The sequence below is a fragment of the Lygodium microphyllum genome, chromosome 24 (assembly GCF_053477565.2).
Source record: "Lygodium microphyllum isolate KBCC chromosome 24, Lygodium_microphyllum_v1.1.10, whole genome shotgun sequence".
Lineage (NCBI taxonomy): Eukaryota > Viridiplantae > Streptophyta > Polypodiopsida > Schizaeales > Lygodiaceae > Lygodium > Lygodium microphyllum.
In genome coordinates, this window is record NC_141158.1 from 42,440,388 (window position 1) to 42,584,566 (window position 144,179).

Here is a 144,179-nt window from a genome sequence, read left to right on the forward strand (position 1 = left end):
CATCTTTTTGTCAGTATACTTTTGAACCTTTTCCGGCAACTGGGAGACAACAACAATAATTGTCGGAATGTGAGGTTTGGTCTAAAGGTATCTAGATCTCTAACCAGATCGTATTCCTTAATAGGATCCACTGGCTTCTCTAACCGGTTAGGGAATGGGGCAACACCCATTTTCATTTTCCCTCTTTCTTCCAACAAGGGAATCATGGGAACTTCTTCTGCCACCTGTGGCACTTCCTCTTCTTCTGTCTCCTGGACCTCTGGTCGTGTCTCTGTAATTGTCTCTGTAACTCTCTGTGGCACTGTAGGGCTCTGTACGGCACTGTTAGGCTCTGTTCTGTTCTGTTCTTCTGGTGGAAGATTGAACTTCACTGTTCTGGCAGGAGGGTTATTTTCTTAGCATCGCGCCTGTCGACCACCTCTTGCAGGTGGGATGATGTCGTACTACCATTCTGGTTGCTAATGTTGCTGTCAGACGCCTCTTCATGTGGGGCACTTATTTTCTTCCTCCCCATGTTATTAACGAATGACAAAGGCCTTCTTTAGAATCCTTCCTCTGTTCACAATCCCTTCTTTTTCCTCCATCCTCTATTAGAATCCAAATCCGATCCTTTTCCCATTATGAATCCTTGGGGTATACCTCCTTATTCAATTCAGCATCGGCTTCTTCCACATCTGCTACATCTGCTTCTTTTTATTCTTCTATTTCTTCTAATAGTTGAGGGGTGTTGGACGTCTTTATTCCTTTCCTCTTTGAAAATTTCTCTCTCATCAAGAGCTGTACCACCACAACTGCTTCCACATTGATGCACACTATTCTCAACATTTGAAGTTTCTTAACAAGATTTGAGATCAACTGTTTCCCTGGCTGCGCACCAAAATGACAGCAACCCTCCCACGGCAGGAAATGAACATGAAACCAAGGTAGAAGCATGCAAAATCTATGCACATGGCTGAGCCATTAATCTCAAAACTAAAAAGAAACCATAAATCTTCCACTTAATAATGAATTGATTCGTTATCTTCATCATCTTCATCCATATTTTCAACCATTATACAAGAACAAAAGGGAAAAGAAGAATTTCTGCACAAAAGACAGAGGAGAGAGGAGAGAGAACAACTTTTTGTACCACCAAAAAGAGAATGTGCGATTGGACAAGAGAGGGAATGGAAAGAGGCACATAACCATTCGTGCACTCCACCCCACCTCTTCCCCAAAAAGCACACCCCTTCGTATTTTTATTATTTCTTTGAAACTTTGATACATTTCATATTATAAGACCTTTGGCCTTTAATTTTGAGTATTCCTACCCTTCACCAATGCATGCACGTAACACTTTTGTGTATACCATTTATTTATGATGGATGTGGATGTGGATGTGGCCCCCTCATATAGGTGTGTATTTTAGTGATTTTGTAACAATGTAGTATTATTCTCTTGACAAAAAATGAAAATATGATGCATGCTTGGATTCTTTTGTGCCTTGTTTTTATGCTTCTTTTGATGTCATCATATTCCTCCCACACTGAAATGTGAAGCGTCCTCGTGAACCTTGTCAAAGAAGAACCACTGTCTAACACAAACAACTTCCAAAATTGTTAGTAAAACAACTTTGATCATAAGGCCTAGCCATGGTAGGGTATGGAACTCCAAATCCATGACCACCAGAGTAAGGGAACTCCTGCCTCAAATACTCCCACACTGAAAATATTTACTAGTCTTCAAAGGATAGGGTTTTGTCTTCAATAAGGGATCATGAGCACAGCTCCTCCATTCCAATAGAGAAAAGAAAGAAAACTCCATCATGTAGCCCCAAGGGAAATTCATTAACACTTGCCAAGGAGAAAGAGAAAAGCATGAAAACATGCTATTGTGAAAATGGGTTTTTTTTTAAGGATATATTTTAAGATTCTAACTTTTATGTTAGAATGTGATTTCACAAAATGTAGTTGAAGGTGGCCCTTGTAAATACAAAGATGGGGAAGGTAAAAAGAGGTTGAAGTGGATAAATAAAAGGCGTACAAGCTTGAGGTTAATGAGAGAGGTAATGAAAAGAAGGCAAGGCTAATGAGGGTCTATAGTAGTAGGGGCCTCTCATAAAGTTGTATAGGCAGAAAGGGAGAGCATGGAAACAACCATTGCTCAAATAGTATACACTAGTTCCTTAAATGTTATGTTTTTTTATCCCTCATTTTTTTAAAGAGTAGTTTATTGAATTAAATGCTTATGTTTAAGTTAATGGTTTTCTCTTTTTATAAAAATGGTTGAGGGTTAGGAGAAAATAAGATATTGCGTTAGGGCTAGGGATAAGGTAAGCAAAAGATATGATGAGATGTGTTGGGGCACAAGGGTGGGATGGCATAGAAGCTGGGGTGCCGAGTCGATTGTGGTGGGATAACCGGCAAGGCTGGAAGGCATCGAGGGGTTGGGTGTTTGGTGGAGAAGGGAAAGCCTCCAGAGATAACCGCACATCTTCTTCTTCCATTCTTCCTTCCCTTCCATCTTCTTCTTCTCTTCTCTTCGACCTTGTGCTCTGCTTCTTCTTCTTTCCCCCCAGGCCTGCTCCTTCCTCTTCTTCTTCTTTTCGGAACTGCCACCTTCCTTGGCAGACTTCTTCTCAGCCTTGGAAGAAGGAAAGAAAGAAGGGCGTGTGATGATGTGTGATTTTAGGTGATGGCCTTGGTGTCCTCAGAAACAACGTGTTTGGCAAGCTCCCCGAGCAAGATGAAGTGGACAGCCGTCTGTATCTCCTGCAATGTGATGGTGGGCTTCTTGTCATGGGCTAGATGGGAAGCCTCATGTAGGTGAGCTTCTTGAACATGTCGTTGATGAAGGAGGTTGTGATGCCCATAGCCTTGGAGGAGATGAGATGTCTGGATGCACGTGATTCAGCACTTTACAAATGTAGATCTTGTAGCTCTCCTCCAACCTCTGAGCCTTCTTCTTATTCTTTTGATTTGATGCATCTGTTTTGATATCTTTCTTTCCTCTGTGCCATGACAGTCGTAGTCTCGACTCATTCCATGGCTACTCGTGCTCTGTGAATCAGGCAACCATATGGAGTCAAGGGCCACACATAGGCCATCGTTAAGCCACTGGCGGTCGTACAGAGGAAGCAGCTGTTTGGCCAAGGCCCAATCGTGCACAGACACGGCGTGCTAAAACGAATGGTCGAATTCGAATTTCTGTGCAGGGGATTGCGAGGCAAGGTTTTCTACTGAGGGGGCACGGTTTGTTGAAGAGGAGAAGAAGGTGAGCTTAAAGTTGAGGAGAAGAAGGCCATTGTTGATGAAGGACGAAGAGGGAGCGCTGTCTCAACAAGGAAAAAGAGGCCGCCTTGATGCTGTTGAGGTTGTGGCAGCACCCTTATCTACCTCTTCTCTTCTTTATCCTTTAAAACATCCATCCTTCTTGACATTCTCCTCTTCATCTTCCTCATTACGGTAACTAAATGTCTTGAAGGGAGCTTCAAGCTTGATGAATTGATCTCTGCTGCTGCAAGGACCAAACTCAAGGAAACTGATCCATCAACGGCTGCATCCTGCTCTGAAGAGATGTAGAAATCTAGTACCAGTAGCCCCCTCATAAACCCCACCTCTCTCTCTCTCTGTAGGCGCGCAATACGTATGAGAAGGAACTCCTGCCAGTGCCTGGTGCTTTGAGACTTTTGATAGCTTCGAGGACGTGGACCTCCGGGAGAAGCAACATGCCAACAACATGGTTGCGGTGATTGACGGAAGACAAGAACACGATAGTATCTTGAAGCTCTACAAATAACAGCATGCTGAGGACAATGCTACAATAACTGACAATAGATAAGAGCAGGATAGTGTAGAAGGTCAAGGTGTCTATATCTCTCCCTCTTTGCTTCAGGTTGTTCACATGTTCCAGTAGTGCCACGCTCTTTCTCTTGAAGCCATCGATGTTGTCCAGTGGCATCGAATTGTCCTCCAAGGCCTCCCCCTCTAAGTCCGATGACAGAGGGTTCCCCATATCAAATGAGTCTCTACTACTATGGCTGTTGTTGCTACTCCGCCTCTCCTATATAAAAATACACCAACCCTCCCCCTATCATAGCCCCTGCATGTACCAAGCCCATATTCGTCACATAATCGCACGCCCATACCAACAACATCACCAGCAACATGTGCCAGAAAAATGCCCTAGTGCTTGATCATCCTTCTTAGCATCGCGCCTGTCGACCACCTCTTGCAGGTGGGATGATGTCGTACTACCATTCTGGTTGCTAATGTTGCTGTCAGACGCCTCTTCATGTGGGGCACTTATTTTCTTCCTCCCCATGTTATTAACGAATGACAAAGGCCTTCTTTAGAATCCTTCCTCTGTTCACAATCCCTTCTTTTTCCTCCATCCTCTATTAGAATCCAAATCCGATCCTTTTCCCATTATGAATCCTTGGGGTATACCTCCTTATTCAATTCAGCATCGGCTTCTTCCACATCTGCTACATCTGCTTCTTTTTATTCTTCTATTTCTTCTAATAGTTGAGGGGTGTTGGACGTCTTTATTCCTTTCCTCTTTGAAAATTTCTCTCTCATCAAGAGCTGTACCACCACAACTGCTTCCACATTGATGCACACTATTCTCAACATTTGAAGTTTCTTAACAAGATTTGAGATCAACTGTTTCCCTGGCTGCGCACCAAAATGACAGCAACCCTCCCACGGCAGGAAATGAACATGAAACCAAGGTAGAAGCATGCAAAATCTATGCACATGGCTGAGCCATTAATCTCAAAACTAAAAAGAAACCATAAATCTTCCACTTAATAATGAATTGATTCGTTATCTTCATCATCTTCATCCATATTTTCAACCATTATACAAGAACAAAAGGGAAAAGAAGAATTTCTGCACAAAAGACAGAGGAGAGAGGAGAGAGAACAACTTTTTGTACCACCAAAAAGAGAATGTGCGATTGGACAAGAGAGGGAAGGGAAAGAGGCACATAACCATTCGTGCACTCCACCCCACCTCTTCCCCAAAAAGCACACCCCTTCGTATTTTTATTATTTCTTTGAAACTTTGATACATTTCATATTATAAGACCTTTGGCCTTTAATTTTGAGTATTCCTACCCTTCACCAATGCATGCACGTAACACTTTTGTGTATACCATTTATTTATGATGGATGTGGATGTGGATGTGGCCCCCTCATATAGGTGTGTATTTTAGTGATTTTGTAACAATGTAGTATTATTCTCTTGACAAAAAATGAAAATATGATGCATGCTTGGATTCTTTTGTGCCTTGTTTTTATGCTTCTTTTGATGTCATCATATTCCTCCCACACTGAAATGTGAAGCGTCCTCGTGAACCTTGTCAAAGAAGAACCACTGTCTAACACAAACAACTTCCAAAATTGTTAGTAAAACAACTTTGATCATAAGGCCTAGCCATGGTAGGGTATGGAACTCCAAATCCATGACCACCAGAGTAAGGGAACTCCTGCCTCAAATACTCCCACACTGAAAATATTTACTAGTCTTCAAAGGATAGGGTTTTGTCTTCAATAAGGGATCATGAGCACAGCTCCTCCATTCCAATAGAGAAAAGAAAGAAAACTCCATCATGTAGCCCCAAGGGAAATTCATTAACACTTGCCAAGGAGAAAGAGAAAAGCATGAAAACATGCTATTGTGAAAATGGGTTTTTTTTTAAGGATATATTTTAAGATTCTAACTTTTATGTTAGAATGTGATTTCACAAAATGTAGTTGAAGGTGGCCCTTGTAAATACAAAGATGGGGAAGGTAAAAAGAGGTTGAAGTGGATAAATAAAAGGCGTACAAGCTTGAGGTTAATGAGAGAGGTAATGAAAAGAAGGCAAGGCTAATGAGGGTCTATAGTAGTAGGGGCCTCTCATAAAGTTGTATAGGCAGAAAGGGAGAGCATGGAAACAACCATTGCTCAAATAGTATACACTAGTTCCTTAAATGTTATGTTTTTTTATCCCTCATTTTTTTAAAGAGTAGTTTATTGAATTAAATGCTTATGTTTAAGTTAATGGTTTTCTCTTTTTATAAAAATGGTTGAGGGTTAGGAGAAAATAAGATATTGCGTTAGGGCTAGGGATAAGGTAAGCAAAAGATATGATGAGATGTGTTGGGGCACAAGGGTGGGATGGCATAGAAGCTGAGGTGCCGAGTCGATTGTGGTGGGATAACCGGCAAGGCTGGAAGGCATCGAGGGGTTGGGTGTTTGGTGGAGAAGGGAAAGCCTCCAGAGATAACCGCACATCTTCTTCTTCCATTCTTCCTTCCCTTCCATCTTCTTCTTCTCTTCTCTTCGACCTTGTGCTCTGCTTCTTCTTCTTTCCCCCCAGGCCTGCTCCTTCCTCTTCTTCTTCTTTTCGGAACTGCCACCTTCCTTGGCAGACTTCTTCTCAGCCTTGGAAGAAGGAAAGAAAGAAGGGCGTGTGATGATGTGTGATTTTAGGTGATGGCCTTGGTGTCCTCAGAAACAACGTGTTTGGCAAGCTCCCCGAGCAAGATGAAGTGGACAGCCGTCTGTATCTCCTGCAATGTGATGGTGGGCTTCTTGTCATGGGCTAGATGGGAAGCCTCATGTGGGTGAGCTTCTTGAACATGTCGTTGATGAAGGAGGTTGTGATGCCCATAGCCTTGGAGGAGATGAGATGTCTGGATGCACGTGATTCAGCACTTTACAAATGTAGATCTTGTAGCTCTCCTCCAACCTCTGAGCCTTCTTCTTATTCTTTTGATTTGATGCATCTGTTTTGATATCTTTCTTTCCTCTGTGCCATGACAGTCGTAGTCTCGACTCATTCCATGGCTACTCGTGCTCTGTGAATCAGGCAACCATATGGAGTCAAGGGCCACACATAGGCCATCGTTAAGCCACTGGCGGTCGTACAGAGGAAGCAGCTGTTTGGCCAAGGCCCAATCGTGCACAGACACGGCGTGCTAAAACGAATGGTCGAATTCGAATTTCTGTGCAGGGGATTGCGAGGCAAGGTTTTCTACTGAGGGGGCACGGTTTGTTGAAGAGGAGAAGAAGGTGAGCTTAAAGTTGAGGAGAAGAAGGCCATTGTTGATGAAGGACGAAGAGGGAGCGCTGTCTCAACAAGGAAAAAGAGGCCGCCTTGATGCTGTTGAGGTTGTGGCAGCACCCTTATCTACCTCTTCTCTTCTTTATCCTTTAAAACATCCATCCTTCTTGACATTCTCCTCTTCATCTTCCTCATTACGGTAACTAAATGTCTTGAAGGGAGCTTCAAGCTTGATGAATTGATCTCTGCTGCTGCAAGGACCAAACTCAAGGAAACTGATCCATCAACGGCTGCATCCTGCTCTGAAGAGATGTAGAAATCTAGTACCAGTAGCCCCCTCATAAACCCCACCTCTCTCTCTCTCTGTAGGCGCGCAATACGTATGAGAAGGAACTCCTGCCAGTGCCTGGTGCTTTGAGACTTTTGATAGCTTCGAGGACGTGGACCTCCGGGAGAAGCAACATGCCAACAACATGGTTGCGGTGATTGACGGAAGACAAGAACACGATAGTATCTTGAAGCTCTACAAATAACAGCATGCTGAGGACAATGCTACAATAACTGACAATAGATAAGAGCAGGATAGTGTAGAAGGTCAAGGTGTCTATATCTCTCCCTCTTTGCTTCAGGTTGTTCACATGTTCCAGTAGTGCCACGCTCTTTCTCTTGAAGCCATCGATGTTGTCCAGTGGCATCGAATTGTCCTCCAAGGCCTCCCCCTCTAAGTCCGATGACAGAGGGTTCCCCATATCAAATGAGTCTCTACTACTATGGCTGTTGTTGCTACTCCGCCTCTCCTATATAAAAATACACCAACCCTCCCCCTATCATAGCCCCTGCATGTACCAAGCCCATATTCGTCACATAATCGCACGCCCATACCAACAACATCACCAGCAACATGTGCCAGAAAAATGCCCTAGTGCTTGATCATCCTTCTTAGCATCGCGCCTGTCGACCACCTCTTGCAGGTGGGATGATGTCGTACTACCATTCTGGTTGCTAATGTTGCTGTCAGACGCCTCTTCATGTGGGGCACTTATTTTCTTCCTCCCCATGTTATTAACGAATGACAAAGGCCTTCTTTAGAATCCTTCCTCTGTTCACAATCCCTTCTTTTTCCTCCATCCTCTATTAGAATCCAAATCCGATCCTTTTCCCATTATGAATCCTTGGGGTATACCTCCTTATTCAATTCAGCATCGGCTTCTTCCACATCTGCTACATCTGCTTCTTTTTATTCTTCTATTTCTTCTAATAGTTGAGGGGTGTTGGACGTCTTTATTCCTTTCCTCTTTGAAAATTTCTCTCTCATCAAGAGCTGTACCACCACAACTGCTTCCACATTGATGCACACTATTCTCAACATTTGAAGTTTCTTAACAAGATTTGAGATCAACTGTTTCCCTGGCTGCGCACCAAAATGACAGCAACCCTCCCACGGCAGGAAATGAACATGAAACCAAGGTAGAAGCATGCAAAATCTATGCACATGGCTGAGCCATTAATCTCAAAACTAAAAAGAAACCATAAATCTTCCACTTAATAATGAATTGATTCGTTATCTTCATCATCTTCATCCATATTTTCAACCATTATACAAGAACAAAAGGGAAAAGAAGAATTTCTGCACAAAAGACAGAGGAGAGAGGAGAGAGAACAACTTTTTGTACCACCAAAAAGAGAATGTGCGATTGGACAAGAGAGGGAAGGGAAAGAGGCACATAACCATTCGTGCACTCCACCCCACCTCTTCCCCAAAAAGCACACCCCTTCGTATTTTTATTATTTCTTTGAAACTTTGATACATTTCATATTATAAGACCTTTGGCCTTTAATTTTGAGTATTCCTACCCTTCACCAATGCATGCACGTAACACTTTTGTGTATACCATTTATTTATGATGGATGTGGATGTGGATGTGGCCCCCTCATATAGGTGTGTATTTTAGTGATTTTGTAACAATGTAGTATTATTCTCTTGACAAAAAATGAAAATATGATGCATGCTTGGATTCTTTTGTGCCTTGTTTTTATGCTTCTTTTGATGTCATCATATTCCTCCCACACTGAAATGTGAAGCGTCCTCGTGAACCTTGTCAAAGAAGAACCACTGTCTAACACAAACAACTTCCAAAATTGTTAGTAAAACAACTTTGATCATAAGGCCTAGCCATGGTAGGGTATGGAACTCCAAATCCATGACCACCAGAGTAAGGGAACTCCTGCCTCAAATACTCCCACACTGAAAATATTTACTAGTCTTCAAAGGATAGGGTTTTGTCTTCAATAAGGGATCATGAGCACAGCTCCTCCATTCCAATAGAGAAAAGAAAGAAAACTCCATCATGTAGCCCCAAGGGAAATTCATTAACACTTGCCAAGGAGAAAGAGAAAAGCATGAAAACATGCTATTGTGAAAATGGGTTTTTTTTTAAGGATATATTTTAAGATTCTAACTTTTATGTTAGAATGTGATTTCACAAAATGTAGTTGAAGGTGGCCCTTGTAAATACAAAGATGGGGAAGGTAAAAAGAGGTTGAAGTGGATAAATAAAAGGCGTACAAGCTTGAGGTTAATGAGAGAGGTAATGAAAAGAAGGCAAGGCTAATGAGGGTCTATAGTAGTAGGGGCCTCTCATAAAGTTGTATAGGCAGAAAGGGAGAGCATGGAAACAACCATTGCTCAAATAGTATACACTAGTTCCTTAAATGTTATGTTTTTTTATCCCTCATTTTTTTAAAGAGTAGTTTATTGAATTAAATGCTTATGTTTAAGTTAATGGTTTTCTCTTTTTATAAAAATGGTTGAGGGTTAGGAGAAAATAAGATATTGCGTTAGGGCTAGGGATAAGGTAAGCAAAAGATATGATGAGATGTGTTGGGGCACAAGGGTGGGATGGCATAGAAGCTGAGGTGCCGAGTCGATTGTGGTGGGATAACCGGCAAGGCTGGAAGGCATCGAGGGGTTGGGTGTTTGGTGGAGAAGGGAAAGCCTCCAGAGATAACCGCACATCTTCTTCTTCCATTCTTCCTTCCCTTCCATCTTCTTCTTCTCTTCTCTTCGACCTTGTGCTCTGCTTCTTCTTCTTTCCCCCCAGGCCTGCTCCTTCCTCTTCTTCTTCTTTTCGGAACTGCCACCTTCCTTGGCAGACTTCTTCTCAGCCTTGGAAGAAGGAAAGAAAGAAGGGCGTGTGATGATGTGTGATTTTAGGTGATGGCCTTGGTGTCCTCAGAAACAACGTGTTTGGCAAGCTCCCCGAGCAAGATGAAGTGGACAGCCGTCTGTATCTCCTGCAATGTGATGGTGGGCTTCTTGTCATGGGCTAGATGGGAAGCCTCATGTGGGTGAGCTTCTTGAACATGTCGTTGATGAAGGAGGTTGTGATGCCCATAGCCTTGGAGGAGATGAGATGTCTGGATGCACGTGATTCAGCACTTTACAAATGTAGATCTTGTAGCTCTCCTCCAACCTCTGAGCCTTCTTCTTATTCTTTTGATTTGATGCATCTGTTTTGATATCTTTCTTTCCTCTGTGCCATGACAGTCGTAGTCTCGACTCATTCCATGGCTACTCGTGCTCTGTGAATCAGGCAACCATATGGAGTCAAGGGCCACACATAGGCCATCGTTAAGCCACTGGCGGTCGTACAGAGGAAGCAGCTGTTTGGCCAAGGCCCAATCGTGCACAGACACGGCGTGCTAAAACGAATGGTCGAATTCGAATTTCTGTGCAGGGGATTGCGAGGCAAGGTTTTCTACTGAGGGGGCACGGTTTGTTGAAGAGGAGAAGAAGGTGAGCTTAAAGTTGAGGAGAAGAAGGCCATTGTTGATGAAGGACGAAGAGGGAGCGCTGTCTCAACAAGGAAAAAGAGGCCGCCTTGATGCTGTTGAGGTTGTGGCAGCACCCTTATCTACCTCTTCTCTTCTTTATCCTTTAAAACATCCATCCTTCTTGACATTCTCCTCTTCATCTTCCTCATTACGGTAACTAAATGTCTTGAAGGGAGCTTCAAGCTTGATGAATTGATCTCTGCTGCTGCAAGGACCAAACTCAAGGAAACTGATCCATCAACGGCTGCATCCTGCTCTGAAGAGATGTAGAAATCTAGTACCAGTAGCCCCCTCATAAACCCCACCTCTCTCTCTCTCTGTAGGCGCGCAATACGTATGAGAAGGAACTCCTGCCAGTGCCTGGTGCTTTGAGACTTTTGATAGCTTCGAGGACGTGGACCTCCGGGAGAAGCAACATGCCAACAACATGGTTGCGGTGATTGACGGAAGACAAGAACACGATAGTATCTTGAAGCTCTACAAATAACAACATGCTGAGGACAATGCTACAATAACTGACAATAGATAAGAGCAGGATAGTGTAGAAGGTCAAGGTGTCTATATCTCTCCCTCTTTGCTTCAGGTTGTTCACATGTTCCAGTAGTGCCACGCTCTTTCTCTTGAAGCCATCGATGTTGTCCAGTGGCATCGAATTGTCCTCCAAGGCCTCCCCCTCTAAGTCCGATGACAGAGGGTTCCCCATCTCAAATGAGTCTCTACTACTATGGCTGTTGTTGCTACTCTGCCTCTCCTATATAAAAATACACCAACCCTCCCCCTATCATAGCCCCTGCATGTACCAAGCCCATATTCGTCACATAATCGCACGCCCATACCAACAACATCACCAGCAACATGTGCCAGAAAAATGCCCTAGTGCTTGATCATCCTTCTTAGCATCGCGCCTGTCGACCACCTCTTGCAGGTGGGATGATGTCGTACTACCATTCTGGTTGCTAATGTTGCTGTCAGACGCCTCTTCATGTGGGGCACTTATTTTCTTCCTCCCCATGTTATTAACGAATGACAAAGGCCTTCTTTAGAATCCTTCCTCTGTTCACAATCCCTTCTTTTTCCTCCATCCTCTATTAGAATCCAAATCCGATCCTTTTCCCATTATGAATCCTTGGGGTATACCTCCTTATTCAATTCAGCATCGGCTTCTTCCACATCTGCTACATCTGCTTCTTTTTATTCTTCTATTTCTTCTAATAGTTGAGGGGTGTTGGACGTCTTTATTCCTTTCCTCTTTGAAAATTTCTCTCTCATCAAGAGCTGTACCACCACAACTGCTTCCACATTGATGCACACTATTCTCAAAATTTGAAGTTTCTTAACAAGATTTGAGATCAACTGTTTCCCTGGCTGCGCACCAAAATGACAGCAACCCTCCCACGGCAGGAAATGAACATGAAACCAAGGTAGAAGCATGCAAAATCTATGCACATGGCTGAGCCATTAATCTCAAAACTAAAAAGAAACCATAAATCTTCCACTTAATAATGAATTGATTCGTTATCTTCATCATCTTCATCCATATTTTCAACCATTATACAAGAACAAAAGGGAAAAGAAGAATTTCTGCACAAAAGGCAGAGGAGAGAGGAGAGAGAACAACTTTTTGTACCACCAAAAAGAGAATGTGCGATTGGACAAGAGAGGGAAGGGAAAGAGGCACATAACCATTCGTGCACTCCACCCCACCTCTTCCCCAAAAAGCACACCCCTTCGTATTTTTATTATTTCTTTGAAACTTTGATACATTTCATATTATAAGACCTTTGGCCTTTAATTTTGAGTATTCCTACCCTTCACCAATGCATGCACGTAACACTTTTGTGTATACCATTTATTTATGATGGATGTGGATGTGGATGTGGCCCCCTCATATAGGTGTGTATTTTAGTGCTTTTGTAACAATGTAGTATTATTCTCTTGACAAAAAATGAAAATATGATGCATGCTTGGATTCTTTTGTGCCTTGTTTTTATGCTTCTTTTGATGTCATCAGTTCATGAATTCCTCTCGCATCCGCTCTTCAAAACCTTCACACCTAAATTTAGTGAGGATGGCCAACTTCAAGTCATCCCATGTGCTAAAAGTTCCTACTTCTTGTCTCTCATACCACTGAAACACCGCGCCCTTGAAAGTGGCAGAGAATATTGCTAACCAATGCTCAGGGGTTTTGGCATTATTAGCCACACATGCTACCATAAACTCTACTACATGAATATCAGGGTCTTCATTGTACTCTCCCTTAAAACTTGGCAATGGGACTACGTTTGCTAGTCTGTCATCAATATTTCCAGGACGAATCTGACTAGGAAGGGGACCTTGAGTTGCCATAGGGACTTCTGTAAACAATGCTTTTAGGGCATCAAAGGAAGCTTCTGTTGTGAGCTTGTTCTCAGCTTTAATTTTTACCTTCTCTCTTCTCACGTACCTCTGGACTCGTTCTAACGCTTGCCTCTTGATTGCGTCATGCATCAGGGGGTTGGCTCTAACCAATTGGTCTATACTCAACAGGATAGTATCAGAGAGGGCTTCAATATCTGGGGGATTCTCTAGCCAACATCTCTTCTACTTCCTTCTTTTCAACATCTCTGGGCTTTCAAACCACTACAAAGGGGCAGATATTCCATTCTGAAAGTATCAAAACTCATTCTTCTTAGGATCGTTGTTGTGCCATTATAATAATGCCAGAGGGTTTCAATAGTGTATGTTGTGAAAAACACTCTGTCTACCAACTTTTAGTGAGTTGCTAATTGGACAAAACAGAAGATTGTCAATGCACCAAGCATCCCACGTATCTTGCTGTTGAGCATCCACGAACAAATTCCAACTCTTTTCCTTCTTGTTTTCGTGAACCTCCACAAACCACGACTCCTGAAGCTTCTTCACAATCTCCCACGTGATCATGTCTGGAAACTTCTCAATGAATACCAAATCTTCCATGGATAGTCATCCTCTCTGCTTCTACCCTTCAGTTTTTTCCGATGCAAGTTTCTGATGCCTCAACAGGAAGAGGAAACAATCCACCACATAGAGCATGCATTATGATGGTAATATGTTTCCGCCATTGTGGGATGAGCTTCTTGTGGAAAGTGGCCTTGATAATAAGAGTCTCCAACTCTTCAGTGGAAGAAGGAACTTTGCAAACATCCATTGAATTCTTCTCTTCTTGGCACTGCCATTTCCTTTATTTTCAGCCTATTCTGATGCTTATTGATGGCAAGTTTCCGCGGTTGCGCACCAAAAATATGGAGCCCCAAGAGGAACACCAAGGAAAAGGGGATTCTACTGCAATAAAATCTATCTTGTAACATCAACAAGCTTTTATTTCATTCTTTTAATGACCAAAACAAAGAAAACAGCAATTCTTCACGCAGCATCATAGTAGATATCTCCCATGGATTTGATAGAATCAACCATAAGCTTCAACATCTTCATAGAATCCATCAATAGAACAAGGAACATAAAATAATACACCATTTTTGAATGGAAATCAATCACATAGTATTCATCTTCAATGTCTTCATAGTTTTCTCTCTCAATCTCTCATATACAGTTACACTGTTTTCATAGAATTGGCTATCTGTGGCTCTCTCTCTCTCTCTCTCTCTCTCTCTCTCTCTCTCTCTCTCTCTCTCTCTCTCTCTCTCTCTCTCTCTCTCTCTCTCTCTCTCTCTCTCTCTCTCTCTCTCTCTCTCTCTCTCTCTCTCTCTCTCTCTCTCTCTCTCTCTCTCTCTCTCTCTCTCTCTCTCTCTCTCTCTCTCTCTCTATAATACATCATCTCCTCACTACAATACTCTAATAATGACTCTCAATAATCCTTCTTAGGTCGTGGATGCACCTCCCAAGAGGTATGTCTGATGTGAAGAAGCACCAGAGCCACTACAGTGTCTCTTCATAGCTCACTACTGTCACTGTCACTTCAGTCTTCAGCAGAGCTACTTCTTCCATTTATTTTAGCTCTTTTGAACTTAGATTCATCCTTTCCAAAAGTTAGAAAAATTTCCCAAAGTCACACATATAATCTACAGAACACTTACAGAAGATCTACAAAACAGATACAGAACAGGAACAAAGCAGATATAGAATAGATACAGAGTAGAGACAGAGGCTCTATAGAAGGTTTACAGAGGGTTACAGAAGGTCATTACAAAACATCAAATCCTCATAACTCATACTAAAACCATTCCAAACTATCAAAAACTATTCAATAAGCTTTCAAAACATTTCAACCTTCATTAATCATCAATCCATGCTTCATACAGAAGAAAATTAGAGCAAAACAAAAGCTATACAGAAGGTATTAGAACCTTAACAGAACCTATCAGAACATCACCAAGCTTCATATTTCTACTAAGAATCATCATGAACTTCCAAAACATAATCAATATCATCCAAAACACTCTCAAAAACTTTCATTAACAACCATACATCACTCTAAATCCATCAAAAATCAATCATTCAGACCTCAAAAACAACAACAATCAGTCAGAAATTCAGTCTTTTTCCACTCTCAACATACGGATTGCCAATGGACCATCCGACGATCATTCTTCAATGCTGAACACCTTCCCTCAGCCTCCTCTTGATCTTGGAGCAATCCAATCCATATCGGACAAGCATCCTTCAGCCCCTCTTCTTCTTGATTATTTCCACATGAACCACCGCTTGGAAGAGAGGAAGGGAGGAGAGAGAAAGATTAGTTTTGCACCTCCTCATCCGGGCAGTCATTTCAGAGGCCAAAGGCAGCAATGGAGAGAGTGGAGAACTAGCATCAGGCTGATAAGATCAGTTGGTAGGGGTACATTGAGGTGGAAGAAGCCTTATAGCCCCCCCCTCCCCCCCCCCCCATTTTGCGCCTACACTGCCGCCATCTCCATCTTTTTTTTTTCGTGAAGAAAAATGCCCCCCCCCCCCCAATCGTCAAATTTTGGGGGCCCAAGAGGCTCCCAAAGGGTCACACCCCTTCCATTCTCAAATGGTTGGCCAATTTTTGGCACTCCTCTCGCGTTCGGCCTCCGAATCAGCTTTCAAAAATTCATGGGCATCTGTCTCAAAGTCCCCCACTGTTGAGCATCTCCCAAAGTCTCATTTGACATGCTGAGAAATTATGAAAATTCCCCAACCATCGCTTAGTAGGTCTTTAAAGCACTTTTGGGGCTTTGTCGCTTAAATTAGTACTGAGACTGCAGTTGCTGGCTTTGACGAAGTTTATTTTTTCCCTGAAATTCAGATTTTTTGGCTACTTTAAAGCATTCTCGACATCAAAAATCATATGTCAATAAAGAACAGCTTAAAAAGCACATGATAGCTAGATCACAAAGGCTATCACACTACTTTTGGAGATGGCAAATGGAAGATATGTAAGGGACCTAGAATAGTTGCTCCTGGTTCTAAGAGTGATGCCCTCTATCCATTGCATGTATCTAGTGTGTGTGACCATGTTGTTGCTATTACCGAATAACTGAGTGTTTCCTTGTGACATGGCCGGTTGGGACACATAAGTTAAACTAAGATGAAAGTGCTTTCTCATTTGGGTTATTTGTCATGTTTGAGGTATGCTGATTTTGACCATTGTGATCATTATGTCTATGGTTAACATGCGCAAACATCACATAAGGGGCCTCTTCTATTAAAATCTTATCCTCAAGAGTTGGTACATTCAGATGTATGCCGAATTCCAGGGTTGTCACTAGGGGGAAAGAAGTACTTTATCACTTTTGTTGATGATGCTACGCGCAAAGTCTTGATGTATCCTATCCATCATAAGGGCAAGGCTTTGGATAAATTCAAGAAATTCTTGGCATTGGCTGAAAATATGATAGGTAAGACACTCAAGTGTCTTTGCTCTGACAATGGTGGGGACTACGCATCTAAGGTCTTTCAGACCTTTTGTGATAGTAAAGGGATAAAGAGGGAGCTTACTACCCCTCATAATCTATGCCAAAATGGAGGCACAGAGCATATGAATCAGACAGGAAAAGGTTTGCACCATGATGTCTCATGTTGCATTACCCCATCGTTTTTGGGAAAAGGTTGTTATGACAACTATTCATTTGATTAATCAGTCAAGTATTTGGGGGGGAGAGTTTCTTAGAAGTGTGGTCGGGAAAGCCACCTTCATATGCTCATCTGAGAGTATTTGGTTGCAAGGCATTTGTGCATATCCATAAGGAAGAATGCAACAAACTCGACTCAAAGTCCTATAAATGTATTTTCCTAGGATATGGTGACGAGGGTGAAATGGGGTATCGATTATGGGATCCTGATAAAAGAAAAGCAGTATGCAACAATGATGTTATCTTTCGAGAAGATCGCATGCATAGACAGCCTGAAAAGACAAAGGAGGTTAGAAGAGTTGTATTCTGAGAAGATGTACCAATTGGATAGCAAACAATGTCCACTAGACAACAACAAATACTTGCTGTAAATTGCCCTAAAAATGCAAGGAATAATGCTAAAAATGATCAGCAAAGCAATTGCCCATGATGTCCCACAGTCTCAATAGGATAACACACAGTTAGGATAGCTAAAAATGACAAGACAACATGCTAAAATTTCAGGAGAGCAAGCTATAAATGTAGATTTGCAACAACATCCAATAAATGCAAAACCTTTGCTCCATAGATTGACCCAATCTTCAAGGCAACCTAACAGGTTTATTTTCCTAGTGCTCAGTATGTTGTAGATTATGTCATGTTGACTGATTTTGTGAATTGTCATGCTCCAAGAAAGCAATGGACACGAAGGACAACTAGAAATGGCATATGGCTATGCTGTCAAAGATGGAATCTCTTGAAAAAAATAATACTTGGGACTTGGTGCATTTGCCTAAAGGGCGGAAGATACTACCATGCAAATGGGTTTATAAGATGAAAATCTCTTTTGGTTCCCCACTAAAGTATAAAGGACGACTTGTTGCAAAGGGTTACAAGTAGGAACATGGAGTTGATTTTGATGAGATATTTTCTCGTGTAGTCAAACTGACTACTTTGTACACCATCTTGGTTGCATCTGAGGATATGGAACTCATGCAAATGGATGTAAAGACTACATTCTTACATGGTGATCTACATGAGGACATCTATATGTAGCAACCAAGATTTTGTATGCTTTGGCTATTGGCAGCTTGATGTATGCTATGATTGCTACATGTCATGACATTGCATTTGCAATGGGAGTGGTTAGTAGGTACATGGCACACCCTAGCAAAAAGCATTGGAAAGGAGTGAAGGGTATCGTGAAATACCCTAAAGGCACAAGGGATTTGTCCATCTACTTTGGGAAGTAGAAGGCATCTATGGTTGGCTTTATAGATGCAAAATATGCTAGTCATTCAAACCGCATGAAGTCTACTTCAGGGTATGTATTTACCTTCATAGGAGGAGCAATCTCATGGATATCCAAGCTACAGAAATGTGTTGCATTATCTACTGTCGAGGTAGAGTATGTGGCTGCCACTGAGGCATGCAAGGAGGCTTTATTGCTCTCACATGTGGTGGGAGAGCTTGGCATTACAGAGGTTCATGTTCTCCATTGTGATAGTCAGAGTGCTATCATATTAGGACAGAATCCTGTCTTTCATACAAAGATAAAACACATATAAGTGAATTATCATTTCATCAGAGAGGTACTTGACAGCAAGAGGTATTGATCTTTTCAAGGTACATATAGATGATAATCCTATAGACCTTCTCATGAAGGGTCTTTCAACATAGCGGTTTTGCTCAGGGCCGTCAGATGATGGGAGTTGGATAGGTATAGGTTTTCAACTTTGTACATACTTAGACTTAGTTGGTTCTTTCACTACCTTCAGGCACATTGAATTTAGGTGGGAGGTTGTTGAGAATAAAGGGCCACCATGTCTGCACCCACACTAGGTGTGAATGTTCCTTTACGGGACATTGCACTATATACCTATCTCAATGAATAAGTGGAACACATTTGAAGAACCCAAGACTATACTTATCTCTCTCACACACAATTTGCATCTCCATTGATACACACTTGAAGTTCCATCAAGCATTGGTCTACAAAATCCGGAGCAATACAAGAGTGTCCAAATGAGAAAAATCAAGTCTGATAAATGCCTTTTTCAAGAGATTATCAAGTTGCCATTTTAGCTCCTTTAGCTCTTCTATATTGAACCGATAACGTGCTCTAGAGTAGGGTTATGTTCTTGGATGCAACTCTATAGAATGGTCAATTAATCTAGGAGGAGGCATACCGGGTAGATAATTGAGAAAAACATCATTATATTCATCGAGAAATTTCTCTATATGTTTAGGATTCCTCTCCTTCTCCTCCAACTTCAACTTTCTAGCAAAGATTAGGAAGGTCTCACATCCCTGTCTAATTTCCTTAGAAGTTTTGTGGCTAAAATGATTAAGGATTTGCAATCTCTTTCCCTTCCCTAAATTTTGTGAAATTTATTATCTTTCTCTTTAAAGATTAAAGTCTCTCTTCATAATCAATTAATGCATGATGTTCTATTAACCAATCTATTCCAATTATTACATCTCTTTTCCCCATGTCCAGTACATCTCCCTTATATGTTTCATTGTTTAACATAAATGATAAGTTTTGTATCAAGCCCTTTGTAAAATGCTTTTCCCCATAAGCCAATTCCACAGGTCAGTTTATTATTTTTGTCAAATTTTAGATTAGTAGGACACAAAGAAATGTATACTTTTGGAATCAATAAGAAAGTTTGCCTTCTTTTTGCCAAATTTACCAAAAATTTTGATCATGGAAGCTCAAAGATTCTAAGTTGAAGAAATCATGTATCTGATGTAAGAATTTAAACACTTACCTTGTTCATCTACTTCCTCAATCGTTGTGTCCATCTTAGTCTTCTTGGCTTGTAATGAAGTGTTCATCACCTTATTTGGGCATTTGAAAGTACGATGGCCTTGCTCCTCGCAATAGGTAGCATAGTCTCAATCTTCTTGCTCATTTAAGAAAATTTGGATCTTGCTACCATCAAAGAGGTTGTCTCTGTTTGTTGTTGTTGTTGTTGTTGTTGTTGTTGGGAATATTTTGATTTTGTACTTGTACTTTTTGAGAACCTTGTATAGGCCCTCTCTGTATGGTATTATGGCCTCTACTATTGTTGGATGCTGCATAGTTGCAGAATCTCAAGCTTGGTTTTTGATTCTTTGAAAATTTCCCACAATGCAAATAAATCTTCAAGCTCTTTAAGCTATGCTTTCAAATCTCCTCTTATTTTCTTTTTGCCATCAAACTCATTCACTTTTACCCTTCTGAAATACCTACTTAATAGTAGATTCTCTAGTGTCAACTTCAAAAGTTCTTTCTCTTCTCTTTGCTTGCTATTGTGACCAAGGTTACTGAGACAGCTCTCTAAATGATCCACCCATGCCAATTGTATTCACTTCACCTCCCTAGATCCACAACGATCTCTGGTGTCTTTGCAACTTCCTTGCCGACTTGTTCTCTTTTAAAATCAACAAGAAGATATTGAATAAGTTCTTCTTGCTCCTTGATTCTTTGCTCCAAGCTTTCCATCTTCACATATCAAGACTACCTAGCACCACTTGAAATACAACTAGTCATGATCTAATAAGAATCAACATGATTTTCAATAGAGAAACATAAAGTAGAGAGAGAGAAAGAGAAATCTGTATTATAATTTGAATGAGACAAAGGAGTAGCAACCAATACCACAATCAAAACATGCACTTTGATATGGAGCTCGAACCTCCCGACCACCCCAGGCTAATACCATGTGCATGAAAATGATTGCAATCTCACTCTCAATCTTAGTTGCAATCACATTCGGATTTTGGAAGAAGGTTCAAGAACTACACATTTTCCTAGGAAAATGTGCATCAAAATTGATGCAATCTTCTCAAATCGACATTTGTATGCAACATGCCAAAAAAATGAAAAGAAAGCACAAAGAGCATGGCACTTTTTTAATAAGTGTTTAAAAATTTTATTTTTTATTTTTAGAGGCTTATATCTCCAAAATGGTGAGGAATTGAATAGAGCCTATGAGACAACAAAATATTCTCCTCGATCTCCTCTTCAAACTCTGTGAGAGAAAGTTTGGCCAAATTCTGCTCTATTTGATTACAAATCAAGCTCAAAGACAGGTATTATGCTTGTGTTAGAAAAATTTCAACCAAAAATTTGCCATCGCAAAAAATTGTCAAAACACTCAAAATGACCTAAAATCCATTTCAAACAAGTCGAAAAAAATTTCACTATAGCTTTATTAGGACATATCATATTTTTATAATAATTGTACTAAATTTTGTGATTTGCATCATCAAATTTCATTAATAATTTATTAACATATTCTACCTACCAAATAAATGTCTTTTCATAACATAGTCTTCTTACGACCTTGAATGTCCTTTTAACAACCTTAATACTAACATTGCCAATAGTTTCACCCTTTATAACCTTAATACTAAGGTTATAAAAGCAACCCTAAAAGCCAAATGGCTTTGAAGGCATCCTACTGCATCCCTCACAGTAGCCATCTAGCAACACCATCACCACCATAACAAATGGCCACATCACACAAATAAAAAAGAAGTAATCAAGAATGTTACAATTGATGTAAATGATACCCCCCTTCTTCTCTTGTCACACAAGAAGCAATCGAGCACTATTTGCAACACATAAATATATATAGGCTTCTAACGTTCTACAACTTCGCACCTTTGTAATACTCCTCTCAATCGTCCTTCAACACTCCTTTGCACTTGAATGACTCAAACCACCACTACTAACATACAAATAAGATTCTCCAACTTCTCACTTCCTCATTCTCAAAAACCTTTGTAATCACTCCTCCTAGAATTCCTTCTCACCATATCAACATTCCTTTGCATAGCACTCATGTACTAGTCTATTTTCCCATAAGTCCAGTCAAAATATTTGCAGATTACTCAATTAGCATTGAGAGACCAAGGAAACTACATAATTGATTTTCCTTGCTAATTTGCCACAATTTTTAGATCTCAACAATCCATTTCTTTACTTTATATATAGAAATTTCTAGGTGACTAAGTTTGCTCAATAACACACACACACACACACACACACACACACACACACACACACACACACACACACACACACACACACACACACACACACACACACACACACACACACACACACACACACACACACACACACACACACACACACACACACACACACACACACACATGCACGCACGCACGCACGCACGCACGCACACACACGCATGCACGCATGCGCGTGTGTGCGGGCGCACATGCGCACACATGCCTACATGTTTGCATGTGTATAAAATCGAATGAACTAACACCCACACCTAGAAAATTCACATTTTGCACAAATGAAAATATATTTATCACACACATACTCACAAATGTACCACCCTTGAATCCATCATCCATATGGATAATCAAATTCACAAAACAAAACCTCCCCTCTTCCCCTTTGCCTAAATTCATGCACACACACCTATACAAACACTTGAATCCACATACATGAATAACATTGCATATAAGGATTCAAATCTTGCCAGTGGGGTCTTGGCATAGTGGTTTCGATGTGGGTTGAGTTATAGGGGTGCATGAATTCAAACATCGCATCCCCAAAAGCATAATAAATATCCATTCACTTTTACATATTCAAGCCCTCAATACTTCTCTACGACAAAATAACAATTTTATTAATCATTCATTACATCCTTATATAGTTAAATGCATGGATATTTAGAAAGGCATCAATATTTCAATATGAAATCCCTCTTCTTATAAGTAGTGTGTAGAAAAGGTTGAAAGTTGTAAGAAGAAGAAAATATTCAAACATGAGATTTTAAGAAAAAGCATATGGCCCAATTCTCAAGATATGACCTACCTATGCATACACCTAGGCCAACACAAATATAATGTGTGAGCACACGCACACGCACACGCACACACACACACACACAATGAGGACATGCTCATGCCCATACATGCTAGATGAAAACAAGTTCTTCATGTGATGAATATGGTCCTATTATCTAGATATGGAAGATCTAATTTATAATGTATTATCTATAATATGTATTAAGTTACATATCTAGTAATTTTCTCCAAACATACATGTAATCACGATAAAAATTTCTCTTGATTTTTAATCAATCAATTGTTTAAAGATTATGAAAGGTGAGAATGATCGAAGCTTGCACGTGAGCTATGGCGGGAGAGCAAGAGCAAGAAAGAGAGAGACAAGAAATGGGAACTCCAATAGTCACAATGTGTGACCGGGCCTTCCTTTATTCAAACTGACACTAAAAGAATAAAGAATAAAGTGACATGACGGGCGCCCGCCACCTGCAGTGTGCAGTGGCGGGTACTGTCAGTGTAGTAATACACGGGGCGGCACGGCGGAGGCGCCTTTACCCCCAACAACCTCCCACTTAAAGGCGAATCTGCCCTAGTGAGAGAGAAAAGAAAAAGAAAAGACAGTACAAATGTACATAGGTACAAGGGATGAGGAAAGGCGACATCTCATCCAATGCCCATCAACCTCCTGAGGAAGGCAAAGCACTCAGTAGTGAGGCTCTTCATGAGCAGATCTGCAGGATTCTCGTCAGTGGAGATCTTGACAAGGTCAACAGACCTGTCCTCCACGACACCACGTATGAAGTGATACCTCACCTCAATGTGTTTCGTCTTCGCATGGAAGACCGGATTCTTAGCCAACTGAATGGCACTCATAGAATCCGAATGCAGTGTAGGTGTAGCATCAATCCCAAGGTCAGCAACTAGACGGCCTAACCATATGGCCTCCTTGCAAGCCTCAGTGGCTGCAACATACTCGGACTCAGTGGTAGACAAAGCCATACACTTCTGAACCCTGGACATCCAAGAGACAGCCCCTCCAGCATAGGTGAATACATAGCCAGAAGTGGACTTCCTACTATCTGCATGTCCTGCATAATCGGAGTCAGTGTACCCCACGACCCCTGTATCCTGGCTGCCATAGCAAATACACATATCTGTTGTGCCCTTCAGGTACCTCATGATACCCTTCACGGCATCCCAATGTCTGCTGCCATGTGTAGCCATATAGCGTGCCACAACACCAACTGCATGCGCAATATCTGGACGAGTGGCTATCATGGCATACATCAAATTGCCCAGGGCTGAAGCATAAGGGATCTTGGCCATCTCGGCCCTCTGCTCATCTGTCTGCGGACAATCGGCCTGTGATACCTTCACATAAGAAGGTAATGGACAGCCAATAGGCTTTACGTCCTGCATGCAGAAGCGCTCAAGGACTTTATGAATGTACTCCCGTTGTGAGAGATACAAAAGCCCCTGATGCCTATCGCGCTTAATGCGCATCCCAAGTATATGTGAGGCCTGTCCCAAATCCTTCATCTCAAAGCTCTTCTTCAGCTGAGATTTAAGAGCATCTAGCTCATCATAAGCTTTCCCTGCTATCACCATATCATCAACATAGAGTACCAAGATAAGCAAACTGCCATCACGGGCTTTCTTCGTGTAAAGACACGGATCCATAGCACTCCTGTTGTAGCCCTGTGACTGCATAAAGGCATCAAACTTATGATACCATTCCCTAGGTGCCTGCTTCAAGCCATACAAGCTCTTCTTCAACTTGCACACTAGGTGCTCCCTGCCAGGTTCTGCAAAGCCCTTAGGCTGATCCATATAGATCTCATCATGCAAGTCCCCATGTAGAAAAGCCGTCTTGACATCCATCTGATATAGATCTAAGTCAAGCTGTGCAACCAAAGCCAAGACTAAGTGTAGGGTGGTCATCTTAACCACAGGAGAGAAGACCTGATCAAAGTCCACACCATGTTCCTGCTTAAAACCCTTTGCTACCAATCTAGCCTTGTATGCCGGCTTGGGGTGTCCAGGGGTACTTTTCAGCTTGTACACCCACTTGCATGGCAAAGCCTTCTTGCCCTTAGGCAAGGCAACCAAATCCCAAGTCTCATTCTTATGCAGGGAGTCTATCTCAGACTGCATAGCCCTCTCCCAGGAGTGACTGTCACCCTTGCGCATAGCCTCATCATAAGTGAAAGGCTCTCCTGCATCTGTAACCAAAACATAATGCATAGAGGGCTGAAATCTGTCAGGTGGACGTCTGTCTCTAGCAGACCGTCTCACCGCAGGCTCTGCTGCCTGTCCAACATCCTGGCCCTGTGGAGGAATTGCTGCAGGCTGTACTACTGGCTGTGCTGGAGCTTTAGGCTCCTCCTGAAAGATCACTTTGCGGATCTCAACCACCTTCTCAGGCTGCCTATGCATCTTGTCTTCATGGAAGACGACATCATGGCTCCGTACTATTTTCCGCGCCTGCGGATCCCATAGGCGATAGCCCATCTCTCCGAACTCACCATAGCCAAGGAATATGCATTTAATGCTCTTTGGATCCAATTTACTCCTCTTGTCCTTGGGCACATGGCAGAATGCCTCACATCCAAAGACACGGAGATGCGCATAAGAGGGTGGCTTACCAGCCCAAACTTCCTCTGCAACCTGGAAATCCAATCCACTGGAAGGCGATCGGTTTATGACATGCACTGACGTACTAACTGCCTCAGCCCAAAAACTCGGGGGTAGGCCTGCATGGCTAAGCATAGAGCGCACACGCTCCTGAATAGTCCTGTTCATGCGCTCAGCCAAACCATTCTGGGGTGGGGTGTAAGGGGCGGTCAACTGACGCTTAATACCCTTGTCATCACAAAACTGCTCAAAAGCATGCGAGACATATTCTCCCCCATTATCTGTCCTAAGGCATTTCAGCCTATACCCAGTCTGGTTCTCAACAAGAGCAAGCCATCTTTGAAAAATTGCCAAGACATCGGACTTCTGCTTTATGGGATAAGCCCACACTTTCCTAGAAAAATCATCAATGAAGGTAACGAAGTACTTCGCGCCACCCATAGACATGCACTGCCGTACTAACTGCCTCAGCCCAAAAGCTCTGTGGTAGGCCTGCATGGCTAAGCATAGAGCGGACACGCTCCTGAATAGTCCTCTTCATGCGCTCAGCCAAACCATTCTGGGCGGGGGTGTTAGGGGCGGTCAACTGACGCTTAATACCCCCGTCATCACAAAATTGCTCAAAAGCACGTGAGACATATTCTCCCCCATTGTCAGTCCTAAGGCATTTCAGCCTATACCCAGTCTGGTTCTCAACAAGAGCAAGCCAACACTGAAAGACTGCCAAGACATCGGACTTTTGCATTATGGGATAAGCCCACACTTTCCTAGAAAAATCGTCAATGAAGGTAACAAAGTACTTCGCGCCACCCATAGACATGCAAGGCATAGGCCCACAAACATCGGAATGCACCAATGCCAAGGGCTCACTCATGCGTGGCCTACCCGATTTCTTATGTGTAGACCTATTCTGCTTACCATAAAGACAATGATCACACGAGTCAAAACATGAATAATCCAAAGGCGGAAGATACTACAAACCAGATAACATTTTCATTCCCTTTAAAGACATATGCCCCAAACGGGCATACCGAAGTGATACATGTGGGATAGAACCCACTGCCAAAACATGGTCTACAGAAGACCTAGATACAACAAGAGGATAGAGGCTGCCAGCCTTGGCACCTCTAGCAAGCACAAGTCTGCCTTTGGTGATCTTCCAGGCAGAATCCCCAAAACAGACATGAAACCCTACATCATCCAACTGTCCTGCAGACATAAGACTGCGCGTAAGCGCAGGTACATGACGTGCATCCCTGAGCAAAGAGGAACTGCCAGTGGAAAACTACAACTGAATATCTCCACAGCCCACAATATCAAGAGACCTGTCATCTCCAAGTCTGACTGATCCAGATACAGTATGGTAAGAGTGAAACCACTCACGGTAAGGCGTCACATGGAAGGACGCACCTGAATCCAATAACCAGCACTGTGCATACATACTAGGTGTCTCAATCAAGTGTGAAGCATCAGAAGAACTAGCTGCAAGTATAAACTCATCACCATCATCGGACTCCTCAGTCTGCGTGACATTAATTTCCTCAATCTTGACGTTGGACTTCGCAGGTACTATGCTGCGATCAGAGGACTTCTCCTGCACTTTCTCTTTGCCCTTATCCTTACGCTTCTCATTGCGCAACTCATGACACTGTGGTCTAATATGGCCCTTTTTCCCACAATGATGACAAGTGACATTTGCATTGCGCCCACGCGACTTGCCACGAGATTTAGACCGACCCTTCTGCGAGTCACGGCCTCGGCCATTACCACGGTCATACCTGTCATTCCTGCCTCTAACTGTCAAAGCATGACTACCACGAGAGGCATCTAAGTTTTTGCGATTCACCTCTTCCTGAAGAAGAGCACTCTCAACATTTGCCAATTTTAGAGTAGCACTAGAGGCACAAAGAGCAGTACGGAAAACAGCCCATGACTCATTCAAAGTCCCAAGCAAGAAAAGAGGGGTTACTTCCTCTCCAAAGGTGATATCATGGGAAGTCAGGTTCTTTAGTATAGCATGGAACTGGCTCAAGTGAGCAAACATAGTCGCATTATCCTTCATGCGCAAATCCATAAGCTGCTTCAACCAGTACATCTGACTCGCCGGACTTTTCTTATCATAAAGATTCTTGATCTTATTCCATAGATCCCATGCACTCTGTGCTTCCTCAAATACATTATAATGTACCTGTTTAGTGAGAGACAATACAATCGTGGACTTGCATAGCTCATCAAGTTCAAGCCAGTCGTCATTGTCCATAGTTTCAGGTTGCTCCCCACTCAACCGAAGTGGCTTAATCTGAGATTTCTGCACCAAGACCTGCCAAATTTGACTCTTCCGGTAAGAGTAGTTGGTACCATCCAACTTTGTAATGTTAAAGATGGCACTATCATGCGAAGATGACGCCATTATGCAGGCTGGAAATGCCCAAACAGTCCAAAACTGCTTGCTGTTTTACTGCAGAAACTGCCCAAAAAATGACCAAAACGGGGTCCAAAGGGCGAGCAAAGTGTGCCAAAAGTTGCTGCCCACTTAGTACTAGGTGCGGTACACCAAATCAGGATATTTCAGCATGAAAAGTACACCTCAGTCCACCAATAACTGCTTGCTGTAATAAATTGTAGGTATGTAGTCTAGAGAGCAAACTATCCCAAAATAGGATCCAATGTCAAGCAAACAATGCTAGGTCCAAAGCTGGCATGAAACGGACATAAGCAAGGCCAATGACAGTGAAAAGAACATGAGCTCAACACCGAAGCATGTCAAAATAACATCTGCCAGTGAAAGGCACACCCCCAGACACTCTAGGCAAAGTGTTCCTATAACTGCCAAAACCTGACACAAATAGGTGTCTGCTCAAAGAGAAAGATCCAAATATGAGACTCAGCTCATAAGCATCCTGTGAACCAAGAGTACATCAATGCATATCCATAAAGATCGGAGTATGATCCCAAAGTCTCAATGCGTATGTAGCTGCTCAAGACATAAACTGCTCCAAATACATGTAAGTGCTCCAATAGCATGTAACTGTCAAAGGTCAAGCAAGCATGTAAAATGCTCCCACTGGCACAAAAGGCGTACAAAGGGAGCTCAGAAGCTCAAACAACCCAAGAGAAAGCACCAGTGATAAGTGACCCTGTCAATGCATCAAGCGCATCCAAGAGAGCATGACATACATGAAGCACCGGTCGTATTAACCATGAAGCAATACATAAGCCCAAATAAGCTCTCGGTCAACTCAATGACATCCAAATAGCAACCAAGTTCAGTGATCAAGTAAGCCGGGAATGCTCAAATACATCCAAATCCAAGCTCCAAATGTCGGTATGGCATACACGAACCAAATAGCATATGTCACGAACCAAAGCATGTAATGCAAAAGCCTAACTGTCAAGCAGAGACATGAGGCATAGGCGGGCCACGAGCATGCCAACTTGGTCCAAATGCCAGTGAAGACGGAGCTAATGCGAAGCTCAAAAGCATCCCATAATCTCATACATATGCTCCAAGCCGTCCCCAAATGTCAGAGACATCATGCCAAAGCTCAAAGCATACATTCGGTATCGGTAGGTAAGTGCCAAAGCATGTAAAGTACCTTCAGCCCACTGTTATTCTAGCATGTATTTACTGTTCTAAACAGTAGATTTCAGCCCCAAATTCAAGCCAAAATCATGGTCAAACCAAATGCATACATCCCCAATACATCCGGGTAGGAAGTAGACCGCATACGGGCATCAAATAAGGTAACCGGAGTAGAGTATAAGCATCAAATGCCAATGCCAAGTGTGGCTGCCCTGTTTCCAGCACTGTATAACAGTAAATAACAGTCCCAAATCAGCCAATATTCCAGGCCAGAATCATGGCATAATCATGTGCATACATTCCCAAGGCACTAGGCATCATGTAGACCGCATACGGGCATCAAATAGCACAACCGGAATGGAGTATAAGCAACAAATGCTAATGCCAATGGTGTTGCCCTGTTTTCAGCCTGTTATGATAGTTTATGACAATCCCAAATCTGAAGAGATCAGCCCCGAATGATCAAGACCAATGCCCAAAGCTTGAATGACATCAAACATGAAGTCTATAGCCCTCTTGATCAAGGTAGAGAGCAAGAAGCAATGGCCAAGTGTGGAGCTGAAGTAGATGAGTGCTCACAGCCTGGAAAAAAATGATGCAATCTGCCTTGTGGGTGCTGAACTTGCTGTTGCTCCACATGGGCTAAAAAGGGGGTAATGGGGGGCTCAAGAAGGGCCTATCGAAGGCCTATGACAAGCCTCTTTGAGCCTTGATAGGTGTAAGGCACAATATGAGGGGAATAAGCTTCAAGGGTTTGAAGCCATGGCTGCCCTTGCTGTTTGCAACCTGTAGACTGAAATAAAACCCTGAAAGAATGATCAAATACCTTAGTATCAATGCCTTGAAGGTGCCTCAATAGGCTGGGAAGGTGCTCGAGAAGCCGGGGAGTGACGGGAGCTCGGGGAGATCGGATATGGCTGCCGGGATGGAGATCCAATGCGTGAAGGGAGTTGATGCGAAGGTAGAGAAGCACCGAGTCGAGCTCGAGCAAGAGAATGCCAAGCTCTGATACCAGTTGAAAGGTGAGAAGGATCGAAGCTTGCACGCGAGCTATGGCGGGAGAGCAAGAGCAAGAAAGAGAGAGACAAGAAATGGGAACTCCAATAGTCACAATGTGTGACTGGGCCTTCCTTTATTCAAACTGTCACTAAAAGAATAAAGAATAAAGTGACGTGACGGGCACCCGCCACCTGCAGTGTGCAGTGGCGGGTACTGTTAGTGTAGTAATACACGGGGCGGCACGGCGGAATTCCCATTGCTACATTCTCTATGTGTTCTTTTAGTTGGTAAGGTTTTATAATATACACCACCCTCTAAAGGTGTGTAGCCCACCTGCTTCACCTCTAATTTCCCATGGAAGAATTGAGTATTATAGCTACTTGTCAGCTTCAACAACTATGATTCTTACTTCTCATTCTCCATAAAATTATACCTTGTTGGCTTGCATGGCCACTTGAAGCTGAATCGAGTTGCTAACCTACTTCTTCTCGTGCCAGGAGTGGTTGTAGAGGAGACGCCATGCTACCACTATGGGGCTTCTATTTTTTTCCCCTTGCACCTAGAAAATGTTGGAGGGTGCTAGTTGCTAGCCAATACTTGTGAGCTTCAGCTATGAAGTACCATGATGCTAGCTTGTTGGGCCTTTCAAAGCCTAAGCCATGTTGATTGTGTTGGGGGTAAAGGCACCTGTGCCTAGCCGCATGTGTATTACTACACTGACAATCACCGCCACTACACACTGCAGGTGGCGGGTGCCCATCACCGTCACTTTATTCTTTATTCTTTTAGTGACAATTTGAATAAAGGAAGGCCCGGTCACACATTGTGATTGTTGGAGTTCCCATTTTTAGTCTCTCCCTTTCTTGCTCTTGCTCTCCCGCCATAGTCCAACCTTCGATCCATCGCTCCCTTTCAACTGGTATCAGAGCTTTACTTTTCGACTCTTGAGCTTGGTTCGTGGCATTCTCAACATCCCATCGACTCCCTACTTGCATTAGGTCTCCTTCCTGACAGCCATATCCGACTTCTTCGAGCTCTTGTCACTCCTCGGCTTCCCGAGTACCTTCCCGACATTGTTGGGCACCTTCAGGGCATTACATCAGAGGTATTTGATCATTTTCTTCAGGGTTTACTTCAGTTCTTAGGTCTCACAGGCTGTAAACAAGTTGTGGGCAGCCATAGCTCATACCTCTTGGAGCTTCCTTCACCTGGATCTTGCTTCCAGCCTATCAAGGCTTGCTGAGACTTGGTGTAGGCCTTCTTTGGCCCTCATTTGTGCCCCCTTTGGGCCCCATTGTTGACATGTGGGACAGCATACGCCCCAGCTAGTTCACGTTTTTTTTGCGCTTGTTGCAAAATCTGGCCCAAAAATCACTCTTTTTGTCATATCTCGGGCATTCGGAACCCGATTTAGGCAAGATTTTAGGTCTGAGACAGCATGTATTTGTATGCGTATGCTTGTTTGGGCATGACTACATAACCAGTTTGATACCTATTGCATCTCCCTACATGTAATGCTATGATTTTGGCTTGATTTTGGGGCTGGAAATACACAGTTTATAATAGTAAATGCATGCTGAATACTCTTGGGTTGAAGCTATCTTTCATGCTTTGACATATGCCTATTAGTTCCGGATGTATGTCTTGGGTTATGCTATGATGTATTGATCATCGAGGGACGACTCTGAGCTTGTCACTGAATCCGAATGCTTTTGGAAGCTTGAGCTTATTTCAGCCCGCACTTATTGACATCGGTATATGCTTTGATAGTGATGCTTCTTGGGTTTATGCATACCCGTTGCCTACGGCTTGATGCTCATGTCACGGTTGATTACCCTATGCATACGTTGAGCTTGAGTGCTCATTAAAGCTCCACCTTGGATGCATTTTGGATTATTTGGAGTAGTCTTGGATGTTACTTAGCTTGTCAGAGTTTGAATTGGGATGTATTTGATGTCTTACATGCTTACGGATGCTACATACAGATGCTCTACCGCCTACATGTTTGGGATGTACTATTGATGTATTGTCTTGGACTTATGTCATTGGCATCGTGTCTTGCCTTGGCTTAAGCTCTTGAGCTCGTACATATGACTTTTGTGCCAGTGGGAGCATTCTTGAATGCTTATCAGACATTGAGCAGGCGGTACTTTTATGCATTGAGCCCCTTGATTATGCATGTTTTGATTCATGTGAGCATTGTCTTTATGGCAAGCAGACTAGATCTACGCATAAGAAGTCTGGTAGGCCACGCATGAGTGAGCCCTTGGCATTGATACATTCGGATGTCTATGGGCACATGCCTTGTCAGTCTATGGGTGGTGCAAAGTATTTTGTTACATTCATAGATGATTTTTCATGGAAAGTTTGGGCTTATCCCATTAAGCTGAAATCCAATGTCTTGGCTGTGTTTCAGAGATGGCTTGCATTGGTTGAGAACCGGTCTGGGTATAGGCTAAAATGCCTAAGGACAGATAATGGGGGTGAGTATGTGTCACGTGCTTTTGAGCAATTATGTGATGAGAGGGGTATTAAGCATCAGTTGACCGCCCCCTACACCCCCCCTAGAATGATTTGGCTGAGCGGATGAATAGAACCATCCAGGAGCATGTACGCAATATGCTTAGCCATGCAGGCCTACTACAGAGCTTTTGGGCTGAGGCAGCTAGTACAGCTGTGCATGTCATAAACAGATCACCTTCTAGTGGTTTGGATTTCCAGGTTGTAGAGAAGGTATGGACTGGAAAACCCCCCTCTTATGCGCATCTCCGTGTCTTTGGATGTGAGGCATTTTTCCATGTGCCCAAAGACAAGAGAAGTAAGCTGGATCCCAAGAGTGTCAAATGTATTTTCCTTGGTTATGGGGATGCAGGCGAGATGGGTTACCGTCTCTGAGATCTGCAAGTGCGGAAAGTCATCTACAGTCATGATGTAGTCTTCCATGAAGACAAGATGCAAAGGCAATCTGAGAGAGTTGTTGAGATCCACATGGTCATATTTCAAGAGGAGCCGAGAGCTCCCGCACAGCCAGTTGGACAACCTACAGCTGCAGTAGATGCTCATGGTCAGGGCGTTGGACACAGGCAGCTGGGCAAGCAGCAGAGCCTGCCGTGAGACAGTCTACTAGAGACAGACATCCACTTGATAGATTTCAACCCTCGATGCATTATGTCTTGGTTATAGATACATGAGAGCCTTTCACCTATGATGAGGCTATGAGCAGGGGTGACAGTCACTCTTGGGAGAGGGCTATGTAGTCTGAGATAGACTTCTTATATAAGAATGAGACTTGGGATTTGGTTTCCTTGCCTAAGGGCAAGAAGGCTTTGCCATGCAAGTGGGTGTACAAGCTGAAAAGTACCCCTGGACACCCCAAGCCGGCATACAAGGCTAGATTGGTAGCAAAGGGTTTTAAGCAGGAGCATGGTATGGACTTTGATGAGGTCTTTTCTCCTATGGTTAAGATGACTACCCCGCGCTTAGTCTTGGCTTTGGTTGCTCAGCTTCACTTAGATTTATACCAGATGGATGTCAAGACGATTTTCTTACATGGGGACTTGCATGATGAGATTTATATGGAGCAGCCTAGACGTGCTGGAAAAATACACCCTCGACAACGATCACACATGCATTTAATTTTTCGTCGTAGCCATGCATCTCGATTATGAAGATGTAATGTTTCATCCTCACTTGAGGATGTGCTCGTTGACTCATCAACATGCACCGCACTAGGTGATGACGACGACATGATTAAACCTAATTTATGAAAATATCAAAATATTTGTCATTCATATGTTTACATAAAAACTTCAAGCTGGCGTATTAATTATTCTAAGATCTCAATTTTAAATACACAAAACTCATCATAAATACATTAAAACTTATGATAAGAATTCACTATCAAAACTTATCTTAAAAACAAAAAATTATGATAAAACCTAAATGCGCGTCTATATCTGTGTTTACGTACGCGTCTAAATTTGCATCTATTTGCATGTCTAAGTTCGCATCTATACGCGTGTTTACAAACTTAGACGCACATATACACGCAAAAATAGATGCACACGTCAAAATTCAAAAGATACGTAAATCATTTCTTTTCAAACTGCGCCTTTCCTTTCCTGCGTTTTTTGCGGTTATGAAGCTCGAGTTTAGCCGACATGCAGTCTCTTCATGCCTCACCTCCTCATGACTCACCTCTTCTTTCATTTCAAACACATGAAGGGAAAAAGGAAGGCCAAGGAGAGGAAGAAAGAGAGAACGAGAGAGAGGAGAACAAGAGGAAGAAGAAGCAAAGGGAATAGACAACAAGCAGCAAGCAAGCATCAAGGGAGAGTAACTTACCAAGAAGAGGAAGAAGAAGAAGGAAGAAGCGCCACCACCCGCCACACCAAACACCCAAGGTGAGTCCTCTTTCTCTCTCTCTCTCTCTCTCTCTCTCTCTCTCTCTCTCTCTCTCTCTTTCTCTCTCTCTTTGTGTATTAGGATTTATGATTGCATTTTGTATAGCACAAATAAATCATGAATGGCGATCGTCGGACCAAAATCATCCGACTGAGTGTATTTGCCAGTGCGTCTACATTTCAGTGCAGACACAGGGATAGATGCGAAGCTATGTTTTCTCTCATTGCATTTGAGGCCGTGTCTCAAAGCACACGTATTCTGCGTCAGAGACATGAGAATACATGCGCTCTGCACATAAGAGGCTTTGACTTCAGAGTCGCGTCTCCAGGCGTGTGTATCCTGCATGTGGGACGCGTGAATACAAGCGCCCAGCCCAAAAGCTTTAACTTCAGGGTCGCGTCTCCAGGCGCGTGTATTCTGCAGTCGACACGCGAGGATACATGCGCGCGCTAGAAGCATTGACCCAGAAATCGCATCTGATAGCGCGTCTATACTGCATCTCATATGAGGATATACACGCGCTCTGAACAGAGGGTTGGCTTTAGGAACGCGTCTGGCAGGCAATACCTAGTGTGCAAATTGAAGAAAAGTCTTTATGGCTTGAAACAGACACCTAGGGAGTGATATCATAAGTTTGATGCCTTTATGCAGTCATAGGGCTACAGCCAGAGTGCTATGGATCCGTGTCTTTACAAGAAGAAAGCCTATGATGGTTCTTTATTGATTTTGGTACTCTATGTGGATAATATGCTGATAGAAGGGAAAGCTCATGATGAGCTAGATGCTCTTAAGGCTCAACTCAAGAAGAGCTTTGAGATGAAAGATCTGGGACAGGCCGCTCACATACTTGGTATGCGCATTAGATGCGACAGGCATCACGGACTCCTCTACTTGTCACAGAGGGAGCACATTCATAAAGTCCTTGAGCACTTCCGCATGCAGGACGTAAAGCCTATTCGCTGTCCATTGCCTTCTTATGTGAAGGTATCACAGGCTGATTGTCCACAGACAGATGAGCAGAGGGGCGAGATGGCCAAGATTCCCTATGCATCCGCAGTGGGCAGTCTTATGTATGCCATGATAGCCACTCGTCTAGATATTGCCTTTGCAATTAGTGTTGTGGCACGCTACATGGCTACACCTGGCAAGAAGCATTGGGATGCCGTGAAGGGTATCATGAGGTACCTGAAGGGCACTGTAGATATGTGCATATGCTATGGCAGCCAGGATATAGGAGTCGTAGGGTACACTGACTCTGATTATGCAGGACATGCAGATAGTAGGAAGTCCACTTCCTACTATGTATTCACCTATGCTGGAGGTGTTGTTTCTTGGATGTCCATGGTGCAGAAATGCATGGCCCTTTCTACTACAGAGGCCGAGTATGTTGTAGCCACTAAGGCTTGCAAGGAGGCCATTTGGTTGGGTCGTTTAGTTACTGACCTTAGTATTGATGCTATCCCTACACTGCATTCGGATTCTATGAGTGCTATTCAGTTAGCCAAGAATCCGGTCTTCCATGCGAAGACAAAACACATTGAGGTGAGGTATCACTTCATAGGTGGGGTCGTTGAGGACAAGTCTGTTGATCTTGTCAAGATCTTGACTGACCAGAATCCTACAGATCTGCTCACGAAAAGCCTCTCTACAGAGCGCTTTGCCTTCCTCAGGAGGTTGATGGGCGTGGGATGAGATGACGTCTTTCCTCATCTTGTTGTACATGTGTACATGTTGTACTGTCTTTTTTCTTTTTCTTTTCACTCCTCATTGGGGAAAATTCGCATTTAAGTGGGAGGTTGTTTGGGGTAAAGGCACCTCTGCTTAGCCGCCCGTGTATTACTACACTGACAGTCACTGCCACTGCACACTGCAGGTGGTGGGCGCCCGTCACCATCACTTTATTCTTTATTCTTTTAGTGATAGTTTGAATAAAGGAAGGCCCGATCACACATTGTGACTGTTGGAGTTCCCATTTCTAGTCTCTCCCTTTCTTGCTCTTGCTCTCCCGCCATAGCTCTTGAGTCCAACCTTCGATCTATCACTCCCTTTCAGACTGCCTCTTTTCATTAGAGGTATTATATGCCTTAAACTCCTCTCCCTTTTACTTGCCTAACTTGAGTTTTGTAGAGCTTAATTGCTCTCCTTTTTTCCTAGCTAATCGAGCTACATTTAGTGGCATTCCAAGTTCTTGTGGAGGGGCTTAATGTTCTCAATATACTGATTATTAGCTAGCTCATGCAAGTTCTTTTGGAGGGCCTTTAGATTCTCAATATACTGATTATTAACCATATGCAAAACATGAGTTGCTATGAATGATTCATGCTAGCATTGTGGGGCTTTATTTTTTCTCCTTTACTTGGGAATTGTTGGAGTATATTGATCATAGGCTCTCACTATTGATGCTAGTAAAAGTGATGCCATATATATATGCCATGAGCTAGAGTAAGTATTAACATGTGACTTGTCTTGTAGCCCTTACTTGTATACATTTTGCTTGCTTCTCGTGCGTATTTTTAAGCTTAATTAGCTAAATGACCTCATTATCCCATGTTGGTAGCTATCATTGGAGTAGCTTATGAACTACTTTGCAACATAACCCACCCATATCTTACCATGAATATTGCTAATTAACATGTTCTACACTTGTCTCATGCCTATGGTTTTAGTGCATTGGGGAAACTCTATCGATGTTGCAATGGATCCCTTCACCTTTCAGTAATGTTCTATGATGCTTGAAGAATATAAGTTTCTAGGCTTATAATTTAAAAAAAAAACTTGTTAAAAAATAGTTAAATTGACTTTCTTGCTTGAATATTACACATGCCAACTGATGACTATGGTCCTATTATAAATAATGGGTTCAATAAAAAGAAACCAAACCTTATTCTCACACACACGTGCACGCACAGTCACAATTCCTCGCATGCCAACATGGGAATCATAGAATGCCATCACACAGATACACATCTCCAATCAAAGGCAAACTTATGATAATAATGAGAACTTGGTGTACCTAAACTTAGCATAGAAACTCCACTCTTCTATGCGAGTGGTGTGTGTATGTGTGTGAATATATAAAGGGGGGGGGGGGGGGGGGTAGGGGGCATTACACATCAATGCTTGCTTGCATGCGTCTACTAGTGTGAAATAAGACTACAATCTTCCTTTAGCATAAACCAATCATTAATGTTCATTATGTGATTGGATGCTAGTGTGAGACTATTGCCGAGTAGCATTGCGAGGGAAGTGAACTATAGTGTAAATAAAATGTGATTAATAATACTAACACTCATCTATACTACTATATAAGTTTGGTTGTAAGTTAAGGGCTCTCCAAAGGACTTCTCAAACCTACCCCCTTCCCAAACCTCCCCTTTTTAATTAAAACCTCTCTCTCTCACATGTTATCTCTCTCTCTCTCTCTATTAGATTAAAATTTTTAATTTTAATTTTAATTTCATTTTTCTTTTTAAATATAATATTTTAAAAGTATTAAAAAATTCTCTTATTTTTAATTAAATATTTTTAAAATATTTTTTACATTAACCTTTATTTCACATAGATTTCCACATACTTTGAGAGAGAGAGAGAGAGAGAGAGAGAGAGAGAGAGAGAGAAAAGATAAAATTTAAAAGAGAGAGAAGAAAAAAGGAAGAGAGAGAGAGAGAGAGAGAGAGAGAGAGAGAGAGAGAGAGAGAGAGAGAGAAGCTTATTTCTTACATGTAATCTCTCTCTCTCTCTCTCTCTCTCTCTCTTTAATTTAACCCCCTCTCTCTATGTATCTCTTTTAGTTAGATTAAACTTTTTAATTTAAACTTTCATATTTTTAATTAATTAAATATTTTAATACTTTTAATTAAATTTTATTAACATAGTTTTTCATATACTTTGAGAGGGGGGAAAGGGAAAGAAAATGAGAGAGAGAGAGAGAGAGAGAGAGAGAGAGAGAGAGAGAGAGAGAGAGAGAGAGAGAGAGAGAGAGAGAGAGAGAGAGAGAGAGAGAGAGGTGTAAAGAAGAAAGAGGAAGAGAGGGAGAGAGGGAAAAAAAGAGAAAAGTCTTTTTTTAATAAAACCTTTTCTGACAGTTTTTGACTTAAGAGAAAAAAAGAGGAAAGAGTTTTTTTTAAATTAAATTTTTTTTGTCATAGTTTTTGACTTGACAAAGACAAAAGAAATAGAGGGAGAGAAAAAATAGAAAAATAGAGAGAGAAAAGAGAGCAAGAAAGAAAACTTGAGAGAGAGAAAGAGAGAAAAAGAAAAATGAGGAGAAAGAGAGAACAAAAAACCAAGAGAAAGATACAGAGAGAGAAGAGAAGAAAGAAAAGGAGAGGGGGAAGAGAGACAAAGAATTATAAAGAGAGGAAATATAAAATTTGAGAGAGAGAGAAAGAGAAGCGAGGAGAAAAAGAAAAGGAGAGAGAGAGAAGAAGAAGAATAAAAAGAGAGAATTATAGAGAGATGAAATATTAAATTTAAAGAGAGAATGAAGAGAGAGAGAGAGAGAAGAAAAAAGAAGAGGAGAGAGGAAGATAAAAATAAAGGAGGGAGAAAGAGAAAAAAATGAGGAGAGAATAAAAGGAGAGAGAAAGAAGAAGAAGAAGAAGAAGAAAGAGGAAGAGAGAGAGAGAGAGAGAGAGAGAGAGGGAAAAGAGGAACGAGAGAAGTCTTTTTCAAATTTAAACATTTTTGGAGGGAGAGAGAGAAGAAGAAAAAAGAGAGAAGAAACAAAGAAAGAGAATTATAGAGAGAGGAAAGATAAAATTTAAAAGATAGAAAAAGAGAGAAGAAAAAAAGCGGAGAGAGAGAGGAGTTGAGGAGACAAAGAGAGAGAGAGAGAGTAGGGAGAGAAGAAAAGGAGAGAGAGAGAGATAGAAAGAGAAAAGAAGAAGAAGAGAGAGAATATAAACACCTAAGCGAGAGAGAATCATAGAGAGAAAATATAAAATTTACATACTTTGAGAGAGAGAGAGATGGGAAGGGAGAGAAAGAAGAAGAAGAATAGAGAGAAAGAATTATAAAGAAAAGAAAGATAAAATTTAAAAGAGAGAAAGAGAGAAAAAATAAAAGAAAAAAGAGGAGAGAGAGTAGGAAAAGAGAGGAGACAAGGGGAGAAGAAAAGGGGGAGAGAGAGAAGAAGAAGAGAGAATATGAACACATAGAGAGAGAAGTATAGAGAGGAAATGTAAAATTTAAAAGAGAGAGAGAGAAAATAAAAAAATTAAAAAGAGAATGAAGAGAGAGAGAAGAAGAAGAAAAAAGAAAAAAGAGGAGAGGAAGAGAGAAGGAAAAGAGAGGAGAGAGGGGAAAAAAAGGGAGAGAGTAAAATAAAAGGCAAAGAGAAAAAGAAAAAAATTAGACAAAAAATTGGAGAGAGAGAGAGAGAAGAAGAAGAAGAAGAAAATTAAAATCAAAAGAAAAAAAAGAGAAAGAAAGAGGAGAAATGAATTGTTGACCGAAGTTATCTTGTGATAATCGATGATATTGCGCATTGAAATGCATTATGCTAGTATTTCACTAAAACTTCGAAAATACTTGACATGAATGAGATGAAACGTGTGAAGGGCTTTAGAAGGTAGGCACAAGGTTTGTTCTTACTAGGGACTTAGCTTTCAAACCTTAGCTTGATGGTTAAGTACGCCTTATCGGTTGATCGCTAGGGCTCTAATGTAGTACAATTTAAACGACTGATGAGACGATTTCTGCGTGCGCACGTTCTCCAGCACAATCCTATCGCTCTGCTCCACACCTGCAGCGACATGGCTTCTGGCAGCGGCGCGCCTTTCAACAAGCGCACAAAGCAGGACGACCGCACCTGCCTTCGCAACAATGACCTCCTCTACTCATCTGCGGACAAATCAAGCAAGCTCAGAAAAACTCCCAGGCATATCCCTCTCCGTAATGTGTTTCCCAATCAAGCAAGCAATGCCTCCTTTGTGCAGGTTCTCTCTCTCTCTACCCATACATTCATCAATTGACAACGTGAAATATTCATTTATACTGCTCTTATCAAGCAACTTTTGTTGAATCATTCCCATCCTCCATAAAGGATGATTGTATTCAAACTTTTGTTGAATTATTCTCATACTTCACAAATGATGATTGTAGGATTCAAACTTTTGTTGAATCAGGAATTCTAGCTTTGAACATCTGAGCCATCCTACATCAATAAAGAACTATGAAATCTCCCCTTCAAGTTCCTACAAAATTAAAATGAAACTAGTGGAATTGTAGACTTCGAATTGGTTTTTCATTCAAAACTATGTGTATCTCAAGCTGCATTCGCATTTCAAAATTGAATTGACTCTAGGGTGAAGCGAATATGGTTTTTTTGAAGCCTAAGCTTCGACATCTTCCATGCCTAAAGATCCAAGAGGGGAGTTGCAAATTTTAGCATGTAGAGGGCATGATCATAGTTAAGCCATAGGTGTTGTAGATGTTGTTTGCTTGTGGTTCCACATGTATTTTTGATAGTAACTGATGCTTTTATCACACTGCTTGGCAATTGAGGGCGATTGGAAGGACTCAAAGAGAAGGTCTATTATGTGGTCCTAAATTTGCAATTTATGTCATTGGGACATTTAAGTTGTACATATGTGTGGTGCACATGTGAGGATAAGTTGTAATATGAGTTATGGTGATAGTTAAAACCTAGCTTGGTAGTGGGGGACATTGGAAAAAGTTGTTGTGGATAGGTGCTAGTGGGTGCTTGGTAGTAGATCATGGTTAAAGACTTTAAATATACCCTTGGAAATGGTTTTTGGAGTCGTGGGTTTTGGAGAAGCATTTCACCAATGAATTTGCTGATTACAGATGTGCAAACAAAAAGAACTAGGGTTTGATGGATATCTCCGGATGCGAAGCAAATTGAAAGAGTTTTGATGATCTATCTATAGGAGACTCGATCCTACGGGATCATTATGGAGAGGGGGCCACTCCTTCTGGATGTAGTGACTTTGATTAGGCAAGTGATGTGGATTGGAGGCGGTCCACTCTAGGTTTTGGTTTCTCCCTTAGTTTGGTAGCTATTTCGTGGAGTAGTAAAAAGTAGCCTACTGCGGCACTTTCTTCTACAGAGGTAGAGTATTGTGCTCTTTGTTTGGCTGCTATAGAGGTAGTGTGGCTCCATCGTATGTTGACTGAGATTGGCTTTCCTTAGACAGAACCCACTCAACTACACGTGGACAACTAGAGTCTCTTAGCTCTGACTAAGAAACACTGAGTTTTATGCCCGTATGAAGCACATTGAGGTTCAATATCATTATTTTCGAGAGTGGATCGTGGATTTCAAGTTATTAATGGTTTATTGTCCCACAGAGGACAATGCAACAGATCTCTTCATGAAGCCTTTTCCCAAGGCTTCCATGCTTCATCACATGAGATTGTTGGATCTTGAGACACCCCCGAGATCTGAGAGGGGACGTTAGCTTGCCTATTTTAGGGTTGTCAGTCTATCATCTCTTGGTTGTGAGCTCATGTTAGAGTTTGACGGAGACATGGGAGCTTTGACAGCTTACTATGCTTTGGTTGTGTGTTTTCCAATCATTCTGTTGCCCTCAGTCAGGATCCAGATTGCCATATCAGCATTTGGATTGCCATGTCATCATTTTCGTAGGCACTCCATACAATCGAACTCCATTTTCTGTATTCGGCAATACTTATAGCAGGTTGGTCCATTTTTGGCTATGTGGAAGTAGGTCGGCTAGTTTTGGCATTATTTAGCTATTAATAACTGGTTGGTTGGTTGGAGGAGATTTATTCATCTTCTGCAAGTTGCCGATTTGCTCCTCTGTCTCTGACATTCTCTTTCGTCTTCGGTGCTGTTGTTGTCATCATCATTCTTAGCTTGATTTGGTTCCCTCATTGATGTTTTGGGCTGCGTGCAGGGATTGATTAGTCCATACTATTGTATTCAATATTCATTTGTAGTCAGTGCAGATTTCTTCCTTCTTCTTCTTGGTGTCTCTTTCTTTTCTTCTCTTTGTGTTCATGGCCTTCTTCTGTTGTGCACTCTCACACTCTGGTGCTATAATCATTTTCTAGCTTGATCCAGTGCCCTCATTGTTGCTTTGGGCTGCGTAGGGATTGAGTAGTCATCCATTGTATTCAGCATTTGTTTTAGATTTAGTACAAAATTCTCTTCTTTTCTTGTTGTCTTCTCTCTTCTCCTTTTCTCTCCATATTTGTGTTCCTCGTCCATTGTGCACTTTCACATTTAGAGCCATGATCATCCAAAGATTGAAACTTTGATAGATCTAGAAGATTGGAGCACCCTCTCCCTCGAGGTGCTTCTCTATATGTTTATCATAGGGCTTGTAATGCAGGTCCTTGCATAGGAATGCTTTGCGACTGAGTGCATCGGCAACTACATTCTCTTTTCCAGGCCTGTATTTGATCATTATGGCACCTTCTATTTAGGTGCATGCGCTTTCTTCTTTGCCTAAAGAAGATCGACTTGATGGTGCAAACTACTCCCTTTGGTCTTGCAAAGTAGAGTGTATTCTTGGTACCTTCAACTTACGGGCATTTGTTACTATCCCAATCCCTTGTCTAGTAAAGGATCCCGACACCGGTTCTACAATGGACCAAGCAGCTCTTTGGGATTTGTGAAGATATGCTAGGGTTTGCATTGAGGAAACATAGAAAGGATGACCACAATTAAAACTCAGACTTATACAGTGACGTGCAAAACTCAAACCCTAGATGCAAAATACGAAATGCAAAACTGAAAAACACAAACATAGACAGAGAAATAAGAGAACTGTGAAGTGAATGAATCAATGCACTAAATGAATGTAAGCGTGTATAGAATGCTTAAGGGTAGAAGCTGTGAGTTTTGGAGTGATGTCCATTGGAGATGGATCCAAAGTGCTAAAACCACTAGTTGGAGTTGTAGGTGAAAGGCAGGCAGCAAATTGCAGCTTGTAGGAGTGTGTTGGAGACAAAGGCAGCATTCATGAGCAGTACCCGAGCTGAGTTGACTGAGCAGGCTGAAGTTTGTCAAGGCTGTGTGGACAAGGCAGCAACCAGGAATAGCCAGTCAGGTGCTGAAATAGTTAGGGAGGCTGTCCAATGTACAAGAGAGTGACCAGTAAACTGCTAGGGTGCAGGTTGCAACACGCAGGTTGTCAAGTATTTCCCTGATAAAATGATACTTCACCTGTATGTGCTTTGTATTTGCATGAAAGACAGGATTTGGTGCTTGCATGATAGCACTTTGACTATCACAGTGGAAGATAGGAACCTTTGTAATGCCAAGCTCTCCCACCAGACGTGAAAGGTATAAAGTCTCCTTGCATGCCTTAGTGGCAATCACATACTGCGCCTCTGTAGTAGACAATGCAACACACTTCTGCAGCTTGGTTATCCAAGAGACTACTCCCCCTGTGAACATGAATACATATCCTGAAGTAGACTTCCTGCAGTCAGGATAACTAGCATAGTTTGCATCCGTGAAGCCAACAATAGATGATTTTTGCTTCCCAAAGCAGATACACAAGTCCTTTGTGCCCTTAAGGATAAAAACTTTAGTAATATACTTCTGTTGTGACAGATAGAGAAAACCTTGCAATCTGTCCCTGAGTATACACATGCCAAGAATATGATTGGTCTCACCGTCATTTTGATTATAGGAGAAAAAATTTCATCAAAATCAATTCCATGTTCGTACTTATACCCCTTAGCAACCAGTCGTGCTTTGTACCTTGGCAAAGAACCAGAAGTGACTTCCATTTTGTAAACCCATTTGCATGGTAGCACTTTTTGCCCTTCAGGCAAATGCACCAAATCCCAAGTGCCATTTTTCACGAGAGATTCCATCTTTGACAGCATAGCCTTATGCCGTTTCTTGTTATCTTTTCTGTCCATTGCTTCCTTGAAGCATGACAGCTCACCACAATCTGTCAACATGACATAATCAGCCACATAATTGACACCAAGAACAAATCTATCTGACTGTCTTTGCATTTTGGTCGATCTATGGTCCCAATGATCAAGATTTGCTGGCTATTTAGTTTGCAAATCTGCATTAACAACTTGTTGTTCTGTAGGTTTAGCATGATGTACAACTAGTTCTGGTTGTTCCAAAGGCCTGTGTTCTTATTGAAACTGTGGTATATCATGGGCAATATCATGCCCATCATTTTCAGCATTGTGCCTTGCATTTTTACTACCATTTATAGTAGGTATTTGCGGTTGTCTAGTGGGCATCCTTTGTTGTTCTATTGGTACATCTATCAGAGTGAAGCAATGCGGAAGCGAATGACCATGACAAAGAGTGAATACAGAGAAAAGAGAGAGAGAGAGAGAAAGAGACAGTGAAACATAGAAAATTTGCAGCAAAGAATGCTGTATAAGGATGCATAATTATACACGGGTGTAGAGAAAATATCTGCGTATGTCTCCACTTCGAGGACCTTGATCTCCGTCAGCCCCGAGTGCAGTCTCCTTCACTAGCAAGCTGAAATCTGTCAGATACAAGTGTATAAGATTGTTGGAAACTCAGCCTTTTAAAGGCTGAAAAGAATGCCTCAAAATGATCCGAAATAACCAGGTCGACAGCCAACTGCAATCGGACAATTCGACTGCTGCCACGTGGTAGACTACCACATGGCATTGCTGACATGGTGCAGGAGATGACTCTCAACACCCCCTCTCAGATTCTAGACAAAGCAATAGACGGAGGGATCTGGAATGTTGATGAAGTAAAGCTTGGGGAAGTGCCTTCGTAAACAAATCTGCAAGATTGTCTTTAGTCTTACAGTACTCCACATCAATGGTCGATCATCTAGAAGCTTCTCCCTGACGAAGTGATACCGGATCTCTATGTGCTTCGTTCGGGCATGGAATACGAGATTCCGTGCCAAGGCAATGCAACTCTCATTGCCGCACCGCAAAATAGTAGGAGTTTGGGGACAGCCAAGCTCCAACAACCGTCGAAGCCACATAGTCTCACATGTGGTAGAAGACATAGTCCGATACTTTGTCTCAGTCAAAGATAGGGCGACCATGGGCTACTTTTTGCTACTGTAAGAGATAGCACCAGCACCCAAGGTAAAACAGTAACCTATAGTAGACCGCCTTTGATCCACATCACTAGCCCAATCTGAATCACTCCAATCGGCAAGAACAAGATTAGAAGCACCTGTATTTGCTGGATAGAAAATCTCGAGATCGGAGGTCCTCCTCGGAAACCGAAGTATCCGTTGAGCAGCCTGCCAATGCACCTGCTGAGGGGCACTCATGAACCCGGCCAAGAGACCTATAACAAAACATAGATGAACTCGTGTGTTGAGGAGCCAAATCAAGGATCCAATTAGCTGACGGTAGCAGGTAGCATCTGCCAGAGGAGAATCTGTGGGAAGTGGCCTTCCAGTTCGGATCCATAGGAGTAGAAATGGACCGAGAATCCTCCATCTCAAAAGTCACCAAGAGCTCCTGTACATATCTCTGCTGTGAGAGATGAAAATCCCCCTTTGAGACTAATAAATCTTGTGGCCCAAAAAGAAATGGAGAAGTCCTAAATCCGTCATCTCAAACTTCTGATGTAGGGCTGCCTTGCGTCTCTTCGACCTTCTGGGTATGATCACCTATAACAATCAAGTCATGAACATACAAAACAAACAACACACGACTACCCTGGGAAGTGTGCACATAAAGTTGCGGATCGGCCCTAGAGTGCCGATATCCCAACTTGGCTTGGAGAAACGAATCAATCTTCTCGTTCCAAGCGCGCGGACCCTGCTTCAGGCCATACAAGGCCTTCTTCAACCTGTAAACCTTCCCATCCGAGGAACCAAAGCCAGGAGGCTACTCTACATAGATCTCCTCCTTCAAATTACCATTCAAGAAGGCCGACTTCACATCCAACAGAAAAACATGCCATCTCCTATGACCAGCCAAAGCAAGAACAACACGAATAGTTGCCATGCGAGCTGTGGGGGCAAAAGTATCATGGAAGTCAACACCTGGGTGCTGTGCAAAACCTTTAGCAACAAGGCGAGCCTTGTGCTTTCTTATGAGAGGGATGAGGCATAAGGAGCCAAGTGCCATTCCGCTCAGTTATCTCCAACTCGGCTTCCATCGCCTTCCGCCAATGATCAGACTGTAAAGCCTCCTTCATTGATGTAGGCTCTCTATCCTGCAGAACACGGGACATCAAACAATAGTTAGAGCAAACAAGCTCCATAGAATGTGCATGGTGCCTCCATGACCTCCGCGGTCCATCCTGCGGTTCCTACTCCTCAGGGACCCCCTCGATTCCTGAATCTCGAAGTGTGTCATGGGCCTGACGAGGAGGAGGCCGGATCTCGCCTTGTCGCTCTCCATCTATTGAAGACTCGAGTACATCCACCGGTGGAATCTCCACGGGGGTGGCCGGTGGAAGAGAAGACTCGGAGTCTAAAGAAGAATCTCCATCAAGAGGCTTTGGCTCCAAAGGAACTGTCTCGGGAGACCAACTCTCCCGTATGGGGTATTCCTCACCCCCCTTGGTGGCTGGAACTTCCATGAATTGCACATCTTGATTCGTGTAGACATCTCACTTCACGGGATCATACAAGCGATAACCTTGGGATTGGAAGCTATAGCCAACAAATACCTGTTGTCGGGAAGCCGCTTCAAATTTGTCACACTGCGCCTTTTGGATGTGCACATAGGCGTCACATCCAAAGATCCTGAAATAAGAGACATTAGGCTTAGTTCCAAAGTAAGCCTCAAAAGGTGTCATCTTGTCAATGGCCGAAGTGGAGGATTGATTTAGGATGTGGATTGCCGTAGCCACTGACTCGGCCCACAGAAACTAAGGTGTTTGTCGGTGCACCATCATGGTGTGTGCCATCTTGATCACACTTCGGTTTTTCCGCTTCAAAATGCCATTCTCTTGAGGAGTGTCGGTATTAGCAAACTCTTGGTGAATGCCTCTATCTGCACAGAAAACGAGCAAACTCATTAGAAACAAATTCACCACCCTTGTCGGATCGCAAGGTATTCAATCTCTGGTCCGATTGGTTCTCCTTGAAGAGAAGTCAATCCTTGAAGTGGGAGAAAGCCTCTGACTTCAGCGCCAAGAAGTAGGCCCACGTCATCCTGTTGTAGTCATTTATGATAAACATGAAGTAGAGCTTCCCTTCAAGGACTCATTCCTCATTGGGCCACAAAGTTCCGTAGATACAAGTTCCATAGGTGAAGTAGACCGCCTCGAAGCTTTGTTGGGAATCACATCCCTATGTTGCTTCCCACGAATGTAGGAGACGCATGGCTGTTGGCTCACCACTATGTACGGTAAACCTCGAATAAGCAATCCTCGCGATGCCTTCTGAAGATACTCGTAGTTTAGGTGGCCAAACCGAGAATGCCATAGCTCGGACTATGTGTGAGAGGTAAGAAGAAGAGAGGTAAGAGTGGAAGAAGACTTCAATTTGTAGATGCCATTCTTCTCCTCATACCCTGAAGAGAGAACCTTTCTCGATCCACGATCTAGGACTTGAACAACATCATTGTCAAACTCCATCAAGAGACCAAGAGAACAAATCTTATGTACCGAAAGCAAATGATACCCTAATCGTGGCACATGCAACACCTTGGAAGTGCGGGTATCACCACATCCATTTGGAATCAGCTGCATCTTACCTCGTGTAGCAATAGACAGAGAAGAGTTGTCTCCTATGAGAATCTGCCCACGCGAGGGTGGCAAATGGGCAACACAACTGTCGAAGGGGTTATGTGCCATGAGTCACTACTGTCCATGATCCACTCTCGAGCTTGGGGAGCTGTCATTGCAGTACCAGAAGTCTTCGGTGAAGAGACCTCAATGACCGCTAATAAGTGTAGAAAAGTAGCTGATGAGGGTGCAGCCACCGCTCAAGAATCCTTGGTGTCCTTCTTGTCCTTGTCGGGGCAGTCCTTCTTCCAATGGACGATCTTACCACAAATATGGCATGTCGATTCTTTCTCTTTGTCCTTAGATTTGTTGTTCTCCTACCTTTGGTCCTTCCCCTTCTTTTGAGAGGCTTGACCAATCAATGCCTTCGATTTGGAAGCATTCTGTCCCTTCAACTGTTCCTCTTGGTCCAAGACCATAGGAACCAACTCTTCCCAACAAAGAGTCGATTCCTGCCCTGACGCAATAAGAGTGGAATAAAAAGTACTGAATTGTGGCGGCAACTAGGACAGTAAGGTGATTGCCATGTCTTCGGAGGAAATGGGCTTCCTCGCATTTTGAACCTGCATCTGAAGTTGTCGAAGCTTGTTGATGTGTTCTTGAAGCGAAGAAGACTTATTCACAGACAGGGTCCACATTTGCACCTCCAAATGATCCCTCTTCATAAGGGTCATCTGGTTGTACATTTGGTCAAGCTCCAGCCATTTCTCCCGAGCCACCGTCAAGTGCTCTATATGGGCTATCACGGCTGTTGTACAAGACAGAAAAAGAAAAGAACGAATCTTGGCATTCAGCTTGTTCCAATGAGACTGGGCCTTGGTTAACTCTGCACGAGCATTGGAAGAGAGTTTGGACTCATCTCTCACCGAGGGCCGGTTGATCTCCTCCATCACAAGCTCTGCCAAATCATAAGACTTCAATATGGCCAACATCATCACACGCCAGATGCGGTAATTGTCGCCATCGAGCTTTTGATCTGATGGAAGAGCTGGTAAGATAGGCACCTTCCGGTCCATGATTGCATGGAACTCCATGTCAGTTTTTGTAGACATCTCACCTGCAATGCCTGCACAAACGCAAAAGAAACCCCCTCTGATTGTGAAAATGCAGCCTGCTAAGGCTCTTGTCTTTGCGTCTCGACCCTTCTTTAGCTGCCGGAGGTGATGAAAAGGTAAAATCTGCACTTGAAGGCAAAAAACACAGCTTTCTTCCTTCTCTAACAGCAAAAAAACAGCAGCAGCTTCAGAAAATCTTCTCTTTTCTTGCACGCCCACGCTTGCCTCAACCTTGTTCTGATGCGCAGCCCACCTGCTCGCACTTGAACGCTGAAAATGCAGCCTTGTGTCACGCTGAAAACTCCTCTTCAGACAGGTCAGTCCTTCAATGCTCTGATACCATGTTAGAGTGAAGCAATGCGGAAGCGAATGACCATGACAAAGAGTGAACACAGAGAGAGAGAGAGAGAGAGAGAGAGAGAGAGAGAGAGAGAGAGAGAGAGAGAGGGGGGGGAGGGAGAGAGAAATGTAGAAAATCTGCAGTGAAGAATGTTGTATAAGGATGCAAAATTATACACGGGTGCAGAGAAAATATCTGTGTATGTCTCCACCTCAAGGACCTTAATCTCCGTCAGCCCTGAGTGTAGTATCCGTCACCAGCAGGCTGAAATTTGTCAGATATACAAGTGTATAAGACTGCTAGAAACTCAGCCTTATAAAGGCTGAAAAGAATGCCTCCAAAATGACCCGAAATAACCGGGTTGACTACATTTAATGCAGCCAATTGCAGTCGGACAGTCCGACTGCTGCCGCGTGGCATTGCTGATGTGGCATAGGAGATGACTCTCAACATCATCTTCCCGGAATACAACCCTTTTGGCTTCTTCAGTCTTTTCAGGCTGTTTGTGCATGTGATTTTCTCGGAAGATAACATCATTGCTGTGTACAATTTTCCTTTTTTCGGGATTCCATAACCTGTACCCCATTTCACTCTCATCACTATATCCTAGTAAAATACATTTATAGGACTTTGGCTCAAGTTTGTTGCGTTCTTCTTTGTGAATGTGCACAAATGTCTCGTAGCCAAACACTCTCAAGTGAGCATACGAAGGTGGCTTGCTTGACCACGCTTCTTGAGGGCCCCCCCTCCCGCAAAAAGACCTATTTGGTGATTGATTTATCAAGTGTACGGCTATCATAACAGCCTTCACCCAAAATCCATGAGGTAAAGCAACATGTGACAGCATTATACGGACTGTGTCTTGAATGGTCATGTTCATACGCTTTGCAACATCATTTTGGGGTGGATTGTGAGGGGTGGTGAGCTCCCTTTTAATCCCTTTGTTGTCACAAAAGTCGTGAAAGGCTTTGGACACATATTCCCCACCATTGTCAGAGTGAAGATGCTTTAATGTCTTGTCGGTTTGATTTTTAGCAAGTGCTAGGAATTTTTTAAATTTATCTAAGGCCTCGTCTTTACGACAAATTGGATAAACCCATACTTTGTGTGTGGCATCATCAACAAAGGTAATGAAATACTTCTTTCCCCCTAGAGATAACCTTGGCATCTGACATACATCTGAATGGACCAACTCTAAGGGTGAAGACTTTAGATAAATTTTTTAAAATGTGACTTTTGAGCATGCTTACCATAAATACAATGATTGTTTAAAATTAGCATTCCTCGAAGATGGCAAATAATCCAAACGAGAAAGCACTTTCATTTTGACTCATGTATCCCAATTGGCTATACCACAAAGAAACACTTGGCTGCTCGGTTATGGCGACTACATGGTCATGCATGCTAGATATATGCAAAGGATACAAAATATCACTTTTGGAGCCCTTGGCAACAATGCGAGAGTCCTTATAAATTTTCCATTTGCTATCCCCAAAGGTGGTGTGATAGCTGTCGTCATCTAGCTGCCGTGTGCTTATTAAGCTCTTCTTGAACTGAGACACCTGCCTCACATTATGCAAAACAAACATGGGGCCATGCTGAAATTCCAATTTCACACTATCAATACTTGTAATTTTACATGCATAGTTATCCCCCAAGTGGACAACACTAGGTGCACCATCGTTGTAGTAAAAAAACCACTCATGATGTGGTGTAACATGAAAAGACACGTCTGAATCAAGTATCCAAGTGTGGATGTCATCATCAGAATCTGCAATCAATGCATGTGCACTCAAAAAAGAAGTAAGGAGTATATCACCGTCTCACTAACATTCTCATGAGTGACTACATTTACTTCCTCTATCTTCACATTGCTTTCCTTTGTAGGTTGGCTGTCCTTTTTTCAGCCTTGTTGTCTTCAGTGTTTTTGCTTTTGCCTTTCTCTTTCTTCAATTAAAAACAGTCCTGTTTGTAGTGTCCTTTCTTGCCACAATGATGACACTTCACATTTTTGCCACGAGACTTGTTGTGTGCTCCATTTTCAGAACTGCCCTTTGACTGAAATGTGCCCCTAATGTGCAATGCATTAGAAGACTTGTTTGCTAAATTATTTTGCTTATTGAGTTTTTCCATCAGCAAAGAACTCTCCACATCAGTATATAACAGCTGAGCATTTGAGTTACTCAAAGCTGGCCTGAAAGTGTCCCAATTTTCAAGCAAAGTGCATAGTAAGGAAGTAGCCTTGAACTCATCATCAATATGGAAATCCAAAGCAATTTAAATGTACAGAAATGGTTGTACCTTTCTTCATGCGAAGGTCCATCAACTTTTTAGTCAATAAACCTTCCTGGCTGCACTCTTCTTAGCATATAATTCCTCAAGTCTTTGCCACATTTCATACGCAGAATTCAACTTCAAAATTGCATGTGAAATCCATGAAATTCTGCTGTAAATTCTGCTCCAAATGCATTCTCGGGCACAAATTTGATGATTGTGGTCAAAATCCCCAAATTTTCAAAGGCAGATCTGCCTAAATTGTGTCAATAAATGTACTCGAGTGCATATACCAGGTAATTCTTGCACAAATTGATGAATTTTTGCAAAAAAGCCCTAATTTTCTCGAGTCCGATGTGCACAAATTTCAGTGAAATTGACAAAATTTCACTAAAATGTGAAATGCCCTAAATTTCTTGGGCAAATGTGCATCGAATTTGCGAATTTTGAGTTAGATTGTCTTGTTTTGCATAAAAATCCCCAAATCTGGAAAAAGCTTCAAATTTTCAGCTCAAAATTTCACACTATGCTTGGGCATGCGAATGCCTGTCAGTGGGAGGGGAACAAATTGTAGAAAATTAAAAAAAGACGAAAATGTCTGTCGAATCGTAATGCCATGATTACGTTGACGTGTTGCATGTTGCCTGCCTGGTCATAGTTGACCTGTAAAGCCCGTCGCGTGCTCGCCAAGCTGTCATAGTTGTTCGTTGCCCGCCAAGCCTGCAACTGTCCAGCTCATGCTGATTGCGCCTTGAGAAGCGTGCACTCCTGAGCTATCTCAAGAAGCATGCACTCCCAAGTTGCCTCAAGAAGTGTGCACTCATTGCTTGCTCTGATACTAGTTTGTTATTGAGTGCGCTAGGATTGAGACACTGAAGGCTGAGATATACACAGTGAAAGAGGGAGTGAGTGTAAAGTAGAGAGTGAGGGAGTGAGAAAGAAGCAAGACTCGATATGGGTACAATCGCAAAAGTGTACCACTTTAGGTTATATATATATATATATATATATATATATATATATATATATATATATATATATATATATATATATATATATATATAGTACATGTGTAGGGTGTATGCACATTCCAACACCGTAAAAGGTACGGTGACCCTTTATTCCCAACACCACATTGTCTCACATGTGGTAGAAGATTCCACTCTATACTCCGCATCTGTAGAAGAAAGGGCAACAATGGACCGCTTCTTGCTACTCCATGAGATAACACTTGCACCCAAAGTGAAGCAATACCCTGTTGTTGATCTCCGTTGGTCAACATCTTCGGCCCCATTTTGAATTTGTCGAGCTTGTAAGAACCAAATCTGAATTGCCAGTATTTGCTAGATAATGAATACCAAGATTGAGGGTCCCCCTTAGGAACCTCAAAACCCTCATAGCAGCCTGCTAATGAACCACCTTGGATTCACTCGTGAACCTGGCAAGCAAACCTATAGGAAAACACAATTCAATCTGAGTGTTAAGGAGCCATATCAACGACTCGATCGGCTGTCTGTAGTGGGTAGCATTCATTGCCCTGGTGAATTTGCATGGGCCGTAGCCTTCCAGTTTGAATCCATCAGAGTAGAAAGAGCTTTGCATCCCTCCATCTCAAACGTAGTCAAAAGCTTTTGCACATATTGTTGTTGGGAGGTGAAAATTGCCCTCGGAGTTTACCAAATCTCATGACTTAAAAAGAAATGAAGGCCCATATCCATCATCTCGAACACCTTGTATAGTGTCTTCTTTTTCTGCTTGATCTTTTGGGCATGGTCACCTGTCAAAATGAGATCATCCACATAAAGTATGAACAACGCATGGCCTCCAGCTGAGGTGTGGACATATAATTGGGGATCGGAAGGGGAACACATATATCCTAACTTCCCTTGGAGAAATGAGTCTATCTTCTCGTTCCAAGCACATGGAGCTTGTTTGAGGCTATAAAGGGCCTTCTTTAACTTGTGAATTTGTCTATTGGATAAGGAAAAACCAGGAGGCTGCTTAACATAGATCTCCTCCTTCAAATCACCATTAAGGAAAATAGACTTGACATCAAGCTGATAAACCAACCATCTTGTATGGTTGGCTAAGGCAAGAACGACCCTAATGGTAGCCATTTGAGTTGTAGGTGCAAATGTGTCATGGAAATCCGCCCCTAGCCGTTGTGCGAAGCCCTTTGCAATGAGCTGTACCTTGTGCTTATCTAGAGTGCCATCAGTGCGATGTTGGGTGTAAAGTCCCTTTGTCTCCGTGTATAAAGTTATACGGGTGTAAATACGCCCTTATTGTGCCCTAACATATAAATATATACTTTATTCTTTGTGTACCATCACAATCTGGTACAGCTATTTGCGTTCACTCTCTCTTACTCTCAGTGTTGTTGCTCGCGCTTCTGTCTTGCACTTCCATTTCTCACTCTCCCCTTCAAACTGGTACCAAAGCCATGGCTAAGGTGTGTGCGCTTCCCGAAGTTCGTGTGGGTCAGCTCCAGCTCGTCTGTGCGAAGGAACATCAAGCATGTGTGTATTGGACAGACGGGCGGTAGGTGAGCGTGAGTGTAGGGGACAGTTCCCAGGTCAGTGTGAGTGCAGGTTACAGCTCTCTAATTTGGCGACACACAGGCAACAGCTCATGTAATCAAGCGTCAATCGGTTTTGACCAGCGGGACACAGGCGACAGCTCACAACAGGTCACGACAATCAGTCAACAGTCTGTTTGACATTTTTGTGTGACTTGGCACATTTATGAAGGCCTAGATTCACGCATGGAAGCACAATTAAGTTTTTTTAATGATTTCATGCCTGAAATTTGGGGTTTTTCCTAGACTTGATGCTGTTCATGCATAACAATGACATTTGACCTGGAAATTGCAAACATTGTGCACATTGGCCTTGGAAAATTTGGGGTTTTTCATGTATTAGTGAAATTTTGCTCAGCTGAGCCAAGCCAAATTTATTGACATTGGTGCACATTTGGACCTGAGAAATTTGGGGATTTTGCAAAAATTTGTGAAATCTTGCTAAGTTTATTTGTTTTGTGCTCTCTGGAACATGAATTAATGCAATTGGGCCAGATTGGTCAGTGAAATTCTGGGGTTTTTTGCTGAAATTTGTGGATTTTGGCAAAATTGATGTGTAAAATGCACTTTGGGGACATTGCTGAAGCAATCTTGCTGTTGTAAGCAGTGTGATTTGAGTTATTAAAAAAAAAAATCCCACATGTCAGATTTTGGAGAAATTTCAAAGAATTTTTGGTGTTTTTTGTGTATCAGAAGTCGATTTGGGCATATATCTATGCAGTATACCTGTTAGGCAGCTCCTATTGAGTTGATGTATTGCTGAATATTCATGGTGCAACAATCTTAGAGATCATTTCCAGATTTGGGATTGTTGCAGATGTATTTTTGGTGATATTGCTGAAGTGGGAGTCACTTGTTTTTTGTGTATCAGAAGTCGATTTGGGCATATATCTATGCAGTATACATGTTAGGCAGCTCCTATTGAGTTGATGTATTGCTGAGAAGTCGATTTGGGCATATATCTATGCAGTATATAAGTTAGGCAGCTCCTATTGAGTTGATGTATTGCTGAATATTCATGGTGCAATAGTCTTAGAGATCATTTCCAGATTTGGGATTGTTGCAGATGTATTTTTGGTGATATTGTTGAAGTGGGAGTCACTTGTTTTTTTGTGTATCAGAAGTCGATTTGGGCATATATCTATGCAGTATACATGTTAGGTAGCTCCTATTGAGTTGATGTATTGCTGAATATTCATGGTGCAACAATCTTAGAGATATCATTTCCAGATCTGGGATTGTTGCAGATGTATTTTTGGTGATATTGCTGAAGTGGGAGTCACCTAGCAGTGATGTATGTATGTAATGTATGCTGAAATTTTTTGTTATATTGCTTTTTTGTACATGTATTTGGGCACTGTTAATAGTACAGTGATACTAAATATCAATTTGAAGAGTACAAGCAAAAGCAAAATAGAATATGCATATCGATCGAGGTGCAGCAGTGGTTGAGTGAACAGTGAGTGAGTAAGAGAGTGAGTGTCGACTGATAGGTGTGTACCAGTGTGGTACACACAAAGAATAAAAGAATGTATTTATACTTAGGGTACGGTACACTTACACCCGCAAGGATGAGTTCACATGTGTAAAGTAATATACACACGGGAGTAGCGTTTAAGGGTCTTTACACCCAATAATAAGTGCTCCTCCCACCTTCTCCAAGGCTAAAAAAGACGACGAAGAAGAAGAAAAAGAGAAAAAAGGGGATAAAAAACAGTTGTGCTTGAAAAACATTTTGGAGTTTTAAAACCGTTCTTGAAACACCATTTCCAAAATGCCTTTTCAAGGTAGTGTGAGTTGGATCCATTGGCTCCTACCTCTCTGAACCGCTCATTATGCTCCAAGACTAGTGGGGCAAGCTCCTCCCAAAGAAGAGTCTCTTGGGTCCTTGATGTAAGAAGGCTATCATAGAACACATCAAACTTTGGAGATGGCAGCTGAGTTAGGAGAATCATTACCAATCCTTCAAAGATATAGTCCTATCGAGGGATGCAAGCTTATCCCTCATGCCCTCTAGTTTGTTGATGTGATCCTTTTAGGAAGGAGAGCCATCAACACTGAGTATCCAAAGTTTCTTCTCAAGAGAAATCCTATGGGCAAATATCTTTTGATGGTACAAAGATGTAAGCTTTTTCTATACTTCTACCATTGTCTTCAATTTGCGAACATATACTAGGATAGAATCTTGTAAGCTCATGAAAAGGAAGGATTGGGCTCTAGAGTTGAGCCGATCCAATAGGGTTGCTCGATCCATTGATGTTACCTCACAGAGATCCTCCAGGGGATGGAGTATAGGTAGGGTAACAAGCTCCCAAAGATCAAAGGTGTCAAGGATGCATTCCATCTTATATGACCAAAGCCAATAGTTGGAACCATCTAGCTGGGCCTCTTTGGCTAAAGAAGGGAGAATAGACACTTGGATAGGTGGTGCTATGTTAGGTTATTTTAAGCTGTCTTCATAGGGATGTGAAATTTTGAGATGCTCTAATCTTGTTGATAAGATATTAATCAAATGTGCAGGGTTGTTTAGCATATGCGATGCACATGGCAATTATTTTATGATAACAGGCCAAGGACCCCAAGGATGCTATGGGTGTCAAAGGAAAAAGTTGTAATAAGTTATGCCTGATAGGTACTAGGTGGTACCCGATGTCAGATTTTGGCCTAGATCAATTTATTGGCCACTAATGTTAGTGGTGACATCAGAGACTAGGCATTAATAAATTAATTAATGCCGGTCTAAGGACTAATAATCGCTCAGTGATACTTGGAAGACAAATTGGTCTAGCCAGTTTAATTATTGGCCGGTGAAATTAATTTTTTGAGCACTAGAATAATTATTAAATTATTTTTCAAAATTAATATTCTAAAAATCAATTTAATAAGCTGGATAATGTTGGAAAATGGGATTAGAAGGCTGCCACTTTGCAAAACTTGCCTATGCAAGTGGAGAAAACGTTTTTCGGTGGTGGAAGTCTATTCCAGCCATTGTGTGAGAGAAGAAGGCTGTTAGAGAGCAAGGAGAGGCTATTGACGTGATTTGTAGCCACTAGGGATTAGTCCTCCAGTATGTGATAACAGTTTGGAGCCCTCTAGGAACAGGTGACGGCAGCCCAAGGTCCTTGTGGTGCAGGTGATAGCATGTGGGAGGGGGCAACAACCTTTTTGGTGGTCTTAAGCTATAGGTAGGTTCCATGGTTGTTTGAGTAGGGCAGCAATAGTTTTTTAGTGTTTCTTGCGATGAAACTCTGAAATTCTCTCTATAGCACACTCTCTCAATCCTTAGCCATTTCTCAAGTTATCTTAGCATTTTCCAGCAGTTTGAGCCATCAAAGGAAGAGATTTCAGTTAATCTCTGCTGTAAACCCTAATTTATAGTAGAAATTAGGGATTGACAGCTGCCTCAGGATGTGTGCTCAGAATTGAGGGCCTAGGGCTTGAATTCCAAGAGCTGAAATTGAGGAATTTTAGGGAGATTCAAGAGGCCAGTGAGCCAAAATCAGATTTGGGGCTGAATTTTTCTATCAAGGAGCAAGGTGAAGGCCAATCCCCAAGCAAACCAAGGGGCAAATTGGTTTGGAGGCTTGCCAGTTAGTTTTGACAGCAAGAGGTAGTTGGATTAGCGAAGGAGGTTAGAGAATCTTTGTTGTATTCCATCCATTTGCAATAAAAATTTGAAGAACTACCACAAGGGGCACAAGTTTTGGGGCCAACAAGGTGTCCAATGTCCAAGATTGTATGGTAAAGTATGCAATTCAATTTTGTGAATTTGTTAATTTGTTGTAATTAGTGCTAAATCAGGTTATTTACCACCCTATCCAAAGAAGAAGGCTGGTGGTTTCAAAAGCTAGTAGAACGGGCTCTATGTGAAACATGGAGAGAGGGGGGGGAGAAGGCTACTCTGAATGATGAGAGTGTACAAAAGGGCTTGGTGACCTTTGATAATCATGTTGCCGTTCAGAGGAGTGATGAGAAACCTCCTCATGTGAGTCATCAAAGCCTTGGAACTGGGAATCAGGCATCTTTGATAACCTGCAAACACAAAAAGGCTGCTGTGTTGCTGCAAGAGAGCCTGAATGGAGAGAAAATTAGCAACACTTGCAGGAAGAGAGTTGTGATGTTCTCACCTTTGTTGAATGTCACCTAAAATGCAAAAAAAAAAAAGCGTTAACAACAGCAAACAGTAGGTTGATTTTTGAGTTTTCAGCAACAATGTGGTCTCCTACCCTTGCTTTAGTCATCATTTGCAGCTTGCATTCCTATCTACTAGAGGACAACCAGCAAGCATCAGCATCTCCTCCCTCTCTTGCTGTTTATGAGGCTGTGTTTTCAGCCAGCAGACCTTGTATTTACTGTCCAGAGTCTTCTTCGACATCTTGCTGCCCAAAGGACTGTGTTTTGCACTCCTCCTTTGCTGCACACATCATCATCAGCCCTGGTGGACTGCTGCTGTCGTTTTTTGGGATCCATCACAAGTACGACACATCTCAGAGCTGTTGTTAGCGTCTCTGACACTACTTTCAGCTCACCTTTGCCTTGGCCCTTGGAATACATACATTTGAGGCCCCATTGTAATGTCTATATTCCTTTACGCTCATCTTCATTTAGCATTCATTGTTGGGATAAAGGCCCGTTTGACCTTCGTGTATAGTACACACACACTATTCAGTTGTACATGTGAATACACCCTTAATATGCCCTAAGTATAAATACATGTTATTCTTTGTGTACCGACACATTGTTGGTACACTCAAATCTAATCGTACTTTCTATCTCTAACTCTTGCCGTCACTCTCACACTCCTCGAACTACTGCTGCACATCCCTAGTTGAGCTCCAACAACTGGTATCAGAGCACATAGTGCACGCTTCTCGAGATCTGACGAGATCAATTGACAGAGCTGACGACCAGCAGACAGTTGGAGTTCTTGGTGACTAGTGTGTTGGGCAACAGGCAATAGGCGAGCTACATACTAGGCGTGCAGGCGACTAAGCGGGGTAGTGGCAGGCAAACAGTCCAGGCGCAGGACAGGATAGACGAGGCGTGGACCAGTCGATAGGCGGCTGCCTATAACAGGCGACATGGCATAGCGCTGGAGCGATGGAGCAGGCAGGCGGACCAGGCACTTGTAGGTGACGGGAACCTGGCACGAGAGGCGACTGGCTGATGAAGCGGGCAGCTGATTAGGCGCCAGCGGGCGCCACGCGACAGAATAGGCGCCGCCAGTCCCATCACGCGACCCGCCTGATGGGTCAATAGACTCCGTCATTTTGTTTTAAAAAAAATCAAAAACCTTATTTTCTTCAAAATCTTCTTTGAAATTCCTTCCTTTAATCAGGGTTTGCACACTAGAGGCACAGATCTCAAATTTGTGCAAATTCAAGCCTGGACATTTGGGGCTTTTCCTGGATTTGATCTTGTTCATGCCTGATAGTGACATTTAGATGGGAAATTGCAAACATTGCGTGTGGTGACCTCAATTAAATTGGGGATTTTACCAAATTTGTCAGAATTTTACTCTTTTGAGTAAAATTTCTTGACATCGGATCATAGAAATTAGGGGCTTTTCATGTATTGGTAAAATTTTACTCGGCTAGGTCAAATTGGCTGACATTTATGCACTTTTGGACTTGAAATTTTAGGGGTTTGTTTAGAATTTGGTAAATTTCTGCATTTTTGCGCGTGTGGTGGTTGGTTAATGTACAAACAGCAGAGATTTATTACTGTTTGAGGAAGAACAACAATGTGTTTGCTGGTTCAGCTTGTGTTTCTACAGTTCAGGGGCATTTACTTGTGTTCATGACAAGATGGCTGCAACTTCTTCCATTTCAGACATCAAGAGTTTGATGGATATCAAACGGTTTGATGGTCATGGCTTTGACCTTTGGAAAGACCATATGCAAGGCATATTGTTCCTAAAAGATTGTGAGGATGCTTTGGAGGAAGATAAATCCGTACAAATGTCTGATGCAGATTGGGTCAGAGTAAATAAAAAGACTGTGGCTTACATTAAGATGGGTGTCACTGATGATATCTTAATAGACATTAAGGGTTTAGATATAAGTTATGCAATATGGAAGAAGCTGAAAACTACCTATGAGATGACCACCCCTGTTAATCAAGTGCTTTTAATGCGCAAGTTGGTGAATATGCGATTGGATGAGTCAAAGCCTGTAGCTAAGCACTTGAGTGCATTTACAAGCATTTTAAATCAGCTCAAGGATGCACATTTGGACTTAAATGATAAGTTGAGGGCGATCTTTTTGATCATGACACTGCCTAATTCTTGGGAGACCTTGGTGGTTCTCTCAGCAATAACACCAATCTCTCATATGATGGGGTGAGGGGTTCAATCTTGAATGAAGCAATTAGATGTATGCCTAGTGGAGAAGGTAGCAACTCAGCTTATAATATAAGAGGCAGGGCTGCAAAGAAAAATGAATGCAGGACAGAGAAACATGAGCAAAAACAAAGGAAAGGAAAAGAGTGACATTACTTGCTATCATTGTGTTCGGAAGGGCCACAAGAAACATGATTGCAGATATTATACGAAGGAACAAGAGAGAAAGAAGAATGCAGGAGATAAAAAGGAGGAGGATAAGATAGATGCATTTGAGGTAGCCAAAGGCAAGGAAAAGGCCAATGTGGCCTCTAGTGTGGTTATAGAGGAACTTTCGGATACAGAGGCTAATGTATTATGTGCAGTTGATTATGATGCCCTTGTATCACATGGAAGATGTACGGATTACCAAGGCTGATGTGATTGATGGACTTTTGTCAGTTGATGATGGTGTCACATAAACTTGGATTCTAGATTTTGGTACCTCTTTCCATATAACTCCTTGCTTGGAGTGTTTTGCTATGTTTAATGCAAGCAGTTATGGAAAGGTATATTTTGGAAATAACCATGCTTGCAACATTTATGGGGTTGGCACTGGACACTTGTCTTTGACAATGGGCAAGAGCTTGTGTTGAAAGATGTGAGATATGTGCTTGGCATTAAAAAGAGTTTACTATCTGTTGGTCAGCTTGACTTGCATGGTTACACTATATTGTTTAGTGGTAGTTTGTGGAAAGTGAAAAAGTGTTCCATGCTGATTGCAAAAGGAACCAAGAAGGAAACTTTGTATTGTTTGCACTATAAAGCTTTGAATGATAAGTTTCTTGTAGTTGTTGAAATTGGCAGTACTTGCAATTATGGCATAAGAGATTAGGCCATATGAGCCAGAAAGGATTTGATGCTCATTGCCCTTACCTCTCTGAAGAGGGTTGATGGAAAAGGCTCTAAACTTGACTTTTGTAATGAGTGCCAGTTTGGAAAGCAAATAAAAAATTTCTTTTATTCTGGTGTCTCTCGTAAGTCCAATGTCTTGGACTTAGTGCATTCTGATGTTTGTAGTATGCTCGTGAAATCGTTGGGTGGTGTTGCATATTTTGTCTCCTTTATTGATGATTGTTTCAAAAAGATTTGGGTATACTTGTCGAAAAAGAAAAGTGAAGTGTTTGCTGTTTTTAAAACTTTTCATGCATTTGTGACCACTCAGACAGGTAGAAAGGTGAAATGCTTGAGAACTGATAATGGGGGCGAGTTCACATCTATTAAATTCAAGTACTTTTGTGACTTGCATGGAATTAAGAGGGAGTTTACAGCCCCTTACATCCCTTCTTCAAATGGGGTGGCTGAAAGATACAATAGGACTTTATGTGAAAGAGTGGTACATGCTGTCCATTGCGAATCTCCCTCATGAATTTCGGGGACAGGCACTCCAAACCATGGTTCACATTTGCAACCGCTCTCCAAACAGGTCCTTAAATAATGGCATCCTTGAGGAGGTTTGATGTGGCAAATTGGCCTCATATGACCATTTACGCATATTTGACTGTGATGCTTTTGTGCATGTTAGAGATGAGCTGAGGAACAAAATTGACCCAAAATCCACCAAAGGCTTTTCATGGGCTATGGTGATGAGGGTGAATTTGGCTATAGAGTGTGGTTACCTCAGTCCAAGAAAATTATTCGTAGCTGTAATGTTGTGTTTAATGAGGCAAAATTGCTGAAAGGTACTTTAGCCTCTAATGAAGATATGAAAAATGTCGAATTTTAGAGTTTGCAGCCACCTATTACTTCAGAAAATGAACCTCATAGTGCTGTACCACAGAGTGAAACTGATGATCAGCCGGTTATTTTTGGGCCAGATAATGATGGACAGCAAATAGGAGCACAAGGAGGTCATGGACAGCAAGATAGACTTGCTGATTATGAAAATGCAGGTGCCGGTAATGAAAATGAAGGTGCTGTATAACACGAACAGCATGTTGAAAATGACTTACAGCTACCAATAAATGCTGAAAATAACATACCTCCAGATGTAGATCCAATTCTTGAAAATGTTGATAATTGGGTGGCAGGTTTACACGCATAAGAAGGCAACTGCGTAGGTTTGATCCGTCGCATTATGTGATGCTTACAGATGAGAGTGAGTCTCTTACATACAAAGAGGCCAAGTCATGTGAATTGAGTAATAAGTGGGAGCTAGCTATGCAGGAAGAGATTAAATCTCTATATGCAAATGATACTTTGGATCTTGTGTCGTTGCCCAAAGGAAGGAAGCCTCTTCCAAGCAAATGGGTTTACAAAGTAAAGACAATTGATGGGAAACCCAAGTACAAGGCAAGATTGGTTGCTAAAGAGTATGCACAGAAGGAAGGGATTGACTTCCAAGAGGTCTTCTCACTTGTTGTGAAGATGACCACTCTATGTGCGCTTTTTGCTCTCACTGTTGTATTGGACTTAAAGCTGTACCAAATGGATGTAAAAACAGCTTTCTTGCATGGTGACATTGATGAGGAAATTTTCATGAAATAGCCCGAGGGCTTTGTAGTTCCTGGAAAAGAGCAGGTGGTGTGTAAACTAAAACGCAGCCTTTATGGTTTGAACCAAGCACCACGACAGTGGTACAAAAAGTGACGCTTTTATACTATCTCATGAGTTTACACGCAACCATGCAGATCATTGCCTGTACATGAAAAAGGATACAGATGGTGGACCCATCATACTTGTTTTGTATGTGGATGATATGTTGCTAGCTGGGAAAAGAAAGACTAGCTTGGATGCTCTCAAAAATCAGCTAAAATCAGCTTTCTCCATGAAGGATTTGGGAAATGCAAAGCATATTTTGGGCATAGGATTTGCAGAGATAGAATGCATGAATTGCTGTTTTTATCTCAAGAAAAGTACATTGAAAAGGTACTAGACATATTTAACATGGCTGAAACTAAGCCTTTTGGGGTACCCTTATCTCCTTATCTTAAGCTAAGTAAAGCCAACAGCCCAAAAGATGACGTGGAAGAAAATGCTATGAAGGGAGTCCCTTATGCATTAGCTTGTGACTCTCTTATGTATGCTATGGTTGCTACTCGTCCAGACATTGCTCATGTAGTGGGAGTTGTTAGCAAGTTTATGTCAAATCGTGGCAAAACACATTGGGAGGCTGTCAAGTGTATTCTTCGATATCTAAAGGGTACACAAAGAAAGTGTATTTGCTATGGGCAGGGTGCACTTAGTTTGTAGGGTTATTGTGATGCAGACACGGCAGGTGACTTGGACACTCGTAGGTCCACCAGCGGGTATGTCTTTATAGTTGCTGGTGGGGCCGTTTCTTGGTGTTCTAGGTTGCAGAACATTGTTGCACTGAGTACTATTGAAGTTGAATACATATCACCTCTACTGAAGCTTCTAAGGAAGCTATATGGTTGAGCAAACTTGTAGAGGATCTCGGCATGCCTATGGGTATTGCAGTTTTGGGATGTGGTAGTTAGAGTGCTGTGTATCTGGCTAAGAATGCCATGTATAATTCATGCACAAAGCATATAGATTTGCGATATCACTTTATCAGACAGATTTTGGAAGATGGTCAAATCACATTGACCGAGATTAAAACATAGGACAAACCTACAGATGTTCTCACTAAAAGTCTAAGCAAAGCTCAGCATGAGCATTGCATGCGACTAGTGGGAGTTGGTTAGAGGTTCATTTGGGACCTTTAAGTGGGAGGTTGCTGGGATAAAGGCCCGTTTGACCTCTGTGTATAGTACACACACACTATTTAGTTGTACATGTGAATGCACCCTTAATATGCCACATTTTATTCTTTGTGTATCAACACATTGTTGGTACACTCAAATCTAATCGTACTTTCACTCTCTCTCTCTGACTCTTGCCGTCACACACACTCTCCTCGAACTGTTGCTGCACATCCCCACAGCTGAGCTCCAACATTCATTAGATTGTGTTCATTGTGTTGTCATATTTTTTGTGTTTCTTTGTGTTTGCCCGAGCATTTCTTACAGTTCCGTGTGGGGACCATCATCCTTTATTTATTTGTGAAATAGAAGGTTGCAATAGGATTGCTCCAACGATGTGTTTTTCCTTGCTAAGGTCGATCATAATGATCCCATGAGGCTTCTTAGATATGACTGTCTTTGTTGCACAGATTGGCTCAGAGCTCCACTTCGGAAGGCCAAGTTTCACAATCTAACAATAAAGCAATGTATGCTGCAGTTCCCTTGCATGGTCCTTCTCGTTCCCTGCTCTGAAAAGGTACTTGTTTCTATATACATGAATTGAACTCTCTTGCTGAAGGTGGGGATGTTATGTCCACAAAACCCAATTAAGCAATGTATGCTGCAGTTCCCTTGCATGGTCCTTCTTGTTCCCTGCTTTGAAAAGGTACTTGTTTCTACATACACAGCGGGAATCGAACTCTCTTGCTGAAGGTGGGGATGTTAGGGTTCCTTTCTTTTCAAGATGGGGATTTTGAGTTGAGGCTGCCATATTATAGTCACAAATTGCTTTTGAGAGTGTGAACTTGTTAGAGATCAGCGCCTGTACGCGTCGGATTGCCACGTGGCAGTCCGACTGCCTGCAGTCCAGTCCTGCCCTGGTTTTCACCCAGTTTCCTGGCTATAAATAGCCGAGGACTTCAGCAGTCTCACACACTTCTCTACTCGCAAATTACAGACTGGTGGCACGCGCAGATTCCGTCTCTGTTCGCAGATTTCAGACAGGAGACAGTGCAGACTGCAGCGGACTTCGAGGTGAACAACAGGTTGCATCGTCGAGGTGGAGACACGCAGTCCAACGCACTGTGCCCGTGTATATATCTGCATATCTTTGTATTCAATACACTTTATACAGCCGATCTTCATCTTCCACTGTCTCTTTCTCTCTCTTCTCTCTCTGCGTTCTCTCTCTCTCAGTCCTACGCTTCCGCACCGCTGCACTCTGACATGGTATCAAAGCAGTGCTACAGGGCTGACTGAGTATAGAACCAACTTGAAGAGGAGTTTCTATCGCGACACAAATTTGCGTTTTCAGCGTTTGAGGGCAGGCAGGAGGGCTGCGCCTCGGAACAAGGCTGAAGCGAGCGTGGGCGCGCAGGAAAGAAGTCCAGGTGGTGGATTTGCTGTTGTTTACTGTTGTTTGACGAGGAGGAAGTTTGAGTTTTCAGCTTCCAAGTGCAGGTTTTGCTTTTTCATCGCCTCTGGCGGGTGAAGAAGTTACAGGACGTGGAAGAGCCTTAGCAAGCTGAGTTTTCACAGTCAGAGGGGGACTGCTTTTGCGTTTGTGAAGGCATTACAGGTGAAGATGTCTACCGAGATTGACTTGGAGTTCCAGACGATTATGGACCGGAAGGTGCCTGTCTTACCGGCTCTTCATGCAGATCAGAAGCTCGATGGCGACAACTACCACATCTGGCGCGTCATGATGTTGGCCATCCTTGAGTCCTATGATTTGGTGGAGCTTGTACAGGAGGAGATCGACCGGCCCTCGGTAAGAGATGAGCCCAAACTCTCTTCCGATGCTCGTGCGGAGTTGGCCAAGGCTCAGTCTCACTGGGACAAACTGAATGCCAGGATTTGTTTCTTTCTTTTTCTATCTTGTACTACAGCCGTGATAGCTCACATTGAGCACTTGACGGTGGCTCGGGAGATATGATTGGAGCTTGATCAGATGTACAACCGGATGACCCTTATAAAGCGGGTTTCTTTGGAGGTTCAGATGCGGACCTTGTCCGTAAACAAGTCTTCTTCGCTACGGGAGCACATCAACAAACTAAGAGAGCTTCAGATGCAGGTTCAGAATGCGGGGAAGCCGATTTCCTCCGAAGACATGGCGATCACACTCTTGTCCCAGTTGCCACCACGATTCGGTACATTCTACTCTGCCCTTATTGCTTCGAGGCGAGAGTCTACTCTTCGTTGGGAAGAGTTGGTTCCTATGGTCTTGGACCAAGAGGAACAGCTAAAGGGACAGAATGCTTCCAAGTCAGAGGCGCTGACAGTCAAGCCTCTTAGAAGAAGGGGAAGGACCAAAAGAAGAAGAAGGGGGATAACAAGTTAAAGAAGGACAATGACAAGGATAAGGACAAATAATCCACATGTCATATTTGTGGAAAGACTGGCCATTGGAAGAAGGATTGCCTTGACAAAGACAAGAAGGACACCAATAAGAAGGACACAAAGGATTCTGGAGCGGTGGCTGCACCCTCATCAGTTGCATTTCTTCATCTAGCTGTCATTGAGGACTCTTCACCGAATGCTTCTGATGTTGCGATAACGGCTCCCCAGGCTCAAGAGTGGATCGTTGATAGTGGTGCCTCCCGGCACATGACTCCTTCATCAGATGGTGTTGCCCAGTTGCGACCCTCGCGTGGGCAGATTCTCATTGGAGATAGCTCTTCCGTGTCTATTGCAGGACGGGGTAAGATGCAGCTTATTCCAAATAGACGTGGTGGTACCCATACCTCAGAGGTCTTGCATGTACCAGGATTAGGGTATCATCTCCTGTCAGTTTATAAGATTTGCTCCCTTGGACTTTTGGTGGAGTTTGACAGTAATTCGGTGCGAGTCCTTGATCGTGGATCAAGGAAGGTTCTATCATCCGGATATGAGGAGAACGGCATCTATAAATTGAAGTCTTCCACCGCCCTCTCTACTCTTATTCTTACCTCTTAGACACAGTAAGAGTTATGGCATGCTCGGTTTGGTCACCTCAACTATGATTATCTTCGGAGGGCGTCATGTGGACAGCTTGTTCGAGGGTTGCCGGATATAGTGGTGAGCCAGCAGCCATGTGTCTCCTGCATTCGTGGGAAGCAGCATAGGGATGCCATTCCCCACACAGCTTCGCGGCGGTCTACTTCACCGATGGAGCTTGTATCTACGGATCTATGTGGCCCTATGAGGAACGAGTCCTTGCGTGGGAGCTCGTATTTCATGTTGATCGTAGATGACTACAGCAGGATGACATGGGCCTATTTCTTGGCATTAAAGTCAGAAGCTTTCTCCCACTTCAAGGATTGGCTTCTCTTTGAGGAGAACCGATTGGGCCGGAAGTTGAAGACCTTGCGATCCGATAAGAGTGGTGAATTTGTTTCTAATGAGTTTGCTCGGTTTTGTGCAGATAAAGGTATTCACCAGGAGTTTGCTAATATCAACACTCCTCAAGAAAATGGCATTCTTGAACGGAAAAACCGTAGTGTGATCGAGATGGCGCGCACCATGATGGAGTACCGACAGACCCCTTAGGTTCTGTGGGCCGAGGCTGTGGCTACTGCAGTCCACATCCTTAATTGATCCCCCACGTCGGCCGTTGATGGGATGATACCTTTTGGGGCTTACTTTGGGACTAAGCCCGATGTTTCTTACTTTAGGGTCTTTGGGTGTGATGCCTATGTTCACATTCCCAAGGCTCATCGTGATAAATCGATTTGAAGCAGCTTTCCGAAGACAGGTATTTGTTGGCTACAGCTCCCAGTCCCAAGGCTATCGATTGTATGATCCCGTCAAGCGGGATGTGTACACTAGTCGCGATGTGCGGTTTGTGGAGGTTTCGGCCATATCAACGGGTGAGTAGCATCCCGTTCTTGGAGATCCAGGGGAGAGTTGGGCTCCTGCTACAGTTCCATTGGAGCCCGTGCCTTTTGATTATGATTCTGTTTCTGACACAGAGTCTACTGTTCCACCGGTCACCCCTGACGAGTTACCACCGGTGGATATTCCAGGGTCTTCAGTTGATGGAGAGAGACGAGGGGAGGTTCGGCCTCCTCCTCGCTGGGCCCGTGACACACTCCGTGATTCAGGGATCGAGGGGGTTCCCGAGGAGTGGGGAGCGCAGGATGGTCCGCGGCGGTCACGGTGGCACCAGGCACATTCTACGGAGCTTGTTTGCTCTAACTATTGTTTGATGACCCGTGTTATGCAGGATCGAGAGCCCACCTCCGTGAAGGAGGCTTTACAGTCTGCACCATGGAATAAAGCTATGGAAGCCGAGTTGGAGGCTATTGAGAGGAATGACACTTGGTCACTCGTGCCCCGCTCCCCGAATAAGAAGGTGATTGACATCAAATGGGTCTTCAAGACCAAATACCTTAGCGATGGTTCTTTGGATAAGCACAAGGCTCGCCTTGTTGCTAAAGGTTTTGCACAGCGCCCAGGGATTGATTGTCATGATACTTTTGCCCCCACTGCTCGTATGGCGACCATTAGAGCTGTTCTTGCCTTGGCTGGCCATAGGAGATGGCCTGTTTACGAGTTGGATGTGAAGTCGACCTTCCTCAATGGTGATTTGAAGGAGGAGATCTATGTTGAGCAGCCTCCTGGCTTTGGATCTTCAGATGGGAAAGTCTACAGGTTGAAGAAGGCCTTGTATGGCCTCAAGCAGGCTCCGCGTGCATGGAATGAGAAGATTGATTCGTTCCTTCAGTCGCAGTTGGGATATTGGCGTTCTAAGGCCGATCCGCAGCTTTATGTTCACACTTCCGAGGATGGTTGTGTGCTTTTTGTGTTGTATGTTGATGACTTGATTGTCACAGGTGATCATGCACAGCAGGTCCAAGAGACGAAGTCAGCTTTACATCGGACGTTCGAGATGACGGATTTGGGTCTACTCCATTTCTTTTTGGGCCATGAGATTTATCAGTCTCAGAGGGGGATCTTCATCTCTCAGCAGAGATATGTACAGGAGCTCTTGGTGTCTTTTGCGATGGAGGATTGTCGGACCCTTCCTACTCCTATGGATCCGAACTGGAAGGCCACTTCCCATTCAGCTTCTCCAATGGCGGATGCTTCCCGCTATCGTCAGTTGATTGGATCCTTGATTTGGCTTCTCAACATTGGTGTTGATCTTTGTTTTGCTGTTGGACTCTTGGCAGGGTTTATGAGTGAACCTAAGACGGTGCATTGGCAGGCTGCTCAGAGGATACTTTGGTATTTGAGGGGGACGTCTGATTTAGGGATTCATTATCCCGCAGAGACAGATGGTTCAGATCTTGTACTTGCAGGTTGGAGCGACTCGGATTGGGCCGGTGATGTGGACCACAGGCGGTCTACTACAGGTTACTGTTTTACCTTGGGTGCAGGTGTTATCTCATGGAGTAGCAAGAAGTAGCCCACGGTAGCCCTTTCGTCTACTGAGGCAGAGTATCGGGCCGCGTCTTCCACCACATGTGAGGCTGTGTGGCTTCGGAGATTGTTGGAGGAGCTTGGCTGCCCCCAGACTCGTCCTACTTTGCTGCAATGTGACAATGAGAGTTGCATTGCCTTGGCACGGAATCCTGTTTTTCATGCCCGGACGAAGCACATAGAGATCCAGTACCACTTCATCAGAGAGAAGCTTCTGGATGAGACCATCACTGTGGAGTATTGCAAGACCGAGGACAATCTTGCAGATTTGTTTACGAAGGCACTTCCCCAGGCTCTACTTCGGAGGCATTCCAGATCCCTCAGGCTTCTGCCCTGCCCAGGCTCTGAGAGGGGGTGTTAGAGATCAGCGCCTGTACGGGACTGCACAGTCCAGTCCAGTCGGACTGTGCAGTCGGTTGCATAGTCGGACTGTGCAGTCGGACTGCCACGTGGCAGTCCGACTGCCTGCAGTCCAGTCGGCTGCATTTAATGCATTTAATGCAGCCGACCTGCCCTGGTTTTCGCCCAGTTTCCTGGCTATAAATAGCCGAGGACTTCAGCAGTCTCACACACTTCTCTGCTCGCAGATTACAGACTGGTGGCACGCGCAGATTCCGTCTCTGTTCGCAGATTTCAGACAGGAGACAGTGCAGACTGCAGCGGACTTCGAGGTGAACAGCAGGTTGCATCGTCGAGGTGGAGACACACAGTCCAACGCACTGCGTCCGTGTATATATCTGCATATCTTTGTATTCAGCACACTTTATACAGCTGATCTTCATCTTCCACTGTCTCTTTCTCTCTCTTCTCTCTCTGCGTTCTCTCTCTCTCTCAGTCCTACGCTTCCGCACCGCTGCACTTTGACAGAACTCCCACAAACTGTGTAAGGAAGGGGAGGAGCTAGGTTGAGATCTCAACATGCCTCTATTTGGAACATGCACCAGGAGAAGCACAAGATGATGTGATAGTGGGAATATCAATGGTTAGTGAGTACATGAGGGATGAGGAATGAGGGGAGATTTTGCTTTGTTTTGTTTTTTTTGTTTGTTTTTTCTTTTAGGGGAGGGGGGTGGGCAATTGTGAGCTTTGTATGTTCTATATAAGACATTGTGAAGTTTTTTGGGGTTAATGTCGATATGTTCATGTTGCAGATATATGGGACAGGTCTTGATACTGGTGACACAGTACCAACGGTGCTACTATTTTTTGATCAGCGTCGGTTCATCTTCAATGCAGGAGAGGTGTGCATCCACCATAACACTTGGTATTACACCATACTTGAGTTATTCCAAAGTGCAGCGGTTTTCATTTCTGCATTTGACTTGTTTGACATCTTTTCGAAGAAATAGAGTATATTTATCCCTAGTCTAAGCTTTATTTATTTTTGCTAAATGGCAATTTGGAAACCTATAGTGATAGTTTCTCACGATTGAAGTTTGATGATTTTACATTAGTGGATTGAAATATATTGTGCGCCAAAATTTGCCAAAGTTAGTTGGTAAAAAGCTTGATAAACTAGGTGGCTTATACTGAACTTGATGATATTAATGTAGCTATGTTTCGTATCTGCTTCAGAAATCTAACTGCTCACAGATCAAAATGTTGTCCTTTCTAAAGTGTGTTTTACAGTTCTTAGGTGTTTATATGTTTAGTCTTGCTGTATAGTGGGGCCTTGAATACCTCTAAGTTAGTCATCATGATTGTGTTACTCTATTTTTAACAATGTATGGTAGGTTCACGGTGAGCTTAATTTGCCTTGCTTTCTATTTCTTGTTGTTACATCAAATGATTATGCCAATGGTGAAGTTGTTTTCCATGAAACATAGCCTTCGTATGGTCCATACTTATAATTTGATGGAGATTAGAGTACAAGAGGGTGCGGAGTAGAAAGCTATGGTTGGTGGAACCTCTATAGCTTTTATATGTGTGTGTGTGTGTGTCTCCAAATAGCCACAATGGCCCATGAGACAAAGAAATGAGTACATCTGACCATGCCATCTTGATTGGAGAACAATAATGAAAGTGAAAATGGCTAAGTATGACTATTGCAAGTTTAGGCTACCATCATGTATAAAATGATCTCTCCATGATTCCTCAAGTAACCTATAGGATCCCACCCTAATCAATATGACTCTCTATAAACAATCTACCCTCCTTGAGGCAAGAATATTTGTCATGGGGTGGTCCAAGACATTGAGTCCACTAAGGGGAGGTACTTGTCTCTGATGATGAGCAATGATGACTCGAATTTACTGGAGGTAAGGATGTTGGGCATGGCAATGGCATGGTGGGTGTCGTGTTGTGCAGAGTGTGGCTGCTTGGTTTGATGTGACCCCTTTGACTCGTGGATGGTGTGGTGGTGCTATTGTAGTGGTAGCATCTGTAATAGGAGCATGTAGCGAGTTAGCTTTGGAGCTAGTACTGAAAAACTTTGTTAGATTCTGTTGGCTTGCTGACTCTGTCTTTGTTTTTATCTTACTCCCTAGAAGCTTCTCTTTGTATGCTCTCTGTACTGGGGTGGTGGGAGTGCATCCACCGTGTGTCCTGAACCATGACTACATCTCTGCATACCAGCAATGTATATCCCTGCTCTCTGCTAACTGTTTGGAGAAGTCAATGCCAATCTCAGATATCTATATCTAGGGAGCTACCCATATTCTCTGTATGCAAGTTATGCCTTGAAATAATGCCTCTGTGACCATAGTTGTTGCTCCAATCTCTGCTCTAATAATCTCATGAGCTACCAATGGTTTGCTTCGTATCATGTGAGCAATCATCATCACTAGTGGTCTCTCAATGCTCTTCCAAGTATTTTTGCAAAACCTTGGTCTCCATACTGGGGATTCGTATAGCAAGGCTGGGGTAATCAATGTATCAAATAATCATAATTTAGTTCGGGGTTCCTGGAATTTCCCTCAAGTGCTCCAAGTGTTGCATAACTTCTATCCAACCTAGTAGTTGTTGGGAATAAAGGGCCATCGTGCCTTTTATACGTGCTCGGGTGTGAACACACCCTTAGCACTTGTACTTAAGACCTTTACAAAAACCTAAAGAGTGGTACATCTTTTTCGTATCCACATATCATGCATCACTCTACTATTGCTGCTCTCTCTCTCTCTCTCTCTCTCTCTCTCTCTCTCTCTCTCTCTCTCTCTCTCTCCCCCCCTCGGCCATCGCCATTGCCTAACGTTGAACCTCCAGTACTCGTCAATCACCACAAATTGGTATCAGAGTTGAAGGTTGCAGGTTGTTGAAGGTTGTAGGTCGCAGTCAGGTTGCAGGTCGTCAGCCTTGGTCAGGGGTGCGGCGGCCAATAGGCCCTCAATAGGGTGGATAGGTCTGCGTGGGGCAGACAGGCTCTCGACAGGGTGGATAGGTCAGTGCTCGATGGGCAGTTCTTTCGACAGGTCGTCCAGGCATCAGTTTGGTAGGTTGGCGACACGCGTGTGGGTCAGGGCAGGTCAATGCAGGTGCAGGGTTCGATGGGCAGTGAGCCGTCGCCCATCATTCCTTCTCCAAAAAAAAAGAAATCATTTATTTTCCTCAAAGGTCTATCCTTTGTTTAAAATTTGTGGGCTTTCACACGCTTCTACCCCCAAAATTTGGGGGTATGCGGGAGATTTTACTTGTCAATGTAAAATTTGTGGATTCTTGCACACTCTCGGGTCTTAGCAATTGGGGCTTTTCACGTATGTGGACAAATTGCAGTGGGACATGTGCAATTCTTGGAATTTTGACACATTGGACCACGTACAATTTGGGGCTTTTGCAAAATTTGGGTCAAATTTGGTCTTGGTATGTACTTGCAATGCAATTTCTATGCGAATTGAGCACGTAGGACCCTGGACGAATTTGGGGCTTTTGCAAAATTTGGGAAATTTTGGCAAAATTGGCTTGTGAAATCCATTCGGGAGTTATGTTTGATGCCATTTGAGTAGTTTGAGTAGAGAATTTTTGGGGATTTTGACTGTGAGAGTCAAATTGGTGCTTGTGGATGCATTTGGAGCAGAAATTGCAGCTAAAATTTGGGGCTTTCTCATGCAACTGATGTATTAGCCCGTGATACGGCTGCAATTTTGGCAAAATTGGCTTGTGAAATCTAGTCGGGAGTTATGTTTGATGTCATTTGAGCAGAGAAATTTTGGGGCTTTTGAGTGTGAGAGTCAAATTGGTGCCCGTGGATGCATTTGGAGCTGAAATTGCAGCTAAAATTTGGGGCTTTCTCTTGCAACTGATGTATTAGCTTGTGATACGGCTGCAATTGCTTGTGGTGTGCTGTAGCATACATTTTGTATATCTGGAAATTAATTTACAGATTTGAAATTTCCGCAATTACTTAAATTTTCATTGCTGGTTGGTACTTGCTTTGTACCTTGATCATTTGTGTGACATTTGGGCTCACATTTGTTGACCTTTGTGTCATCTTTACGCTGTAAATCATGACTGATTGGTGTGCAAATCGGATGCCGTATGCGTACATAGCGAGCGTCGGAAGGTCCCCAAGAACAAAGAACTCTACTTTAAGCTCAAAATCCAAGAGAATAGACTTGCATGACATGAAACAAAAAGACCAATTGGGTACAATCTCCCCCCATGCCTTGTGTGAGCGCTCCACAAAGCATGTATTTAATATTTTATTCATCTCCAAGCTCAAAAATAGCCCAAATTTACAATTAGCATGCCTTAGCTTTTGTGTTTGCTTTTGTCTAAATAAATAATAAAGCGGTTGGGGGTCCCAAGAGTCGGGCTTGCCCAAATACAATGACCAATAATGAATATTTAAATCGTGCGTCCATGCGCATACAAAATAATAAATATATGTCACGTGCTTGAATAAATAAGCGTGTCAAAATAAATATTGGCACCACGTCTAAGACACGCGTCTATCAAAAATGATAATTTCTTCTAAATAACTTGAATACATGCTATCACCCAGTGCTTTGCAGCGCCAGCGCCGCTTGCTCTACACATCAATTGAAGCATTCATAATTGTTAGAAAATAATAAAATTAAACCGACAAAAGTGAATACCTAGCAGTCTTCAGCTACAAAATAAATAAATAGGTTGGAACTCTGTCCTAACCGTAATTTAATACGAGTGCGCACTCTAAACTCATAAACTTTCATTAATTTAAATATGTATTTTGTGGAATCATCCGCTATGGAATCACCCACTTGTACATTAAATTAACGTGATGTCCGAAAAGGAGAGGCGTCCCCATCAACTTTTCGCACAAGGAATCCACCTTATGTACGAGCCCCGGCAAATAAATATAATTTTACGGAATCTAGCGCAAAACCTCACGGAATCCACAGTGGAATATGCCTCCTAGCATTATGCCCCCGGGTTAGGATAGCAATTGTTCTCAATTGCTATTAGCTCAATGTGGAGTGAGCAATGAGGGGTAAGCACTTAGGTCATGAGTGTGCATTCATTGGGCCTCTTCAACAAGATGATTTTTAAATTTCACCAAATATTTGGAATATCTACGGCCAATTCTAATGGTCATATAATCAGTGTCTAAAATAGTTTCGGGTTGAAGGATTTCAGTTTCTTCTTCTAACAAATGAGGATTTTCATAGACAGGGTGGACAGGTAATTGGCCTTTGAAATGTCTAAACAAACTGATATGAAAAGTATTGTGGATTTTCGAGTGTTGGGATAGTTCTAATTTAAAGGCATTGTCATTGATTTTGTGAATGATTTTGAAAGGTCCATAAAATCTAGGAGCTAACTTTACAATAGGGTGTTTCTTAACACTTTGTAGTCTTTGCTTTTCAATTCGTAACCAAACATAATCATCAACTGTGAAATTCATAGCTTTTTTTTTCTTATTAGCTTGTTTAGTATATGATTGTTGGGCTTTCGCAATCATATCTTTAACTTCATAAAAAATAGTAGCATGCATATTGGCAATATCATCAGTAGCTTTAACTTTGTTTGACAATGAAGTAATAGGTATAGGTAATCTATATCCATAAATGATTTCAAAAGGTGCTTTCTGTGTAGCTGTATGTGAAGTGTTATTGTATGCAAATTGAAGTAGATGCAAGTGTGTATCTCATGTTTATTGTTTTGCAATTGTGTATGCACGTAAGAGATCCAAGATTGTACTGTTTGTTTGCCCATTTGTTTTAGGCTGAAATGCGGATGAAAAATTAATCTTTGTTTCTAGATTAGCAAACAAAGTAGTCGAAAAATTATTGCAGAATCTAGAATTAGGTTAGAAATAATAACTTTTGGTAAACCATGATTAGTAAAAACAGTTTTCAGAAACAATTGAGTAGCTTGAGATGCAGTTAACGTTTTTTACATGGAATGAAATATGCCTGTTTGCTAAACCGATCTATAATAGTCTAAATCATGTCGTGATTAAGTTGAGTATTAGGCAAACCAATAATAAAATCCATTGAAATATATTTCCATGGTCTTTCAGGAATTGATAAAGGTATTAACAAACCATACTGCTTACCATGGCGTTGCTTAACTCTTTGACAAATTAAACACTCAGATACAAAGTTAGAAACATCAGATCTCATCTGTGGCCAGTAGAAATCTTTAATCAATGTACGTAAAGTGAAAATAATACCTCTATGGCCTTGATATGGGAGACAATGAATTTCGTGTAACACAAATGATCTATATGGAATAGTTACACATAACCTTTTCTGATAAAACATAAATCCATCAACATAAGACAATGAATTAATCGGAATCCAGTTATTGGTAATTAATTTATTCCAAACAGCTTGAAAACTATGGTCTTGATCATAGGTATCTTTCATAGGAATAAGGGAATTAAAAGAGATTACAGAAATATTATGAATAGTTGGTATTCTATTCAAGGCATCGGTAATACATTTTCTTTTCCGGATTAATATTGGATAAGTGGATGAAAACTTTGAATAAAAGCAGCTCATTTAATATGACGATCAGAGATTTATGACTGACTAAGGAGATATTTGATACTTTGTTGGTTAGTTTTAATAATGAATTCAGATCCCATTAAATAATGTTTCCATTGACGTAAAGCTTGTACTACAGCTAGTAATTCCTTATCATAGGCAAAATACTTAAGTTCAGAGGGTTTAAGCTTGCAGCTAGAGTAGGCTATGAGATGGGAATCTTGCATAAGGACAGCTTCTATTCCAGATCCACTAGCATCAGTGACTACTAGGAAATATTGTCTATTAAAGTTAGGGAGTTACAATATAGGAGCAGGTGTTAAGGCATGCTTTAATAAATCAAAAGACTTTTGCTGATTTTCAGACCAATGATACACAATACATTTCTTCAATAATTTTGCCAAAGATAATGTAAGCAATGAAAAATTTCTCACAAATTTTTTGTAAAAGCTAGCAAGACCTAAGAAAGAACGTAATTCATGTACATTTTTAGGTATCGGCCAATTCAAAATTGCTTCTATCTTTTTAGGATCAACTTTAATACCTTCAGATGAAACAATATGTTCTAAGTATTCAATTTGGGTTTCGAAAAATTCACTCTTTTCAAGATTAGCATATAATTGATTCTCTTTCAATAATTTGATATCTAAGGATAAATGCTCGTAATGCTCATTTTTATTTTTACTGAAAATCAATATGTTATCAAAGAAAACAATGACACAATATTGATGCTTTAAAAATATGCGGTTTATCATACGAGTGAATGTAGATGGCGCATTAGTTAAACCAAAAGGCATAACAAAGAATTCATAATGTCCAAATTGAGTTTTAAATACAGTTTTAAAAATATCAGATGTGTCCAGCTGTACTTGATGATATCCAGACTTAATATCTATTTTATTGAATATTGCAACCCCTTGTACTTTATCCATGAGGTCGTCTACCCTAGGAATCGGATATCTATTCTTGACAGTGATCTTATTTAGGGCACGATAATCAATGCACATTTTATAGGTATTGTTTTTCTTTTTAACTAATAGGACATGTGCACTAAATGGAGAACTACTAGGCCTAATGAGTCCTCGGGCTAACAAATTTTCAACTTGAGTTTGAATTTCTTTCTCTTCAATTTGATTATGTTGATAAGGTGCTTTACATGGTGGTTAAAAAGGTGAAATTAAATCTATTTTATGATATTTAGGATGTGTGGGTGGTAAACTAGGTGGTAAGTCAGTAGTAAAACAATCTTAAATTGTGAAAGAAATTGAGCGTGCTTAGGATGCTTGTGATTTTCTTTAACTTCAATTTCATTCATCCATATTAAGTAGGATTTGCTACCTTTTCTTAATGCACGTTTAGCTTGTATATGACTAAGCAATGAAAAATTATCAAAAGTGTGCATAGTATGCAATGTGATTTGTTTTTCATTGGAATAAATCTTCATTGAATGCGTGGAATAATCTATATCGAGATTATTCTAATGACACCAAGGCATTTCTAAGATAATGTCAATAGATTGCAAAGGCACAACTAAGAAATTTCTACGTTCAGTATAATCACCAATTTTAATTTCTAAGTCATGTACTTTTTGTGTTCGATTATATCTAGTGCCTAGGAATGCAGCCTTGATGTGATAATGAGTAGAAACAATATGTAAATTCAATTCTTTGACCAATTTTGCAGAAATAAAATCGTGTGTGCTTCCGTCATAATGTAAAACAGTCTTTTCTTTACTATGCACAAGACATTTCATCGTTAATAAAGAATGGGGATTTGACATACCTAGTAAAGTATCTGAAGTAGTACCGTTATCGTCATCGTCTTCCGTGAAATCTGGCATTTCTTCATGGTCTTCATCTTCAGTCGCTCCCAAGTAGTTGATGTGAACAATTGGCTTTTTGGATTGACAATTCATCGCTAGATGTTCAGGTTGATAGCATTTATAGCAGACTATGGATTTGACTTTAGAAACATTATTGGTAATAGTGGAAAGTTTAGGAATGTTGAGATTTGGTTGGAAAGATGACTTAGGATTTGGATTTGTGTTTGATGGTAAAGTAGGGGGTTGTGTCCAAGATTTACGGAATGAAGATGGAACAAAGCGGTTTTGATTGAATCTTCGAAAGTTAGAATTGAATTGCTTTGTACTGAAGTTACCATTGTTTGAGAATTGTTGTGGTCTCTTCTCTTGTCCTCGAATTTTGTCTTCAGCATCATGGGCCAAGGAAATCGCATCCTCGAGAGTTGTTGGCTTGAACATGTTCACTTCCGCATAGAAGTGACCAAGCAAACCAGACATAAACTTGTGCTTATGGGTCGCCTCAGGTACATCTTCGAGCATTCGAAGTTGCAATAAAGCATTCCAGAAACGCTCGGTATATTGTGAAATAGACTCGCAATCTCTTTGTTGCAAAAGATCCCGATGTTTGAATGCTTTTTCGTAGAATTGAGATGGAAGAAAATTCTGCAAAAATTTCTTTTGAAAAGTCTCCCAAGTAGTAGGATAGTTAATGCTTTTGCGGACAACAATCCACCATAGTGATGCTCTGGCCACTAAATGATTAGTGACACACTTAATTTTGTCTTTCTCGGTATACTGTTCTTCATGGAAATAATCATCAAACTGACTGATAAAAGCAATTACAGTCTTTCCATCGTGTAACCCATTGAAAATACGAAATTTGAAATTTCTTTTACTTATCTTGGCTTCTTTCCAAATAGATTGTGCTTCAAGTGTCGCATCAATCGTGCGTCGTATAACATCTTCAAGTTGCGGTCCATCTTGATCGGCAGTAGATCGTTAAAGACTGGCCAATTGAGCTTGCAAAGTTTGACATGCTCTTCGTTCGTCTTGAAGCTGCATCATAATTAGGTCCAGTTTTTGCTTCATCGTTGGTTCCGGTAAATCACCTTCGGCCATAAAATCTTCCATATTTTGATCGGTCATCCTGCAAAATTTCAAACAATGTCACATACTCGAAATCTTATTAGCAGGATGAGCGTAGCTCAAGGTCAAGTTTATAAGGTTTGTTCTTTAAAAAAAAAAAAAAAGGCTTTTTAGCAATCTTTCTCCTTCGCGGTTACGAAAATTGATGTCACCCTTCTTCCAAGCGGATACGTCTTCCGTATAGTTTGCATGTGATTCTCTGCTTACTGGAATTCGTCTCTGTCACAACGCAGGTGTGAAAAGGGGCTTGCTTAAGGTGCAAAATGGGTTTAAAGTAGGTTCAATGGGAATAGTTGCTAGGTAGGGGATTAAAGAGTGGAAGCTTTAAGCTTTAGAAAAGCTTAAAACCTTAAGCTTAAAGCTTTTGAATAAAAACTTTAAGAATTCAAATTGCTGCAACAGGGACGGCGGCATGTTCTCTGGACGACGTTGACAGCAATCGGTTCATTCTTCCGCCGCAAACGTTTAAAATTGAGAGTTTAAGCTTTTAAAAAAAAAAGCTTATTAAGCTTTATAATGAAACTAATTGACAATTGCTTATCTTTTCTTCTCAGAATAAATGATTTGATGAAGGAGCTTGGGAAGTGGTCCTCCGTCGTCAGAGACTGGTCCTTCGCGATCCAACAGCATAACAGGGGGTTCTTCACCCCAGGAATATGCTGGTATTGAGGGATTGTCGCGAGACTGACTGTAGAGCTCGATCATTCCAGGAGCTTCGTCTTCACGCGAGATTGTAAGCGATTGGAAGCCCTCCTCGATCTCAGCTTCGCTCTGATATCACTGGTGCGCAAATTGGATACTGTATGCGTATGTAACGAGCACGGGAAGGTCCCCAAGAACAATGAACTCTACTTTAAGCTCAAAATTCAACAGAATAGACCTGCACGACATGAAGCAAAAAGACCAATTGGGTATAATCTCCCCCTATGCCTTGTGTGAGCACTCCACAAAGCATGTATTTAATATTTTATTCATCTCCAAGCTAAAAAATAGCCTAAATTTACAATTAGCATGCTTTAGCTTTTGTGTTTGCTTTTGTCCAAATAAAAAATAAAGCGGTTGGGGGTCCCAAGAGTCGGACTGTGTCCAAATACAATGACCAATAATGAATATTTAAACCGTGCGTCCATGCGCATACAAAATAATAAATATATGTCAAGCGCTTCAATAAATAAGCGCGCCAAAATAAATATTGGCGCCACGCCTAAGATGCGTGTTCACAAAAAATGATAATTTTTTCTAAATAACTTGAATAAATGCTATCGCTCAGTGCTTCCCTGCGCCACCGCCGCCTGCTCTACATATCAACTGAAGCATTCACAATTGTTAGAAAATAATAGAATTGAACCGATAAAAGTGAATACCTAGCAATCTTCAGCTACAAAATAAATAAATAGATTGGAAATCTGTCCTAACCTTAATTTAATATGAGTGCGCACTCTAAACTCATAAACGTCCATTAATTTAAATATGTATTTTGCAGAATCACCCACTTGCATATTAATTTAACATGACGCCCGAAAAGGATAGGCGTTCCCATCAAATTTCGCACAAGGAATTCACCTTGTGTACGAGCCCCGGCAAATAAATATAATTTTATGGAATCCACCGCAAAATCTCACAGAATCCATTGTGGAATATGCCTCCCGGCATCACTGGCAGTAGTGATAGTAGCAATCTTTTGCATATTAAAAAGCTTGAGGGTGCATATAACTTTGCTGTATGGCAGAAGCAATGCTATAATGTCTTGGTGCGGAAGAAATAGGTGAAGCCCATTAAAACAAAAGGAGTAAAACTGGTAACCATGGATCAAGAGGAGTGAGATGATTTAGATGAGCTTTTACGCTCTACCATAGAGCGTTTGGTATCAAACACTTTGCTTTTCAACATCGAGAAACTGAAATCTGTCTATGATATGTGGCAAATACTTGAGGAGTTATATGCTCGAAAAAGTGCAGCCAACAAGGTTTATTGGTTGAAAATATTGATAGACCTTTGTATGAAGGAAGGTATAGTCATGTTTGTACATTTGAATGAGTTTTAACTCTATTTCCAGCTAGCTAATTGACTTGGAATTTCACATTGATGAGGTGTTCAAGGCAATATTTTTGCTATGCACCTTGCCTAAGATTTGGGACACTTTTAGGACAGCAATGAGTAATTCTAATGGTATGCTGTTATATTTAGATATGGAGAACTCTTTACTTATGGAGGAGCTCAATAGGCAAAATATTTCAACAAGCAAGTCTTCCAATGCATTGCATCCTAGAGGCAGATCCGAGTAGAAGGGCAACTTTGATAACAAAGCATGCAACAAGTCTTGTGGGAAAAATGTGGAGTGTCATCATTGTGGCAAGAAAGGGCACTTAAAGTGGGATTGCTTTAAGTGGAAGAAAGAAAAGGGCAAAGGCAAAAACATTGATGATAATAAAGATGAGAAAAATGACAGCTAACATGCAAAGAAGAACAATGTGACGATAGAGAAAGTCAATGTAGTCAGTCACGAGAGTGACAGTGGTAGTGATGTACTCTTTGCTTTTTCTTTTAGTGCACAGTCATTGATTGCAAATTCTAATGATGACATGCATACCTAGATTCTTGATTCACGTGTCTCATTCTATATAACACCACATCAGGAGTGGCTATCTGACTACAGTGGTGGTAGACATGGTATTGTCCACTTCGGGGACAATTATGCATGTGACATTGCAGGGATTAGTTGTGTGTAGTTAGCATTTCAGTATGGTTCAATGTTCACTTTGCATAATGTGAGGCATGTACCCCAACTCAAGAAGAGCTTGATAAGCACAGGGCAGCTAGATGATGAAGGCTATCATACCACTTTTGGGATAGCAAATGGAAAATATGTAAGGGCTCTAGAATTGTTGCTAAAGGCTCTAAAAGTGGTACTCTATATCCATTACATGTATCTAGTGTGCGTGATCATGTTGTCGCCATAACCAAGCAACTAAGTGCGTCTTTGTGGCATAGCCGGTTGGGGCACATGAGTCAAACTGGAATGAAAGCGCTTTCTCGTTCGGGTTATTTGTCGTGTCTAAGGTATGTTGATTTTGACCATTGTGATCATTGTATTTATGGAAAGCATGCTCAAACATCACACAAAAAATCTCTTTCACTAAAATCTTCACCCTCAAAGTTGGTGCATTCAGATGTATGTGAGATGCTGGGTTTCTCTCTCTAGGGGGGAAAGAAATATTTTATCACTTTTGTTGATGATACCACACACAAAGTATGGGCTTATCCGATCCGTCGTAAAGATGAGGCTTTGGATAAGTCTAAAAAATTCTTAGCACTTGGTGAAAATATATCCAGCAAGATATTAAAGCATCTTTGCTTTGACAATGGTGGGGAATATGTGTCTAAAGCCATTCAAGCCTTTTGTGACAGCAAAGAGGTAAAAAGGGAGCCCACTGCTCCTTATAACCTACCCAATGAAGCATGACGGTTCACCACAATCTACCAACATGACATAATCAACAACATAATTTGCACCAAGAACAAACCTATTTGATTGTTTGGTATTTTTGGTCGACCTATGGACCCAGTGATCAGTGTTTGCTAGCTGTTCAGTCTGCAAATCTTCATTTACAGCTTGCTGTTCCAAAGGTTTAGCATATTGTATTGCCTGTTCCGACTGTTTCAATGGCACATTTTCTTGCTGAAATTGTGATATATCATGGCCAACTTCTTACCGATCAATTTCGGCATCATTCCATACATTTATAGGGTCATTTACAACAGGTATTTGTTGCTGTACAGTGGGCACTCTTTGCTGTCCTACAGGTATTTCTTCTCGGAACATAACCCTTTTCACTTCTTCTGTCTTTTCAGGCTGTTTATGCATGCGATCTTCCTAGAAAATTACATCATTGCTGCGTACAATTTTCCTTTTTCGAGATCCCACAACTTCTACCCCATTTCTCCCTTGTTACCATGTTCTAGGAAAATGCATTTACAGGACTTTGGCTCCAATTTGCTGCGTTGTTCTTTGCGTATGTGCACAAATGCCTCGTAGCCAAACACTCTCAAGTGTGTATATGAAGGTGGCTTGCCTGATTGTTGAGCTAACATATGCATTACTTGCTGATTAGCCTCTTAAACAGCCCCAAAACACACTAAAAATGCTCTTTTAGAGTAAAACCCTAAAATGGGGAGTGGTTTGAGAGAGTTTAGTGGAAACCCTAAAACGGGAGCGGTTCGAGAAAGTTTAGTGGAAACCCTAATTTTTGGGCTGTCCTTCCACATCTAGAAATAGACAGGCTGCCCCCATTCAGTGATCATCCTTGTTTTGCAGGTTACATCAGCCCACACACCCTTTGCTGCTGTTGGCACCCGGTCTCCAGCCTACAACCTGCCTCCATCTGCTGTCCATCCATCATCGACTGCAGCCACATCATCTTCAGCCTGTCCATTGCTGTAGGCGACATCTCTTAGCTACTGACGACTGCTCCAAACTGTCCCAGACTGCTGTTTAGCCTGTTATCCATCATCTCTAGGGTCAACTAGCTTGCGTTTTCAATATTGCAGGCCCTGACACACTCAGACACTGTTTCAGCATGCTGTTTAGAGCAGACTGTGCACAGTTTCCAGCCCCCGATCGGTGGTACACTTGCGTTTACCAGTTTCTAGTCTCCAGACTGCTGCGTTTTGGTGACCAGCTTGCTGCCATTCACTATTCAGCACTCCTACACTCCGACTGGTGGTCACAGACTTGGGATTCGTCTTCAGTGGATGTCACACTCCGACATTGCTCTGCCCTTGAGCACACTGTACACTCTTACATTCATTTACAGCATTCATTCACTTTAGAGTTGTGTTCTCTCTGTCCCTTCTTCTGTTTGTGTTTGAGTTTTGAGTTTTGCGTTTAGGGTTTGAGTTTTGCCCTCTGTGTTTGTGTCTATGGCTTTGTGTTTCTGTCGTGGTCGTACACTCTATGTGTCCTCAGTGCAAACCCTAGCAATCTTCTTAACATTGACCACACTTATTGAGAAACTCTCCCCCCCAAAGACCCGTTCGGTGACCGATTGAAAAAACCATGTACTTGGGATTTGATGCATTTGCCTAAGGGGTAGAAAATCCTACCATGCAAATGGGTTTACAAAATGAAGGTCACCTTTGGTTCCTTGCCAAAGTACAAAGCACGGTTGGTTGCCAAAGATTGGTTGCCAAAGGGTATAGATAAGAACATGGGATTGACTTTGACGAGATCTTTTCTCTTGTAGTCAAAATGACTACTTTACAAACTATATTGGGTTTGGTTGCATGTGAGGATATGAAACTCATACAGATGGATGTAATGATTTCTATGAGTTTATATATATGCAATAGCCAGAAGCTTTTTGTGGCTAAGGGGCAAGAAAAGATGGTATGCAAATTAAACAAAAGCTTGTATGGGCTGAAAAAGGCACCGTGTGAATGGTATCATAAGTTTGATACATTCGTGCAATCTCAAGGTTTTCAAAGAAGTCAAGTGGATCACTGCTTGTATACCAAGAAGGCTACTATCTAAGTGGATCACTGCTTGTATACCAAGAAGGTGGCAGATAGCAACCTTATTATATTGATTTTATTTGTGGATGACATACTGATCGTCGGTGGTAGGGATGTTCATGTGTTAGACACATTGAAGTAAAACCTACATAGCAGCTTTGATATGAAGGATCTTGGTGAAGCAAATCATATTCTTGGCATTTGTTTTCTCAGAGATAGATATCTATCACAGCAAGACCATGTATCCAAGATTTTGTAGTGTTTCAATATGGAGGGGAGGAAGCAATTTGTGTATCATTATCTCCATATGTGAAACTCAGTGTAGAGACAATCCTACATCTAATGATAAAAAGGCTGAAATCCCATATGCTTCAATTGTGGGTAGCTTGATGTATGCTATGGTTGCTACACATCCTAACATTGCATTTGTGGTGGGAGTGGTTAGTAGATACATGGCAAATCTTGATAGAAAGCATTGGGAAGTAGTGAAAGGTATCATGAGATATCTTAAGGGCATAAAGGGTGTGTGCATTTGCTTTGGAAAGCAGAAAGAATTTGTCGTTGGCTTTATGGGTGCGTTGGTCATGCTGACTGTAGGAAGTCTGCTTCAGGGTATGTATTTACCTTGATAGGGAGAGCAATTTCTTAGATCTCAACAGATGATGGGAGTTGGATAGTATGTATTTCAGCTTTGTACATACTTAGACTTAGCTGATTCTTTTCAGCTTTGTACATACTTAGACTTAGCTGATAGTATGTATTTCAGCTTTGTACATACTTAGACTTAGACTTAGACTTAGTTGATTCTTTTCTCAACCTTCAGCCATGCTACCTTTAGGTGGGAGGTTGTTGGGAATAAAGGGCCACCATGCCTTTTATATGTGCATGGGTATGAACACACCCATAGCACTTGTACTTTAGTCCTTTACATATAACTATCATAAACCTAAAGAGTGGTATAACTTTTTCGTACCCACATATTGTGCATCACTCTCTGCTACTGTTGCTCGCTCACTCACTCACTCACTCATTCACTCACTCACTCACTCACTCTCTCTCCCCCCCCCCGCTATCGCCATTGCCTAACATTGGACCTCCATTGGTCATCAATCACCAGAGTAGCAGTTGCATGTCGCAATGAAAATCTAGGTCCTATAAATGTGACTCCCAGATATAAATAGGATCTAGTGTACTTAATCATATCCCCTCTAAGATTAAATTGATATCTTGCTCGGGTCACCCAAGCTTGTGTGGTATTAAACATCATTACCTTAGTCTTCTGAAGGTTCACTGTCAATCCTCTATCTATGAAAAATGGTTGCAGTGCATCCATGTGTCTTTGCAAGCCCTCCAATGAATCCGCGATTAGCATCACATCATTTGCATACAATAAAATGGGTATCAATACGCCAGCCAAGCTTGCACTTGGTCCTCCTAATCTATCCACGTAATTTGAGAGTCATCAACAGAGAGTAGGTGAAAATGGGCATTCCTACTTCACCTTGATAGTATTGTCCATCGTATTGGAAAGCCCTTCTAGAGCATGCACCCTCCCTTTTATTGATTGATATAAGGCATAAATTTGTTAGTAGTCGTGTGTCTTGTGTGGTCATATCCTACTTGTGAACCTCAATTTGAGTCGGACAAGGACATTAGGAGCTTTGACATTGTCTTTGTTTGTCATTTTATGTGCTTTAGGCACTTTAGATGGAGGGCACTTTTGGGCACTTTAGATGGAGGGCACTTTTGGGCACTTTTGGCTTTCGCTTGGCTTAGGGCACAATGTTGAATGATTTGCAAAAATCCATAATGCAGCAATATATTCTCTTCCCATGTGCCCTACCTTTCTCTATAATAGCTCTAAGGGTCAATATATGATCAAGCATTGCGAACCTTGTTCTGAAGCCTGCTTGTTCTCGTGCTTTATACCCATGTCACTTTGCCCATGTGCTAAGCTCATGCTCTAAAGTGCAGCGATTTATCTTGGCCAAGTTGTGACCAATCATGATTGTCATGTAATTCTCGGGTACCATAGGTTCCCCACTCATAAAGAGTGGTACAATGGTAGGCTCTCTCCAACTTGCCGGAAAGCCCTCACACATGGTTCGATTGAAAATGTGCATCAATGAGGGAGCAAGAACTTTACATGCATGTATAAAATGTTCCCCAACAAGGCTATCATGATCTTGTGCCTTTCCATTTTGCAATCTACGAATTGTGTCTATCACCATCCCTATAGTAAAGTATGAACTGCAAGATGGGTAGTGTCCTTACGAGGGGGACATAGGGGTGTTGATACACAAGGAATAAAATGTATTTTTACTCAGGGCACGTAAGGGTGCATTCACATGTACAGCTAAATAATACACATGTACATACACGGAGGTGAATTTAGGACCTTTACATCCCAACAACCTCCCACTTAAAGGTCCGAAGTGAACCTTTAACCAACTCCCACTAGTCATATGCAATGCTCATGCTGAGCCTTGCTTAGACTTTTAGTGAGAACATTTGCAGGGTTGTCCTGCATTTTGATCTTGGTTAATGTGATTAGACCATCTTCTAGAATCAGTTTGATAAAGTGATATCGCACATCTATATGTTTTGTGTGTGAATGATACATGGCATTCTTAGCCAAATACACAGCACTCGGACTATCACATCCCAACATTGGAGTACTCATAGACATATCAAGATCCTCTCCAAGTCTGCTCAACCATATAGCTTCCTTAGAAGCTTCAGAAAGCTGATATGTATTTAGCTTCAGTAGTACTCAATGCTACGATGTTCTGCAACCTAGAGCACCAAGAAACGGCCCCTCCAGCAATTGTAAATACATACATGCTAGCGGACTTGCGAGTGTCCAAGTCACTTGCCATGTCTGCATCACAATAACCCTGCAGACTAAGTGCACCATGCCCATAGCAAGTACACTTTCTTTGTGTACCCTGTAGATATCGACGAATACACTTGGCAGCCTCCTAATGTGATTTTCTAGGATTTGACATAAACCTGCTGACAACTTCCACTGCATGAGCAATGTTTGGACGAGTAGCGACCATAGCATACATAAGAGAGTCACAAGCTGATGCTTAAGGGACTCCCTTCATAGCATTGGCTTCCATGTCATCTTTTGGGTTGTTGGCTTTACTAAGCTTAAGATATGGAGGTAAGGACACCCCAAGAGGCTTAGCTTCAGCCATGTTAAATCTGTCCAGTACCTTTTCAATGTACTTCTCTTGAGATAAGAATAACAATTTCTGCATTCTATCCTTGCGAATCCTCATGTCCAATATATGCTCTACATTCCCCAAATCTTTCATGGAGAAAGCTGATTTCAGCTGATTTTTGAGAGCATCCAAGCTAGTCTTTCTTTTCCTAGCTAGCAACATATCATCCACATACAAAACGAGTATGATGGGGTTGCCATCTGTATCCTTTTTCATGTACAAACAGTGATATACATGGCTGCGTGTAAACCCACGAGTGAGCATAAAAGTGTCAAACTTTTTGTACCATTGCCGTGGTGCTTGCTTCAGCCCATACAAGCTGCGTTTTAGTTTACACACCAACTGCTCTTTCCCAGGAACTACAAAGCCCTCGAGTTGTTTCATGTGTATCTCCTCATCAACGTCACCATACAGAAAAGCTGTTTTCACATCCATTTGGTACAGCTCTAAATCCAATATAGCAGTGATTGCAAAAAGCACACGTAAAGTGGTCCTCTTCACAAGAGGTGAGAAGACCTCTTGGAAGTCAATCCCTTACTTCCGTGCATACCCTTTGGCAACCAATCTTGCTTTGTACTTGGGTTTCCCATCAATTGTCTTTACTTTGTAAACCCATTTGTTTGGAAGAGGCTTTCTTCCTTTGGGCAACGACACAAGATCCCAAGTATCATTAGCATACAAAGATTTAATCTCTTCCTGCATAGCTAGCTCCCACTTATTGCTGAATTTGCATGACTTGGCCCCTTTATATGTAAGAGACTCACCTTCATCTGTAAGCATCACATAGTGAAAGAGGGGTCATATCTATGTGGCTCCCTTCTTAAGTGTGTAGACCTGCATATCCAATGATCTACATTCTCAAGAATTGGGTCTACATCTGGAGGTATGCTATTTTCAGCATTTATCGGCTGTTGTAAGCCATTTTCAGCATGCTGTTTATGCTGTACAACACCTTCATTTTTATTTCCAGCACCTGCATTTTCATAATCAGTAAGTCTATCTTGCTGTCCATGACCTCCTTGTGCTTCTACCATCATCATCTAGCTCAAAAATAACTGGCTGATCATTAGTTTCAGCCTGTGGTACATGTAGCATCATAAGGCTCATCATTTGAAGTAATTGGTGGCTGCAAATTCTGAAATTTGACATTTTTCATGCCTTCATCAGAGGCTAAAGTACTTTTCAGCAACTTTGTCTCATTAAACACAACATTACGGCTGCAAATAGTTTTCTTGGACTGTAGTAACCACACTCTATAGCCAAATTCACCCTCATCACTATAGCCCATGAAAATGCCTTTGGTGGATTTCGGGTCAAGTTTACTCCTCAGCTCATGTCTAACATGTACAAAAGCATCACAACCAAATATCCGTAAATGGTCATATGAGGCCGATTTGCTAGACCAAATCTCCTTAGGGATGCCATTATTTAAGGATCTGTTTGGAGAACGGTTGCAAATGCGAACCGCGGTTTTAAGTACCTCTCCCCAAAATTCATGAGGGAGATTAGCAGTGGACAACATGCACCGCACTCTTTCACATAAAGTCCTATTGTATCTTTCAACCACCCCATTTGAAAAAGGGCTGTATAAGCTCTCTCTTGATTCCATGCAAGTCACAAAAAGACTTAAACTAAGTAGATGTGAACTCATTCCCATTATCAGTTCTCAAGCATTTCATCTTTCTACCTGTTTGAGTGGTCACAAATGCATGAAAAGTTTTAAAAACAGCAAACATTGTTGGGAATAAAGGGCTATCCTGTCTTTTATATGTGCACGGGTGTGAACACATCCTTAGCACATTTACACTTTCATATATATCTATCTAAAACCTAAAGAGGTGTAGGGACCGGTTAGGCACGGAGATCGAGGCAAACAGTCGTTACGCACAATGAGAGAGACAGAGAGTGCGAGAGAGCAGAGTAGAGTGTGAACACGTTTTTCGGTACAATGACGAGTGTACTACTTTAGGTTTTTAGATAGATATGTATATGAAAGTACAATGTGCTAAGAGTGTGTTCACACCCGTGCACATATAAAAGGCACGATGGCCCTTTATTCCCAACAACCTCCCACCTAAAGGCAATGTGCCTTAAGAGGAGAAAAGAATCAACTAAGTCTAAGTATGTACAAAGCTGAAATAAATATATCTATCCAGCTGCCATCATCTGTCGTCAATGAGCAAACCGCTTTGTTGGAAGACCCTTTGTGAGAAGGTGTGTAGGGTTATCATCTGTATGCACTTTGACAAGCTCAATGCTCTTACTGTCAAGTACATCTCTAATGAAGTGGTACTTCACCTGTATGTGCTTTGTCTTTGCATGAAAGACAGGATTCCGTGCTAGTATGATAGCACTCTGACTATCACAATGGAGAATAGGTAACTTTGAGATGCTAAGTTCTCCCACCAGACATGAAAGCCATAAATCCTCCTTGCATGCCTCAGTGGCAGCTACATACTTTGCCTCTGTAGTAGACAATGCAATACACTTTTGTAGCCTGGAGATCCAAGAGACTGCTCTTCCTGTGAAAGTAAACACATACCCAGAAGTGGACTTCTTACAGTCCGCATGACCGGCATAGTCTGCATCCGTAAAGCCAACAACAGATGCACAACTCCTTTGTGCCTTTGAGATATCTCATAATATCTTTCACTGCATCCCAATGCTTCTTGCCAGGGGTTGCTATGTATCTGCTAACCACTCCCATTGCAAAGGCAATGTCAGGACGTGTAGCAACCATAGCATACATCAAACTGCCTACAGCTGAAGCATATGGTATCTTGGTCATTTCAGCCTTCTCATCATTAGATGTAGGGTTGTTCTCTGCACCGAGTTTCACATATGGAGCATAGTACCTCGAAATGGCGTTTCGGGGCTGCCGAAACGGACCGGTCGTTTCGGACCGAAATGGAAACCGCAGACCTGCGTTTCAGCATCCTGCGGTCCGTTTCAGGCACTTCAGCTCCCGCCGCCGTGGCCGTCTCCTTCTCCTCCTCCTCTTCTTCTTCTTCTTCTTCTTCTTCTTCTTCTTCTTCTTCTTCTTCTTCTTCTTCTTCCTCCTCCTCCTCCTCCTCCTCCTCCTCCTCCTCCTCCTCCTCCTCCTCCTCCTCCTCCTCCTCCTCCTCCTCCTCCTCCTCCTCCTCCTCCTCCTCCTCCTCCTCCTCCTCCTCCTCCTCCTCCTCCTCCTCCTCTTCTTTTTCTTCCTCTTTCTCTTCTTTTTATTCTTTTTATTCTTTTTCTTCTTCTTCACCTTCTTCTTCGCCTTCCTCTTCATCACGATCATCATCATCATCATTATCATCATCATCTTCTTCTTCTCCCCATTATCTAAAGGCTAATCATGGCGCCGAATCCATATTGGAGATACGTCACTCCAATCAAGGGATATGAGGGCTTCAGCGGATCAAAGAAGTGGCGGTGCATCTATTTTGGATTGGAGAAATCGGGGAGTGTGACACGTATGAAAGACCACATGGAAGTTGGCATGCGTTCCCAACAAAGACATCGGGCCTTGTTGTCCAGACTATAGTTGCCAGTTGTTCATTGATGTTGATACTTATTACTCAGTAATTACTAGAGTCTAGAGACTAGTACACAGTGCTTAGTGCTCATTGGAATATGGAGTTTTAACTGATTATTCACATGACGTAGTTACATGTATCATTGTATCTTGATTTCACTTATTATGCATCTTGATTCTTGTTCCATTGTTCTTGATGTCAGTCTTCACTGCTCTTTAGATCATAGATGATTCATGAGTCATAAATTATAATTCATTTGTTGCCTTAAGTTTTGAAAATTGAGTCTTAATTGTGTTAAGCTGTCTTAAGTTTCAACCATTGAGTCTTGACTCTTCAGTCTTTACTCGTGAGTCGTGACATGTGTAATGAATCATGATTTCAATCATATGACATTGACTGAAAAGTTTTCTATGAAATTTGGGTACATGTTGTTGTAGGTATTGATATATTTACATACCCACATAATACTGTATTTATTTTAGTATACAATCCAAAACGCCGTTTTCCCGTTTTCAAAATTTGGCCGAAACTCCGAAACTCCGGTTTTTTCCATTTCCGTTTCCGTTTTCCCCGTTTCCGAAACTCCCCCGTACTATGATATGGAGGCAATGGAACCCCAATTGTTTTCCCCCCCTCCATATTGAAACGTTGCAAAACTTTGGAGATATTCTCCTGGTGAGGTAGATAGAGTAAGCCTTTCGATCTATCTCTGAGTATTCGCATGCCAAGAATGTGATTTGCATCACCCAGATCCTTTATGTGAAAGCTGCCATGAAGACTTTGCTTCAATGAATCCAAGGCATGAGTATCCCTGCCAGCAATCAGCATGTCATCAACATACAAAACCAAGATAATTAGGCTGCCATCTGCTGCCTTCTTGATGTACAAGTAGTGATCCACTTGACTTCTATGAAAACCTTGGGACTGCATGAATGTATCAAACTTATGATACCATTCTCTTGGTGCTTGTTTCAGCCCATACAAACTCCTTTTGAGTTTACATACCATTTTTTCTTTCCCTTGTTCAACAAACCCTTCAGGCTGCTGCATATATATGTCTTCATGCAGATCACCATGTAAAAACGCAGTCTTTACATCCATTTGTATGAGTTCCATATCTTCAACCGCAACCAAGCCCAAAATGGTTCTCAATGTAGTCATCTTGACTACAGGAGAGAAAATCTCATCAAAGTCAACTCCATGCTCCTGCGCTTGTACCCTTTTGCAACCAATCTTGCTTTGTACTTTGGTGAGGAACCAGAAGTGACCTTCATCTTTAAATCCATTTGCATGGAAGGGTTTTCTGCCCTTTAGGCAACTGCACCAAGTCCCAAGTGCCATTTTTTTCAAGAGATTCCATCTCTGACAGCATGGCTTTATACCATTTCTTGTTGTCCTGTCTGTCCATTGCTTCCTTGAAGCAAGACGGTTCACCACAGCCTGTCAATATGACATAATCGGCCACATTAATTGCACCAGGAACAAACCTGTCAGGTTGTCTAGTAGCCCTAGACGATCTCCTAACCCAATGGTCATTGTTTGCTAGCTGTCCTTGTAAATTTCCATTTTCAGCATGCTGTCCTGGCATTTCAGCCTGCAAATCAGCATTAACATCTTGCTGTCCTGGGTGTTCTTGCACATGTAATGGCTCATTTTCATGGGCAATAGCTGGCTGATCATTTCCAGCATCATTTCCTGCATTTACAAGTTCATTTACAGCAGGTATTTGCTGCTGTACAATGGGCATATTTTGTTGTCCAAAAGGTATTTCTTCCCGGAATACAACCCTACGGACCTCCTCAGTGTTTTCGGGCTATTTGTGCATGCGATCTTCCCGGAAGATAACGTCATTGCTGCGTACTACTTTCCTTTTCTCGGGATCCCACAATTTATACCCCATTTCACCCTCGTCACCATATCCTAGGTAAATGCATTTACAGGACTTTGGCTCAAGTTTGCTGCGTTTTTCTTTATGAATGTGCATAAAAGCCTCGCAGCCAAACACTTTCAGATGAGCATATGAAGGTGGCTTGCCCGGCCACGCTTCTTGGAGAACTCCCTTCTCCCCCCCCCCAAAGACCTGTTTGGTGATCGATTAATCAAGTGAACGGTTGTCATAACAGCCTCTGCCCAAAAACCATGGGGTAATGTAGCATGAGATAGCATCGTATGGACCTTATCCTGTATGGTCCGATTCATATGCTCTGCAACTCCATTTTGGGGTGGATTATGAGGGGCAATGAGCTCTCTCTTTATTCCTTTGCTATCACAAAATACCTGAAAGGCCTTGGACACATATTCCCCACCATTTTCAGAGTGAAGACACTTAAGTGTCTTATCTGTTTGATTTTCAGCCAATGCCAAATAATTTTTTAAACTTGTAGCATCATCGACAAAAGTGACAAAATATTTCTTGCCCCCTAAAGATAATCTTGGTATTTGACATATATCCTAATGTACTAACTCTAGAGGAGAAGATTTCAAAGAAAGAGACTTTTTATGTGACGTCAGTGCATGTTTGCCATAAATGCAATGATCACAATGCTCAAAATCAGCATAACGAAGACAAGGCAAGTAACCCAAACAAGAAAGCACTTTCATTCCTATTTGACTCATATGTCCCAACTGGCCATGCCACAAAGAAACGCTTGGCTGCTCGGTCACGACAACAACATGGTTACGAACACTAGATACATGAAGTGGATACAAAATATCACTCTTGCAACCTCTAGCAATAACCCTAGATCCCTTATAGATCTTCCATTTTCCATCACCAAAGGTGGTATGAAAACCATCATCATCTAGCTGCCCTGTGCTAATCAAGCTCTTCTTGAGCTAAGGTACATGCCGTACATGCTGAAGTGTAAAGACAGAGCCATGCTGAAACTGTAACCGTACACTGCCAATACTTGCAATCTCACATGTATAGTTGTCCCCAAGATGGACAACACCATGTCGACCCTCTGTATAGGCGGAAAATCACTCACGATGAGGGGTGACATGAAAGGAAGCACCCAAATCAAGAATCCAGGTATGCATGTCATCATCTGTATCTGCAAGTAAAGCATGTGCATCAAAGTGTGAAGAGACAAAGAGTACATCACTCCCACTGTCACTATCATGAGTGACTACATTCACCTCTTCAATTTTTACACTGCTCTTCTTTAGGTTGATTGTCCTTCTTCTCTTCCTTGCTATCATCTGTCTTCTTGCCTTTTCCTTTCTCTTTCTTCCATTTGTAGCAGTCACGTTTAAAGTGACCCTTCTTTCCACAATGATGGCATTCAACATCTTTGCCACGTGATTTACTGCGTCCCTTGCCATTATAATTGCCCTTTTGTTGTGATCTGCCCCTAGTATGCAAAGCATTGGAAGACTTATTGGATGCATTGTTCTGCCGATTCATCTCTTCCATAAGTAGAGCACTCTCTACATCAACATATAAAAGGATTACATTAGAATTGCTCATAGCAGTCCTGAATGTATCCCAACTCTCTGGTAGAGTGTAAAGCAAGAACCTAGCCTTACATTGTTCATCAATCTTGAACTCCAAGGCAACCAATTGGCTGAAAATGGAGTTAAACTCACTCAAGTGAGTAGACATTGTTGTATCTTCTTTCATACGCAAATCCATAAGCTTTTTCAGCCAATACACTTTGCTTACAATACTCTTCTGTGCATACAGTTCTTCCAGTCTAGTCCATATAGCATATGCAGAATCCAAACCTTCAATATTGAGAAAACATTTACAAATTATGCATATTCTAAGTTAAACTACCTTTTGCTATTATATCCTAGGCCTCCATCTCAGTGAGATACACCTATTGTCCAAAAATCAACTTCTTTTTTAATAGCCTTAGGATTGAGGGATACAAAGTTTTCAGGCACGTTGCTCTCTATAGTGATTAAATAAAAATTTTTGTTTCAAGTGTAAGCAATTTTTATGAATTATTGTTGTTGACATCTAATTAGGATTACCATCGAGAGCAATACATGAGGATCTATTAATTGAATGAAGTATAGTAGTAATTGCCTCTGTCCGTGGCTTTGCCCCTTTGGTTTTGATTGGCTTTGCCTGCTTCTTTTGTAACAGGATATTGTAGCAATGCTTTTGCCAAACTGCAAAATTGTGTGCACCTTCAAGCTTCTTCATGTGCATCAGATTACTGCTGTCATTGCTGCTAGCCATGATTTTCAGCCCATGTGTGACAAAAAAAAAAACCCATTAAATGCAGGTCCAAATTGTCACCCAAGTGGCCAAGGTACAAACAAGTACCAATTAGCAATAAATGACCACACAAAAGTACAGATTTCAGATCTGTATTTAAATTTTTAGAAGCGCCAAACCAAGTGCTACAACATATCCAACTGATTACAGCTGTTCCAAGGGCATGTGCATCACATTACATGGGAAATCCCAAAATTTCAGCTGCAATTTCTGTTGTATATGTACCCACGGGCATAAAATTTGACACGAACAGTCAAAAGCCCCAAATTTTTGTGCTCAAAAGCGTCAAACACACATCTGCATTTCCTCTCTCATGCATAGAACTGTCCAATTTTGCCAAAATAAAGCAATTTTAGCAAAACCCCCAAATTTTACCAAGTGTTTATGTCCAAATTGTGCGGAATTCAACCTGCATGTACATAAAATGACCAAATGCTGCACAAATTTTGCCCAAATCGCAAAAGCCCCAAATTGCACGGGGTCCAATGTGTCTCAATGTCGAGAAATTGGGTTAATTTCAGCCCAGTTTGTGCATGTACATGAAAGCCCTCAAATGTCGAGGACAATATGTCACAAATTCTTGCAATTTCGGAGACAGATATCACTATAGCATCTTGTTCAAATCAAATCGGACAAATCCCCAAATTTTCCAAGTCGTGCATGCACTAATTTCAGTGAAATTGAAGGAAATTCACTAAAATGTGAAAAGTCCCAAAATTCCCAGGCAAATGTGCACCGACTTTGCAATTTCTAAGTCAGATAGTCCAATTCTGTGTTGAGATCCCCAAATTCGGGAAAAGCCCCAAATATTTGGCTCAATTTTGCACAGATTTGCACATTGTGCTTGCGCGAGCGAATGCGCGGAGGAGAGGAGTTAAAAAAAAAAGGATTTTTTGAAGAAGAAAAAAAATTTGGATGACAGGCCCATTGACCTGTTAGGCCTGTCCTTGCCCCGCTGGTCCTGTCGCACGCTGGACCGTCATGCGCCGACGACTGTTGTCCTCGTGCAGTTGTCTCCCGCAAAGTTGCCGCCGCCCGCTGGCTACGCTCGTTAGCGCCCGCCCGCTGGTCCCGTCGGGTCCGCTGCAATCGTCGTCAGTAGTTGCAGTCGTTACCATGCCTGCTCCCTGTTCTGGTCGTTGCCCGCTGGTCTTCAACTTGACGTTGGTTCCCTAGTCGGCTGGACCGCCCAGTCGCCACACACACTAGTTCCTTTTTTTTAGCACGACCTCAGCTGCACAAGCCTTTTGCTTGACGACCTATTCAATGGCTGCCTGCACGACTTGTCCACTGTTGCTCCTCGAGTCCACCTGAGACTCCTACAACACCTGAGCTGTCTCTTGCCCGCTCTGATACTAGTTTGTAGGGACTGGTTAGGCACGGAGATCGAGGCAGAGAGTTGTTACGCGCAGTGAGAGAGATAGAGAGTGCGAGGATCAAGAATCTGTGCGACCATATGGTTGGTGCTAGGATACAAAAGAGACTAGTGAGGAGCTAGAGGCCTATCTCCACTCTGATTGAGATAGGCTATAGGTTTACACTTCAGGATGTAGGAGATCCATTTGATGCTTCTCTTTATCAATAGGTTGGTTGCTGTCTATTGTATTTGTGTAATACATGGTCGGATATTTAGTTAGGATCTCTCAGTTGGCATGCTTTATGCACAACCCTAGTACTATACATTGGCAAGCTGTCAAATGTGTATTTTGCTATCTTAAAGGCACTCAAACATTGGGCCTTTTCTACCCTAAAGGTACTTCTCTTTGCTTGCATGCATTCATAGATAGTGATTGGGCTGGTTGTTTTGACATGTGGGTGTCCACTAGTGGTAATTGTTTCATGCTTGGTGATTCATGTATTTCTTGGCCAAACAAGAATTGGTCTACAGTGGTCACATCTAGCTGTGAAACTAAATATAGGGCAGCATTTACAGCTTCATTGGAATGTGTATGGATCAGATGGCTTTAGTCGATCTTAGTGTGGGGCAGTAGTCACTCACTCCTATCTATATTGATAGTTAGATTGCCATAATATTTCATGCTCACACTAAGGACATTGAGGTGCATTACCATTATGTTAGAGAGAGGCTCCATGCAAGAGAGATTGACTTGGTTTATGTCCCTACATGGGACAACTTGGTAGGTGTGTTTAGAAAAGCTCTCTCTAGAGAGAAGTTTGAAGCCTTTTGCAAGGCTCTAGACTTGATACCATTTGGGGATTGATTTGCCTATTCCCTTTATATGTTCACATCATTCACTCGGGGGGGACTTGTTACACTTACCATGTTCCTCTGTAGTTTTGGTGTAAATGCTCCTTTATCCACGGGCACTTTTTACCTTCTAGTTGGAGAAGGGTTTTTTCCCCATGCGAACACCTGTCAGTGGGTGTGGTACTCAGTACCTCAGGGATTGTACTTTTATTATCATTCTCATATAGTGGATGTGACCTTCTAGCACTCTCTTCTCTCTTGCTGTTCACTTGTTCATTGTGAGTGTGAATCTGTGCACGTGGGCGCATGTTACTGAATCCTAACCTAACCATGTACAATGATGATCGTCACTAAACATTTAAGTGTGACATAGTAAAGTGTGATGAGTGATGGTGATACACAGTGCAAAGGGAGACTAAGGTGGTATATATATAAGAGAATATTGGGGATAGGGATAATGGGGAGGCTATATGTGGGGCTGTATACATCTAGCTGTGTGGCTGGGTATGAATATATAATAATCCCTAGTTTCACAAAAAAACAAAGGTTATCATAATGTGTTTAAATGAACTTGTGTCAATTGTTTTCAGGAAAGAGTTTTGTTCTTTTAAAGCTTTAAAATTGGGTTTGTTTGATAGCTGATTTTGGATTGGTGTAAATAATGTGTTTGTTCCAGGGATTGCAACGGTTCTGTACAGATCACAAAATTAAAATGAGCAAGGTATACTCTTATCATTATAATGTTGGACATGAAACATCTTTACAACTTAAGTTTATATGCTTTTAAGAGTTCCAGGTAAGATTGATACAAAATCATCCCTTTGCAAAGGGATCAGAGGTAGGTCATGGATTCTTGACATTGAGGAAATAATGAAATCCTCACTATTTAGGGCCAAATAGCTCTCACCCTAATATCCTTTTTGGAAGCCTTGTCATGTGAATTATTTCATCCAAAAGTTCTCAAAGAATAGGCTCTAAATCCACTATGTTTAACATACTAAAAATAAGATTCAAAACTAGTTCGAAAGTTTTGAATGTACTGTATCTTGAGGGTATGAATACTACATGAAGGGGATTTGACAGAAGTCATTTGGCTTCACTGTGCTCCCATTTTTATAAATTCAAAGATACACCCATTCCCAAAGTATTTGGATCTTCTCAAATTGTGTTTTTGATGTTGCTAGATATGTGTCGGGAGACCTATGCTAATTGCTAAAGAATTATGATATTCTGACCATGTAAGTTTCAAGTAGAAATAATTCTACTACAAGATTGTGATCAAGGAGTATCAATCTGTGGATTTGGTAATTGTCTTTGCATGACTAGAAGCACATGAAATTCTATACATAGACTGGATACATGTGCTGTGCACAATATCTATATTGTAGAATTACATATGCATGCTCTGTGCCAAGATTTAGCCTATTTATGGCAATGTGACCACTTCTGATATAATTGCCATATAAAAAGAATACTTGTATTGAGGGGTAATAGTGCCCAAGTGTGGGTAACCTTTATATCTGGATAACGATGCTCAGTGGGAGTTGCAATTGACATTCAAATGTATTGTGGAAATTACAATTGGTGCTCCAAATAATGCATGCCAAGTCAGAAAACTTACTAATATGAAGCTTGACTTGATGCTTTAAGCAGTAGACACCACATCTGCCTTTTGCTGATGCACCCCTGGTTTGCCCTTGCCCCAGGGAGTCCATTCCAATCTATTGTGAAAGCCACCTTCTCTTCGGAAGGGAACTATGATATTTACACTGCCAGTAGATGCCAAATGCTAAAAAATTACAGTTGCCTGGGTAGGTTTTGGCTTATCACTTCACTTTCACAATACAGAGGTACTCATCTTGCTTGGTGGAATATGGGCTCTTGATCATTGAAAGAAAAGGCTTATGAATACATGAGATTTAGCATGTCTCTACTGCTGTGCCTTGGGTTTTAAACCTTGGTTGGAAGCATTTAAAGATTTAACCAGTTAAGTGAAGGTAGGAAAGGAAGCATGGCTGGATCAAGTAGTTGTTGTCATTATTGGTAAATTTTTTTCTTTGCACCATGTAAGTGATTCACATTCTGATAAGTGGTTATGCTTGTAGATTGACCACATATTCTTGACCCGAATTTGTTCTGAGACAACTGGTGGGCTTCCAGGTGTGCTTCATTCTTTGTTGCTATGTGCCAACATTGCAGGAGGTTTGTTTCATAACTTCATATCAGGTCTTGACTAATCTCTTGATTTATTCATGAACTCAGGTCTTCTTTTAACTTTGGCTGGGATTGGTGAAACTGGAAAAGCTGTAAGTACAGTATAAGGCTCCTGTTTGTTAGATTTACTCAAATGATATCTCCAATACCAACAATATACAATGCCAAGACATTACCCAATCTGACAGATTCTGTCATGCTGCAGTAGGAGTGAAACCACTATTAGAATTCTAATTTCCTGTATATATGATCACAAGAGTTTTGTATCGATACTGTTTTTTCTTTCTTTCTGAAGATTGGCCATGGGTGCTAACACTATAGGCAAGGTGTTAGCCACATGAGAATAAAATCACTACATTTGGATTTAGGAAGACTGGGAATGGCAGCTTCTTTCCATTCTACTTCCTCTCCAATGTGGCTATATAGTCACATAGATGGCAGTTTGAACTTTGCACCCAAACTGATTGTGCTGAAAAGCTAGCTTTTATGATTTTTACTGTTGATGGAGGCAGGGCTTGCTTGTTTCAAGGGGAATTTAGGGAGAAGGGGGCAAGTTGCTGCTTTGACTCCAATTTTGGAAGCTGAGCACCTTACTTTTTGTGTATGATCTGAATGTAGCCTAACCAAGCAAGAGCTAACCTTTCTACTTTCTTGGTCCTTGAAAGAACGGAGAGACCAAGAATGTGTGTGATGGTAGTATAGGCAAGGATATCAGGGAATATGCATTGGTTCTATATCAATTTTAGAATCTGAACAGCTTGTTTTAAATCTATAACTTATCTACCTTATATGAACAAACAACTTGTTTCTAATCCATTGTATCTCGTGCTGGGTGCTTATTTCTCTCAAGGAAAGCGTGAGCAAGCAAAATTGTTTCTAGCGTTGTAGAAGCAGTTCACTAGCATGGCCCTTTTAAGATACAAGAGATTATGGGGCTTTAGGCTGTTGGCAATTTGCAAAGGCTTGGGAGTTGAGATGTAGCTATTAGGTCTTTGGGGAGATCTGGTGATGATTTCTTGTAGTAGAGGAGACTCAAAATAGGAGGTTCCCATCTAGTATACTTCATCAAGGACAGTTATATTTTAGTGAGTGCCAACCACACTTGCAATGTACTTCGGGTCAATTACTCTAGTGTCACTCTTCATCTTTGTCAAACAGTGCTTGAAGGAGTTGGGAAGCTCCATAAGTTGGACACAGGCAAAGGGCACCATTTCATTTGCAGTTGAGAGCTCAAAACTTGGCAGAAACCTGATTATGAAGGTAGAAGACTATGGGTTTACCGAAATCACAGATACTCATTGGGAATCTATTATGAGTTTCACTTTAGGGTATTTCCAAGAACATGTTAATGTCAATTACAGATTTTGGTCATTGCTGACAAATCTAGTAAGCAGTTACATTCTTGTTATAAAACCTTGGAATTCTTTCAAGCTGAATGGGCTTTCATTCAGAAATCTTAGATTACACTGGTATGCCTTTTGAGGTTATCTCAGATAGAGACTCCAGATTCATCGATGGCCAAATGAAGCCTATAAATCTCACTCTTCTTGGTATGTTGAAAGCATATGGTAGTAAACATATAATTCAATGGCAATACATCTATGTTACTAGAGTTTGCTTACAACAATACTGTCCACTCATTCCTCTTCCAATCATCACGTGTCATCCAAGGCCGACCTGTAAACTCAGTAAATTTTCACTTTTCATAAGAGTTTGTAGAAGGGACATATCAGTCTTCTTCGTCTAGCGGCAAGAAAAGGCATTCATGAATGCAAGACTATTGGAGCATATTATGTACCATGAAAAAAGTTGAAGCTTGAGGTGGACTTGGAAATTTTCAAATGATGTCTCTCTGTCTTCTCAAAGTTTACTCCTTTCTTTGATGTTATTGCAGGCACAGATCTGGGGACCTTCTGATTTTCAGAATCTTGTAAGTGCAGTACGCAGCTTTGTGCCTAATGCTGCAACTGTCTACACACACAGTTTTGAGACCAACAAGGATGCAACAGGTCAATCAACTCCTATTTTGCTAGTGGAAGATGATCTGGTCAAGATATCTGCAGTGTGTCTATGTGCATGTGTAACAAATGTTGAGGAGAGGAATGGAGATTCACAGCACCCAACGGCTGAATTGATAAGAATTTCACCAGATGCTAATATGAAAGAGGACTTATCAGTGGTTTACATATGTGAGCTCCCAGAAGTCATAGGGCGTTTTGATCCAGAAAAGGCTCGTGCAAAGGGATTGAAACCTGGAATTAAATATGGAAGGCTTCAAAGAGGCGAATCTGTCATTTCAGATGATGGATCAGAAATAGTACAAACATTTTAGAACTCTGTTTTTTTAAGTGGTTAATGTTATTGCAGTTTCCTTTTTGTTACCCCCTTTCATTTCTTTCCTTTTGGTGGGTGCTAATATTCTGCTCCTGTGGTGTACATATAGATTCACCCTTCAGATGTCTTGGGTCCTTCCACACAAGGACCGATTGTGATTATTGTGGACTGTCCATCATCAGTGCATATTCCAGCTCTTATATCATCTGGGAGTCTAAAGTCTTACTATTCAGGGTCAGGGAAAGTTGTAACTTGCATGGTACACATAAGCCCAATGTCTGTAACATGTTGCCCAGAGTATCAAGAGTGGATGGAACGCTTTAAGGATTCACAACATGTAATGGCTGGCTGGCAAGTTCAAAGTCATTCACAACCTAAAACATGATTCGTGAAGTTAACCTGTATTTTTGGTCGCTCTTTTTGACCATTGTAGAAGCAATGGTGTATCTGTTTGCTGTTGTTTACAGCTGATATTCTTTCATATATATACAGGAAGAATCCTCAATGTCCTATATTGAAGGGTGCTGCACGCATCATCTCCAAACTGAACCTTGTTTCACCAGAGGTGTTCCCCATTTCACCAGAAATTCATGAAAGTACAACGATTGAAAATGTGAGCCCTCTTCCTATGCAAGCCATGGCCATGACCTTGATGATTATATTTGATACTTAACAATGAGCTTTCTACTAGGCTTGCCTCATGTTGACTTGTTAGAACTGCAGTAGGGAATTCTGAAGAGTTTCTACTCCATGTTCTCAGGCTTTCCTTTTTGATTTCTTTGGTTCAGACATTTAATTCAAGTACTGATACAGTAGTGGCAAAGAATTTACTTAAGGTATGTGCAATCTGATCTTCATGTTCTCAATCCCCTCTGACTACTCATTGTTCACAAACATACATTGGCATGTCTGGTTGACACAGACCTAAAGCCTTCATTTTATCATGTCTGCTCTGTTTTAGCAGAGGCCTTTCCAGTTTCAGGCATGGATGCACCATATCATGTGGAACGATCTCTCCTGTCAATCAAATAAAAAGAGAAAAGGCACATGTTAGATGCTTGTGATATGATGACTAATAGCTTCTAATGCCATTTATGCTCTTTTACCTGAATTTCAGTTTCATTTAAAACCGATTAGTGCCCTGGGAATTGACAGTTCATCTGTACCTGAGGCCTTCAATGTAAAGGCAGCCCAAGAAGAACTGACACAATGTTGTCCAGAAATTCTGGAAGCTCGTGACTATGCCTCACAAATCTGGGGAGGGACGCCAGAAGTCAAAACTTTGTCACTGGGTATATTGAGTCATTTTGGAGAATTACATTAATCATGAATGTACAATATAGATAGAAAATCAATATGCCAGGACCTCATAACATTGAAATTAACTTTCATGTTAAATTCACTCAAAAATTTGTTTTTCAGACTTGCAAAGTGGTCAAGAATCACAAATCCCTCCTGCATCTGTGCAGCATGCAAGTAGGGAAGAAATGGAAATTGTTTTCCTTGGAACCTGCTCTTCTCAACCATCCAAATATCGCAATGTTAGCGCTATATACATACATCTTTTCAACCATGGAGGGATCCTTCTAGATTGTGGAGAGGGCACTTATGCACAACTAATAAGAAGGTATATACTTCTTTTCTAGAATATTTTCCCTTTTAGAAAGGGTTACTTGATGTAACAAGAGCTTTTTTGGGCAGGTATGGAGCAGCAGGTGCTGATGAGGTGTTATTGAGCTTGAAGTGCATTTGGATTTCACATATACATGCAGATCACCAGGCGGGCCTTCCGCGGATACTCTCTGCACGCAGAAAACTTATGCACACCAAGTTTAAATCTGTAGAACCAATTCTTGTAGTTGGTCCAAAGCAGCTGAAAAGATTCCTTGATGCCTATGAAAAGGTAGAGTGCCTTTGCATGGACTTTCTAGACTGCAGTCAGACTACATCACAGGCTGAATCCAGGTCAAAAGTGACAGAAGAGCAGAGAACAGAAAGTTCAATGGCAGGTATCTCTGATGAAATGACTCACTGTAAAGAAACATCGCAGGATTCTTCAGGTGAAAGAGGCTGTCACATTCAGCAGGGCATTGACCTACCAGGGAGAAAAAAGCTTAAATCTTTGTTGCATTCAATGGGCTTGAAAAGTCTTCTAAGCATACAGGTTGTGCATTGTCTAAATGCTTATGCAGTTGTCTTGGAATCCAAACAAAAGCAGGATATTGAAGGAAACGTTCACCAAGGATGGAAACTGGTATATTCAGGGGATACAAGGCCTTGCCAAGCTCTTATTGAAGCATCACAAGGAGCCACAGTTCTAATTCATGAAGTATGCTCAACTCTGCCGCTACCAGTAGTACATGGTTGAGAGAGAGTCTTCTTTACATGGATTCTAATGATTAGTGCTGCCTTGAAATGCAGGCCACCTTCGATGACAGTCTAGCTGTGGAAGCTATCATGAAAAATCACAGCACAACAAAAGAAGCCATTGAAGTCGGGGCATCTGCAGGGGCGTATCGAATCATACTTACACATTTTAGTCAGCGCTATCCAAAAATTCCTGTATTTGATGAGAGTTACACAGATAGGATGTGCATTGCTTTTGACATGATGAGTGTCAATCTGGCAGATTTGCCATTAGTTCCAAAGTTATTACCAGCCCTTAAGATGCTTTTCAAGGATGAGATGGTACCGGATCTCGATGATAGTGCACTATGATGCTTTGTTATATTGAGTCTCTTTGGATCGTGTGCTGGTCTGAAGTAGCACGAATGAGGTACAAGAAGTCATCTGATGTGCAATATTGATTGTTGCTTTGTCTTTCACACACCTTGGACATCATGTTTTTGCTTGAAATCTTAATAGCCTCTTTGAGTAGCTGGAGCATCTCTCCTAGCAGGGAACTTCGAGTAAGATGTGGCACTTTGCTGCCTTACTCTTATTATTATCACAAGTAAATGCATGTTCAAGTAGTCATGCTTCTACCACAAGCTCTGAAGAGTAAGAAACTCTTGTAGAAATGGAACCCAGAGGAGTTACTAGTAGCCAGATCTGAATAAATCTCTAGTATTGGAGCAACTTTGTAGTAGGATGCAGTGCTGTTTCATTAGGTGGAGATAGGCCACTAGGTAGCTTTATCCAACGTGCTCTACTCAAAAAAGAGCTCTCTCGTGCCTTAAGGAAAGCTTTTCCTTTCTAGATAGTTTTCAAGCTTTGCTTCTATGATCTTGCTGACTCCTGTGTATTCTATAATACACAGCTTGGGAATGAGAGTTCTTACATTTATGATTTTTAATTGCAGTAAGTTAGAACTTGGGGAAAACCAAGCTGGTCTCCATATACCGAGATCCCAAGTAAGCTGATGGAGTAATGAACTCATATGTATGCGTTCTAGTCTTCATAGATTCCCAAATGTTGATGATCTTTCTTCCTAGAGGAGACATCTGAAAACCTGGAATGGGTCCTGACACAGGCTCCTGTCTAAAGCAACCGTTCACAATGGGCCGATGCTGACACAAAATGTAGTATCATAGTGGTTTATGGCCTAGTCAGATTTGGGAAAATGGACAGCAGTACACCCTTTGTGTTGATAGCCAGACCCATTCAATGTGTGCTTTTCTTGCAACTGGTTTTTTGGAACTAAACAATGATTTATGATAATGGGTTTATAACCTTGCAGCCTCTCCAACAAGCTGATGCACACGTAAGTCTTGTTGAGTGCCAACTGATAGAGTAGAAGCAACCACTGCAACCTATGAGAAGCTTGTTATGAGGTCCAAACTCAAAACTCATATACCATGGCAACCATGTTGTAGTCCTAGCAATCTTTCTCGATTTTTACAATTCTCAATATCTTCCTTTGACAATTCATTCTTCAACCTTTCACGATCAATATGTGGCAAAACATGATAAACAATTCGAAGTGTATGATGGATGAATGCTTTCTTTCCATCATGTTCATGGTTGTTGCAAAATAGCTTGTAGAGGCTCCAATGCTTCACCACTCATGCCAAACAAAGGCAATAATACACCAAAAACGTATGAATCTAATAGGTGGATACACTTTAATGCCTTTGCATTAAGCTTGTGTTTGATGTGCTAGCTCATGCATTTACGCATTACTTTCAAATACTCAGTCATAAAAGGTACTTTCTCAATTGATGCTACGTTTATGATCTTTGGTATGTTTCTTCCTCTAGTTGAAAATGCTTGTGGACATAATCTTATGACATTGCATACATGTTAAGGGAAGGACATGGCACATTTTGTAAAACTTTCACAAATCTTGTGGCTTTGTTTATCGATGTACTACTTACTACAACAAATGGTATATAAATACCTTAGTTATACTTTGATAGGACTAACATGTATAGTTAAAACCAAGGACTAGCCAAAAAGGTTTTTGCTTGAAGAATATATGAAACTACATTTTTGTTCTATTAAAGCACTAGAATTGGTGAATGACAGTGCATCTTACATTTGATTCTTCATTATATGCTTTCGTGTGCCATAGAATCCTCCTTAACCATACTACACATATAGCATAACAAGTTGTCTTATACTTTGCTTCGGGAGAAGTACGAGATAGTGCTACAATTGGTTGCTTCTATTATTGAAGATAAGATTCTTAAACCCAAAGAAAACAAGAGCTAGAAATAAATTTTTATTGGACTTCGTGTCTTGTTCAATCAAAGTCACATTTTTCCATCAAAGAAGTTTTGGAATTGTATGTGATATTATAGTCAATAGTTTTTTCAAGCAGCATATCTTGGCTTTCCAATGGCTCTGATGGGATCCGTTTAAGAACATGCTCAAAGCAGTAAACAACGAAACTAATATTTGGCTTTGTGTTGCACAAATAGAGAGATTGTTGGTCAATTTTATGTACCTCTCAATGAATGCTACAAATGCTAATGTTTTCTTAATGGATAATTTCACGTCGGCATCAATAAGTGCTTGGGGGAGTTTACTATGTGTATACTCTATATTATGTGAATTCAAAGCTTATCTATAAATAATATTATCTATAAAGTTTTCACAAATAAAATATAACTCTTTTTTATTTAGTATGCAAATAATCCCTTTATATAGTATATTTTTTATATTAAAAATGTATAAAAATGATATTTGAAAAATTCATTATATTGAATCCGTGTGATACACATATATTTATGAGTGAATCCCTTGAGCATAGATATAGTTATCTTCTTGTAATCCGTCATGTTAAATACTTTTAAGATATATGTATACTTTTGTTGAGAGAGGAAGATCTTTTCTTGCACTTCACAAATTTCAATTCCCAAACAATAGTACAATAAGCCCAAGTATGCCATTTCAAGCTCATAATTCACAGCCTTTTAAGTTTAATGAATCATATCTTCATAATCATCTATAATATAAGGTCATCCACATAAAGAACAATCTTTACATAATCTCTACTATCCTTGTAAATATACATGTTAGTATCTAAGGCACATCTTTTGAAGTTTAAGCTTAAAAAGAACTTAGCTATCAGTTGGGGTCATGCTCTAGGGTCTTGTTGAAGCCCATATAATGTATTTTTAATCTTATGAACTTTGTTCTCATAATAGGGCTTTGAATATTGCTACAATCATTACAACCATAGCTACATCATTCTTTACAAGTTGGCACTTGCAGCCTTGGCACAATGGTAAAATTATGGTGTCTTATTTTGTCATGTGTAGATACACTCGATCATCATCATCTTAGCAAGTAGAACATCATAGTTGGTGGTGTTGCAATGTCAGTAGACAAGCTAATGATGTATAGCTCATCATCAACATCATCATCATGAGCTACATCTGTATGTGGCAGATTAGTATATCCAAAGTGGCCGATTCTTTTGAGTAGCCATTGCAAGTACTATGTGAATAGTGGTAATTCTCGTAGTTGGAGCGAATGATTCTTGAAAATCAAACCTCGCAGCTTGTGAAAATCCATGTGCAACTAGTCTAGCTTTATACTTTTCCAAGGCTCCATTGGTCTTGAAATTTCTCTCCTATACCTACTTTGTATCAATAATCTTTCTCTTGGGTGGCCAATTAACTAGTGTCCAAGTGTCATTCTTCATTATGTTCTCATGCTTAGCTTGCATAACTGATCTCTATGCTAGATTTACAAGTGCTTCTTCCAAGTTAGTTGGTTTTTTTTACTTCTTTTATAATCTTAGCTAGTGTCAAGGCCATATTGACTATGTGAGTTAGCTTACACTTCTTTGCTCCTCTACTCTTTGAGATGTACTTAGTCCACTTGCATTTTCATTAAGAGATGTAGGCATAGGATTATTTTGATCATAGGGCTACTTTACTGATCACAACAATGGCTTTCCCAATGGCATGATGAAAGGTTAGTAAACTTATCCAAACATGATGCTAAAAGGGAAGTGGAACTCAGGAGGAAGAAGCTTGGCTGTGAAAGGTATAGCGGATGGAGAGGAAGAGCCAAGAGAGAGAGAGAGACTCAAAAGTGGAAACTCCAACAACCACAATGTGTGGCCAAGCCTTCCTTTATTCAAAATGTCATTAAAAGAATAAAGAATAAGTGGCTGTGACGGGCACCTGCCACCTGCAGTGTGGAGTGGCAGGTACTGTCAGTGTAGTAATACACGTGCGGCTAGGCGAAGGCGCCTTTACCCCCAACAGCCTGCAGTGTGGAGTGATAGATACTGTCAGTGAGAGAGAAAATAGAAAAGACAGTACAACATGTACACATGTTCAACAGGATGAGACGTCATCTCATCCAATGCCCATTAATCTCCTGAGGAAGGCAAAGCGCTTAGTAGTGAGGCTTTTCGTGAGCAAGTCTGCAGGATTCTGCTCAGTCGGAATCTTGACAAGGTCAACAGACCTGTCCTCAACGACCTCGCGAATGAAGTGATACCTCACCTCAATATGTTTCGCCTTCGCATGGAAGATCAGATTTTTGGCCGGATTCTTGGCCAATTGAATGGTACTCATAGAATCCGAATGCAATGTAGGCATACCATCTGTCATACCGACGTCTGCAATCAAATGGCCTAACCAAATAGCCTCCTTGCAAGTCTCTGTGGCTGTAATATACTTGGCCTTTGTAGTAGAAAGGGCCGTACACTTTTACATCCTGGACATCCAAGAGATAGCCCCTCCAGCATAAGTGAACACATAGCCAGAAGTGGACTTCCTACTATCTGTATGTCCTGCATAATCAGAGTCAGTATACTCCACAACTCCTGTATCGTGGCTGCCATAACAAAGACACATATCTATTGTGCCCTTCGGGTACCTTATGATACCCTTCACGGCATCCCAATGTTTCTTGTTAGGTGTAGCCATATAATGTACCACAACCCCAACTGCAAAAGCAATATCTGGACGGGTGGCTATCATGGCATACATAAGACTGCCCCATGGCTGATGCATAGGGAATCTTGGCCATCTTGGCCCTCTACTCATCTGTCTGCGGACAATCGGCCTGTGAAACCTTCACATGAGAAGGTAATGGACAACCAGTATGCTTAACATCCTGCATACCGAAGTGCTCAAGGACTTTATGAATGTACTTCCTTTGTGAGATAAAGCAGTCCCTGAGATCTATCATGCGTAATGTGCATACCAAGTATATGAGAGGCCTATCCCAGATCTTTCATCTCAAAGCTCTTCTTGAGCTGAGCCTTAAGAGCATCTAACTCCTCATGAGTTGTCCTTACTAAAAGCATGCCATCCACATAAAGTACCAAAATCAGTAAAGAACCGTCACTGGCCTTCTTCGTGTACAAGCACGAATCCATAGCACTATTATTGTAGCCCTGTGCCTGCATGAATGCATCAAATTTATGGTACCATTCCCTAGGTGCCTGCTTCAAGGCATATAGACTCTTCTTGAGCTTGCACACTAGGTGTTCCCTACCAGGGTCTGTAAAGCCCTTATGCTGCTCCATGTAAATCTCATCATGCAAGTCCCCATGTAGAAAAGCCATCTTGATATCCATCTAGTACAAGTCCAGGTCAAGCTGTGCAACCAAGGCCAAGACTAAGCGTAGGGTGGTCATATTGACCACAGGGGAAAAGACTTCATCAAAGTCAACACCATGCTCCTGCTTAAAACCCTTAGCAACCAATTGAGCCTTGTATGTCGGCTTGGGGTGTCCAAGGGTACTTTTCAGCTTGTACACCCACTTATATGGCAAAGCCTTCTTACCTTGAGGCAAGGAAACCAAATCCCAAGTCTAATTCTTATGCAACGAGTCAAGTTCAAACTGCATAGCCCTCTTCCAAGAGTGACAATCACCCCTACGCATAGCCTCATCATAAGTGAGAGGCTCTCCTGCATCTATAACCAATACATAATCCATAGAGGACATAAAACGGTAGGAGGTCGTCTATCTCTAGTAGAACGCCTCAACCTAGGCTCTGTTGCCTGACCAACATCCTGTCTAACATTAGCATGTCTAGCATCTAGGCCACGAGCATCAGGTGATGCCGCACGCTGTCTAGCTGGCCGTGGAGTGGGCTGAACGGGAGCAGGTGGCTCCTCCTGAAAGATAACTCTGCGTACCTCAACCACTTTCTCAGGCTGCATATGTATTTTGTCCTCATGAAAGATGATATTATGGCTGCGGATCACTTTCCGTGCCTGCGGATCCCATTGACGGTAACCCATCTCTCGTGCATCTCCATAGCCAATGAAAGTGCATTTGACACTTTTAGGATCTAGCTTATTGCGCTTGTCCTTGGGGACATGGCAGAATGCCTCACATCCAAAGATACACAGATGATCATAAGAGGGGGGCTTGCCTATCCATACCTCCTTTGCAACCTAAAAGTCAATGCCACTGCTAGGCGACTCGTTAATGAGATGCACTACAGAAGTAATTGCTTCAGCCCAAAAGTGTTGCGGTAAGCCAGCCTAGCTAAGCATACTACTGACCCTTTCCTGAATGGTTCTATTCATGTGTTCAGCCATACCATTCTAGTCTGGGGTGTAAGGGGCGGTCAATTGATGCTTAATATCCCGCTCATCACAAAATTGCTCAAAAGCACGTGATACATACTCACCCCCATTATCTAACCTTAGGCATTTGAGCCTTTTCCCAAACTGGTTCTCTGCCAATGCAAGTCAACGTTGAAATGTGTCTAAGACATTGGATTTTCTCTTTATGGGATAAGCCCAAACCTTATGTGAGTAATTATCTATGAAAGTAACAAAGTACTTTGCCCCACCAAGTGACTTACAGGGCATGGGTCCACATACATCTGAGTGCACAAGAGCCAAGGGCTCACCCATGCGTTTCTTACTAGACTTTTTATGTGTATTTCTAGTCTACCTGCCATACAAACAATGATCACAAGAATCAAAATGCAAAGAGTCAAAAGGCGGAAGATACTGCAAAGCACGGAGCATTTTCATTCCTTTAAGAGACATATGCCCCAAACGAGCATGCCAAAGGGATACATGGGGAATAGAACCCACAGACAAAACATGATTCAATGTAGCTCTAGATACAAGTAAGGGATAGAGGCTGCCAGAATTGGCACCTCTTGCAAGTACAAGCTTGGCACGAGTAATCTTCCATGCAGAGTCTCCAAAGGACACAAAATACCCTACATCATCAAGCTGTCTAGCTGACATAAGGCTGCGAGTGAACGCAGGTACATGGCGTACATCATGCAAAACAAAAGAATTGCTAGAAGGAAACTCCAGCCTAACATCTCCAATGCCCACAATGTCAAGAGACCTATCATCACCAAGATGCATAGAACCAGACATGGTACGATAGGTATGAAACCAATCTCTACAAGGTGTCACATGAAAGGACGCACCCGAATCCAAGAGCCATCACTGTGCATACATAGAATGTATCTCAGAAGTCTGTAAGGCATTGCATGCAGAAGCTGCAAGTATGTAATCATCATCTAAATCAGTGGCCTGCATGACATTAACCTCTTCTATCTTCACACTGGACTTTGTAGGTACAATACTGCTCTTAGAAGACTTTTCCTACACTTTTTCTTTTCCCTTTTCCTTGAGCTTATCATCGTGCATTTTATGACATTGTGGCCTAATATGTCCTACTTTCCCACAATAATGACAGGTAAGATTAGACTTCCGTTCCCACGGGACTTACCACGGCCACGTGACTTGGACCTGGACTTTTGAGAGTCCCTGCCCTTATGATCATTATCACGCCTGCCATTTCTGCCACCTCTAACGGTCAATGCACGTGAATAGCGGGAAGTATCATTGTTTCTCTTGTTGATTTCCTTAGTCAATAAAGCACTCTCAACATCTTTGATTTTTAGCCCATCAATCTTGTTCGTGCATATGGCAGTATGGAAGACATCCCATGATTTAGGCAAGGTGCCAAGTAGAAACAATGGGGGTAAGTTGTCTTTGAACTCAATACCTTGTGGCAACACACTCCATGATAGCATGAAATTGACTGAAATGAGATGAAAGGGAGGTCCCCTCCATGCGAAGGTCCATTAACTGCTTAAGTCAATACATCTGTGACACAGGACTCTACTGTGCATAGAGCTCCTGAATCTTCTCCCATAAATCCCATGCACTCTAATTTTCATCTTCAACAACATTATGATAGACCTCTTTTGAGAGTGACAAAATAATGGTAGACTTGCATAGCTTATCAACTTCCATCCAAACATCATCATCAATATCCTTAGGTTTGACACCCTTGAAATGCAAGGGTTTAATCTGCAACTTCTGCATCTGCCATATTTGGGACTTCCAATACCCATAGTTGGTACCATCCAACTTGGCAATGTTAAAGAGGGCAGTATCTTTCAGATGACCAGCCATACTATCCCGAATCAAAGCAAAAAAGCAAAATTGCAGGTTGCTGTAATTAGCAAAAAATGCACTAAAACCATTGCTAAAACTTATTGAAAGGGTGGATTTCACCAAGAGAAGCACCTGTCCACCAAATATGACCAAGATAACATCAAATAGTAAGCATTACCCTCATAGAAGTGCTCAAAATCTACAAATTTCAGCTTGCTGTAATAAATGATAGCAGTATGTAAAACTGTCCCAAAATGAAGCAATCATTGATACATATGTCATTGCAATTGCCAGGTAGCAAGATACATCCAACAGTGAGTTTCCATGGGCAAGAAGGTACCAAGAACTGTCAAACCAATAACTTGTCAGGTAAGAGACATCTCATAGGTCCAAAAGTCATGCATGTAATGGGTCTCGGGGTAAGAGAAGAGACCAAGCACAAGCATAACTGATATAGCAAGAAGCTCAATACATAACCATCCAAGATGCATACAAAAGTGACAAACTTGTGACAGAGATAGGTGCCTGCCCCAATAGGCATATCAAATCAGCCCACTACAGACAAACCGCAGACATAAAGCTCTCAAGAGAGCAAATGCATGTAACTGTCCCACAAGCTCAAGCTCATCTGTAAATAATACTTTGTGTACATCCGAATATACCAAGAGGCTCCCACTGGAAGTGAAGTCAGATGCAAAGAGAGCAAGCAATGCTCTAATACATCAAATACATAGCATCAAACATGCCTGTTATCAATCAGAGATAGAGACAAGAGTGGAGAGCTGAGTGCTCTCTACTTCTTCCATTATGTCATTGACCACACACATAACATAAGTGTATACAATAGTACTAAGTCCCGTAGGACCATTTACATTGGGTCTAAGACCACTGACTTATTTAATGTCCCACACTTTTGCTGATACAGCTGGACACAACTAATGTCGGTCATACATACTGATAGGAGAATAACGGGAGCTTGATATTTGAACACTCCCCCTCAAGCTCAAATCATCTGATGAACTCCAAGTAGCTGTTTGAAACTACTAAACTTATCTTTACCCAAAGACTTGGTAAAGATATCTGCAACCTGTTCATTAGTCTTCACATGCATAAGATCTACTCTCCCTGCAAGAACCATCTCTTTGATAAAATGGTAGTGTACCTCTATGTGTTTTGTTCTGGCATGGTATACTGGATTTGTTGCCAAGAGTACACTACTGAGATTGTCGCATAATAAGGTCACTGGAGCATCCACCTGAATATCCAAATCAGCCATAAGCTTGAGCAGCCATGAAATCTCGCATGCTGCCAATGCAGCACCCCTGTACTCTACCTCAGTACTAGACAATGCAACTGTTGGTTGCTTCTTACTGCTCCAACTGATCATGCCACGTCCAAAGCCAAAAGCATATCCACTCGTAGATCTACGGTCATATGAGCATCCTGCCCAATCTGCATCCGTGTATCCAATGAGTTTCAAGGGCTTATCTCTGATATAAAACAACCCATACTCTACAGTGGACTTAACATATCTCATAATGCGTCTAACTGCATTGAAGTGCAGCTTTCTGGGCTTTTGCATAAACTCGCTTATGAGCCCTACAACATAGCTCAAGTTAGGCCTAGTGATGATCAAGTAGATCAGACTTCCAATCATCTGCCTATACATAGTCACATCCTGAATTTCAGCTCCAGTGCTAATGTTCAACTTGACATTCTGATCAAGAGGTGTATCCAATGGTTTGCATTCAGCCATGCCATACTTCTTCAACATTTCCATGGCATAGTGCTTCTGCATCAGCCATAAACCATTTTCAGCTAGAACTACCTCAATGCCCAAGAAATACTTCAATTCTCCTAGGTCCTTTTGTCAAATTCAGATTTTAGCATCTTCATTACATGATGTATGCCCAAGTCATCATCACTAGTGATGATCAAATCATCAACATATATGACCAGCACTACCAAGCCACTATCAGTCTTCTTTGTAAATAGGATGTGATCAGCCCTACCAACAGCGAATCCAAATCTCTGCAAGTAGTTACTGATCCTAGCATGCCAAGCTCTTGGAGTCGGCTTCATCCCGTACATTGCCTTTTTCAGCCTGCATACATAATACTGAAAATCAGGGTGAACATACCCTTCCGACTGAACCATATAGACATCCTCTGCTAAGTCACCATTAAGAAAGGCATTCTTCACGTCCATGTGCTGTAATTTCTAGTCTCTAGCAGCAATCAAAGCAATCATAGTGCGTATGGTTGCCATCTTGGCAATAGGGCTGAATGTTTCCTCATAATCAAGTCCATACTGTTGGGCATACCCCTTAGCAACCAGCCTGGCTTTGTACCTTTCCACATTGCCATCCGACTTGCATTTGATTTTGTAGATCCATTTGCAGCCAATGGTCTTTTTTCCTTCAGGCAGTGGCACAAGATCCCATGTCTTATTTTCAACCAAGGCATTCATTTCTTCATCCATAGCTACACACCAGTTCTCATCTTCCACTGCTTCAGCATATGTACTTGGTTCTTTGATCTCCATCACTTTTGTCATGTAAGCATAATGCTTTGCAGAGTAGCCACTGTATGTCAACCTGTCAACAGGGTATCTGACCCTCTGTGAGCATCTAGGCTGTGGTGCACTGCTCAATTCCCCTCGCTCATGAGGCGGAATGTATCTGTTTTGCCTTGCGCCAGGCGTATAGATAGTCGGAATACGAAGTTCACTGTCTAAAGTGTCAACAGAATCATATCCAGAAGTCATTCTACCAGGTATCGTCATATCAGATGTATCCTCAGTAGCTTTCTCTTTTCCTTTGCTGTCCAAGACATCATATCTCCCCCTCGTTGACATATTGGTGTCAGTGGGACGATGAGCTCCTCAATCTTCGTGTCCATGGGGATACTGTCTGACTACTAGGTCTTGTCATAGCAGTGCTTTGCTGCAAATCAATTGTAGATACATGAGTGGAAGGCATATCCGATGGCACTGTAGCTGGTGATACATACCAAGAATCCATCTCATAGAAAATAACATCCCTGCTCACCAAAGTCTCCCTAGTAGAGGGATCATAGCATTTGTATGCCTTCTTCTCCTACGAATATCCAATGAAAACACACTTATGCGCTTTTGGATCCAGCTTCTTCCTTTTTTCATCTGGAATATGCACATAAGCAAGACAACCAAATACTTTCATGTGACTTATATCCGGCTTATAGCCATACAGCTTCTCAAACGGTGTCATCTCATGAATACTTGCAGTGGGAGTTCGATTCAAGATATACATGGCTGTCATAACAGCCTCAGCCCAATAATAGAGCGGCATATTCTTCTCATTCATCATGGCACGAGCAGCTTCCATCAAGACCTTGTTCTTTCTTTCAGCTACCCCATTCTGCTGAGGAGTGTAGTTGCACGTAAGCTGCATGCGTATGCCATTTTCAGCCAAAAAGTTGTCAAACTCATTTCACACATACTCCCCACCGCTATCTGATCTCAAGCAAGAGATATAGCAATCAAATTTCTTTTCAACCTGCTTTTTAAATTGTTGAAAAACAACAAACACCTCATCCTTTGTCTTTAGAATGTAAACCTAAGTATAGCGATTGTAATCATCAATGAATGTCACATAATACTTCGAGCCTCCCATGGATGCATCATGGGATGGCCCCCAAACATCAGAGTGCACTAATTGCAACGGACGTGTACTCTGCCTTACATGCCTGACAAATGGCAACCTTGACTACTTACCAAACTGGCAAGCATCGCATACATGACCAATATCTGAATATTGGAACTTGGGTAAACCTGTAACATGCTGTTTTTTCTGCATAATTTGTAGCCTTTGCAAATTCACATGCCCCACTCTCTTGTGCCAAATTTCCAAATCTTTGATAGTGCCAGAACCATGGGCAAACATAGCTGAATTCAGCTCTGGCAAGGTAGCATCAAGAGTAAACATTCTACCATTCCTGTGATCGTGAGCTATCAACTTGCATCCATTGCCAAACTCTTCAATAAAGCAGCCATGCTTATTGAATCTAACCTGCAAGTTCTGCTTCGTCATCTGACAGACAGAAAATAAGTTCTTCGTAATCGATGGAACATGCAATATATCATGCAAATTTTTCTTTCTGTCATCATGAACCACAAGAGGAACTTTGCCTTTAACAGACATAGCCATGTTTTTCAGCCACCATATCAGTGAACTAATCACTGTAAGGGGTCATGTGGTTCGATGCCCCTGAATCAATATACCAAACTGCATCATCAGTGGATTTTTCAGCAGCTCTGTCTTTTACATACTGCATGGCAAACAATCTATCTCCTGAAGTATCATCTGCCTGACTAGATGTAGCAAAGTGTCCATGTTGTTTGCCTTTCTGATTGCCCTGCTTCTTCCAGCAGTCCTTGGCAATATGACCATACTTCCCACAGTAATGACAATCCTTATCCTTATTGGGATTGTTAGATGGGCGCTGCTGCTGCTAGGAGCCTCTGTCTCTAGGGCTAGATCTCCCCCTGCCTCTAAAGTTTCCACCACCTCTTGCATTCGATACCTGTTGGTTGTTATTGCCATAGGATGCATTCTGCTGGCCTCCTCTACCAGATCCATAGCCTCTACCTCGGTTGCCACGACCGTGCTGATTCGAATAAAAAACTGCATCCTTATTTTTAGAACTGCTTGATCCTATAGCCAAGCCAAGTTTAACCTCCTCATGTATAAGCAATGCAACCAGCTCATTAAAATCAGGCATTTTAGCCCTCACAGACACAGAAGTGTCAAAAGACTTATACTCAGGTCCCAAGCCATTCAAAGTCACAGCAACCATGTCTTCATCTTCAACCTGTGAACCAACAGATGCCAGCTGATCTACAATGGTCTTAACCTCCATGACATAATCCTGTATGGATCTGCTCTTTCTCTCCATGTTGTTAAACTTCTGCTTTAACTGTATCTTCTTGGCACTTGTGGTTATGCCATAGTACTTGACCAAAATGTCCCATGCATTCTTAGGAGAGCTGCAGTTCATTATCTGCATTACCATGGCATCTGAGATACATAAAGAGAGCCAGTGCAAGACTCTACGAGCTCTTTTTGTCCAAGCTTGGTGTAATCGTCTCTGATCAGCCGTAGTTTGATCTAGGAGCTCTGGTTCAGCTTTGGCTCCAGTCACCAACTCCCCGTAGCCTTTCCCTATTAAGAAGTTCTCCATGCAGAACTTCCATATGGCATAATTGTTACTGTCAAGCTTTTCCCCCACTATCTGGGTTATGCTGTCAGTCCTCTCTGCATTAGCCATATTGTACCAGACAATATTGAGTCACTGCCTGACTTCCTGCAAGCCAACAAGTATGATTGACTAAGTTCAATCCTCAACTATTTATGACAGTTTTCTACAATTAATTGCAGTAAAAAACCAGGGTATTTCAGCCACAATCAATACATATGCTATGTAGTTGCTTCAGCTTAAACTCCTGCAACCTTACTGCTAGGGTAAATACATACAGTCTGAAAACTATAAATTGTGAGTAACCAGCAGCAATTTCAAGGCCAAAATCAATGTGTATACATGTCATACATGTCCCAAACCCTCCATATTATCTACTGGTACATGTGGCAGTCCAAACATAAGCATACGGGTACAAAACAGTGCATAACCAGCAAGTACGATTATCAAATAACTTGTTCATAGATTGTAGTCAGCAAACACTCAGTGAAATCAAGCCTTTTTAGCTCCAAAAATGGCTCAAAAACATGCCATACATCCACTTTGAAATATCAAGGTCACTGCATGACCATATGGGCACCCATAAACAAGCTGTCTTCAATAGCCAGCGGCATACATTGCATTTACAATTTGTATCCAGCTAAGACAATGTAAATGCATTCAATTTCAGCTTCAGATTTCAGTTTTTAATCATGCTCAATGCCCGATTCAATGCTCCAAGCATTCGCAAACATATTCCCAATAGCATACAGTTGTTAGAGATCAACAGTGTCATAACATGCTTCAGTAGAAGATGATGCTTGATGTCCACATTCAATGATAGTTTTCAGCCTATCAATGGCTTCCAGATCAGAATATTTCAGTCATAACAGACCAGCTCCAACACATGAGAACATGTACATACGGCCTCCAAGCAAATGTCTAAGTCTTGTTGATGCTTTTGGGCATGCCCAGGAGCTTCTGTAGTTCAATGATGATCAAATGCAAGCTGTCCTTTCACTTTCCCAACAGTTCAAGACTGTTTTACAAATCTGTATACTCTGATTCCAGCTCATAACAGAGATCCAACACAAGCAATAGCTTCTTGTAGTCTTCAAGTACCTTCCAAAGAGTGCAGACATGCTTTATAGCACTTTGTAGATGATCAATGGTAGACTTGCATAGCTTATCAACTTCCATCCAAACATCATCATCAATATCCTCAGGTTTGACACCCTTGAAATGCAAGGGTTTAATCTGCAACTTCTGCATCTGCCATATTTGGGACTTCCAATACCCATAGTTGGTACCATCCAACTTGGCAATGTTAAAGAGAGCAGTATCTTTCAGATGACCAGCCATACTATCCCGAATCAAAGCAAAAAAGTAAAATTGCAGGTTGCTGTAATTAGCAAAAAATGCACTAAAACCATTGCTAAAACTTGTTGAAAGGGTGGATTTCAACCCTGGCAGGCAGCCCTCTTCTCTTTTCAACCTTGGTAGGTCAGTCTTTAGGTCTTCTTCCCGCATGCACTCCACAGAGCCCAGTCATGGGTGCTCTGATACCATGTTATCGATCAGAGACAGAGACAAGAGTGAAGAGCTGAGTGCTCTCTACTTCTTCCATTATGTCATTGACCACACACATAACATAAGTGTATACAATAGTACTAAGGTCCGTAAGACCATTCACACTGGGTCTAAGACCATCGACTTATTTAATGTCCCACACTTGCTGATACAGCTGGACACAACTAATGTTGGTCATACATACTGACAGGAGAATAACGGGAGCTTGATATTCTAACAATGCCGAATCCCAGTAGGGTACATCCGGAGCATAAATCCCAAGCTATCTCAGACCCGTAAAGCATAAGCCTGAAAGCATTCAAAGAGCATGTAATTGACAACCAGATGTAATGCCCAGTAGATCCAAAATGCTCAAATACATCTGAAGATAAAGCTCCAAGTAATTGTCAAGCATGGGCAAACCAAGTGGCATCCATATCTGACCAAGGCATAAATAGAAGAAGCCTAAATGTCAAGCAGTGACAATAGGCATAGTTTGGTCCAAAGCATGCCAACTAAGCCAAATGCCAGTGAAGAACAACCAAGTCAGAGCTTAATACAAGCTCAAAAGCATTCTGGAACCAAGAAGAAGCATTTGACAACCTCCAGATACATCTGTATGATCATTCAAACCTCCAGCAAGCACCCCTCGTATCCATGAACCGATGCATACACCAAGTAAATGAGCTTCAACCCATTGTATTACACCAAGCAATTTATTGTTAGATGAAGCTCAAATGGTGCTCAAATCTGCTCCAAATCAGTCCCAAAGCATAGACATAGCATCCCATAACATTTGGGCATCACCGGGCATCAATAGGCATCAAACGGGCTAAATAGTAAATGTCAAGTGCTGCCCTGTTTTGACAGTCCTGGGACTATGTATACAGCAAAGGGATGAAGGGGAAAGCACCAATGCCGGGGAGTCAAGCAATGCTCGGGAAGTTTGCCAAGAGTGCCGGGAAGCCGAGGGGAGGAGCAGAGAAATGCCAGGGAGTAGATCAGCCCAGCCCCCTAAAAATGCACTGAAAATTGCGTTGGCTACTCCTGGGGGCTGGGGGGTCTTCAACAGGTCTCAGGGGCACTTGGCAATGTCGAAGGGACTCCAATGTAGCCCGGGAAGAAGTCAATGAAGGTCTGGAAGCTCGGGGAGGAGGCATGAGATCAAAACATACATGCAAATGAAGGTGTCATGGCTGCCATTGAAGCTCGGGCCGAAGCTCTTCAAATCTGGGTTGAAGAGAATGCCGGGCAAGCTCCAATGCCTTTGCTTTGATACCAGTTAAAAGGGAAGTGGAACCCAGGAGGAAGAAGCTTGGCGATGAGAGCTATGGCAGATGGAGAGTAAGAGCCAAGAGAGAGAGAGACTCAAAAGTAGGAACTCCAACAACCACAATGTATGGTTGGGCCTTCTTTTATTCAAACTGTCACTAAAAGAATAAAGAATAAGTGACTGTGATGGGCGCTCACCACCTACAGTGTGCAATGGCAGGTACTGTCAGTGTAGTAATACACGGGCGGCTAGGCGGAGGCGCCTTTACCCCCAACAGATGCTTCCTCCTCCTTAAGGATATAGCCATCAACACAAATTCATATAATGGACTAGTTCTTCACTTGACGATAACGTGGAAGAACTTACCTTTGATTTGTGTATGGTTATTCCTTAAATACAACATCATGATTTATTATGACCTTTTTTGCCTCTTAGTTATATAATTTGTAAGTCTTTTTACTCATTCTTTCTTTTATATCCATGATATTGCACAAAGGCATCAACCTTATTATACAATTCTTGTGGGGCTTACTTCAAGCCATAAAGACTCTTCTTTATCTTGCAGATAAGCTTTTCTTTGCCACTTTCCATAAAGCCCTTTGGTTGGACGTTGCGGGTAGATCTCATCATGAAGGTCACCATTCGGAATGTTGTCTTTACGTCCAATTGCATAAGGTCCACATCTTCTTTATCCACTAAGACAAGCATAGTGTGAAGAGTAAACATTTTCACCACAAGTAAAAAGATCTCATCAAAGTCCATACCTTTCTCCTACTTGAAACCTTTGGCTATGAAACATTCTTGTACTTTTTCTTAGCTTGCAACCTTGAATTTGTAAACCCACTTACATGGCAAAGTGTTCTTACCCTTTGGTAAAAGAAGTAACTCATAAGTCCGATTCTTTATGAAAGAATCCATTTTTGACTATGTAGCTAGTTCACAATTAAGCTTGCCATTATGAGTCATGGCCTATTTATGGCAAGATGGCTCCCTGCAAGTTGCCAACATTGCATAGTCAGCCCCAAGGTGAAATCTCTTAGGGAGTCAAGAAATACAAGTAGATATTTATATCATGATAGATTGACTTGGATTCTCTTCATTCTTTCTTATTGAGGCATCATTGGGCTCTCAACTTGTTATTGTGAATATATCTTTCTACTTCCTGTGCACACTAGCAAGAGCATCACTTATTTCCTCTTTCTACACACTTGTTACATTAGCACTTGCCATATATAGCAAAATAATATGTGGCACTACATTCTAGAAAGTAAAATTTCTTGTTTCCACTTCCTTAAGAGGCTTTTTATTTATCTTCTTCTCATTGAACATTACATAATTTCTATGGATAATTTTTCTACCTTCTAGATTCCAAAGGTGATAACTCATCTTGCTAGTCTATCCATACCCCAAAAAGATGCATTTACTGGAATTTGGCTTTAACTTGCTATGAATTTCCTTTGGTATATGTATAGAAGCTTCACAATCAAATACTCTTCAGTGATCATAAGAGGGCTTCTTGCTTGATTATGCCTATTCAAGAATGCCACCATCCAAAGTAGGATTATGCAACCTATTTATCAAATGTTCAGCAAGCCGCCATAGCCTTAGTCCAAAATCCTTAAATAAGATTGACATTAGATAGCATACACAATATCCTTTCATATATTATCCTATCCATCTTCTCTACAACACTGTTTTGGATAGGATTATCAAGTGCAATCCCATGTGCTTTACAAATGTTTTTAAAATCATGAGAGATAGGTTCTCCACCATTATTAGTTTTGAGACCCTTAGGTCTTTTATCAGACTGATATTTTGAAAACAAGATAAAGTCTCATCTTTCCTACCCATAGTGAAAGCACACACTTTCCTAGTTGCATCGTCAATGAATGTGATATAATAGAATACCCTCCATATAGACTTTGTAAGCATAGTCCTATATATATTACTATACACTAAGTCAAGTCACTCATTCCTTATTCTGTTTAACTTTTTTCTTATGGCTTCAACTTGCATGCTTTCCATATATATGATGCTCACAAACATAAATATCAAAAAAATCAAGAGAAGGCAAGTAATCAAAATGAGATAGCATTTCCATTCCTTTTTTGACCATATGTTCCAACCAGCAATGCCACAAAGATATATTCGATTGCTCGGTTACTTCCATTACATGATTTTTGATAGACGATACATGAAGGGAATACAAAGTGCTCCTTTAGCAATATCAAATGATCCATTGTGGACTTTCCATGACTTGACTTCCAAAAGTAGTAGAGTATCCCAAGTCATCTAATTGACTAGTATATATCAAGCTCTTAGTAATCTTAGGCACATGACATACATTGCGAAGAGTAAAGGTATATCCATTTTGAAAAGCAAAATTCATATCACTTGCACCAACTATATCAGATATATAGTCATTTTACCAAGATGGATTGGTCCTTACCTACTACTATTATATAAACAAAACTACTCCTTATGGGGAGTCACATGAAAAGATGTGCTTGAATCAACTATCCAATCTTAAGCCAATTGTCGATCTGCTCCAACTAGCATATGCATAGGAAGAGTAGAAGTAAAGAGCCCTTCTTGATATGACTCATTTTATAACAAGGGGAGCATTCAATATCTTTCCTGGATCTAGAGTTGTTGTGTGATAGGCCACGATCTAGGTTCTTGCCGTTATACTATTTTCCACCTCTTTCTTCTTGAGTTGCTAATGCCTGATCATTTTTGTGTTGCTCCATGGATTTCTTGCCTATCTGTTTAGCCAATAAAATTCCCACAATATCATTGAAATTCAACAATTGGAGTTGAATTAGAGATAGGGATGTCCTAAAGGTATTTCATGATTCAAGCAAGGAGGATGGGCCTAAACCTATTGCTCTCAAGTGCTACAATAGCCAAAAAATGTGCAAGGACGTGTTTCTAGAGTGGCCAACTTTAATGTGCAAGGATTTGTTTCTAGAGTGGCCACCATTAATGTGCAAGGACGTGTTTATAAATGTTATCCAAAAAAGATGCACATACTTATGTAGGACATGCCTAAAGTTGAAGTTGAGGAGCTTGCTTGATTCCCTCATTCCATACTAATAATTGAGATAAAAGCAAGGAAGAAATGTAAGCATTGGAACTAAAAATAAAGAATAGAGAGAGTTCAATAGTAAATGATATGATATGTGAGATTTCGTCACAAAAATTGAAACTCAATTAATGACTATCACATAGAGAAAATGAGTTATCTAAACTCTAGGAATGATCGACATATGTAGCTCCTACGTTTTTACAAGTACTTGCAAATTTCTAAAAATGTTGAACTTGATATCGATAAACAATTAAATATTGATAAGTGATAAAATTCTACAGTTGAATTTTCAAATGTTCAAATTTTTGAACTCAACCATACATGCTCTCAAATTTTATCAAGTCAATACAAGACAAAACATGTGACAAGTGGTAAGTTCGAGCCTAAAAAAGACATCAATGAAGTAGCAAAGTAAGCAATTCTTGAGAAGAGCTCAAGAATCTAGAAAAGTTAAAGACATAATGATGTGTAGAAGCCTTAAATAATCTCAATGGCATATAAGACAACTATTGATATCAAAAAACTAACTTCATCAAGTAAAATCTATCTTAATCATTACTTAAAATCATCTACTTCCATAAAGTAAAGTCTTCTACTTCCATAAAAGCTACATTCGCGCCTAAAATACTACTTTTTGATATAGGATGTAATGTCTAAATTTCTTTGTTGCAAAAGACCATCCCAAGGCATAGTTTCTCCATGTAGGTATAATTAATCTCGGACACCCTCAATTTGTGACTAGAAAATGTAATCAGATGGTACCACTTCTCCTCCCAAATTTGGGCTAAACAGTAGTTGATACTATATATCATAGTCACTGAAAATAGATAAAATATCTCACCCCTTTTAGATGCTTTCAAGGAATGACACTTTTGCCAATTCTTGCTTCACATCCTTGAAGGATACTTGACATGGATCACTCCAAACAAACATATAGTTAAAGGATATTATATTCGTTAATGGCAATGTCCTCTTAGCCAGTGCATTAATAAATCATCGATAATATTCAACTAATGACAGAAAGCTATGCACTTCTTTAGGAGTACATGGTAGACTCATAATGATGATAACCTTTATCTTTTTAGGATCAATTGTAATACTAGCCAAGCTAACCACATGGACCAACAACAATCCATAGGGCACTCCAAAGATGCTTTTTCTTAGATTGAGAGCAATGGAGAATTGCTTGCACCACTCGACATATTTTTTTAGAATGATCAAATATCTCTCCCTTGTGGTGGTTGCCCCTAGGTCATCCATACAGACTTTCACCTACTTTGGGAAAATATCACCAAAAGTTTAATTAGTCGTACGTTCCTAAGACCCTGGCACATTGCATAATCCAAAAGCCATAACATGATCTGCAAAGCTACCAAATACAGTGATAAATATAATTTCAAGTTATCTTTCTCTATGATAGCCAATAATCAACAAAGTAGTCCATAAAAAAATAGATATCCTTACCTACTAATAATTGATCTAGAATTTGATCAAGAAATGACATTGAATAGTAATCTTTGACCGTCTGTTTATTGAGCTCCCTAAAATATATGCAAAGTTGGAATTGGTTATTTTTATTTTTCCTAATAACTATTGGTGAACACCACTTCGTATGCTGTATAGAAAATATTAGGCTAACCTTACACAATTTTTGTAGCTCCTTAAATAGTCCATCCCTTAGTTGAAAAGACATATGCTTCACTTTTTGTCTAACATGATGGCTACCTTAAAGAGAATAGTATGCACAACCAAACTAGGAGGAATTTCCCTCAGCTCTAGCTCCAAGCAAAAATATCACAAAATTCTTGGATCGAGGACATGTAGTCCTTCCTCTCTTCGAGATTAAGCATAGATGCTAATTTAATCCGTCGTGGCTCATTCAATATATCAAGATCTAGCTCAATCACTTATGTATCTCTGATTCTATCTTGAGCTTCTATCAAAATCATTCAGAGTCACGTGGTAGACATCTTCCGTAGTGCACCTCTCTCTTCATTCATTGCTTGATGAAGTCTCACTACATGAAGGATCCTCTAATGCATCTAATTTTGTTGAAGATAAGGAAACTCTCTCACTTTGAGGAGATTCAAGATATACATCTGAAAGGTGAGAAGGATCGAAGCTTGCACGCGAGCTATGGCGGGAGAGCAAGAGCAAGAAAGAGAGAGACAAGAAATGGGAACTCCAACAGTCACAATGTGTGACCGGGCCTTCCTTTATTCAAACTGTCACTAAAAGAATAAAGAATAAAGTGACGTGACGGGCGCCCGCCACCTGCAGTGTGCAGTGGCGGGTACTGTCAGTGTAGTAATACACGGGGCGGCACGGCGGAGGCGCCTTTACCCCCAACAACCTCCCACTTAAAGGCGAATCTGCCCTAGTGAGAGAGAAAAGAAAAAGAAAAGACAGTACAAATGTACATAGGTACAAGGGATGAGGAAAGGTGACATCTCATCCAACGCCCATCAACCTCCTGAGGAAGGCAAAGCGCTCAGTAGTGAGGCTCTTCGTGAGCAAATCTGCAGGATTCTCGTCAGTGGAGATCTTGACAAGGTCAACAGACCTGTCCTCCACGACACCACGTATGAAGTGATACCTCACCTCAATGTGTTTCGTCTTCGCATGGAAGACCGGATTCTTAGCCAACTGAATGGCACTCATAGAATCCGAATGCAGTGTAGGTGTAGCATCAATCCCAAGGTCAGCAACTAGACGGCCTAACCATATGGCCTCCTTGCAAGCCTCAGTGGCTGCAACATACTCGGCCTCAGTGGTAGACAAAGCCGTACACTTCTGAACCCTGGACATCCAAGAGATAGCCCCTCCAGCATAGGTGAATACATAGCCAGAAGTGGACTTCCTACTATCTGCATGTCCTGCATAATCGGAGTCAGTGTACCCCACGACCCCTGTATCCTGGCTGCCATAGCAAATACACATATCTGCTGTGCCCTTCAGGTACCTCATGATACCCTTCACGGCATCCCAATGTCTGCTGCCAGGTGTAGCCATATAGCGTGCCACAACACCAACTGCATGTGCAATATCTGGACGAGTGGCTATCATGGCATACATCAAACTGCCCACGGCTGATGCATAAGGGATCTTGGCCATCTCGGCCCTCTGCTCATCTGTCTGCGGACAATCGGCCTGTGATACCTTCACATAAGAAGGTAATGGACAGCCAATAGGCTTTACGTCCTGCATGCGGAAGCGCTCAAGGACTTTATGAATGTACTCCCGCTGTGAGAGATACAAAAGTCCCTGATGCCTATCGCGCTTAATGCGCATCCCAAGTATATGTGAGGCCTGTCCCAAATCCTTCATCTCAAAGCTCTTCTTCAGCTGAGATTTAAGAGCATCTAGCTCATCATGAGCTTTCCCTACTATCAGCATATCATCAACATAGAGTACCAAGATAAGCAAACTGCCATCACGGGCTTTCTTCGTGTAAAGACACGGATCCATAGCACTCCTGTTGTAGCCCTGTGACTGCATAAAGGCATCAAACTTATGATACCATTCCCTAGGTGCCTGCTTCAAGCCATACAAGCTCTTCTTCAACTTGCACACTAGGTGCTCCCTGCCAGGTTCTGCAAAGCCCTTAGGCTGATCCATATAGATCTCATCATGCAAGTCCCCATGTAGAAAAGCCGTCTTGACATCCATCTGATATAGATCTAAGTCAAGCTGTGCAACCAAAGCCAAGACTAAGCGCAGGGTGGTCATCTTAACCACAGGAGAGAAGACCTCATCAAAGTCCACACCATGTTCCTGCTTAAAACCCTTTGCTACCAATCTAGCCTTGTATGCCGGCTTGGGGTGTCCAGGGGTACTTTTCAGCTTGTACACCCACTTGCATGGCAAAGCCTTCTTGCCCTTAGGCAAGGCAACCAAATCCCAAGTCTCATTCTTATGCAGGGAGTCTATCTCAGACTGCATAGCCCTCTCCCAGGAGTGACTGTCACCCCTGCGCATAGCCTCATCATAAGTGAAAGGCTCTCCTGCATCTGTAACCAAAACATAATGCATAGAGGGCTGAAATCTGTCAGGTGGACGTCTATCTCTAGCAGACCGTCTCACCGCAGGCTCTACTGCCTGTCTAACTACCTGTCCAACATCCTGGCCCTGTGGAGGAACTGCTGCAGGCTGTACTACTGGCTGTGCTGGAGCTTTAGGCTCCTCCTGAAAGATCACTCTGCGGATCTCAACCACCTTCTCAGGCTGCCTGTGCATCTTGTCTTCATGGAAGACGACATCATGGCTGCGTACTATTTTCCGCGCCTGCGGATCCCATAGGCGATAGCCCATCTCTCCTGACTCACCATAGCCAAGGAATATGCATTTAATGCTCTTTGGATCCAATTTACTTCTCTTGTCCTTGGGCACATGGCAGAATGCCTCACATCCAAAGACACGGAGATGCGCATAAGAGGGTGGCTTACCAGCCCAAACTTCCTCTGCAACCTGGAAATCCAATCCACTGGAAGGCGATCGGTTTATGACATGCACTGACGTACTAACTGCCTCAGCCCAAAAACTCGGGGGTAGGCCTGCATGGCTAAGCATAGAGCGCACACGCTCCTGAATAGTCCTGTTCATGCGCTCAGCCAAACCATTCTGGGGTGGGGTGTAAGGGGCGGTCAACTGACGCTTAATACCCCTGTCATCACAAAACTGCTCAAAAGCATGCGAGACATATTCTCCCCCATTATCTGTCCTAAGGCATTTCAGCCTATACCCAGTCTGGTTCTCAACAAGAGCAAGCCATCTCTGAAAAACTGCCAAGACATCGGACTTCTGCTTTATGGGATAAGCCCACACTTTCCTAGAAAAATCATCAATGAAGGTAACGAAGTACTTCGCGCCACCCATAGACATGCAAGGCATAGGCCCACAAACATCGGAATGCACCAATGCCAAGGGCTCACTCATGCGTGGCCTACCCGATTTCTTATGCGTAGACCTATTCTGCTTACCATAAAGACAATGATCACACGAGTCAAAACATGCATAATCCAAAGGTGGAAGATACTGCAAACCAGATAACATTTTCATTCCTTTCAAAGACATATGCCCCAAACGGGCATGCCAAAGTGATACATGTGGGATAGAGCCCACTGCCAAAACATGGTCTACAGAAGACCCAGATACAACAAGAGGATAGAGGCTGCCAGCCTTGGCGCCTCTAGCAAGCACAAGTCTGCCTTTGGTAATCTTCCAGGCAGAATCCCCAAAACAGACATGAAATCCTGCATCATCCAACTGTCCTGCAGACATAAGACTACGCGTAAGCGTAGGTACATGACGTACATCCCTGAGCAAAAAGGAACTGCCAGTGGAAAACTGCAACTGAATATCTCCACAGCCCACAATATCAAGAGACCTGTCATCTCCAAGTCTGACTGATCCAGATACAGTACGGTAAGAGTGAAACCACTCACGGTAAGGCGTCACATGGAAGGACGCACCTGAATCCAATAACCAGCACTGTGCATACATACTAGGTGTCTCAGTCAAGTGTGAAGCATCAGAAGAACTAGCTGCAAGTATAAACTCATCACCACCATCGGACTCTTCAGTCTGCGTGACATTAATTTCCTCAATCTTGACGTTGGACTTCGCAGGTACTATGCTGCGATCAGAGGACTTCTCCTGCACTTTATCTTTCCCCTTATCCTTGCGCTTCTCATTGCGCAACTCATGACACTGTGGTCTAATATGGCCCTTTTTCCCACAACAATGACAAGTGACATTTGCATTGCGTCCACGCGACTTACTACGCGACTTGCCACCACGAGATTTAGACCGACCCTTCTGCGAGTCACGGCCTCGGCCATTACCACGGTCATACCTGTCATTCCTGCCTCTAACTGTCAAAGCATGACTACCACGAGAGGCATCCAAGTTTTTGCGATTCACCTCTTCCTGAAGAAGAGCACTCTCAACATCTGCCAATTTTAGAGTAGCACTAGAGGCACAAAGGGCAGTGCGGAATACATCCCATGACTCATTCAGAGTTCCAAGCAAGAAAAGAGGAGTTACTTCCTCTCCAAAGGTGATATCCTGCGAAGTCAGGTTCTTCAGTATAGCATGGAACTGGCTCAAGTGAGCAGACATAGTCGCATTATCCTTCATGCGCAGATCCATAAGCTGCTTCAACCAGTACATCTGACTCGCCGGACTTTTCTTATCATAAAGATTCTTGATCTTATTCCATAGATCCCATGCACTCTGTGCTTCCTCAAATACATTATAATGTACCTGTTCAGTGAGAGACAATACAATCGTGGACTTGCATAGCTCATCAAGTTCAAGCCAGTCGTCAATGTCCATAGTTTCAGGCTGCTCCCCACTCAACCGAAGTGGCTTAATCTGAGATTTCTGCACCAAAACCTGCCATATTTGACTCTTCCAGTAAGAGTAGTTGGTACCATCCAACTTTGTAATGTTAAAGATGGCACTATCATGCGAAGATGACGCCATTATGCAGGCTGGAAATGCCCAAACAGTCCAAAACTGCTTGCTGTTTTACTGCAGAAACTGCCCAAAAATGACCAAAACGGGGTCCAAAGGGCGAGCAAAGTGTGCCAAAAGTGGCTGCCCACTTAGTACTAGGTGCGGTACACCAAATCAGGATATTTCAGCATGAAAAGTACACCTCAGTCCACCAATAACTGCTTGCTGTAATAAATTGCAGGTATGCAGTCTAGAGAGCAAACTGTCCCAAAATAGGATCCAATGTCAAGCAAACAATGCTAGGTCCAAAGCCGGCATGAAACGGACATAAGCAAGGCCAATGACAGTGAAAAGAACATGAGCTCAACACCAAGCATGTCAAAATAACATCTGCCAGTGAAAGGCACACCCCCAGACGCTCTAGGCAAAGTGTTCCTGTAACTGCCAAAACCTGACACAAATAGGTATCTGCTCAAAGAGAAAGATCCAAATATGAGACTCAGCTCATAAGCATCCTGTGAACCAAGAGTACATCAATGCATATCCATAAAGATCGGAGTATGATCCCAAAGTCTCAATGTGTATGTAGCGGCTCAAGACATAAACTGCTCCAAATACATGTAAGTGCTCCAATAGCATGCAACTGTCAAAGGTCAAGAAAGCATGTAAAATGCTCCCACTGGCACAAAAGGCGTACAAAGCGAGCTCAGAAGCTCAAACAACCCAAGAGAAAGCACCAGTGATAAGTGACCCTGTCAATGCATCAAGCGCATCCGAGAGAGCATGACATACATGAAGCACCGGTCGTATTAACCATGAAGCAATACATAAGCCCAAATAAGCTCTCGGTCAACTCAATGACATCCAAATAGCAACCAAGATCAGTGATCAAGTAAGCCGGGAATGCTCAAATACATCCAAATCCAAGCTCCAAATGTCGGTATGGCATACACGAACCAAATAGCATATGTCACGAACCAAAGCATGTAATGCAAAAGCCTAACTGTCAAGCAGAGACATGAGGCATAGGTGGTCCACGAGCATGCCGAGTCGGTCCAAATGCCAGTGAAGACGGAGCTAATGCGAAGCTCAAAAGCATCCCATAATCTCATACATATGCTCCAAGTCGTCCCCAAATGTCAGAGATATCATGCCAAAGCTCAAAGCATACATCCGGTATCGGTAGGTAAGTGCCAAAGCATGTAAAGTACCTTCAGCCCACTGTTATTCCAGCATGTATTTACTATTCTAAACAGTAGATTTCAGCCCCAAATTCAAGCCAAAATCATGGTCAAACCAAATGCATACATCCCCAATACATCCGGGTAGGAAGTAGACCGCATACGGGCATCAAACAAGGTAACCGGAGTAGAGTATAAGCATTAAATGCCAATGCCAAGGGTGGCTGCCCTGTTTCCAGCACTGTATAACAGTAAATAACAGTCCCAAATCAGCCAATATTTCAAGCCAAAATCATGGCATAATCATGTGCATACATTCCCAAGGCACTAGGCATCATGTAGACCGCATACGGGCATCAAATAGCACAACCGGAATGGAGTATAAGCAACAAATGCTAATGCCAATGGTGCTGCCCTGTTTTCAGCCTGTTATGACAGTTTATGACAGTCCCAAATCTGAAGAAATCAGCCCCGAAAGATCAAGACCAATGCCCAAAGCTTGAATGACATCAAACATGAAGTCTATAGCCCTCTTGATCAAGGTAGAGAGCAAGAAGCAATGGCCAAGTGTGGAGCTGAAGTAGATGAGTGCTCACAGCCTGGAAAAAATGATGCAATCTGCCCTGTTGGTGCTGAACTTGCTGCTGCTCCACATGGGCTGAAAAGGGGGTAATGGGGGGCTCAATGATGGCCCAAGGTAGGCACATACCAAGCCATGAAGGCCCAATGCAAAGGGGAGGGAAGATATGAGCTATGGAGCTCAAGAAGAGTGGCTGCCCTTTGTTCCTGCCCTGTTTCAATCTGAGAATACACTCAAATTCCTGCAAATGCTGAAGCAATACCTCAAGGGCAAGGCCCTGATGAAGCTCAAGAAGGCCAGGATGGAGCTCGGGAAGCCGGGGAGAGTCGGGAGCTCAAGAGGTCGGCTATGGCTGCCGGGATGGAGACCCAATGCGTGAAGCGAGTCAATGCGAAGGTCGGGAAGCACCGAGTCGAGCTCGAGCAAGAGAATGCCAAGCTCTGATACCAGTTGAAAGGTGAGAAGGATCGAAGCTTGCACGCGAGCTATGGCGGGAGAGCAAGAGCAAGAAAGAGAGAGACAAGAAATGGGAACTCCAACAGTCACAATGTGTGACCGGGCCTTCCTTTATTCAAACTGTCACTAAAAGAATAAAGAATAAAGTGACGTGACGGGCGCCCGCCACCTGCAGTGTGCAGTGGCGGGTACTGTCAGTGTAGTAATACACGGGGCGGCACGGCGGAGGCGCCTTTACCCCCAACAACATCCACTATTATGCATTTGGCACCTTTGCCAAAAATCAGTCGACAAGCAGGTATATCAACTTAGCAATCGGATTGAAAGATCCATGGCCTTCCTAATAATAATTGATAGCTTGGCCACCTTGCAAACCTAATAACCCTAAAGTCCAAAATGCATTCCACATTAGCAATAGTCATGTGAACTTTAGAATGCAACCTTTTGGTTGCCTTAAACTATCATCAACCATGTGAAGAATTGTGGAGGCATCCTTTTGGATATTCATTTCTTAGCCTTTCCATCAATTCTAAATTGATAATATTCATGGAGGATCCCGTATCCACAATGGTATGATTCACTAATATGTTGTCAATATATGTTACCACCCTTGGGCAATGCTTTTTAGCATGTTCAAGCCAGCCATCTTCCACATGGGCTATTCCCAAGGGTTCAATGATATATCAAGTGCAAAGAATCTTCTTAAACTATTTATGCGCTTCTAGAGATAACTTGACTAGTTGTAGGAGATTCATATCAGGCTTTACCTAGCAAAGAGAATTGGCGTCAATTTTGGCATCAATAGCTTCTAGAGGACTATCTTTGACATTAGGGTTAAGGACTTGTGTCCCCTTATTATCCTATTTAGGGTTTGCCTCAACATGTTTTACATTATCCCTATTACCTTCTTTAATCTTGGGTCCTCTTGTAAAGGCTCATAAATTCGAAGCCTTAGTGGTGTTGACACATATAGCTTTGATAAGGCTAACACTACTACCACTAACAATTGTTCTACAATAGCTTTTCCTCTCTGCAATATTTGCTTTGGTCCCTCATCCTTCTCTTGTGCTCAACGTTTAATCAAACTTGGTTGCCTACTCCCTTACTCAAGAGAGCTAATCTTACTCGAGCAAGTACTAGCTAGGTGGCCGGACTTCCCATATATGTTTCATTTAATATTAGGGTAATTTCTCAGAGACTATTGACAACCACACCACTTACATCTAAAACTTGATGGATCACCCTCTTCATGATGTCGACTTCTTATCAAGTTTTGCTGCTTCTTTAGGAAATTAATATCTACGGCTATTTGTCTACATTATTCCATTATCATATTGGTATAATGCTTCATCATTTCCTTGACTTTACCAAGCACATTTGATGCACTAGACTCATAAATGCAATCATTCACTTATTGTTCAGCTAGCCTAACCATCGGCATGATTAGATGGCATGCCATTAGAGTTTGTCATTTGGCTTCCATTATTTAGTGGGGTCATTTGGCTAGCCATTGGAATAACAACATTAGGTGGAATTGATGGCATAGGCACATTCTGCATTATGTTTCCTCTTCCATTCAAATTGGTCATAAATGTACTAGTCACACCTTGACTTCCATTGATCCATGCCAAATAATTTCTAGTATCTAGAGTTAGCCCTAGATGCATAGACCGCTTGTAAGCATGACTCTTATCTCCTCTGATTGTGTAATAGTAGTGTCTATATCAACAAGAGTAGTAACACTACTCAATTGCACTTAGATATGGAAGTCTAATCCATGTAAAAAATTGTTGTAGTAGTTGGGTAGTAGAGATGGAATAGAAATAGGGGTTTGCAATTTTCAAAACACCTCTTTTAGTTTCTTGGTATACACTTGAGTATTCTCATGGGGCTCTTGATGTGTCACATTCAAAACATGAGACAATACTAACCACCTCTCTTAGGGGAAAACTCTCTTTGAAAGGCCATAAAGAATAAGTAAATCATGGTTATGGTTCCCACTTCCAAGCCATGATACAAAATTGTAGCTCTTTCTTTTAGAATCATATTGAAAAACATAATGAGATGTCCCTCTTCATGAATTCGAAAATTGAGCATTTTGAAGCTCACTGATGTGGAGTTATGCATCTTCCTTTGCTAATCCATTAAAGATGGATAGAGGGAAACCTAGGGCTAGAAACTCTAGTGTTCCTATAGGTGTTGCAATGGGTTGCACCGTAACAATGATTGGATTCCATACAGGGGTCTATATCGGTGGAACTACACCTCCACTCAAAGTTAGTTGACTTGTTGGGGCAAGAGGCATACTAGAGCTTCCCCCTTCCCTAATGGGCTGAATAAGACCTCTCTTTCTCAAGGATATCAGACTACTACCCTTATCTCCTAAGGATCTCTGCTTGCCGCCTAGCCCTTTTGTCTCTTTCTTGATGTTAGATCTCGGATTGACAGTGTTTATCAAGAAATAATAGATCTATTTCAATGCTCTTTGGATGCACGAAACAATTGGTCCTTATTAACCAAGATTGGGAAACTGCCACTTATTAGTAGCTCTTGAAAAATTTACCATTTGTTGAGACAAAAAATTGGACCCGATACTAGATCTAGGGCTCTAGCTGGGCCTCCTATGCTCACCAAACCACCCTCATGATCTTGTAGCTAGGAGTGTTTGGAGGCTATATACTAATATAGCTAAATCATGGGTTTGTATCGATTTGTAGTCCAATGATTTTTTTCATCCTAACTCCAACAAAGGGAGTATACAACATATACGAGTGACTAACATATTGTTGCATATACATATAGAGCATCCCCTAGCTGACCACTCTAGCTCCTATGGCTCTCCTACTGGCCCCAAGATGCCTCGTCTCAAATATAAAACACAAGCGTAACATTATCTACTTTTTTTCCAAACTGCACGTTTTAGGAGGTATTTTGTTTCCTCAATTAGTCCCCAAGGAAATTTGTACTATCCTACAGCTCAAGGATCCTCACACTCTCATCGTTGGTCAACAGTTTTAGCAATCGATTGTAGTGCCAGCCAGGAGGCTTCCTCTTTTTTGATACCATATATAAGAATGAAAATGCATGGTGTAATGCCATATATTGCTCAAAAAAATTAACCACAAATCAACCAATGTGTCGTGTGAAAAACCTTATTTCAATGATTTCCTTTCTAGTGTATTGCTTCATTGCTTAGAAACAACACTAGACTAATTTATGCTATTGTCTCTTTAAACTTGAATGAAGCGAGTTGTATATGTTGTGATATGTATGGAAATTAGAATTTAATTGATACTTAACTTTTCACAACTCCTTTTCTCCTACTATTTAGGTTTTGCAATCATGCATCGGTTTAAAAGGGCGTTTCATATAATTTTTAAATGTAGAAAAGTAATAGAGACACACTTTTACATAAAGATGGAGGTAGGCTAAGATAAATCCCCATGTCCTATCTTTACCATACATCAACATACATATACCTAATTTATAGTAGTTTTTAATGCATAAAAACTACATTTTTCCAATCAAAAACCTTTTTAAATGATTTTTTTGATTTATTTTAATATAAATAGTTATTTTTTCTAATTTTTAGATTTATAAAGCTTATATGAATTGTGATTTAGCATTATATTCAATATACCTCCATAGGAACACCATTTGAACAATAAAAATCCATTAAATTATCATTTTTCTACTAAATCTTGCATACAAGTTTTATGATTTTGATTTTCATTACGTGAATTATTGGAAATTACTGATTATTCTATAATCTTACATATGTTCAAGCATATTCAAATATTTTCAATCATTTTTCACAATAAGAATGAGAGATTCATAATAAAATTCAATAAAAGACCACTTATGCTATAATATGCATACACATCCCATTGTATTTCGAAAACAAGAAGCTGCTGATGCTCTCTTACAATTGCTGCCGATGCCTACTTTGTGTTTCCTTGTTCCATTCCTCACATATTGTCATGAATTGGCACCCATTCCCCCTCATCCTCTTTGCCTATATGAACAACATTTATGGCAAGAGAGAAAGAGGAAAGAGAAAGACTGAAATTCAAACTTCTCATATAATACATCAAATCACGCGTGGGCCTGGAGTGATATGGAGCATGGAATTGTAGTATCTCATGCCTCAAAAGAAAATGTGTGATGCCAAGAGGCACAAAAATTAAAATTTTAATGAAAATTGAGGTCACCGAAAAGATGCCCCCCTTCCACTTGTTTGTGATGTTTCATGAATTTTTGTGGCTTCTTAAGCTTGATTAACTCATAACTTGCAAAAAAACTAGTTCACTCCACCTTGTTCACACTATTCCACAAGTGGTTTCGGATCAAACGAAGGGACAAACGGCCTCGGATTCACGATCCCATTGGCTCGGGGGGTTCACTATATATATATTCTCTATATAACATGCATTCATGGCCTATTTATAAATATCCTAATCTGTGATTTTTTCTGAATAAAAAACAACCCTTTTCTATTGAATCTGTAAGTAACCCCTTTATATGACACCCTTCTGTATGTAAAAATGTATAAAAATGGTGTTTTGAAAACCCCTTATTTTGAACTCACGTTATATATACATATATTCATGAGTGACCCCCCCAAGCCGATTAGACAAATGACTTTTTGGCATTGAAATCTATTACTTGGCCTCTGTCACTTGCTTTCCAGCTCTCAGATCAAGTAGCTTCTTTTCATAATGCCAAACATTGTGGCCATTAAATGGGGGGTCAAACACACTCTAATCGACAAATGGACACTTGCATTGGATTCTCGGTTGTCGAAACACATTTAGGAAAACTCTAGCTCCTAGATCCGTGATTGACACATTTTTTAACCAAAAACGCTTCTTTTATGGAACTTGGACTACCTTTGCGCTTTAAATGTGCCTTTAAAATTCAACACACACGCTTTAAATGTGGCTTTAAAATTCAACACACACACACACACACACACACACACACACACACACACACACACACACACACACACACACACACACACACACACACACACACACACACACACACACACACACACACACACACACACACACACACACACACACACACACACACACAGATAGAGAGAGAGTTTTGGAAAGAAATATATTAGAGGGAACATAAATTAAGAGAGAGATTAATAGAGAGAGGTGTGATGTCATTTTTAGACCTAAATACTATATAGCATATATGATTAGAGGCAAGCTTCTTGTGTACAGAGGTAGCTAAAGCAATAGACATTAGACGTCAATGTCTTCATTGAGCACCTATTAACTATGATAGTTGATATTGTTGATTATAGAAAATATTGTGTACCACAACTATTGGTTTGCTATAAATAACATGATAAGTTTATCCCAGTTTCTTTGTGCATTAGGCTAATTAAGATTTAATATGAAAAATATTTATAATTAGAGATTATGTTTTAGAGATCTCACCTTAAAGTTTTTTGAAGCTCACTTATTTTTTGACTAAAAATATATACTAATTATGCTCAATCCAATACCATTATGGAAAATATGGACTAAAAATTGAACCTTTATCTTAAAGTTAATGAATTTCCTAATGAAAAGAGATTTAATAAGGAATTAACTCCAATTAACATCATGCCATATGGCCACATGGCCCTTCAATGGCCCTCTCCCTATACTAGCAACTTGGAGCTTTTTTCAGCTATAATAAAAGTGATTGATGGCTACAAGAGGGTGTGAACCTAGGGCCTCATGATTGTGGGCCATATTAGTTATCGCTAAGGTAACTACCAATTATTATAAGCTATCTCAAACTATGGTCCTTATTCTTAATATTGTAAAGACTACTCTCTCTTAAAAGAAAAACCACCCTTTCCCTCATCATAGTAATGAGGCTCACTCACCCTCTCTCTAATTAAGAAAAGTAATCTTCCTTGAGCTCTAATTGAAATCTCTACAAGGCTCTCTTTAAGTTCATATTCCCTCTAATGGATTAGGTAGTATCAAAGCTTAGCTTTTTTATTCCTTTCAAGAAATAAATGATTTAGAATTGGATTTGTTGTCACAAGGGTAAACTCATATGGAAAATCCTAGTCATGACTAGTTTTGATGCACTCTTAGGCTATAGCCCTAGACAAATGGCAATGCAACACTCAAGAAGGGGAAAGGGAGAGAGTCTTAGTCTAGCCTAAACAAGGGATAAACAAGTTGCTAACAAAGGGGGATATATATATATATATATATATATATATATATATATATATATATATATATATACATACATACATACATACATACATACATACATACATACATACATACATACATACATACATACATACATACATACATACATACATACATACATACATACATACATACATACATACATACATACATACATACATACATACATACATACATACATACATACATACATTGATTAATTTGTTTAAATGGGTTGCTACTACACTCATCAATATGAGCCATCATATGATAGATGATGATATATACAATTTCATGGTTAGCATGGACCCAAAGGCCACACAACAAATCCTTGACTTGATACAATCAATGTCATTCATAGAGTCACCACATTCACCTATCTTTTGCTCAAAATTTACTGTTGCAAGTAGAAGAAATTGAAGAGGTAAGTGGAGTGATCGAAATTCTAATTACTCTCAATACAAAGCTCTAATGTAGACGTAAATGTATGAGAAAAGAGGAGACAAAAAGGAGTCAACTTAGTTTTCATGTTAGATTGAGTTCATGGGATGGAGAAAGGGAAAATTTGAAAGAGCCAAAAAAAGAGAGGGAGGATAGAGATACTCAAAATTTGTGTAATATTAAAATTTCATTTTTCTAATCTCCCATAATTTATTTTTAAAATAAAATTTGGAGAGAGAATATTTACCTTCCATAGATGTCAATATTTGTCTTATTGAAAATCCAAAGATCCATATCTTAAACTATAATATATTGAAGGATCCATTTTTTAGTCTAATTTTTCATAATAGTATATTTAAATTTACATTTATTTTTCATAAAAGTCATACATATATAATTAATTAATTAGGGCCATAGTTAAAGTACTTTGAACTCTAGACTTAGTATATTAAGTGAAAGACATATTGATTTATATATAGTCGATATAGAAGACTAATATATATAATTAATTCAATAGGGTCATAAGAGAAAGACTTGAACACCACACGAAAAAAAACGTTTTGGTAAATTGAATTTTGGGCATAGCTAATCAAATTTTATAGCAAGAATGCCCACATGAGACATTGTGGATAAAAGAGATACTAATTCCTTTGCTGTCTTTCTTTTGAGAGGATCCTTATCTATGCATTATATGATGGATGACTTGAATTTTGTCAAATAATCAAAATGAGTATTAGGACTAGAAGTGTATTGAGTGCAGGATTTTACGACTAGAAAAGAGCCAAAAATGTGCCAAATTTTGTTAATTTGAGGCAGAATTAAAGCTCAAAGGAGGTGGAGGATGTAGATTCGACAATTTTAAGTGACCGTAGAAGGTGGGATTTAAAATCACTTTGGAAGACGGATCTTGTAGTGGTCTCGGATTCTTTATATAAAATTATCAAGGGGCTAAAATGAAGTGGAGCAAGTTCCAAGTAGTGCGAGACTCCTAGATGGTCAGGTAGAAATTTACGAACTTTAAATTGGATGCTGAAAGCCGCGGAGCTGCCAAAGGTTGGGCAAAGGGGATCAAAATGCAGTTTAAAAATGACTTCAAATAGGAAGAGTTGTGGCCTTAGGCCCCCAAAATTTGCATGTGAAGGGGGGTGGGGCATTCTTCTACTGCTCACGAAAAAGAAACGATGTCTTCTTATATATGACGCCATGAAAATGGTGGGGGGGAGCTATAGAGGCAAAGAAGAAGCATAGTAATTGATCATAGCCACTGATTTCTCGAATTTTTTGCCTTCAATTGCTAGTCTTGGCTTTGCAATTGATGGCCTAAGCATGGAGATGAAATTTTAGTCTTTCTCTCTCCTCTTGAAGCAATTCATGTGAGAATTATTTGGAGAAGATCAGGATGAACATCGATTGTTCGGCTTGAATCGGTTTAATATGAGATTATGCTGGAACCAAGGAGTGATGACCAATGCTGTTTGGGGACAAGTGGCGGGTCCGGTCGCTATCCATAAAATCCATTCTTGAGACCCAAAACACAAAAAATGACAGTAAGCCTCTTTTTAAGAGAAAGTTGGATTCTTTTTGACATTTCATGATGCAAATCTTATTCATATGCGATGAAAATTTTCTTGAAGCTTAGTTGTGATGTATTCGAGGGTTGTGAATCATAAAATATAGGACACGTATTCGTGCATGTAAGTTATTAATTTTTAAAACCTTGAAATATGTGTTTTAAACAAAAAATGAGTTTTTTCTTAGTTTCAGAACATCAAATCATGTTCATGTGGGATAAAATTAAATGATGATGGATTAGAGTATGAGTTAATTTCTTGAATTAGAAAATTCAAAAAATAAAATATTTTATATAAATAAAGTAAGGACTAATAACAAATAAATTTAATTTTGAGACAAAGAAAATAAGAAAAAAATAGTTTTTGTATCCGAAAAGTTATAGAAAATTAGGATTATGCTTGTGCACATATAATTGAGTTAAAGCATGAGGATTGGCCTCATTTTATCTTGATTTGTATATTTTACTGCGTGTTTAACACTTTCTACATAAAGAAAATTTACAAGAAATACCCATTTAACCTACCCCCATCGAATGCAAAATCTTAAATGGTAGGAGGAAGGGGATTGTGGGAGTTAAGTATCATTTGAATTCTGATTTTATGCATATTCTAGCATATAGGACTCATTTGATTTAAGTCTTAAAAAAGACAATAGCACGGGTTATTCTGCTGCTGCCTTGGCAATGAAGCAATATGCTAGAGGGAAATCATGAAAGGGGTGTTTGTGCACATCCATTTATAAGTTTACTTTTTTGAGCATATATGTCATTCATCTTGTATCCACATTTTTATACATGGCATCAAAAGAATTATCTCCTAGATGCATAGCACTTGCTTTCAAACTATTGACCTACAATGAGTGTGAGTCTCCTTGTGCTATAGAAATAGCACAATCATTTCCTTGGGGTAGGACTTGTTTAATGAGGATTATACTATCTCCTAGAACAAAGATCACAAAGAGAGGACTATGTTACATATGTGCTTTATGTTGAGATTTGACACATCTTGGGGTGTAGGAGAGCCCTAGTGGAGCCACAACGATAGGTTTGGGGTACTCCATTTGTTTTGCTATGAGGTACTAGCCACCAATATATTTGGATACTTCTTCTGCTTAGAGATGGTATCTACAAACACGTTCTTTGGATACATTAGTTCATTGTGTATATATGCTCCTGGCCTTGAGGCCATGGGGTGGTTTGAGTGAGTATAGGAGGCCTGAAACTAGAGCCTTAGAGCTAGTGTCGAGCTCATTTTTTATCGTGATAAGTGGTGCGTTTTTTGAGAGCTGCTAATAAGTATCAATTTTTGAACCTTGGTTAATTAGAGACTAGTTAGTTAGTTTATGCCAAAGAGCATCGAGATAGACCCATTATTTCTCAATAAACGTTGTCAAGCTGAGATTCTGAAACAAGAAAGACCTCAAAGGGCTAGATGCTGGGTTAAAATCCTTATGAAATATTCCCCTCAACGTAGCAACCTGATAACCCTACGAGGGAGAGGTCTTAGTGACCCCAGTGCCACAAACAATTTGCTGGGAGGAGGAGGAAGCTCTAGTGCTCCCCTTCTCCTATAACTTAGCCCACTTCAAGTGGAGTTGTAGTCACACTATCACAAACTCCTATAGCAAACTTGGTTGTCGTTATGGTGCAGCCTATTGAAATTCCTGTAGAAACGCCAGATTTGCTAGCCTTAGGGTTTCCTCTACCCATCTTTAATGGGTTAGTGGAGGAGGATGCGGAGCTTCACATCATCAGTGAGTTCTAGAAACTCATATTCAATTGTCAAATTCAAGATGAGGTACATCTAATGATGTTCTTTAACATGACCCTGAAAGGAAGGGCTGCAATGTGGTGTCATGGCTTAGAAGCTGGTACCATAACCATAAATTATTTATTCTTTGTAGCCTTTTGAATGCCCGAGCATATGCCAAGAAGATGAAAGAGGTCTTTCACAAATTGCAAGCCTCTATCCCTATCCCACCTACTACCCACCTCCAATATTTTTTTAATGGGGGACTTCAATATCCAAGTATAGTTGAGTAGTTTCCCTTACCAGATATAGATTATATTTCTATAACCCAATTAGAGGAAGTAGAGTCCTATTTGCAAGCAGCCTATGCCTCGAGAGGCCAAATTTAAATTTGAGCCTTAGTCCTAGAAATAATTTGGGATTGGTTAGTGGATATCAAGGTGCGATCAATATCCCTGCTGTGATCAACCCAAATGGTAGAGGAAGCATGATGCAGAGTGTGCCTTTGTTGCCAACTCCTCCAAATGTTGTTAAGCCAACAATTAGTCAAAGAGATCTTTTTGTAAATCAAGGGTCAATATAAGTAGCACCCCCTTTACAAGTTTTGCAACCTAGTGAGAGGGTAGCTCCTGAAGCCGCTAGTTATGAGTCCTTTGCATCAAACATTGTAGAGAAAGTAAAGGATATAATGAAACATTATATAGATATGATCATTGAGCAATACCACCAGAGCGCCATAGATGTTAGTTTTTTAAAG

General features: G+C 41.4%; 1 protein-coding gene across 2 annotated transcripts; it reads left to right on the forward strand.

The window, feature by feature from the left end:
* Positions 1-39,949: 39,949 nt before the first annotated feature.
* Positions 39,950-105,652, forward strand: LOC148015015 (tRNase Z TRZ3, mitochondrial-like). Of its 2 annotated transcripts, XM_087665015.1 has the most exons (13): positions 39,950-40,298; positions 70,880-70,969; positions 98,956-99,000; positions 100,385-100,439; positions 100,542-100,585; positions 102,388-102,810; positions 102,937-103,182; positions 103,324-103,440; positions 103,616-103,663; positions 103,945-104,119; positions 104,250-104,454; positions 104,529-105,156; positions 105,249-105,652. In XM_087665015.1, the coding sequence occupies exons 1-13, from the start codon at positions 40,047-40,049 to the stop codon at positions 105,543-105,545; spliced, it is 2,625 nt and encodes an 874-aa protein (XP_087521141.1). In that variant the 5' UTR covers positions 39,950-40,046; the 3' UTR covers positions 105,546-105,652. The 2 variants fall into 2 exon arrangements, with proteins under 2 accessions (XP_087521141.1, XP_087521142.1); XM_087665016.1 differs by lacking the exon at positions 39,950-40,298 and having other exon boundaries at positions 70,889-70,992.
* The last annotated feature ends 38,527 nt before the right edge of the window (positions 105,653-144,179 follow it).

Bases quoted from the DNA above. Each gene is read 5' to 3' on its own strand.
- LOC148015015 (XM_087665015.1), top strand. From the start codon at position 40,047: ATGAGACGATTTCTGCGTGCGCACGTTCTCCAGCACAATCCTATCGCT. The intron at 70,970-98,955 runs GTGTGCATCCAC...TGTTTGTTCCAG, and splicing joins TCATCTTCAATGCAGGAGAG to GGATTGCAACGGTTCTGTAC. The intron at 102,811-102,936 runs GTACAAACATTT...GTGTACATATAG, and splicing joins CAGATGATGGATCAGAAATA to ATTCACCCTTCAGATGTCTT.